Genomic DNA, 141,114 nt, shown 5'->3' with positions numbered 1-141,114 from the left:
CCAAAGGACTCACCAAGGCAGCTCCCCCGTAGCAGAGACACCGCCACCATCACCGGGAGCCAGAGGGGCGCAGGGCGCAGAGCCATCCTGGCCGCCACCCTCAAGCGCCGCTCCGCTCTCTTGAAGTCGCAGGTGGAGGAAGAGGCGCCCCGCTTGATCAACGGCACAACAATACAGGAAAAGAGGAGGGGAGGGGAAGGAAGAAGTGGAGAGGAGAACTAGGGAGGAGGAGGGGGAGAGGAAGAGTGGAGACAAAAGGAGAAGAGAGGAGAAGTGGAGAGGAGGAGGGGATGAAGGGGAGATTATTTACAGGACCATCTTCGGCCTCACACGTCCCAGCGACTGATTAGATCGCACAAAGTCCGCCTTCTCCAGGTCCCGCCAGCCGAGCAATGTCCAAGGATCGCAGGGAAGGGCCTTCTCGGTGGCCGCCCTGGTCCTCTGGAATCAACTCTCCCCAGAGATTTGCACTGCCCCCATCCTCCTGGCCTTTCAAAAGGCTTTAAAAACTTGGCTTTTAAACTGTGCTCCGGCCAGTAGTATGAATGATAAATGGATGAATGCTTTTCTTTAATATTGAGGTTTTAAACTTTGTACTTGATTTTATTGTTGCACTCTGCCTTGAGGCCATAAGAAGAAGGTGGCTTATAAATCGAAATAAACAAATAAATGGAGGAGGGGATAGGGAGAGGAGCAGAGAAGGGGAGGAGGGGAGAGAAGAGGAGAAGGAAAGGAGGGGGGAGGGGAGGAGGAGTGAAGGGAGGGGAGGGGAGGAAAGAAAACGAGGAGGGGAGGAGTAAGAGGGGAGAAGGAAAATGGATGGAGAAGAGGAGAGATGCAGGGAGGGGAGAGGAGGAGGACTAGAGAGGAAGACAGGGGGAGGAGTGGAGTGAAGAGGAAATGAGGGGGAGGAAGAGGAGGAGTGGAGAGTGGAGGAGCAGAGGGAAGAGGAGGAAGGAAGAGAAGGAAGAAGGGAAGTGGAGAGGAGGAGGGAAAAAGAAGAGGGGAGAGGAGGACCTGGAGGAGGGGAGAGCATAGCTATTGTAACAGAAAATAAAAAATTGCAATGGGTTTTTAGGTCTCAATTTGGAAAAGGGAGTTCATCTAGAAGGGCTGAGTGACCAAAGGTGTGGCCCCCACACAGCCCATGGACTCATCCCTTATGGGTTCTAGAGAGACGGGGTGAGTTTTAGGAGGGGGGAGGGGTTACAGGCCTTTGTAGAAGGAGAAGAGGGCTTGTCCAACTGCTTCCTGTTTTGGGAAGTTGGAAATAACAAAGGATTTTACCCTCCTTGTTGCTCAGAGACTCCAATTTCTCTGAGAATCTCCAGGGACATTGAAGAGATGTGGACGTCAGCGCCCAGAATTCCCAACTAACCATCGAGTCACTAGCAACTCAAACTCTCCATTAAATGGAGGGAGCGGAGGTAATATTGATTGCTGCAGACAGGGCCGCCATCAGGAATTTTGGGGCCCCATACAGCCTAAGTGTCTGGGGCCCCCCTCCCTTCTTCCTTCCTTCCTTCCTTCCTTCCTTCCTTCCCTTTTTCTTTCTTTTTTCTCTTTTGGTTTTTTTCCCCTTCCTTCCTTCCTTCCTTCCTCTTTCTTTCTTTCTTCTTTTTCTTTCTTTCCTTTTTTCTCTTCTTTTTCTTTTCCCTCCCTCCTTGCCTCCTTCCTTCCTTCCCTTTTAAATTTTCAAACTGTCTTCTTCATATTCCTGGCTGAGGAATTCTGAAAGCTGCAGTGAACTGTCTTCGGCCATTGTCCAGCCCTGTGCTACGGACCCCTCCCTCCACCCCCTGAAGAGGCCGGGGGCTTCTTTCCAAAGCCAGTGGCAGTGATGCCAGAACCCCCTTCCCTGGGGATGGGAGCGGGGGGGGGGGGCTCCACTGGTCTCCCTCGACAAGACCTTCCGCAACACATCAGCCCTGCTGGGCAGGCCTCTTAGCCCCACCAAAGAAATGGGGGTTAAGGAAGACCCCACCCCCCACCTTGCCCCAAACACTGGCACTCTGCATAACCCATGCGGGGGCTTTGGCTTCCCCTCTGCAGAACAGAAGCTGGGAACCTCTCCCTCCACATACACCGGATCCCTATGGCCCATCCGAGGGCTGGCAAAATAGGTGTGCCCCCCCCCACCTGCTTTTCTATATATCTCTCTCTCTCTCTCTTTCTCTCCCTCTCTTTTTGTCTCTCTTTCTCTCTCTACTTTTCTTTCTTTTTCTCTTTTTCTCTCCCTTTCTCTCTCTTTCTCTTTATATCTTTCTCTCTTTTTTCTCTCTCCCAACCTCTCTCTTTCTCTTTCTATCTCTTTCTCTCCCTCCCTCTCTCTTTCACTTTCTCTACCTCTTTCTCTCCCTCTCTCTCCTTCTCTCTTTCTTTCTCTTTCTCTTTCTCTCCCTCCCCCTCTCTCTTTCTCTTCCTCTTTTTATCTCTCTTTCTCTCTTTTTTCTCTTTTATCTCCCTTTCTCTCTTTCTCTCTCTCTTTCTCTCCCCCTCTCTTTGTCTCTTTCTATCTCTTTCTCTCCCTCCCTCTATCTTTCTCTTTTTATCTCTCTATTTCTGTTTCTCTCTCTCTCTTTCTCCCCCTTCTCTCTGAAGTGGGGAGGGCCGGGTTGGCACCAAGGGAGCTCGAGACGGGGTGCAAAAGCAAACTACTGTACTCTGCTGGCCCAGGCCCACATCGGAAGGAAGGAAGGAATGGTAAAAGGGGCGATCAAGAGAGGAATGGGTGAATGAATGGACGGAGGTTGGGAAGGAAGGAAGGAAAGAGGGAAGGGACAGGAACAGAGGAAGGGTGCAAAGAAAGCAAGGAAAGGTGTGAAAGGGGAGAGTAAGAGAAGAAGGAGTGAAAGAAGGGAATGAGGGAGGAAACAAGGGAGGAAGGAGAAGGAAAGCAAGAAATGGAGGGAGGGAAGGAAGGAAGGAAAGAAAGAAAGAAAGAAAGAAAGAAAGAAAGAAAGAAAGGGGGAAGGGACAGGAACAGAGGAAGGAAGCAAGGAAACTTATGAAAGGGGAGAGTAAGAGAGGAAGGACTGAAGGAAGGGAGGGAGGGAAGAAGGTAGGAAGGAGAAAGAAAAGAAGAAATAGAGGAAGGGAAGGTAAAAGAGAGAAAGAAAAAGAGCAAGAAAGAAAGCAAGAAAGAGAGAAAGAAAGAATGAAAGAGAAATAAAAATAGAGAGGGGGAATGAAAGAAATGGAAGGAGGGAAGGAAGGAGAGAAAGCAAGAGAAAGAAAGAAAGCAAGAGAAAGAAAAAAGAATGAAAGAGCAAGAGAGAAAGAGAGAAAGAAAGAAAGAAAGGCAACTTCAAAGAAAGGCTCACTGAGCATCTCTCACTCTCTCTCTCTTTCTATCCCTCTTTCTTTCTCTCTCTTCCTTTCTATCTCTCCTCTTCCTTTCTCTCTCCTCTCTCTCTCCTTCTCTTTCTACCCTCCTTTCTCTTCCTTCCTTCTCTCCCTCCCTCCCCTCCCTCCCTCCTTCCTTCCTCTCCATTTCTCTTTCCCTCCCTCTCTTTCCCTTTTCTTTCTTTTGGTCCACTTCTCTCTCTCTCCGCTTCTCCACTTGCCTCCCCCTCGCGCCTCGCCCTTCCCACCCGGCCACCCGCGCGCGCTTACCAGCAGCAGGAATTCAAGTAAGCCCAAAAGAAGCCATTGGCTCCGGGCGGCGTTCATGGCCCCCCCGAACCCCCAGCCCAGCTGGAGCTCCCTCTCGCCGCCGCCATCTCCCTGCGACTGCCTGCGGCCGCTGCAGCCCCCCCCCCTCCCACCGGGCCACAAAGGACATTTGCCGCCGACGCCAGTGAAGCTTCAGCTGGGCGGGGCGCTGCCGGTACTTCCCTCCTGGGGCTCCCGCTCGCAGCTGTCCCCCGGCTTCTGCTCGATGCCGCGGTTTTCGGCGCTGTCCTGCTGTGCCCCAAAGACGGAAGGCGGGAAAAAGGCGAGAAGAATGGAGCTCTCCTTCTTCCTGCCTTCCGTCTTTGGGGCCCAGCAGGACAGCGCCGAAAACCGTGGCATCGAGCAGGAGCCAGGGGACAGCTGCGAGCGGGAGCTCAGTGCAAGGTAGCGCGCTCCCTGTAGTACCCGTCTATCGGCGGCCCTGGCTGCAGAGGAAGAGAAGTTCTTTCTCTCTCTCTCTCTTCTGCATTACTTTTATCTATAGATGCTGGGGATGCCACAACGGTCGTAGTGGGGAAAAATGGTCACAGGCTACTTCAACTAACTGATTCTGCTAACTGCTAGCTGTAGTTCAGCGGTTCAGATCTCACCACCGGCTCAAGGTTGACTCAGCCTTCCATCCTTTTCAGGTGGGTAAAATGAGGACCCAGATTGTTGGGGGCAAGAGGCTGATTCTGTAAACCGCTTAGAGTGGGCTGTAAAAGCACTGTGAAGCCTGTATATAAGTCTAAATGCTATTGCTATTCGCCTTACAACTGGGTTACTATCTTAACAACTGCAATGATTCATTTAACAACTCTGACAAAAAAAGTTGTAACCTCATTTAACAACTATCAACAACATCAATATTAGGCTCAATTATGTTCATAATTCGAGGACTACCTGGTAATGAACCGTCTGCAGGAAAGCCACCAGGCTCAGAGAGCAACCAAGGACCCCACAGCTGTGACCCTGCTTAGCATCCAGAGGGCCCCAATAAAGGAGAATACGGGTCGTCCTGGAGAGTGGATGTTTTTCAGAATTCATATTCCTCACTCTCACGTCCATTACACCCACACCTGGGTCCTATCTCCACATATGTGCCTTCCTCTGACACACACACACACACACCAGCCTCATCCGTACACACGGTCCATCCATCAACAAATGCACGGAGATCCTTGTGAGGAAATCAAATTCGTCATTCAAACAGGACTTTTAATTCTTGCCCTAGAGCTTGGTGGTCAAAACCGAGTAGCCAGCTGTATTCCTCCCTTTGCAGATGCTCTCGTGTCTTAAAGTTGCTGCTCCTTCCTTTTCCTCCCACAGGAGGGGATGAGGCAGGACTTGAACTCACTCCTGGTTTCTAGCCTGGTAGAGATATTAAGCTAAGTTAAAGTACACTTTTATTGTTTTATATTATTTATTATAAGATTAAAAGTTTTGTGGGACTGCATTATTAGCTGGCCAAAGCTGAATGTGGCTCTCGTGTTGCAGGTTGGAGGCGTCTGCTTTAAATTTTCCACTTTTTATGCTGTGAAGCCCAAAAGGAATTGGGGTAAAAGACCCTCCCACCCCCTTTTCACCCCTTCTTGAACAAAAAGCAGTCACTTTTCAGGTAGTCCTCGATTTACAACAGTTCATTTAGTGACCATGAAAAGCTACAACAGCACTGGAAAAAAAGACACATGACAATTTTTCACAATTATGACCCTTTCAGCTTCCTCATGCTCAGGTGATTTACATTTGGGTGCTTGGCAACTGACTCATATTTATGACCTTTGCAGAGTCTAGCGGTCCAGGGGCCTCTTTTGCAACCTTCTGACCAGAAAAGTCAAGGTTATTGGGGAAGCAGCCAGGCCCAACTCTGGATCTCCTGATCCATTTTTCTTAGAATTAACCTTTTTACTTTATTTCAAAGATTAAAATCCCAAATAAAAAATAAAAAGATTAAACAGAGACAGAACAAAACTAAACAAAAACATTGAAAAAACAATTTTAGAGAGAGAAAATGACATATTATGCCTCCCAGTTGAACCCTGAGTAATCTGTTGCAACAATAATAGCTTCCTCCTTTGCAAAAGAGGCCCAGAATTTATAATCTTGTACATCTATTTGCAACCTGACCTGGCATAGATTACATATGTGAAAGAAAAAATAGTTAATAATAGGTTGAAAAACATCAAAGTTAAAATTTAAAGCACTCTGCTAATAGTCTATTATTATAATTTATTCATAGAAAGTCTACACAATTTCTTATTGGCCACAAATCACTTTGATCATTATATCTGAATCCAGGTCAAATAATCTGTGTCTAATTTTAAATAGTAAAAACTTCCTTAAGGTTTTCAATTAAGAACTTTATCAACAATTATATCTCATTTCCAAAGTTCAGAAGTTTCTGTTCTAAATATCTCATTCATGTTGAATAATCTCAGAGTTCTTGTCAATTTTTTCTGAAAAACCAAATACTTGTTCACATCTGAGAGTGACAAATGGAATTCCAATTCCTCACACTGGAAATCAGGTACAACTTCTTTCCTGCTTTTGGATACCACATTGATTTTCCAAACCCTTTCTTCACCTATCAATTTTTTTCTTTATATTGTCACATAAAACTGTAAATTGGAGAGCATTCTTCTTTCTTTTTTTTAAAAAACCTAATTTTTATTAGATTTTTAAAAACCATACAAACACATAAAAGACATTAACAAATCATTCAAATAACTTCATTTACATTTAACATCAGCGTATCAATTTCACTACATTATTATCCAACTATCTTATCAATAATCTTTTCCCTTTAATATTTACCTTTTATATTAGTTATTTATTTTGTATTAGTATTTACAAGCACTGATTATTAATTACTGGTTATTTATATATATACATATATATTATTATTCTTTTCAAGCCATATATACAATTTTTCCCACACGGTATAGAATTCTTTCCTTTGATCATTCTACAATTCTATAGTAAGCCTGCTCATTTCTGCACAGTCAAACATTGTCTTTATTACTATTATCTCTGTAAGGGGGGGAGGGGGGCGTTTCATACTTCCATGTTTGTGCAAGTGCTAATCTGGCAGCCATTAATATATATATTATAAAATAATAATTCATTTTTGTATTTTGCCCTCTCATGATCCCTAGAAGATAGGTTTCTGGCTTTAATTCTAATTCATATTTTGTCGTTTCCTTTATCCCATTACTGATCATATTCCAAAATTTCCTAATTACTGGACACGTACACCATAAATGGCAAGATGTTCCATGATCAGTTTTACACTTCCAGCATTTTGGATTTACATTCGGATAGATTTTGGTTAATCTTGCCGGGGCCTAATGCCACCGGTAGAACATTTTACATAAATTTTCTTTATACAGTGAACCCTCGATCATCGCGAGGGTTCCGTTCCAGGACCCCAAGCGATGATCGATTTTTCGCGAAGTAGCGGTGCGGAAGTAAAAACACCATCTGCGCATGTGCAGATGGTGTTTTTACTTCCACCGCCGCCGCGCGTTGCTGGGGAGCGCGCGCGCGTTGCTGGGGCCGCTCCCCAGCTGGGGAGCGGATCTGGGGTTTCCCCAAGCGCGCGCGCGTTGCCGGCTCCGCTTCCCAGCTGGGAAGCAAAGCTAGGCTGCCCCAAGCTCGCGCGCGTTGCTGGGGCTGCTCCCCAGCTGGGAAGCAAAGCCAGGCTGCCCCAAGCTCGCGCGCGCCGCCCGCCCGCCCACGCTGTTGCCGGCTCCGCTTCCCAGCTGGGAAGCAAAGCTAGGCTGCCCCAAGCTCGCGCGCATTGCTGGGGCTGCTCCCCAGCTGGGAAGCGAAGCCAGGCTGCCCCAAGCTCTCGCGCGCGCCGCCCGCCCGCCCACGCTGTTGCCGGCTCCGCTTCCCAGCTGGGAAGCAAAGCTAGGCTGCCCCAAGCTTGCGCGCGTTGCTGGGGCTGCTCCCCAGCTGGGAAGCAAAGCCAGGCTGCCCCAAGCTCGCGCGCGCCGCCCGCCCGCCCACGCTGTTGCCGGCTCCGCTTCCCAGCTGGGAAGCAAAGCTAGGCTGCCCCAAGCTCGCGCGCATTGCTGGGGCTGCTCCCCAGCTGGGAAGCGAAGCCAGGCTGCCCCAAGCTCTCGCGCGCGCCGCCCGCCCGCCCACGCTGTTGCCGGCTCCGCTTCCCAGCTGGGAAGCGAAGCCAGGCTGCCCCAAGCTCGCGCGCGCCGCCCGCCCGCCCACGCTGTTGCCGGCTCCGCTTCCCAGCTGGGAAGCGAAGCCAGGCTGCCCCAAGCTCGCGCGCGCCGCCCGCCCGCCCACGCTGTTGCCGGCTCCGCTTCCCAGCTGGGAAGCGAAGCCAGGCTGCCCCAAGCTCGCGCGCGCCGCCCGCCCACGCTGTTGCCGGCTCCGCTTCCCAGCTGGGAAGTGGAGCTAGGCTGCCCCAAGCTCGCGCTCCAGCCCACCGCCGCTGGGGTCTTACCGGGGCAAGAGGGGGAAGACCCAGGGAAGCCTCTGCCCGGCGGGGAAACTCCACCATCTACGCATGCGTGGAAGGGCACGCATGCGCAGATGGTGGAGTTTACTTCCGGGTTGAAAACTAGCGAAATAGCCCTTTCGCGATCCTTGAGGACGCGAAACTCGAGGGTTCACTGTACGCCACTAATAAAGTCAATTTATAATGTTCCTTTCATATTTTTTCCCAATCCTCTAATTGGATCGTGCAGCCAAAATTTTTGATCCAGGCTAACATATTCTCTTTCGCTGTTTCCCGAATGTTATCATAATATAAAAGATAATTATACATTTTTGTTATAAATTTAATATCTGGTTCAATCAATATTTTATCTATTAAATTATATTTCTTAACTATAACAAATTTTACCAGGTCTGATTTATATCTATTTTGTTTGTTAGTCAATCCATACTTTTCCCTTCCTCTTCTACTTTTTGTCTGATCTTCAAGGGTCCTTCTGAGTCTAATAAATCATCTTAACTTATCTTTTTTGTTATATCTACTGTGTTGGGATGTCTCAATGCCTCAATTGTTGAAAGCCACCCGGGTATTTCTACATAATGGTTACTCCTTATTTTTCTCCATATGTATAATATTGTTGCTCTTATAGCATGTGATTAAAATTGTATTTTGTATCCTTTCTTCTCGTAAGTGGGCATTCTTCTTTCAATTATCTCCCTAAATAATTTATCTTCTTTCAAAGACACGAAGAACACTTTTAGTTTTCTCTTCACAGGCAAGAGAAGCAGATAAGCAACATCTTCCACAGGGAAATTATCTTTTTACTCCTGGGTAGAAAAAAATAAGAGCAGGATTTTCCCATTAAAAAAATAAGGGAGAAATATTGACAGTCTTTTTTTAAAAAATTAGAAAGGGCCAGATTTACTGTATAGAATAATATTGTATAAATATAAATGTAACATCCACCACAAATTCCTTAGGGTTAAAAAGAATAATTTTGAATGTAATGGTAAACAACAGCAGAGCAGAAAAAATGTTATAAAAGTCAAATTAGGCATTATAAAATAGTTCAAAAGACAACTAGTCATGAATCAGGTGATTTAAAAGGTTCAAGAAGTGCATTTAAAACCCAGATGTGCTTAAGAAAACTGAGCAGCTGAAGCGAAAGGATGGTGAGAGATTAGACCTTCTGATCACTCCTTAATAAAAATTGCAGGCATCCAGCCCCCTCTCTTCTCTGTCTGTGCATGATTGTCCGAAGATCATCTTGGGTCATTTCTAGTCTCCCCTTTAAAAAACAAGGAGCAAAGCCACCAAATAACCAGCTTTGGTGGCAAAATCAGCTGTTTGTTGGCAGCAGAAAAAACCATCTCTGTTCAGCACTTGATGATGGAGGAAGGTTCCTGTTCCATTTTATAAACTCTGAAAAACATAAATGGCACTTATACAAAGAAAAATAAGGGATAGAAAAAACCCTCCCATTTCAATCCAAGCAACTCTGATGAAGATTTACAGTTTATCATTCTCTCTTACAGTAAAACCAGCTACTCTTCCTCCTGTTCCTCACTCCAATTCACTATGAACTCTTCTCTAAAACCTGTCAATCAGCAAAAGCCCATTAATGATCACAAATAACAACACAAGTTTAGAAGCTGTATTACAAAGCTATTACAAGCCATACAAAGCAGTTTGTGCCACTCTAGGAGGTCCGGCCAAAACACAGGACCTTCTGTGGGTGTGGCTTGGTGGGCATGACAGAGGAAGGATACTGCAAAATCTCCATTCCCACCTGACTCTGAGACCAGCCAGGGGTGGTATTTGCCAGTTCTCTTAACTCCTCAAAATTTCTGCTACCGGTTCTCCAGAACCCGTCAGAACCTGCTGAATTTCATCCCTGGCCCATAACTCTGGAAGCAAGCAGAAGTCCTCCCAGAATCTGAAAACTGCCATATGGGAGTTAAGCCAGTGGAAGGAAGTGACCTTACTCACTACAGGGAGCAATGGATTCCTCCCAAATCCTTTCTGGTCCAAAAACAGCCAAGTGGGGCGGGAGTCTTGATAGGCGACTCATTTTATGCCAGGACCCAGCAGAACTGAATTAAATTCTACACTGGAAATAGGGAAACATGGGATGTGGAGAGGGGCGGCATACAAATCTAAATAATAAATAAAATAAATAAATAAATGCTATAGCTCGAGGGTCAGGATAGGTTGCCCTGTGGAACACTTGCTTGATGCAGGGGACGAAAGAAGATTTCCTGTCCAGGTGGGCATGAAGATGGTATGAAGAGTGGACTGTAGTCAGGAACGAAGGAAACCAATTAGGCCAAGTGGTACCTCTACTTACGAATGTCTTTACTGACGAACATTTTGAGATGCGAACTCAGTGTTTCAGATTTCTTTGCCTCTACTTCTGAACCATTTTCTACTTACGAACCCGAGCCCAGGTGTGTGCGCTCTCTTACTCCGCATGCACTCTCTTACTGCCACAGGGATTTCCCTGACTTGGGACTGCCGCTTCCGGGATTTCCCTTTTGCTTGCTGCCCCGAGCAAAAGGGATTCCCTGCCTCTTTCTGCTTGCACCGACAGTCCGGAGGTGGGGAATCCCGGCCGTGGCAAGGACTGGTGCTTCAGCCTCAGACAAGGCTCCCTGGCACCCGCTTCCTCTGGGGGAGTCCCTTCAAGGCCCCCAAAGGAGCTGGCTTTAATTCCTCCCACCTTCCATCTCCGCAGAGCCTTCCCGACGCCTCCCTGCCAACCGCTTAGGAAGAAGAAGAGAGCAGAAAATTTGTGAGGGACGGCAGAAGGGCCCGCGTGAGAATTCCACACCGTGAAGGGAGGAATCCAGAGCACTCTCCAGTGTGGCTGGTTCTTTTTTGGGTGATGGGGGTGGTGGTCCCTGAATGCCAGTAGGGAACCGGGGGAGGCTCCTTTCCTTCCCCTTCACTCATGGGGATTGAGCCACCGAACTCCGGTCCTCAGCAAAGCGCAGGCGATGAAGGCACGGTTTAGAAGGAGGTCAGTCTATCAACTAAAGAGGAGCAAAACGAGTGCTGCAGGCTCTGAGGATGGCAGGGAGGCAAGTTTCTTCCATCTGGTTTGGGGCCGCGCAATTTAGTTTTCGCAGCGCTGAAAACTTCGCGAGGAAGTTTAGTTACCAGCTCTCTTAGCCTCATTTTCTCCCCCCCATTTCTTTACAGCTCCCTCTCTCGCAAGGAATGGCCGGCTCTCCTACCCTCCTCTCGGTTCTACTCTACATTTCCCCTGCAGTTGATCCAAGCGCTGGCTGGGAAGAAACAACGACCCTCACCTTCTTCAGAATTGACTGAATGAGGGAAAAGTGGGAGGGGGAAGGGACAACTCCATACTGCCCGCATTGGGGTCACTCACCTGCGAGGGGGCTGCTAAATGGCCTGGTTCCTCCCTGCATTGGAGAGAGAGACACAGAGTGAGAGGATAGAAAGGGAATGGACACAGGAACAGGAATGCTTTGTCCTGATCCTCTTCTCTCTCCTCACCATTAAACCTCTGCAGCCTCATGAATCTCTCAGAGGAGACCAGGCTGTTCATTTATTTCATGATTTAACTTCTATGACATCCATCTCTCCAAGGTGACTCCAGGAAGGTTGCAATAAAATTCAACAAATGCCATATAAAATATTTTAAACATTTCATTACGACCTAGATTCCCCCACCAGATCACATTGCCATTGCTCCGACAACAAGATCATATCTGCTGTGTGACCACTGTCCCGAATTGGGTCCAAGATGATCTGGAAAAGGCCCATGTCCACCATGGTGAACATGAATTTCTGGGCCACTTCCGAGACCAAACCCAGGGAAGGCAGACTGAAGACTACCAGGACCAGAATCCTGGGCAACTCCATGCCAACCCTGAGATGGTCACCAGCACTCAGGCAAGGAGGTGGCCATGGATCAAGGAGGCTGGTACTGTATTAACAAGCCCAACTGATCTCTTGAGCTTAGATTCAGAAACAGGGAATCACAACCAGAAACCTGGGGATCAAGGCCCTTAAAGGCCAAAAGAGACTCTCAGAGGACCACTGCCATCCCACCTGCCCTGGACCCTGGAGACTGGCTGGTGCCAAACCCTCAACCCAGCTGGACGCATCTCTGAGAGGAGAATCTCCCCACTTCCAGAATCAGCCAGGTCTCAGCTATGCCACCTGAAGAGTCTCTAACCATTGGGGATCACGGCATTGCCGGTGGTTTTCCTATTTCCCACCAAGGAATGAAGGGCTCTTTCCCTCCAAGGGGCCCAGGCTCCACCATGCAGACTGTGGGCTGCCTTCCCTGCCTGGATGAAAGTGCCTGGAAATCCAACAGGGAGAGTTCCCCTTCTCCTCCGCAGGAACAAACCAGTGCAAGGAAAGTGGATTCTGCAAGTTCCTCCTACTTGGAAACCAGAGCAGCTTCTCCCTCAGAGCAAACTTTTCACACAGGTGGATCTTAGTTTAGTTTAGTTTAGTTTATTTAGATTTGTATGCCGCCCCTCTCCGCAGACTCGGGGCGTTTCTTGTCCTGGATCTTCACTCCCAATATCAGCCTGGCTCTTATGGAAAGGGGGCCTCCTTCCCCAGCTTAGTTCGTAGGAGGAAATAGCACAACTATGCAGCTTCATGGGTTGCTTTTGTGCTTAAACACACACACACAATCCTCAAGTAATGGGGCCTCTGAAGTTGGAGATTACATGGAAGGAGGAATATTTACTCACTTGGGACTGCATTGTAGTCTTCTTGACGTCTGTCTGCAAGGAGAAAAATCAATTAAAGCTAAAAAAAAATCCACCAGAGATCGTTCAATCTCTCCCTCAGTAAGAGGAAGAACTCCAGGAGATATTTCACAGTCGCTTTGTCCCATCAATAAAGACAGAAAGATCTTCAAAATACAAATGTGTCTCCTGATTTGCCCCAAGAGAGACCTGCTGCCTCTGAGATGGGTGGAGGGGAATTGGGGGAAGCAGCTGGGAGGGGAGGGAGGTTCCCATGGAAATCCTTCTCTGCTGCCCTTTGATCAAAGCCTTTGAGGGGGACAGAGGAACTGGGAGGCCTCTTCCCAACTCAGAAGAACCTCAGACTGCCTGAATCTCAGACTCAGCTGAACCGAGACTGGAGTCCCAGCAAGAGGCTGAGATCTCAGATGCTCCCCAAGAGGGCTGGGACTCATGCGGCAGAAGGCGGTCCCGGATGTATTCTAGTCCGATGCCATGAAGGGCTTTATAGGTCATAACCAACACTTTGAATTGTGACCGGAAACTGATCGGCAACCAATGCAGACTGCGGAGTGTTGGTGTAACATGGGCATACCTGGGGAAGCCCATGATTGCTCTCGCAGCTGCATTCTGCACGATCTGCAGTTTCCGAACACTTTTCAAAGGTAGCCCCATGTAGAGAGCGTTACAGTAGTCGAGCCTCAAGGTGATGAGGGCAGGTGAGGCAATTGTAAACAAAAGCAAATCTATTACTGATTCTCAGTGTAACTGCTGCTTTTCTGCTGGAGGCAAGAACCAGGGGAGGCCTAAGAGAGGATCTAAGGGCATTTTATCAGGATCAGCCAAGTATTGTGATGGGATTCTGTAGTTTCCCTTTTATCACCTGAAGTCAGTTCTAGGGTCTGATCCCTGCAACTTCACCAAACCTCAAACAATGGAAAAACCAATGATTAAAGCTCAGGTATGTTCACATCTGGACACATCTGGGGCCCGATTTCTCTCCCGCCCCCCTCCAGGCTGCCCAAGAGCCCGGCCTTTCCCTCCCTGCAGCCTCTCACCCTTCAGCTCCAAGTCCAGAGGATCCTGCAGGCTGTCATGCTCCACGTGGCACCGATAGCAGCCCCTCTCTTTGGGGTCGACCCGGATGCTTATCCAGCAGTGGTAGGTCCCATCCGCATTGGGGGTCAGAAACCCATGGAAGGTGTCCTGCAGCCAGACCGCCCTGTCCCTCGTCCAGGAGGCATCGATCTCCCTGGGGTAGAAGCCGTGGACCCGGCAGACGTGCGTCTCCATCCCATCCTCCACCTCCGTCCTGCTGCTCATCGTCACCACTGGAGGCTCTGCGGAAACACCGGAATTGACTCTGAGCCCCTCCAGAGACTGAAAGGTGGGTGAGAAAATCAGGGGCAGGAAACTCTCCCCCTATTTCCCCCTTCACACCTGAAGCATCTCAAGGGGTTTTGGGAAATGCTCCGAATCTGGAAAACGCTCGACCACAAGAACTCCTGATTTTGAGTCCTTCCCAGGGACTCAGCCTGAAAAACCTCCAGCAGCAAATTGAGGGTCCAAGGAAATTCCTCTCTGTCTGCTTTGAACTCTGGCTGATCTTGGGCTGCTCCCTTCAGGGGAGGGAGAGTGGAGATGGTCTCTTAGGTTCCCTCTCAAAACAACCACAACACAGAAGATTCTCTCTACTTTCTGCATCCTCTTCTACTCCCCTGAATCTGAGGCTGCTCCAGGCCTCTTTCCAAGGGACACAACCACTGCCTTGTGTAAGTTTATTTATTTATTTATTTTTATTTGGATTTGTATGCCGCCCCTCTCCGAAGACTCGCGCCCGCACTAGCGCACACCCCAAAATACCCCCCAAACCACCTTTTCCAAGGGTGCGCAAGGAACCGGGTCTTGTAGTTGGGGGGGGAGAGATAAAAGTGCGGAGGCACCGTGCGCGCTCCCCATCCCCCTGCCAGCCCGCAGTAGACATGGGTGGAAGGAAAGGGAGCCGCGGCCGCCCCGCCCCCCATGGTGCCTCTGGCCCCCTTGCGCCCCTGGCCTCTCGCTGCTGCCCCCTGCCCGCCCGATCCACCCCCCCTCTCCGGCTTTCTCCACCTCCCGCCTTGGGGCGCGACTCCTCCCGCGGCGGCTGTGACTTCTCCTCCTCATCCGCGCTCCCAGGCAGGGAGCTGCAAAAGGGTTTTCTCCGCGGGCTTCGGGAATGCCCGCCCTGCTCCTCTTGCAGCCCCTTCACTGGGAGCGCTTTCGTCCCAAGCTTTCAGCAAGGGGGCTGCAGTAGAGGCAGGGCAGGCATTCCCGAAGCGCTCGGAGAAAGCACTCTCGCTGCCCCCTCACTGACAGAGAGAGAGAAAGCAACAGACAGAGCAAGATGGAAAGAGAGAGGAAGAGAGAAAGTAAGTGAAAGAGAGAGAGAGCAAAAGAGAGGGGGAGAGAGAGAGATAGCAAGAGAAAGAACAAGAGAGAGAGAGAAAGAAAGAAAGAGTGAGAGAAAGAAAACAAGAGAGAGAGAGAAAGAAAACAAGAGAGTGAGAGAGAGAGAGAGCAACAGACAGAGCGACATAGAAAGAGGGAGAGAGAAAGTGAGAAAAAGAGACAGAGAGCAAGAGGGAGAGAGAGAAATGACTCTTGATTTAAAGCATATGGTAAAAAGCACCCAAATAATAACAGAGAAAAAACAGCCTGGTGTGTGAACCATTTCCAATAGCCTTCACCTGTTATTAGAAATGGTCCAAGAGTTCACATGCACACACACCAGGGGGGAGGAGACAGGGATGGAAAAAGAGGAGAAGATAGTAATAATAGTAATAGATTTTGCTTTTGTTTTATTATTAATTTATTTTAATAAAAAAGAAGGGATTTTTTTCTTGTTTGTTTGTTTGTTTGTTTGTTTATACATACATACATACATACATACATACATACATACATACATACATACTTCTATGCCGCCCAGTCCCAAAGGGACAGCCACTCAGACACTGTTCTTTTCCACCCACACCGAAAAAAAATTAGAGGGAACATTGGACACAACCCCAACTTTAAGGGGAAGAGAGATCAAATGGAATCTCACACTGATCAATTTGGAAAAGAGATTTTGTCTCTGAAAAGGGGGACGACAGAGAGATTGAGGCCAATGGAAGAGAGAGAGGGTCCTCTTCCCCAGGCAGGGAGGGGCTGTTGGTGATGATAAGTGGGGGGGGGGGATTCCCCTATTGATCCTAATCCCATGCAGCTGATCCTGGAGGGATCAAGGGCCCCAGGGGGGAAGGGAGTGACCGAGGGGGAAGGGATGTTCTAGATGGAAAATTAATAAAAAATCCTAGGGAAAGATTATAATGTGAGTCCCTTATGGGGGGAGGGGGTGTTCCTGAAGGGGGTTAAGAGGAAAGGCTGACTGACAGCCACTGTTTGAGGCTGCGTTTCCTGGTGCACTGAATGGCTGCCTGGTAGTGAGAACCAATCAGGGCTTCCCGTGTCCTGGAGAGAGGCTGGAAGGGGGGGGGGGAGGATTCCCACCATGGAGAAAACAGGCTGCAGACCAGGGACTCAAAGGGGCTGAATGTGTCCAAGAGATCCGGCCATAAAGGAGGAAAGTCCAGTCTGCATTCAGATGCTCACCTGTCCTCAGCAGCGTCTCATTCCCATAGGACAGGTACTTCTCCAGCCACTCAATGCAGATTTCCTCCAGGTAGGCCTTATATCTCTGATTCATTGCTAGAATAGTGTCCCATTTCCTCTGGGTGATCTGGGCCAGGGGGTCGGGAGCCACCCAAGTTAGGGTCTCCTTGGCGAAGGTGATGTAGGTCCTCCCTTCGTAGCCATACTGCATAAACCCTCCTTTGCTCCCGTCTCTCCGGAGCTCATAGCCATACATCACCTGCCATGTGTGAAGGCCTAAAAGAGAGACAGGAGGATGGTTTCCGGAATCCTGAAGATAGACAGAGCTGCCCCCCTTCCTGCAGGGACTTTGACAGAGGCACTGACACCCCCATTTCCTCTCTAGAGTCCAAGGGAAAGGAAGCCCCCATCACTAACCTCCCTTCCCCCCTCCCCCTCCCTCCCTGCATTCCCCTCCCCCCAGGACGGAGTCCCTGAACCTTCCCAGGAAAAGGGAATCTGGAAAAGGCAGCAGAGGATCCCAAGGGAGACGGAGAGAAGGAGGAGTGGAAAAAGAAACAGAGGGACGGAGATCCTTCCATCTTTCTTTCTGCTGTTCCTCTGGGGGGAAAGGAAGGGATCCCAGAGAGGGAACAGGAGCCTGGATCTACGGCTGCAAAGAGGGACTGAGAATCTGGTGGTCTCAAAGAGGATCTGATTAAACAAGTTTTCATTAACTGCAATTGGCAGAAAATGTCAGCTATGGAGGCAAGGACAATCTTATATGAATTTTAAAAAGAATAAACATATTTTAAAAATACTTTTTAAGAGGTGTAGAAGAAGCCTTTCCCTTTGATGGGACCCCCCCCCCCCTTTCTCCCCCCTCTGGTCCCTGGAAAGGGGAATATGGGGCCGGAGGAGCCACCCGACCCATCGCTCACCTTCGCTCTGATTGTAACGATTACTCAGAATCTCCAGGTTTCTTCTGAATGCCTCCTCAGTGCCACGTGCTCTCTGGGTCTCTCTGTCCCAGTATTGGGGATCCTCCTTCCCCACCTTCTTCATCCAGGAGACTCGAGGCTGCCTCTTCCGGCTGTTGCTGTCGTAGTGAACAAAGACCTGACCATCCACAAACCCCAGAGAGACAAAGTGGGGCTGCCCCTGACTGGGCTCCGAGATGGTGGTGTAGAAATACTTCATGGAGTGGGAGGAGGCGCCTGGAAGGGACCCAGAGGGGCAGAGTTAGGGGGCTTCAGTCAAGGACCCTGATGCTCTATGGGGAAAAAGGAAAGGAAAGCAGAGAGAAAGAGACAGCAGAACCCTCAAACCTTTTGTGCTCCCCTCCAATTCCCCCCCTTCCAGCAAGGCCTCCCTCCACCCCCTCCCCCTTCTGCATTGCTCAGTCTCTGCCCCAAGGAGGCTGCAGGGGCCCCACAGGAAGAAGGGGGCTCCATCCCCATCTGGTCCCCCCAAGAGAAAGAAAAAAACATTCTGACTTCACTGAGGCCCAACATGGAATGTTAGTAGGTGCAGATTTGAGGGGTGGTGGTGTTATAAAATAGGGAAGGGGAGGGGGGAATTTGGGTGAGACCAGAGGCCGTAGGATCCTACAGGAAACCCAAACTGCTTCCCTGGGAGTTATGGGGAGGCGAAGGGGGAAGCGAAGGGAGGCAGCAATGACGCCACGTAACCCCCAGGATCTTCCTCCTCCTCCCCCCACTGACTGGGAAATTCCCCCTCCCGCCCCAGAGTTCAGGCATCCAAACAGAAAGTGGCTTTGAGCCCAGGACTCAGTGGGGCTCAACCCCACACCTTGAGCCATGGAGGCCCCATGGTTAGAATGCAGCATTGCAGGCTAATTCTGCCCACAGCCAGGAGTTCAATCCTGACCTGCTCAAGGTCGATTGTTAGGCTGACATATTCAACTGCTTTGAGTGAGATTGAAAGCTCTGTGAAGTGGAATACAGGTAGTCCTCCACTTCCAATGGTTCATTTAGTGACTGTTTACATCATCACTGAAAAAAGTAACTGATGGTCATTTTTCGCACTTAGGACCATTGTAGCATCCCCATGTTCTCCACAGGATCAAAATTCAGATTCTTGACAACTGGTTCATATTTATCATGGTCACAGAGTCCCAGGGATCATGTGATCTCTTTTTGCAACTTCTGACAAGCAAACTCAATGGGGAAGCAGATTCACTTAAAAACCAAATTACTAGTTTAACAGCTACAAAGATTCCCTTAACAAATGTGGCAAAGAAAGTCATAAATTGAGGCAAAACGCACAAATTTCTCACTTAGCAACATAAATTCTGGGCTCAATTGTGGTCGCAAATCCAGGACTAGATATATAAATGTAAGAACTGGTGCTATTGCTATGCCACAGAAAATCTGTGATTATCCCAAGAGAGAATAAATAAAGAATTCCAGCCACCCAATTAGGGTCTGAAGCCATAATTCCCAGGTGCTAGAAAGGCACCAGATTTATTCTGAATCTCACTTTCTCTGACACTTTTCCTCTTTTCAAGCTGATCCTGAACTTTGTGAGCACAAAGAAAGGCAGAAATGCCCCTCAGCCAACTTGGGAGGATGGTGGGAATAGGAATAAGAATAAATTAGAATATAGAATGGAATAGAATATAATTCTTTATTGGCCAAGTGTGATTGGACACACAAGAAATTTGTCTCCAATGCAGAAGTTCTCTGTTATCTATCCACTATCCACCAGCGACTCTCAAGGCTTAGCAAAAGTTTCTCTAACTCAGCCACTTGGACTTCAGTGTGGACTACAACTCCCAGAATTCCCCTCACCCCAGAAACGCCTGGGAAATCTCCAAGGCCCCTTTGTTGGTGTCTCTTCTGAAAGCTCTACAGAGAAAAAATTCTTCCAGAGCATGAAATATTTTAAAGATCACTTTCAGGATCATTCACGGGACTTATTTGGGCAGAACCTGCATCCAGGGCCGCTGATAGGGCAGTATTACCGGGACTGGCATCAGGGCCCTGAGCAAATTGAAAAATGAGGGGGCCCCGGAGATTGAAGAGGACTGGTAACTTCTGCGATGTGTTGGTGACTTGGAGTGCTAAGGAAGCTAATTGGATTCACTTACAAAATTGTTACAATCGAGACCAGGCAAAGAGAACAGATCAGCAAAAATGCCTAATTTTTCGCTATTCTGCCTGAAGAGCTTCATAGCTGCTAAACATGAAGTTTGGATCAGAGCTAATTTGGTATACATTTTGATTATGGTGTTAGATTTTTTTCGAAATTGTTCCCTTCTAAGTGTGAGGAAAAGATGTGTGGCTTTGGAGTTGACATGTTTTTTGGAGCCGTCTTGCCATTTTAGATTCGAGAAGCAAACACCATCCTGGATTCAAGAAGCAAGCATTGTGGGAAGTGGGAAGATTTGAATATGCAAAGGAGAAGCTGGGTACAGCTACTATGGTCTTTTCAAAAAACAAACAACTACATTATACTGTATTTCAAGACTTGTGCAGAGAAGATCTGAAGCAGGAGTTAGTTATTTTTACATTTTACATTCTAAATTATGTTAAATGCATGCACAGTAATAACTCACGGTATGTTTAATAGATATGATAACATCCTAGGAAAAGAAGAAAGAGGAAAAGAGGGAAAAAAAGTTGTTGCTCTTAGAGTCACGGGCATGCTATTTGTTAAGAGACATTATACACTACACATTTAAAAGCTTAAATATATTGAGTTATGGAACTTAATAGCAGGTACAAGTATGAGAAAAAATCTTGGATTTTTTGCACATTTTCTTCACAATATGGATTTGATGATACATGAGGGTATGTTCTTTTTTATAAAACAATTTTAAAATTTTGCAAGCTTTGGAAAATGCTATAAGGAGATAGGTGGAGAGGTTAATGAGAAGAGAGGGTTTTTTGCTCTTCCCTCCTCTTTCTCTTCTTTTTTCTTGCACTGTGCTTTTTCTTGTTTTTTCTTTTCATACTGTCGTGTCTTTATATTCATAGTTACCTTATCTACTTAGTGTAATTTTCTATTTTCTGTTTATATCTCTTTGTGTTCTTATTTTTTTATAGATTTAGTTCTATTTTTTTAACTCTCTTATTGTTAATTTTTTATATAAAGGAATTAGTAATTAGGTTTGTAATTGGATTAATTGGGCAATATTTGGTGATCCTATTTGTTTTGTTTTTCCCCCCCTTTGATTATGCTACTGCAAAACGTTTTCAATTTGTTTAGGGGTATTTTTAATAGGCGCTAATTATCTGTAAAGGGTTGACTTTTTTTTATACCTATAGTGGAGTTTACATATAGTTTTAAACATTATTGCGTATAATTTATCTTCTGGTTACCTGTTATTTCTTGGTATTATTGTAAAACCAATATTTTTCTAGTGTGATGCAGGAGTATTTTGTCTTTATCCTTTGTGCCATCTTATTGCTGCTTTTAATATTGTTGATGCCAAAATTAATAATATTTTGTTAATTTGGTGTATTTACACTGTTCTGGTTATTTATTTATATGTATGTAATATGTTGATGTCACTTGAATATATTTTCTGCATTATTAACATATTATTAATCTGGCAAACAAGTGTACCTTGTTGTAGTGGCAGGGTTTAATTTTTTTTTGTGAAAGGTAAATTTAATACATAATTGGTATGTCGCAAAATAAAGTAGTTTTAAAATGGCGGGGGGTCCCCCAGACACTTAGGCTGTATGGGGCCCCAAAATTCCTGATGGCGGCCCTGCCTGCATCTACACAGGAAAAGGAAAGACTTCCGTAGTCCAGAGAAATAAACAGTCCCTCTGCCCATTCCCTCCAGTATAGTCACCCAGTCCTTCCCAGTTCAAGGCAAAGGCCTGGGCCTCCTTCTTCCTGCTCCTCCCCACAATCCCAGGGGCGGCTCAGAGCTTTTGGGGAACCCCAGATCCACTTCCTGCTCTGGGCACATTTCAGAATCCAAATGGATCAGATTGGACCCTCCGTGATCCAGAACCCGCTTCTTTCCCTTGTGGGGCTGAGCAATAAGCAAGGCTGAAGTCTGCTTGAGAGGAGAAACGTGTGAATGTAGCTCAGGTTGGGCATCCTCAAAATCCTGAATCCTCTTCAAGTCAGAAATGACAGGTGTGACTGTAACACAGGTTTGCATAGGTTTGGCATCCTCACAATCGTGAATGTGCCTCCAATCAGGAACGGCTGGTGAATTTGGGCCTGTCTGTGTCCAAGCAAGGGGCTCATTTCATGGTCACCACCCAGAGGTGCTTCTCTCCTTTTACCCCCAAGCAGCTTATTTCATCCTTAAATTTCTGTCAACCTTTTTAAATGTCTTTTGAAAAGTTATTGTATTGACAACTTCTCAGAGCAAACAGCCAGGAACACCCCACGTTCCCCATTGCCAAAGAATAAATAATACATTGTAAACATTTTTTGATTTTGCAAACTGTCCCATGTTGGGAGCTTCTGCAATGGGAGAAGGAAACTCTTGGGGGGCAAATCTCTGCCTGCCCCATCCCCCCAAAAAGCTCTGGGGATATTGGGGTTCATTTTAGGACAAGTGATGGTGGGGATCAGGAGAAAGAAACAATCAGGAAGGAGGATGATTATTAAGAAGAGCTTCTCTCCAGACTCTTATGCTGCTGTATTCACAGGACCACTTTAACCCGGATCGATCCACTACACCAGCATCTGCCAAGACACGGATCCCATTAGAGAAACCATCCGGGTTCTTCCAGCACCAGAAGCCCCAAAGCCCCTCCCAAGGCAGGAAAGGGGACCCAGGCGCAGGGCTTGGGCGAAGGCAGTCAGGAAGTTCTTCATCTGCCTGATCACCTGCAAACGCCGCTTTCCGACAACCTCCACTTTGGGGGAGGGAAAGAACTGCGCTTGGGGCGCCCAGATAGACTTGACTGACACCCGGGAGGTTGACCCTCGTCCTGTCCCCAGAGGGGCTCTCCTGGGGGAGGGGCAGCGCAGAGCCCCATCAAGGCTTTGGGTCCAATCAGTGGCCAGAGGGGGAGGGGGAGCGGACTCGAAAGAGGACCGAATCAGGATTCTACTTCTGGGATTAAACTTTCTGGGGACGAGCGAGAGAGGAAGATTCCCTGGAAGGAAAAGGGACCGGAGCCCCCAAAGGACTCACCAAGGCAGCTCCCCCGTAGCAGAGACACCGCCACCATCACCGGGAGCCAGAGGGGCGCAGGGCGCAGAGCCATCCTGGCCGCCACCCTAAAGCGCCGCGCCGCTCTCCTGAACTCGCAGGCGGAGGAAGAGGCGCCCCGCGTGATCAACGGCGCAACAATACAGGAAAAGACAAGCTCACCCAGTAGGAGAAAAGTATCCCCGTGACGTCACTGTTGCTAGGCAGACGTGGAGGCGCAACCGGCCAGAGTGGAGGGAAAAGGGAAGCGAAAGTTTTATTTATTTATTTATTATTTGGATTTGTATGCCGCCCCTCTCCGAAGACTCGGGGCGGCTCACAGCAAGTTCTGTCAGGAAATCCCCCTCCGGGCCTCCCGCCTCTTGGGGGGAGGGGCGGAGCTGCGAGGCTGGAAAAGGCGGGAGTGGGATCCCTCTGGGCCTGGGGGGAGGGGAGACCCCGCACAGCCCCTCCCAAGTGGCCATCAGGTGGAGCTGCCAAAAACGTCAACGCAGTCTTGGCCTCCATCAACCGAGGGGAAAAATCAAGAGAAACCGGAAGTGATCATCCTGGTTTATCCTGCACTAGTGAGGCCCCCCACTTTGGATGCTGGTCTAATTGTGGTCTCCACGATTCAAAAAAGACGCTGAGACCCTGGAAAGACTGCAGAGAGTATCCACAAGGATGATGAAGGAAGGTTGAAAGGGATGGAGAACCATTGAGAGAACTAGGGAGGCCCAGCCTGTCCAACAGAAAAAAATGGGGTGGTGGGTGTATGTGTCATAATAACTGTCTCCCAGCACTCGAGGGGCTTCCCCAGAGAAGAAAGGATCGACCTCTTCTCCAAAGCACAAGGCAGCAGGACAGGAAGCAATGGGTGGAACTATCCAACAGAAGAATTTGGGGAATAACCTAGAAACATAGAAGATTGATAGCAGAAAAAGACCTCATGGTCCATCTAGTCTGCCCTTATACTATTTCCTGTATTTTATCTTAGGATGGATATATGTTTATCCCAGGCATGTTTAAATTCAGTTACTGTGGATTTAATGAACAAGTCTGCTGGAAGTTGGTTCCAAGGATCTACTACTCTTTCGGTAAAATAGTATTGTCTCCTGTTGCTTTTGATCTTTCCTCCAACTAACCTCAGATTGTGTCCCCTTGTTCTTGTGTTCACTTTCCTATTAAAAACACTTCCCTCCTGAACCTTATTTAACCCTTTAACATATTTAAATGTTTCGATCATGTCCCCCCTTTCCCTTCTGTCCTCCAGACTATACAGATTGAGTTCATTAAGTCTTTCCTGATACGTTCTATGCTTAAGACCTTCCACCTGTCTTCTAGCACTTGAGGGGCTTCCCCAGAGAAGAAAGGATGGACCTCTTCTCCAAAGCACAAGGCAGCAGGACATGAAGCAACAGGTGAAAGCTTGTAAAAGAAAAATCCAACCTAGAAGGAAGGAGAAATTTTCTAACAGTGAGAACCATTAATCAGTGAAATAACTGACATCCAGGAATTGTGAGGGCTCCATCAAAAACAGGCTGGAGAACTGTTAGACTGGGATGGTATTAGGTCTCCTGCCTGGATCTGAGGGTTGGACTAGCTGACCTCATTCTAAGTGATGCTTAATATCTAGTATAATATTTATGCTTCCATCTAAAAAGAGAAAGCCATCAGAATTGTTCAGGCTGTAATTAACTTATTTACAATTGTAATTAATTTGCAATTAATTGATTTAATTAATTTGCGATTAATCGATTTAATCAATTTGCGATTAATTAATTCAATTAATTTGCAATTATTAATCCCACTGATTTGGCAGCAAACTCCACTGAACTACGGAAGGCTTAGTCGGAAGGAGGCGTGCACAGGTATTGCCTTGCAAAGGACAATTAGAAAAAAAAGCAACAGCGGTTGGAAGGGGAAAAGCCGCAGGAAACACCCAGAGCGGATTCAAGACTCTTGGTCTCGAGCGCGGGGACTCGGCAACTCCTCCCACAGAGAGCACGTGATGCCATGATGGGAACCAATGGGATCCGCCGACCGACAGCTGCCTTTTCTGAAAAATCAAGTGGTAAAAAAGAAGCGCCGTTCTCGCAGTGGCCACGGGAGGCGCTGCCGCACTAGTAAAGCTTCCCACAGACAGGGCGGGGGTGGAGGGAAGGTTGAGTGACGGTTTGAGGTAGATTTCTTTCCCTTGTTTAGAGGCCAACTGTTAAGTGTCGGAATTCCTCAGCCGGGAGCTGTGCTGGCAGGTTGGGCTGAGAGAGAGAGGAACGGGATCAAAGTCGCCCTTCCGATATTTTCCATGCCTAAAGGAGCCCGCTGAAGGCCCGGGGACAAATGGCGGCCTCTCTCTCCCTTTAACGCCGCCCACCTTCCTCCCTTCCCAGGCACTCGGCGCTTCCTTCGGAACAAGGGAGGAAGCGACGTCTTGGCGGCCTTCACGTCTTCGCTCTCGGGTGGGACCAGACAGGAGTAACGGCTGACAGGACGCGAGGGGGGGGGGGGAGAACAGATGGGCCGGAGAACCGGCAGGGGAGGGGGAGGGAGAGGGCGGAGGGGAGGGGAAGGAAGAAGAACTAGGGAGGAGAAGGAGTGGAGGGCAAAGGAGGAGAGGGGAGGAGGAGGGAATTGGGGAGGGGGAGGAAGAAGTGGAGAGGAGAACTAGGGAGGGGGAGAGGAAGAGTGGAGACAAGAGGAGGAGGGGATGGAGGGGAGATTATTTAAGGGACCATCTTCTGCCTCACACAGATTAGACTGATTAGAGTCGGCCTTCTCCAGGTCCTGCCAGCTGAGCAATGTCCATTGGCGGGACTGCAGGGAAGGGCCTTCTCAGTGGCTGCTCTGGTCCTCTGGAATCAACTCCCCCCCAGAGATTTGCATTGCCCCCAACCTCCTGGCCTTTCAAAAGGCTTTAAAACCTTGGCTTTGCCCCTTGATCAGCAACACTGTGCTCCGGCCAGTAGTATGAATGATAAATGGATGAATGGTTTTTTTAATATTGAGGTTTCAAACTTTATACTTGTATACTGTACTGCCTTGAGTCCCTCAGAAGAAGGTGGCTTATAAATCTAAATAAACAAACAAATAAATGGAGGAGAAGATAGGGAGAGGAGAAGTGGAGAGAAGGAAGACTAGAGTGTGGGAGGAGAGGAGCAGAGAAGGGGAGGAAGGGAGAGAAGAGGGGGAGGGAAGGAGGAGGGAAGAAATCAGGGGAGGAGGGGAGAGGAGAAGGAAAATGGATGGAGAGGAGGAGAGATGCAGGGAGGGGAGAGGAGAAGAGGAGGGGTTGAAGGGAGAGGGGAGAAGAGGGGGAAGGAGACAGGAGGAGGGAGGGGAGCAGAGAGAAGAGGAGGAGGGAAGAGAAGGAAGAAGGGAAGTGGAGAGGAGGAAGGAAAGAGAAGAGGGGAGAGGAGGACCTGGAGGAGGGGAGAGCATAGCTTTTGCAGCAGAAAATAAAAAATTACAATGGGTTTTTAGGTCTCAATTTGGAAAAGGGAGCTAATCTGGTAGAGCAGAGTGACCAAAGGTGTGGCCCCCACACAGCCCACGGACTCATCCCTTATGGGTTCTAGAGAGACGGGGAGGGGAGTTTTAGGAGGAGGGAGGGTTACAGGCCATTTTAGAAGGAGAAGAGGGCTTGTCCAACTGCTTCCTGTTTTGGGTGATTGGAAATAACAAATGATTTTACCCTCCTTGTTGCTCAGAGACTCCAATTTCTCTGAGAATCTCCATGGACATTTAGGAGGTGTGGACTTCAGCTCCCAGAATTCCCCACTTACCATCCAGTCACCAGCAACTCAAACTCTGTTAAATGGAGGGAGCGGAGGTAATATTGATTGCTGCGGAGGAAGAGAAGTTCTTTCTCTCTCTCTCTCTTTTGCATTACTTTTATCTATAGATGCTGGGGATGCCACAATGGTCGTAGTGTGAAAAAATGGTCACTAAGCCATTTTTTCAGTGCGGTTGTAATATTAGTCACTAAAAAACATTTGCAAAATAAAGAACTACCAGTAAATGTCACCTTTGCTTCAAGCACAGGCACTCCTCTACTTACAACAGTTCACTTAATGACCATTCAAAGTTACAATGGCCCTGAAAAAAATGACATGACCATTTTTCACCATTATGACTGTTGCTTTAATGACCATTGTTGCCGCATCCCCATGATCACAGTATCAAAATTCATAGGACTCGTATTTATGATGACTGCAGTGTCCTGGGATCATGTGATCTGCTCTTGTGACCACCTGACAAGCAAAGTCCAGGGGAGCCGGGGTGGCGCAGTGGTTAGAGTGCCGCACTACAGGCTACTTCAACTAACTGATTCTGCTAACTGCTAGCTGTAGTTCAGCGGTTCAAATCTCACCACCGGCTCAAGGTTGACTCAGCCTTCCATCCTTTTCAGGTGGGTAAAATGACCCAGATTGTTGGGGGCAAGAGGCTGATTTTGGAAACCACTTAGAGTGGGCTGTAAAAGCACCGTGAAGCCGGTATATAAGTCTAAATGCTATTGCTATTCGCCTTACAACTGGGTTACTGACTTAACAACTGAAAAGATTCATTTAACAACTCTGACAAAAAAAGTAAAATGGCAGAACCTCATTTAATTAAAAGTATCAACAACATCAATATTGGGCTCAATTATGTTCATAATTCGAGGACTACCTGGTAATGAACCGTCTGCAGGAAAGCCACCAGGCTCAGAGAGCGACCAAGGACCCCACAGCTGTGACCCTGCTTAGCATCCAGAGGGCCCCAATAAAGGAGAATACGGGTCGTCCTGGAGAGTGGATGTTTTTCAGAATTCATATTCCTCACTCTCACGTCCATTACACCCACACCCGGGTCCTATCTCCACATATGTGCCTTCCTCTGACACACACACACACACACACCAGCCTCATCCGTACACACGGTCCATCCATCAACAAATGCACGGAGATCCTTGTGAGGAAATTAAATTTGTCATTCAAACAGGACTTTTAAGTCTTGCCCCAGAACTTGGTGGTCAAAACCGAGTAGCCAGCTGTATTCCTCCCTTTGCAGATGCTCTCATGTCTTAAAGTTGCTGCTCCTTCCTTTTCCTCCCACAGGAGGGGATGAGGCGGGACTTGAACTCACTCCTGGTTTCTAGCCTGGTAGAGATATTAAGCTAAGTTAAAGTACACTTTTATTGTTTTATATTATTTATTATAAGATTAAAACTTTTGTGGGACTGCATTATTAGCTGGCCAAAGCTGAATGTGGCTCTCGTGTTGCAGGTTGGAGGCGTCCGCTTTAATTTTTCCACTTTTTATGCTGTGAAGCCCAAAAGGAATTGGGGTAAAAGACCCTCCCACCCCCTTTTCACCCCTCCTTGAACAGAAAGCAGTCACTTTTCAGGTAGTCCTCGATTTGCAACAGTTCATTTAGTGACCATGAAAAGCTACAACAGCACTGAAAAAAAAGACACATGACAATTTTTCACAATTATGACCCTTTCAGCTTCCTCATGCTCAGGTGATTTACATTTGGGTGCTTGGCAACTGACTCATATTTCTGACCTTTGCAGAGTCTAGTGGTCAAGGGGTCTCTTTTTGCAACCTTCTGACCAGAAAAGTCAAGGGGAAAACCAGATTCACTTAACAACCGTGTTACTGATTTAACAACTGCATTGAACCACTTAACAGCTGTGGCATGAATGCTCGTAAAATGGGGCAAAACTCACTTAACACATTTTTCATTTAGCAACCTAAAATTGTGGTCGTAAGTTGAGGACTATCTGTAATATGGGGGACATCTTTCCCATCAATCAGGGGTCTCCCCACTCTTGGGCCACTGCATCAGATGGGGCAGCTGAGGAGCCCAGAGAGGATCTCTCAGAAGCAGGAGAAGCTGCCCTTCTGCAAGGGGACCAGGACGGCTCTGGCCGGGCCTTGAACTCCTGCCTCCCGAAGGGCCCCTGGATGAGGCTCAGAGACCAGGAGGATTTGAGGGAAAAGCAGCCTGTGTTTCTGCCATCAATAAGCCAAGACCAAAAGCAGCCATTTTACAGATGATCAGCTGGTGGTGCTGGAGAAACAGACACAGAAACAAAATGGCCGCCTACTCCCCAAAGGAGCAGATAGGAGTTCCCCTCCCCCACCCAGTTTTTGCCTTGGTTCCAACCCTTCTCCCCCCTCAGAGTGAAATCAAAGTCTGAGCAACAGAGGGGAAAATCCTTGTTATTCCCAACTTCCAATAAGACTCAGCAGCTCAGGTGAGTAGAAGCAGCAACTCAGGTGAGTAGAAATGGACAAAAAACCCCATTTATTTTCAGCAAACAATTTTGGTCTTCTTACAGTGTGTGAAATGGTTATTGGGGAAGCAGCCAGGCCCAACTGTGGATCTCCTGATCCATTTTGTCTTAGAATTAACCTTTTTACTTTATTTCAAACATTAAAATCCCAAATAAAAAATAAAAAGATTAAACAGAGACAGAACAAAACTAAACAAAAACATTGAAAAAACAATTTTAGAGAGAGAAAATGACATATTATGCCTCCCAGTTGAACCCTGAGTAATCTGTTGCAACAATAATAGCTTCCTCCTTTGCAAAAGAGGCCCAGAATTTATAATCTTCTACATCTATTTGCAACCTGACCTAGCATTGATTACATATGTGAAAGAAAAAATAGTTAATAGATTGAAAAAGAGCAAAGTTAAAATTTAAAGCACTCTGCTAATAGTCTGTTATTATAATTTATTCATAGAAAGTCTACACAATTTCTTATTGGCCACAAATCACTTTCATCATTATATCTGAATGCAGGTCAAATAATCGGTGTCTAATTTTAAATAGTAAAACCTTCCCTTAGGTTTTCAATTAAGAACTTTATCAACAATTGTATCTCATTTCCAAAGTTCAGAAGTCTCTGTTCTAAATATCTTATTCATGTTGAATAATCTCAGAGTTCTTGTCAATCTTTTCTGAAAAACCAAATACTTGTTCACATCTGAGAGTGACAGATGGAATCCCAATTCCTCACACTGGAAATCAGGTACAACTTATTTCCTGCTTTTGGATACCACATTGATTTTGCAAACCCTTTCTTCACCTATCAATGTTTTTCTTTATATTGTCGCATAAAACCGTAAATTGGAGAGCATTCTTCTTTCTTTTTTTAAAAAAAACTAATTTTTATTAGATTTTTAAAAACTATACAAACACATAAAAGGCATTAACAAATCATTCAAATAACTTCATTTAGATTTCTGTAGCATCAGCATATCAATTTCAATACATTATTATCCAACTATCTTATCAATAATCGTTTCCCCTTAATATTTACCTTTTATATTAGTTATTTATTTTGTATTAGTATTTACAAGCACTGATTATTAATTACTGGTTATTTACACATATATATATATATACATATTATATTATTATTATTATTACATTTTCTTTATTACTATTATCTCTGTAAGGGCGGGGGGGCGCTTTCATCCTTCCATGTTTGTGCAAGTGCTAATCTGGCAGCCATTAATATATGTATTATAAAATAATAATTTATTTTTGTATGTTGCCCTCTCATGATCCCAAGAAGGTAGGTTTCTGGCTTTAATTCTCATTCATATTTTGTCATTTCCTTTATCATATTCCAAAATTTCCTAATTACTGGACACGTCCACCATAAGTAGTAAAATGTTCCATGATCAGTTTTACACTTCCAGCATTTTGGATTTACATTCAGATAGATTTTGGCTAATTTGCCGGGGTATAATGCCACTGGTAGAACATTTTACATAAATTTTCTTTATACTAATAAAGTCAATTTATAATGTTCCTTTCATATTTTTTCCCAATCTTCTAACTGGATCGTTCAACCAAAATTTTTCATCCAGGCTAACATATTCTCTTTCACTGTTTCCTCAATGCTATCATAATATAAAAGATAATTATACATTTTTGTTACAAATTTAATATCTGGTTCAATCAATATTTTATCTATTAAATTATATTTCTTAGCTATACCAAATTTTACCAGGCCTGATATATATCTACTTTGTATTTGATAATATGTTATCCAATTCATACTTTTCCTTTCATCTTCAATTTTTGACTGATCTTTAAGCGTCCAGTTGAGTCTAATAAATCATCATAAGTTATCTTTTTTGTTATATGCACTGTGTTGGGATGTCAGCATCTCAATTGTTGAAAGCCACCTGGGTATCTTTACATAATGTTTACTCCTTATTTTTCTTCATTTGTATAATATTGTTGCTCTTTAGCATGTGATTGAAATTGTGTGTGTCTTCTATCCTTTTCCCCCCCACCATAAGTGGGCATTCTTCTTTCAATGATCTCCCAAAATAATTTATGTTCTTTCAAAGATATGAAAAACATTCTTAGTTTTCTCTTCAAAGGTAAGAGAAGCAGATAAGCAACAGCTTCCACAGAGAAATTTTCTTTTTACTCCTGGGAAAGAAAAAAATAAGGGGGGCGGGATTTTCCCATTAAAAAGTTAAGGGAGAAATATTGAGGGTCTTAAAAAAAACAGTTAGAAAGAGCTAGATTACAATATAATACCGTGTAAAGGTAAATGTAACATCCACCACAAATTCTTTACAGTTAAAAAGAATAATTTTGAATTTAAGGAGCAAAACAAATGTTCTAAAAGTCAAATACAGTAGAGGCATTGTAAAATAGGTCAAAAGTCAAATAATTATGAATCGGGTGATTGTAAAAGTTCAAGTGCAGTTAAAACCCAGATGTACTTATGAAAGCTGAGCAGCTGAATGCAAAGGATGGCGAGAGATTAGACCTTCTGACCACTCCTTAATAAACATTGCAGGCATCTAGCCCCCTCTCTTCTCTGTCTGTGCATAATTGTCCGAAGATCATCTTGGGTCGTTCCTAGTCTCCCCTTTAAAAAAACAGGGAGCAAAACCACCAAATAACCAGCTTTGGTGGCAAAATCAGCTGTTTGTTGGCAGCAGGAAAAAACGATCTCTGTTCAGCACTTGATGATGGAGGAAGGTTCCTGTTCCATTTTCTAAACTCTGAAAAACATAAATGGCACTTACACACAAAAAAATAAGGGACAGAAAAAACCCTCCCCTTTCAATCCAAGCAACTCTGATGAGGATTTACAGTTTATCATTCTCTCTTACAGTAAAACCAGCTACTCTTCCTCCTGTTCCTCACTCCAATTCACTATGAACTCTTCTCTAAAACCTGTCAATCAGCAAAGGCTGATCACAAATAACAACACAAGTTTAGAAGCTATATTACAAAGCTATTACAAGCCATACAAAGCAGTTTGGGCCACTCTAGGAGGTCAGGCCAAAGCACAGGACCTTCTGTGGGTCTGGCTTGGTGGGCCTGACAGAGGAAGGATACTGCAAAATCTCCATTCCCACCTGACTCTGAGGCCAGCCAGGGGTGGTATTTGCCAGTTCTCTTAACTCCTCAAAATTTCTGCTGCCGGTTCTCCAGAACCTGTCAGAACCTGCTGAATTTCATCCCTGGCCCAGAACCTGTCAGAACCTGCTGAATTTCATCCCTGGCCCATAACTCTGGAAGCAACTAGAGGTCCTCCCAGAATCTGAAAACTGCCATATGGGAGTTAAGCCAGTGGAAGGAGGTGCCCTTACTCACTACGGGGAGCAATGGATTCCTCCCAAATCCTTTCTGGTCCAAAAACAGCCAAGTGGGGCGGGAGGCTTGATAGGCGACTCATTTCACGCCAGGACCCAGCAGAACTGAATTGAATTCTACACTGGAAATAGGGAAACATGGGATGCTATAGCTCGAGGGTCAGGATAGGTTTCCCTGTGGAACACTTGCTTGATGCCTGGGACGATAGAAGATTTCCTGTCCAGATGGGCATGAAGATTGCATGAAGAGTGGACTGTAGTCAGGAACGAAGCTGGAAAACCAATTAGGCCAAGTGGTACCTCTACTTACGAACGTCTTTACTGACAAACATTTTGAGATGCGAACTCAGCGTTTCAGATTTCTTTGCCTCTACTTCTGAACCATTTTCTACTTACGAACCCAAGCCCAGGTGTATGCGCTCTCTTACTCCGCATACACTCTCTTACTGCTGCAGGGATTTCCCTGACTTGTGACTGCCGCTTCCGGGATTTCCCTTTCGCTTGCTGCTGCCGCCAGGATCCCCTGCCTCTTTTTGCTTGCACCGACAGTCCGGAGGTGGGGAATCCCGGCCGTGGCAAGGACTGGCGCTTCAGCCTCAGACAAGGCTCCCTGGCACCCGCTTCCTCTTAGGGAGTCCCTTCAAGGTCCCCAAAGGAGCTGGCTTTAATTCCTCCCACCTTCCATCTCCGCAGAGCCTTCCTGATGCCTCCCTGCCAACCGCTTAGGAAGAAGAAGAGAGCGGAAAATTTGTGAGGGATGGCAGAAGAGCCCGCGTGAGAATTCCACACCGTGAAGGGAGGAACCCAGAGTGCTCTCCAGTGTGGCTGGCTCTTTTTTGGGTGATGTGTGGGGTGGGAGTGTCCCTGAATGCCAGTAGGGAACCGGGGGAGATTCCTTTCCTTTCCCTTCACTCACGGGGATGGAGTCGCCTTGGTCCAGTCCTCAGCGAAGCGCAGGCGATGGAGACGCGGTTTAAAGGGAGGTCAATCTAAAGACGAGCAAAACGAGTGCTGCAGGCTCTGAGGATGGCAGGGAGGCACGTTTCTTCCATCTGGTTTGGGGCTGCGCGGTTTAGTTTTCGCAGCACTGAAAACTTCATGAGGAAGTTTAGTTACCGGGTCTCTTAGCCTCCTCATTTTCTCTCCCCCTCCCATTTCTTTACAGCTCCCTCTCTCGCGAGGAATGGCCAGCTCTCCTACCGTCCTCTCTGTTCTACTCTACATTTCCCCCGCAGTTGATCCAAGCGCTGGCTGGGAAGAAACAGTGACTCTCGCCTTCTTCACAATTGACTGAATGAGGGAAAAGTGGGAGGGGGAAGGGACAACTCCATACAGCCCCCATTGGGGTCACTCACCTGTGAGGGGGCTGCTAAATGGCCTGGTTCCTCCCTGCATTGGAGAGAGAGACACAGAGTGAGAGGACAGAAAGGGAATGGACACAGGAACAGGAATGCTTTGTCCTGATCCTCTTCTCTCTCTTCACCATTAAACCTCTGCAGCCTCATGAATCTCTCAGAGGAGACCAGGCTGTTCATTTATTTCATGATTTAACTTTTATGACATCCATCACTCCAAGATGACTCCAGGAAGCTTGCAATAAAATTTAACAAATGCCATATAAAATATTTTAAACATTTCCCCACCAGATCACATTGCCATTGCTCTGACAACAATATCATATCTGGTGTGTGACCACTGTCCCGAGTTGGGCCCAACATTATCTGGAAAAGGCCCATGTCCACCATGGTGAACATGAACTTCTGGGCCGCTTCCGAGACCAAAGCCAGAGATGGCAGACTGAAGACTCCTAGGACCAGAATCCTGGGGCAACTCCATGCCAACCCTGAGATGGTCTTCAGCACTCAGGCAGGTAGGTAGCCATGCATCAAGGAGGCTGGTACAGTGGCAACAAGCCCAATTAATCTCTTGAGCCCAGATTCAGAAACAGGGAATCACAACCAGAAACCTGGGGATCAAGGCCCTTAAAGGCCAAAAGAGACTCTCAGAGGACCACTGCCATCCCACCTGCCCTGGACCCTGGAGACCGGCTGGTGCCAAACCCTCAACCCAGCTGGACGCATCTCTGAGAGGAGAATCTCCCCACTTCCAGAATCAGCCAGGTCTCAGCTATGCCACCTGAAGAGTCTCTAACCATTGGGGATCACGGCATTGCCAGTGGTTTTCCTATTTCCCACCAAGGAATGAAGGGCTCTTTCCCTCAAAGGGGCCGAGGCTCCACCATGCAGACTGTGGGCTGCCTTCCCTGCCTGGATGAAAGTGCCTGGAAATCCAACAGGGAGAGTTCCCCTTCTCCTCCGCAGGAAGAAACCAGTGCAAGGAAAGTGGATTCTGCAAGTTCCTCCTACTTGGAGACCAGAGCAGCTTCTCACTCAGAGCAAACTTTTCACCCAGGTGGATCTTCTCATCCTCTGGGGGGTTTCTTGTCCTGGATCTTCACTCCCAATATCAGTCTGGCTCTTATGGAAAGGGGGCCTCCTTCCCCAGCTTAGTTCTTAGGAGGAAATAGCACAACTATGCAGCTTCATGAGTTGCTTTTGTGCTTAAAAACACACACACACACACAATCCTCAAGTGATGGTGCCTATGAGGCCTGTTCTAAGTTAGAGATTACATGGAAGGAGGACAAATCACTCACTTGGGACTGCATTGTAGTCTTCCTGACGTCTGTCTGCAAGGAGAAAAATCAATTAAAGCTAAAAAAAAATCCACCAGAGATCGTTCAATCTCTCCCTCAGTAAGAGGAAGAACCCCAGGAAATATTTCACAGTCACTTTGTCCCATCAACAAAGACAGAAAGATCTTCAAAATACAAAATACAAATGTATCTCCTGATTTGCCCCAAGAGAGACCTGCTGCCTCCGAGATGGATGGAGGGGAATTGGGGGAAGCAGCTGGGAGGGGAGGGAGGTTCCCATGGAAATCCTTCTCTGTTGCTCTTTGATCAAAGCCTTTGAGGGGGACAGAGGAACTGGGAGGCCTCTTCCCAACTCAGAAGAACCTCAGACTGCCTGAATCTCAGACTCAGCTGAACCGAGACTGGAGTCCCAGCAAGAGGCTGAGATCTCAGATGCTCCCCAAGAGGGCTGGGACAACAGGGCAGAAGGAGGCCCAGAAGGAGCTCCCCAAAGGGAAAGACTTGGGGGGAATCTCCCCATCTTCCTTCCATCATCCCCCCCCCAAAAAAGATACTTACTGAAAAACACCACAATCCCAGCAATCCCACCCACAACGACCAGAGCAGCCACAACGCAGCCAATAATGATGAGCCAAAGGTTGGATTTTGAATCGGTGGGTTCTGAATTGGGAGAAAGAGCAATTAAATTTGATCATTTCCTGTATCATGGTGACAATCATCAATAAAAAATGGATTTCAATTTGAGTTTTGGAACTTTGGGAATCCAATGTACGATAGGGAAACTTCTGAGCATATGCAGAGTTCTTTGAGAGGGGGATTTTTTCCTTGGGTTTTATGCTGAGCCTCAGGAATTCATGTATCATAAAATAATGTGCAAGTTCTTTCTTAGAGCAGCAACACAGAGTGACCTTTTGATCTTTATAGCAGGAAACCCTGTCAGTCTCTGATGGGAAAAAGCTCAGACTTGGGAGCCTCTTTTCTGACTCCTGATGTCCATCAGTCCAGCCAAAATTTGCCTTCAGAAAAGGGGCTACCAGACTCCTCCTGATTCTTCTACTTTAGGAATTGTAAACAAAAGCAAATCTATTTCTGGTGCTCAACGTAACTGCTGCTTTTCTGCTGGGAGGAAGAACCAGGGGAGGCCTAAGAGAGGATCTAAGGGCATTTCATCAGGATCAGCCAAGTATTGTGATGGGATTCTGTAGTTTCCTTTATATCCCCTGAAGTCAGTTCTAGGGTCTGGTCCCTGCAGCTTCACCAACCTCAAACACTAGAAAAACCAATGGCTTAAAGCTCAGGTACGTTCACTTCTGGACACATCTGGGGTCAGATTTCTCTCCCAACCCCCTCCAGGCTGCCCAAGAGCCCAGCCTTTCCCTCCCTGCAGCCTCTCACCCTTCAGCTCCAAGTCCAGAGGATCCTGCAGGCCATCGTGCTCCACGTGGCACCGATAGCGGCCCCTCTCTTTGGGGTCGATCTGGATGCTGATCCAGTAGTGGTAGGTCCCATCCGTGTTGGGGGTCAGGAACCCATGGAAGGTGTCCTGCAGCCAGACCTCCCCGTCCCTCGTCCAGGAGGCATCGATCTCCCTGGGGTAGAAGCCGTGGACCCGGCAGACGTGCGTCTCCATCCCATCCTCCACCTCCGTCCTGCTGCTCATCGTCACCACTGGAGGCTCTGCAGAAACACCGGAATTGACTCTGAGCCCCTCCAGAGACTGAAAGGTGGGTGAGAAAATCAGGGGCAGGAACCTCTCCCCCTATTTCCCCCTCCACACCTGAAGCATCTCAAGGGGTTTTGGGAAATGCTCCGAATCTGGAAAACGCTCAACCACAAGAACTCCTGGTTTTGAGTCCTTCCCAGGGACTCAGCCTGAAAAACCTCCGGCAGCAAATTGAGGGTCCAAGGAAATTCCTCTCTGTCTGCTTTGACCTCTGGCTGATCTTGGGCTGCTCCCTTCAGGGGAGGGAGAGTGGAGATGGTCTCTTAGGTTCCCTCTCAAAACAGCCACAACACAGAAGATTCTCTCTACTTTCTGCATCCTCTTCTGCTCCCCTGAATCTGAGGCTGCTCCAGGCCTCTTTCCAAGGGACACAACCCCAATTTTAAGGGGAAGAGAGATCAAAGGGAATCTCACACTGATCAATTTGGAAAAGAGATTTTGCCTTTGAAAAGGGGGGGGGGCAGAGAGAGATTGGTGCCAATGGAAGAGGGAGAAGGTTCTCTTCCCCCAGTAGGGAGGGGTTGTTGGAAATCAGCAGTGGATCCCCCATTGATCTTTTTTTTTTTTTTTTTGAAAATATACTTTATTTATTTACAAATATAATTAAAAACAAGGAAGGGGATTGGGGAAAGGGGGGACAGAACGAAAGGTTGGGGGTGGGAAGGGGAGGGAGAATTCAGAAAAAACAAAACATTTATGATAGGATTATAATACATGTGAGTTGTAATACACAAGTGTCTTAGAGGGAAAGTAATAACTCTTACTTCCTTAATCTTAATATTCATATATGGAAATAACTCAAATGTCGTATTTCTTAGTATATATAAGCATTAAAGTTCTAGTTATGAAGAGGAGAAAGAAAGAAAAGAAGAAGAAAAGAGAAAGAAAAAAAAAAGGGAAAGGGAGAGAGTGAAGAATCTGCATTTAATGCAGACGTTTTTATGGACGACTTTTGTTTAGTTGTAGAGTGGGGAGTATATAGGTGATATAGTGGGTGTGTATAAAGATTGGTTATTCTAAAAGTGGTTAGTACGTTTATAATGTGTGTTGAGTTAGTTAGAAAACAGATAAAAAGAGATTTAATATATTTTCTTGTTGCAAATTTGATTAGTTTTTGGTGCTTCTTTTCTGATTTATTTTAATATTAATTTAAGTGTTGAAGGTACTTTTGGGTGTGATAAAGTATGAATTTTACGATAAAAGTTTTTTGTATTTTTTCTGAGAAACCCATTTATGCCAATTTTCCCATGCTTCGTAGTATTCTGAGTCTTTTTTGTTTTGTGCTTCCATTGCTATTTTAGACATTTCAGCACATTCATTAATTTTCGTAATTATTGTAAAGAAAGAGGGTACTTGATCAGATTTCCAAAGAGAGGCATATGATATTCTGGCTGCAGTTATAATTTGTAGTATAAGGTATTTTTGTGTCTTGGTAAGGTTTTGTCTGAATATCCCTAAAAGATAAAGTTCGGGTTTGAGTGGTAATTTGATTGACATGACTTGGTCGATTAGGGATTGAATTGTTGTCCAGTATTTTTGTGCAATTGGGCATGTCCACCATGTGTGGTAGTAAGTTCCAGATTTGATCTTGCACTTCCAGCAGGTCGGTGAGAAGTTGGGAAACATTTTGGATATTCTTGCTGGGGGCAAATGCCAACGATAAAACATTTTAATTTGGTTCTCCTTGTAAGACATTGCCGTTGTCATTTTATAATTTGATGTCCATGTTTTCTCCCACTCAATTAGGTTAATCGTATATCCAAAATTCTGAGCCCAAGCTATCATACAACATTTCACTTGCTCTTCGGGATTTTCTTGGATTAGTAAGTAGTTGTACAATTTTGAGATCATTTTTGTAGAAGGACCGAAAAGAATCGTGTCTATTACATTATTATTTTGAAATCCAAATTGCTTTTTGTGTTGTTCGTACTTTAATTTAATTTGTAAATATGTTAACCAGTCTATATTAATTCCTTGATTGTTCAGTTGTTGTTTAGAAATAAGAGCATCTGATTCGTCGAGTAGTTGTTGGTATCTCAGAATTTTAGAGTACGAGAAAAGATTAGGAAAAGTTAGTATTTCATTGGGGGATATCCATTTTGGTATTGAAGTGTAATAATTTTTTTTTTATAGTGAACCAAATTGTTATTAGTGTTTTGCGTAAGTAATGATTTTTGAAGTATTTGGGTATTTTATGGTAGTCTGCTGTCAAGAAAGTGTGCCACCCAGCAAGAAGATCGAATCCTTCCAGAGTTAAGAGTCTTGTGTTTTGGAGCGTAATCCAATTTTTAATCATGGTTAAAATGGTAGCTTGATAATACATATAAAAATCTGGAAGTCCAAGTCCACCCCTGGATCTAAGGTCTTGAAGGTTTTTCAGTTTTATTCTGGCCTTCTTCTTGGTCCAAATAAACTTCTTTACTTGTTTGTGAAGAGTATTGAAAAAAGTTTTATTCAAATTTATTGGAGCAACTTGAAATAGGTAAAGAAACCTTGGAAGAATGTTTGATTTTATGGCAGCTATTTTCCCCATAATAGATAGAAACATAGAAACATAGAAGACTGACGGCAGAAAAAGACCTCTTGGTCCATCTAGTCTGCCCTTTTACTATTTCCTGTATTTTATCTTAGGATGGATATATGTTTATCCCAGGCATGTTTAAATTCAGTTACTGTGGATTTCCCAACCACGTCTGCTGGAAGTTTGTTCCAAGGATCTACTACTCTTTCAGTAAAATAATATTTTCTCATGTTGCCTTTGATCTTTCCCCCAACTAACTTCAGATTGTGTCCCCTTGTTCTTGTGTTCACTTTCCTGTTAAAAACACTTCCCTCCTGAACCCTATTTAACCCTTTAACATATTTAAATGTTTCGATCATGTCCCCCCCTTTTCCTTCTGTCTTCCAGACTATACAGATTGAGTTCATTCAGTCTTTCCTGATACGTTTTATACTTAAGACCTTCCACCATTCTTGTAGCCCGTCTTTGGACCCGTTCAATTTTGTCAATATCTTTTTGTAGGTGAGGTCTCCAGAACTGAACACAGTACTCCAAATGTGGTCTCACCAGCGCTCTATATAAGGGGATCACAATCTCCCTCTTCCTGCTTGTTATACCCCTAGCTATGCAGCCAAGCATCCTACTTGCCTTTCCTACCGCCCGACCACACTGTTCACCCATTTTGAGACTGTCAGAAATCACTACCCCTAAATCCTTCTCTTCTGAAGTTTTTGCTAACACAGAACTGCCAATGAAATACTCAGATTTAGGATTCCTTTTCCCCAAGTGCATTATTTTACATTTGGAAACATTAAACTGCAGTTTCCATTGCTTTGACCATTTATCTAGTAACGCTAAATCATTTACCATATTACAGACCCCTCCAGGAATATCAACCCTATTGCACACTTTAGAGTCATCGGCAAATAGGCAAACCTTTCCTACCAAACCTTCCCCTATGTCACTCACAAACATATTAAAAAGAATAGGACCCAGAACAGACCCTTGTGGCACACCGCTTGTAACCTGACTCTGCTCAGAATACTCGCCATTAACAATAACTCTCTGATGTCTATGCTTCAGCCAGCTTGAAATCCACTGAACTATCCAGGGATTAAGTCCAATCTTCACTAATTTATCTATCAACTCTTTATGTGGAACCGTATCAAAGGCTTTGCTGAAGTCCAGATAGGCAATATCCACGGCACCACCTTGATCCAACACCTTTGTGACATAGTCAAAGAACTCAATGAGATTAGTCTGACACGATTTGCCTTCAGTAAAGCCATGCTGATTTGGGTCCAATAAGTTATTGTTTTTTAGATGCTGATTTATCCTCTTTTTGAGTAGAGTCTCCATCATTTTAACTACAACTGATGTCAAGCTAACTGGCCTGTAGTTACCAGCTTCATCTCTACTGCCCTTCTTGTGGATAGGCACAACACTGGCCATTCTCCAATCCTCAGGAACATCTCCTGTTAACAGGGATTTGTTAAACAAATCAGTCAGGGGGGTAGCAATGACAGATCTGAGTTCTTTAAGAACTCTGGGGTGGATGCCATCTGGACCCATTGCCTTATTTATCTTTAATCTTTCAAGTTCTTCTAAGACATCGGCTTCTAAGATCACTGGAGCTGAATCCGTACAGCTGGAAGCAATGCTATATCCCTCTATAGTATTATTATTATTTTGTAAGGTGTCTTTTGAGAAAACTGAACAGAAGTAGCTATTGAAATGGTCAGCGATCTCCTTATTCCCATCAATGTATGTATTATTCCCGGTACTAAGCTTTGTGATGCTGCAGTTTTTCTTCTTCCTATCACTAATATATCTGAAGAAGGTTTTATCCCCCTTCTTTACAGATTTTGCTATTTCTTCCTCTTTTGAGGCTTTAGCAGCATATATTATCTGTTTCGCCTCCTTCTGTCTCATTTTATACACCTCTCTATCAGCTATACTTCCAGACTCTTTATACCTCCTATAGGCAGCCTTTTTTTCATTGACTATAGCCCTTACATCATTGCTAAACCATAGCGGTTTCTTCTTCCTTTTACCTTTAGTTACTTGCTTTACATAAAGTCTTGTGGCTTTTAAGATGGCCTTTTTTAATACAGTCCACTGGGTGCTTGCTCCTGCCATTTTATCCCTCCCCTTTAATTCATTATTTAAATATTCCCCCATTGCATTAAAATTTGTTTTTCTGAAATCCAATACTTTGGTTGCAGTATAGGATTGCTCACCATCAGTTTTTACATCAAACCACAAACATAGATGGTCACTGCAACCTAAATTTTCTCCCACCTTGACCTCTGAAACCCGATTCCCATTGGTAAAAACTAAATCTAGAATATTCTCCCCTCTAGTTGGTGTCTTAACTAGCTGTGCCATAGCTGCTCCTGTAAAGGCCTCTACTATATTCTTACTTTTGCATGTAAGGGCACTGGGGATATTCCAGTCAACATCAGGCATGTTGAAATCACCCATAACCACAATATCTCCCTTTACTGCCATTAGGGTAATCTCATCCACCATCTTGTTGTCATGTTCCTCAGATTGCCCTGGAGGCCTATAGATCACCCAAATTCTAATGACAGAACCATCTTTATTTTGCATGCAAATCCAGAGGGTCTCCAGATCTTTACATGTATTTTGAATTAGTATTGTTTTTAGACTTTCTTTAACATAAATGGCTACTCCACCTCCCCTTCTCTCTATTCTATCCTTCCTATACAGTGTATATCCTGGTATGGATATTTCCCATTCATTAGAATCCCTAAACCATGTCTCAGTTATGGCAACCAGATCCAAATTATCTCTAGATATTATGGCCATTAACTCACAGAGCTTGTTGCTCAAGCTTCGAGCATTTGTGTACATTACCCGAAGGACATTATTTTCATTATTAGTTTGCCCCTTATCATCAGCAACTACATCTATTTTATTTACAGCTCCCTTTTCATAAGCTTCCAGAAACTGATTTATCCTCATTGGTCGGGGACAGAAATCCTCCACATCTGGTACATCTCTGTCCCCTTTACCTAGTTTAAATGCCTGTCCAAAAAAGTTCTGAATTCCTCACCGAGCACCTGGGCACCTCTGTATGATGGATGCAAACCATCCCTCTTAAACAACTCCCTATTAGACCACCTACTGACATCATGACTTACATAACCAAAACCTTCAGCTTTACACCACTGCCTTAACCACACATTAAACTCTCTGATACAACTTGTTTTACCCTCCTGGCCACAAACCGGTAACACCTCTGAGAATGTCACTGAATCAGTTATTTTACCCAGCTCCACACTTAGACATTGAAAATCTCTTTTTACTACATTAACATTTCTCTGGGACAAATCGTTTGTGCCAAGATGCACCACCACATCAACGTTATTATCTTTACTCACAGCCTTGATAATGTTTGTAATCTGCCTCCTATCCCTGTGGGCAGTGGCTCCTGGAAGACACCTCATCACCTTCACTACATCCTTCCTCTGTCCCAAATCAACACCTCTGACAATCGAGTCACCCACAAGAACATGTGTCCTCTCTTTATTTCTACTAACTGGACTTGGTATGGTGAAAAGTGGAGGGAATGATGTTACGAGTACGGCACTTGGAGTTACCTTTATAATCCTTGTTTACATCAACTATTGCGTTAAAGTCTCCAATTATCACAAAATTGTTTAGATCTAATTCTAATATTTTTTTGTGTAAATTTTTAAAATAGGGAGATTGTCTAACAGATGGTGCATATATTGATATTATATTTATTGTTCTTTTATTTTGTAAAGTTATTTGCACAATTAGTAATTGACCATTTTCATCGGTATATATTAATGTTGGAGAATAAATTTTTTTAACATATAGAACTATGCCTCTCTTTTTTTCGGAGGCGGAAGCACAAAAGAATTCGAACTCGGATTTAATTTTGGGGTTGGGAATAGCTAAAAGAGTAGTATCTTCATTTTTAATGTGGGTTTCTTGTAGTGAAATTACATCATAGTTATTTTCAAATAGTTTATGGAATATTTTTTGTCTCTTTTTATATGAGTTCAGACCATTTATGTTTGTTGAGAATAGTGTGATTTGGGGTTGTTTATTGTTGTGGTGTTGGTTCCTTAATTTTCTCCTTTCTTGCCTCAGCTCTTGCCCGGGTAACTGGTCCATGTTTGTTTGACTCGTCATTCTGAATTTGTAATTCTTGATCATTGTTTATCTGATTGTCATCGAAGGTAGCTTCTTCATTTCGGGGAGTGTCTCTAGTGTCGAATTCTTTAAGGGCAGACTGATCCATCTTCAAGATGTGGGCGTAGAAGTCTCTTGCATCTTCAGGAGTGGAAATTTTATATTTTTTATCCAGAAGTGTAATCGTCATTCCCTCTGGTATCATCCACCTGAACTGTATAGATTCTTTATTTAATTTGGTGGCTAGCGTTTGATAGGGTTTGCGTTTCTCCCTTACTCGCTTTGGGATTTGGCGTAGGATTACTATATCTCGACCTTGGTGAGTAGCTGGATTATCCTTAGAGGCATTATAAATTTCGTCTCTAAATTTCCTTTTGAGAAAACGTACATGGACCTCTCGTGGGAGTCTGTTTCGTCTAGCGTATGAAGTTGTAAGCTGGTATACCTCGTCCATTTGTGCTAAAATTTCGTCCATTGGTTTATCGATGATTTTAGCTATTATTGTCGCCACCGTGTAAGGAAGGTCTTGTTGATCGGTTTCTATGATATTTTGGAAACGCAAAAAAAAGGCTGATTTCTCGAGCTCCAGGTTCATAAGGGACTCTTCCAGGGATTTGTTGGTATATTCTGCCTTCTCTTCTGAAAAGTGAAATTTGGTATCCATCCTGTTGGTTAATTCTTCAATATTATTTATTTTTTCTGTATTCTTGGTAATTGTTTCACAAACGACTTCCATTTGGTCTTCCAATTTAGTCGTTCGCTCCTCAAGATGACCCGCATGTTCTTGAATTTTCTTGATGTCGTGCTTCATTTCTCCCATCGTTCCCTTTATGGATTCAAAATTAATATCTAATGTGTCTTGCATTTTGTTCATCTTCTCCAATAAGGCATTTAGTGATATATTGGGAATTTCCTGTGTTTGTTGTTGGAGAGATGTTTTGTCTGACAAGTCAGCTGAGCGTTGCTGGGTTGAATTTGGTGTTGCGGGCTGATTGGGGTTTTTCTTCCAAGATTTCATAAGGGTTGGTTGATTTGAGGCAGACATTTTTGTGTTAAGGAGAGGTCGTTAGAACAGTATATAAATGGTGTGTATGTTGTAGTAAAAGGATGTATGTGGTGTAGAGAAGTGTATGTAATGTTGTCGGAAGTAATAAGGTTAGAGTGATTAAGGTGGTATAGAAAATTGCAGTATATGTAGTAAGGGTTTTTTGTTTTTTAAAGATACAATTAGTAGAGAGTTGTTAAAAGAATATCAGAATTTGTTACCCTTAAGAAGTAGCAAGAGAAAGACAGTTTATATTTAGGGTTCAAATTATCAATAAAATAGCATTTAAATCAATATGACTCCAGTAATAATATCTCAATGTATGGAGAAGAAGAGGAAGGGAAGAAAAAAATGGGAGAGAATAATAATTCAGTAGTACAATTATTCGATATTCAGTATAAGGAGAAAGACAGTCAATCAATCGGGGGGTTACTCTATTAAGGGTTTAAATCAGTTGAATCAGTTAAGTTGATTAAATCAGATAAATCTTAAAACATTAAATTACTTTTTGATAGAATCAAAAAGAAGTCCAGTTACTATTTGCTATTTAAAATTAATTAAGGATAAAGTCTAAAGTTTAATGTTAATATAAAGTAAAGCTATCAACTCAAAGTAATCTATCAGTATCAATCTATCAGTATATTCTACCTAAATATAGTACAATCTATCTTAATATAATATAATATAATATAATATAATCTATATAAATAGTTCAGTAGCTAGAATAAATATTGCAATATTTTATGTATTACACAATTGGATAAGGAGGTTTTGTGAGTATATATAGTCCAAAGATATCAAAATAAGATTTAAGTAAATTAAAAGAAATTCAATCCAAATCAAATGGTTCGTGGTTCAACAATGTGGTGCTATTGAATTGGTCAAGTTCGGTGCAGTTCGGTTCAGTTATATTGAGAGTTTGATAGAAGGATATTGATGGGGTATAAATTCAAAGAGTAAGGTTTTGTTAAGATTTTTGTTTGTAGTTGATGGAATAAGTTTTAATGACGAAGTTCCAGGGAGGATGAGAAAAAAAGGAGACAGTCGAGGATTAGCAAGTTGTCCAAAGTTCCGGATTTATGAACGTCCAGTATTCAAGTGTCCTAATATCAAAATGTCCAAGATGTTCAATTTCAATTTCCAAATATCCAAAGGTAATCCAATATATGCAAAGATGTCCAAAAAGAAAAGGGGTAATAGTAGTGAAAATTAAAAAAAAAAAGCAAAAATATCTATGTATGAGACTCAAAAGTAAGCAAACTTTATTTATTTAATATTAAAGGAGGGAGGTGAAAAGTAATGAAAATTAAGGCAAAAAAGGGTATGGAAAGGAAGGGTAAATGGTAGGTAGAAAAATAGGGTCGGGGTTTTCCAGTTGCTGTTTTAACTCTTATCTGCTTTACTTTTTTTTTTTCCCCAACTAATCAGGGTGTTATTTCAAAGACAAATAGCAGTGGATCCCCCATTGATCTTAATCTCATGCAGTTGATCCTGGAGGGATCAAGGACCCCAGCAGGGAAGGGGTAGACCGAGGGGGGAGGGGTGTTCTAGATAGTAAATTAATTTAAAAATTGCAGGGAAAAAATATAATGTGAGGGGTACTTCCAAGAGGGGCGGCATACAAATCTAATAAATTATTATTATTAGTAGTAGTAGTAGTAGTAGTATTAGTATTATTAGTATTATTATTATTCCTAAAGTGGGGAGAGGGTTGTTTTGAGAAAGGCTGACTGAGAATTGTGGGAATCTGTTTGAGGCTTAAAAGAAAAACAGAAACTTTGTTCCCCACTGAACCCCCTGGAAACAAAAGAACCCCCCATCCCTGGCCCTTTTACCCCAGTTGGGACACGGATAATGCCTTCTTAATGGTAGAAGTGCAAGGCAGGGAGGGAGCCCCCTATGGGATGTGGGCAGAAGCAGAGTTAATTGGGGGAAATTAGGGGTGCCCACCACTGCAGTTTGGCTAATGGGGGTTTCACTGAATGGGCCCAAATGGTTCCTTCGTTGTGGACAGTGAACTGGACACCCTCAAGGGCTTTTCCTGCATGACCCACCCAGACACCTGCCAGGCAGAGGCTGCATTTCCTGGTCCACTGAATGGCTGCCTGGTAGTGAGAACCAATCAGGGCTTCCCGTGTCCTTGAGAGAGGCTGGAAGGGGGGGGATTCCCACCAGGGAGAAAACAGGATGCAGACCAGGGACTCAAAGGGGCTGAATGTGTCCAAGAGATCCGGCCATAAAGGAGGAAAGTCCAGTCTCCATTCAGATGCTCACCTGTCCTCAGCAGCGTCTCATTCCCATAGGACAGGAGCTTCTCCAGCCACTCAATGCATTCCTTCTCCAGGTAGCCCTTCAAATACTGATTCCTTCCTGGTAAACCATCCCATTTCCTCTGGGTCATCTGGGCCTGGAGGTCAGGAGCCACCCAAGTGAGGGTCTCCTTGTCGAAGGTGAGGAAGGTCCTCCCTTCGTAGCCATACTGATGAAACCCTCCTCTGCTCCCGTCTCTCCGGAGCTCACAGCCATACATTACCTGCCATGTGTGAAGGCCTAAAAGACAAGAGAGGAGGATGGTTTCTGGAGTCCTGAAGATACACAGAGCTGCCCGCCTTCCTGCAGGGACTTTGACAGAGGCACTGACACCCCCATTTCCTCCCCAGAGTCCAAGGGAAATAAAGCCCCCACCACTAACCTCCCTCCTCCCCTCCCTCCCCCTCCCTCCCTGCATTCCCCTCCCCCCAGGACGGAATCCCTGAACCTTCCCAGGAAAAGGGAATCTGGAAAAGGCAGCAGAGGATCCCAAGGGAGACGGAGAGAAGGAGGAGTGGAAAAAGAAACAGAGGGACGGAGATCTTTCCATCTTTCTTCCTGCTGTTCCTCTGGGGGGAAAGGAAGGGATCCCAGAGAGGGAACAGGAGCCTGGATCTGCGGCTGCAAAGAGGGACTGAGAATCTGGTGGTCTCAAAGAGGATCTGTCTGATCTACATAAAAGCTTTCAGGGGTCCCTGTGACCATAAATCTTGGTCCATGTTCACAAATAGTCACTAAGTACTGAACTAAGTAGAAACAAACCATGGTTTAGTGCAATGTGGGAATGAAGCATTGTATTGAAAACACAAGAGAGGCTGATGTCCCAAAGCCTTTACATGAATCAAGGCAGAGCAACCACATCTGGAATACTGGGAGCAGTTGTGGCCCAAAGACCCCCAAAAGGAGAGGAGGGAGCTGGAGAAGGTCCAGAGGAGGCAACACAGGCGAGGGGAGGGGGGAAGCAGCCTCCCTTTGAGGAAAGGTTGGGACATTTGGGGCTCTTTAGCCTGGAAAGGAGGCTCCCACTAGACCCACAGGTGCTTTCAGCCCCTGCCCCCAAACAAGGTTCCTTGAAGACGAAACGTGAGACTCTGGAAGGGCCCCAAGTGGAGGATCCTTTCTTTTCTGTCTTTCCCTCAAGATTGGGAGGATCCTGGCCCTGTGACACCCCCCCCCCACAAGAGCCCCCACCCCATTTGGGTATTCCTGCCCCCTCCTTCCAACTGGAGGATGAACAGAAGCTCCTGGCATTTGGGGATCATCCCAGGTGGATCTGCACTTGATCCCTTATTTCCCTGACTAGAAACACAGAGAAGGACAAGGAGCTGCTCCCCCCAAGATCTAATTAGGATCCACTGCTGGTTTTGTGGAGGGAGACCTGTGGTTTCCTTCTTCCCCCACAGCAATAGATCCATCATGGTCTGACCCTCCAACTTTCATGGGTGGGGGAGATTTCGGTCTCTTTTTACCTCAGTTTATATCAATATCAACATTCAGAAAGACAAATGGATACATTTAAACAAGTTTTCATTAACTGCAATTGGCAGAAAATGTCAGCTATGGAGGCAAGGACAATCTTATATGGAGATTTAGAAAAGAATAAATATATTAAAAAAGACTGTTTAAAAGGTGTGGAAGCAGCCTTTCCCTTTGAAGGGACCCCCCCTTTCTCCCCCCCCCTCTGGTCCCTGGGGAGGGGAATATGGGGCCGTAGGAGCCACCCGACCCATCACTCACCTTCGCTCTGATTGTAGCGACTCCTCAGAATCTCCAGATTTCCTCTGAACATTTCCTCATTGCCACGAGCCATCTGGGTGTTTCTGTCCCAGTACTGGGGATCCTCCTTCCCCATTTTCTCCATCCAGGAGACTCGAGGCTTCATCCTCTGGCTGTTGCTGTCGTAGTAACTGAAGACCTGATCGTCCACATAACCCACAATAACAAAGTGGGGCAGCTCCTGACTGGGCTCCAAGATGCTGGTGAAGAAATACTTCAGGGAGTGGGAGGAGGCGCCTGGAAGGGACCCAGAGGGGCAGAGTTAGGGGGCTTCAGTCAAGGACCCTGATGCTCTATGGGGCACAGAAGGCTCATTCCCAGGTCTGGAAAGAAGGAGGAAGAAGAAGAAGAGAAGAAAATGAAGGGGGAGATAATGGAAGAGAGAAATAAAACAGAGGGTGGAAAGAGGGAGTGACCGAGAGGCAAAGGAGAATCTTCTGGAAGGTTGTGGGAGTGAGAGGCGAAAGGAAAGCAGAGCCAAAGAGAGAGCAGGACCCCCAAATATTATGTGCTTCCCTCCAATTGTTCCCCACTTCCATCAAGGCCTCCCTCCACCCCCTCCCCCTTCTGCATTGCTCAGTCTCTGCCCCAAGGATGCTGCAGGGGCCCCACAGGAAGAAGGGGGACTCCATCCCCATCTGGTCCCCCCCAAGAGGAAAAAAAAACATTCCGACTTCACTGAGGCCCAACATGGATTGTTCTTTTCCCCCCCCAAGGATTTTTTATATTTTCTCTCCATTCACAGTACAATAAAAAAAAATACCAATAACATCAAGTAACTTTACAATCGGTCAATTGTACAACTTATAGTATGCCGAAAACCAATGCTACCTCCTTAACTTTTAACATCTGCATAAAAAATAGCTGCTCAGTTCTTTACATATTACAATAATGCTAGTAGCTAAAACCTCCTTTAGGCTGTTCTGCATTTTTAATATCTTAAGATGATTAGGCTATAAAGTTTTAACTTTCTTCATATATCTTCTGTGTAAATTTTCATGTATACTTAAAAAATCTTTTTAGATAGTAATCGCCCATTAATAAGAAACCATTCAAATAAACATCAGGAAGCTTCCAGTAACCGACTCAAGGGGGAAGAACCAATAAACAAACAAGTAGCAACTCATAATAACGCCCAATTAGCCAAATTAGAAAATTACCGAACCTAAATAACAATTCCTTCTTAAAGGAATTATAAACTAATAAAAATCTATGTACATAGGGGAATGTAAATGTTTAATGTTGGTTGTATGTTGGTTTGTCAAATAAACTTTTTTAAAAAATCTAATTAAAAAAAAGCTATGTTTAAAAATAAAAGAATAAAATAATAAGAATAAGAAATTTATTAAAAAAAATGTTAATACAAAATGGGGAAGAAAGAAAAGGGAAATAAAGAAAAAGAAAAGGAAGGGTAGAAGCCACAAAAGAAAAGAGAAAAAGAAAAAGAGGAAGAAATGAACAATTGACTCCCTCTTCTTTTAACACCCCACCTCCTATCTTCATATAAGGCCAATGAATTTTATGGAACCTCAACATTCAACCCTAAGCCCTTATTTATCTCCAAGCCTCTTTAAATCATATATCAATAGGTAGTATAAAAATAAATGTGAAAGAATGTAAGGTGAAAAAACTAACCATGAAAAGAAAATTCCACTATTAACCCACTAAGATCAACTAAAAAATAAAATGCTGTGAATCCAGCTTAATCTTCATGCCCTAGTCTAAATTTTATCGCTGCATACCCAGCGGAATCATCGTGCCCTAACCTAAATTTGTTGATCCCAATAGCCAAAAGGAAGAAATTATCTTTCTTTGATCCTAATTTAACCACTAACCTTCCAACCCTTTATACATTAAAAAAGAAAAATTAATCTAGTCAACCATTAAAAATTCTTTCTAAAGCAGAAGAGTAAATATTAGGCACTTCTCAAGCAGCCGCTGTGACCCATTTCCGGCTTTTCCGATTCCGATCACAACAAATTTTCCAACATACTTTTAAAGTTGTATTAGCACTCCTGACTCACCAGCACACCACTTAAAATTCTTCAAGATAGTTAATGCTTTATGTTCCATCTCGTCCCAGATGTTCTTGGTCTTCTTCAATCTCCTGCAAAGCATTGACCTCTGTGGCTATTTTCAACACAGGCACTTGCTGCCTGGCTGACTTTCACACCACTGCCGGCGCAAAACTAAGCTGGTTCGCTCGGGTGGGGGGTTGCCGACCCCCAACCAGGGCCCCAGCAGCGGTCCCCCACATCACCTCCCCTTCAGGCAGGATCGAACCGAGACCCCCGAATGATGGGGATTTGGGACTACCCTCTTGGAAGCGAGGGAGTCCCGTGGTGCCATGGCCATTGTCCCCGCCCATCCCCCCACATAGATTGTTTATAGGTGCAGATTTGGGTTTTTAAAAATAAAATTAGGAAGGGGAGGAGGGATTTCAGGTGAGACGAGAGGCCGTGAGATCCTTACAGGAAACCCAAACTGCTTGCCTGGGAGATATGGGGAAGCAAAGTCATCAATAATGGTGCCATGTAGCCCTCCTAGATCTTCGTCTTCACCCACCCACACCGAGTGGGAAATTCCCCCTCCCGTTCCAGGGTTCAGGCATCCGAACAGGAATTGTCTTTGAACCCAGGACTCAGTGGGGATCAACCCCATACTTTCGGAACCGTCTTCTGCCGCACGAATCTCAGCGGCTGATAAGGTCCCACAGAGTTGGCCTTCTCTGGGTCCCGTCAACTAAACAATGTCATCTGGTGGGCCCCAGGGGAAGAGCCTTCTCTGTGGCGATCCCCCCAGAGATCAGATCTGCCCCCACCCTCCTTGTCTTTCGCAAATTACTTAAGACCCAACTGTATCGCCAGGCATGGGGGAATTGAGACATTTCCCCCAGGCTTTTATAGTTTTATGTACGGTATGCGTGTGTTGAATGGTTTTTAAATGATGGGTCTTTTAGATGCTTTTTAATATTAGATTTGTTTACATTGTCACACTGTTGTTGTTGTTATTGTTGTTGTGAATCGCCCCGAGGCTTCGGAGAGGGGTGGCATACAAATCTAATTAATAATAATAATAAAAATAATAATAATAATAATTATTATTATTATTATTACCTTGAGCTATGGAGGCCCAGTGGTTAGAATGCTAATTCTGCCCACAGCCAGGAGTTCAATCCTGATCTGCTCAAGGTCGATTCCTTCCGAGGTCGATAAAATGAGGACCCAGATTGTTAGGCTGAGATTTTCAACTGCTCGAGTGGGCTTGAAAACACTGTGAAATTGTATACAGGTAGTCCCCACTTGCAACAATTCATTTAGTGACTGTTTGAAGTTACATCATCACTTACAAGCATTGTAGCATCCCCATGTTCTTCACATGATCAAAATTCAAACACTTACGACGACTGCAGTTTCCCAGGGTCATTTGATCTCGGTTTGCAACCTTCTGACAAGCAAACTCAATGGGGAAGCAGATTCACTTAAAAACCATGTCACTAGTTAACAAGTGCAAGTGATTTGCTTAACAAATGGGGCAAGGAAATTGGCAAATTGAGGCAAAACTCACACATTTCTCACCCATAAATTCTGAGCTCAATTGTGTTCGCAAGTCAAGGACTAGCAATATAAGTCTAAGCGCTGGTGCTATTGCTATGCGGCAGAAAATCTGTGACTATCCATCCCAAGAGAGAATAAAGGAATAATTTCAGCCACCCAATTAGGGTCTGAAAACATAATTCCCAGGTGCTGCCCATTCCCTCCAGTATCCTCTCCCACTCTGAAGTCTGCCTGAGAGGAGAAATGTGTGAATATAACTCAGGTTGGGCGTCCTCACAATCCTGAATCCTCCTCAAGTCAGAAATGACACATGTGACTGTAACACAGGTTTGGCATCCTGACAATTGTGAATGTGCCTCCAGTCAGGAAGGGCTGGTGAGTTTGGGCCTGTCTGTGGCCAAGGAAGCGGCTCATTTCATGGTCCCCACCCAGAGGTCTTCTCTCCTTTTACCTCCAAGCAGCTTATTTCATCCTTAAATTCCTGCCAACCTTTTTAAATGTCTTTTGAGAAGTTGCTGTATTGATAACTTCTCAGAGCAAACAGCCAGGAACACCCAGAGTTCCCCATTACTAAAGAATAAATAATACATTGTAAACATTTTTTGATTTTGCAAACTGTCCCATGTTGGGAGCTTCTGAAATGGGAGAAGGAAACTCTTGGGGGGCAAATCTCTGCCTGCCCCATCCCCCCAAAAAGCTCTGGGGATATTGGGGTTAATTTTAGGACCAAGTGATGGGGGGGATCAGGAGAAAGAGACAATCAGGAAGGAGGAAGATTATTAAGAAGAGCTTCCCTCCAGACTCTTATCCCGCTGTATTCACAGGAAGACTTTAACCCGGATCGATCCACTACACCAGCATCTGCCAAGACACGGATCCCATTAGAGAAACCATCCGGGTTCTTCCAGCACCAGAAGCCCCAAAGCCCCTCCCAAGGCAGGAAAGGGGATCCAGGCGCAGGGCTTGGGCGAAGGCAGCCAGGAAGTTCTTCATCTGACCTGATTGCAAACGCCGCTTTCCGACAACCTCCACTTTGGGGGAGGGAAAGAACTGCGCTTCGGGCGTCCAGATAGACTTGACTGACACCCGGGGGGTTGACCCTCGTTCTGTCCCCAGAGGGGCTCTCCTGGGGGAGGGGCAGCAGAGTCCCATCAACGCTTTGGGATCTAATCAAACGGTGGACAGAGAGGGAGGGGGAGCGGACTGGAAAGAGGACCGAATCGGGTTTCTATTTCCGGGATTAAACTTTTTGGGGACGAGAGAGAGAGGAAGATTCCCTGGAAGGAAAAGGGACCGGAGCCCCCAAAGGGACTCACCAAGGCAGCTCCCCCGTAGCAGAGACACCGCCACCATCACCGGGAGCCAGAAGGGCGCAGGGCGCAGAGCCATCCGGGCCGCCACCCTCAAGCGCCGCTCCGCTCTCCTGAAGTAGCAGGCGGAGGAAGAGGCGCCCGCGTGATCAACGGCGCAACAATACAGGAAAAGCCGGCGATTGGGCAAGCTCAGCCAGTAGAAGAAATGTATCCCCGTGACGTCATTGTTGCTAGGCAGACGTGGAGGCGCAACCGGCCAGAGGGAAGGGGAAAAGAAAGCGAAAGTTCTGTCAGGAAATCCACTTCCAGGTCTTCCGCATCTTGGGGGGAGGGGCGGAACTGCGAGGCTGGAAAAGGCGGGAGGGGGATCCCTCTGGGCCTAGGGGGAGGGGAGACCCCGCACAGCCCCTCCCAAGCGGCCATCAGGTGGAGCTGCCAAAAACGTCAACACAGTCTTGGCCTCCATCAACCCAGGGAGAAAATCAAGAGAACCCGATTCAAAAAAGATGCTGAGATCCTGGAAAGAGTGCAGAGAGGAGCAACACAGATGGTGAAGGAAAGTTGAAAGGGATGGAAAACCATTGAGACATCTAGGTAGGCCCAGCCTATCCAACAGAAGAATTTGCGGTGTATGTATGTGTCATAATAATATAGAAACATAGAAGATTGATGGCAGAAAAAGACCTCATGGTCCATCTAGTCTGCCCTTATGCTATTTCCTGTATTTTCTCTCAGGATGGCTAGATGTTTTTCCCAGGCATGTTTAAATTCAGTTACTGTGGATTTACCAAACAGGTCTGCTGGAAGTTTGTTCCAAGGATCTACTACTCTTTCGGTAAAATAGTATTGTCTCCTGTTGCTTTTGATCTTTCCTCCAACTAACCTCAGATTGTGCCCCCTTGTTCTTGTGTTCACTTTCCTATTAAAAACACTTCCCTCCTGAACCTTATTGAACCCTTTAACATATTTAAATGTTTCAATCATGTCCCCCCCCCCTTTCCCTTCTGTCCTCCAGACTATACAGATTGAGTTCATTAAGTCTTTCCTGATACGTTTTATGCTTAAGACCTTCCACCTGTCTTCTAGCACTTGAGGGGCTTCCCCAGAGAAGAAAGGATGGACCTCTTCTCCAAAGCACAAGACAGCAGGACATGAAGCAACAGGTGGAAGCTTGTAAAAGAGAGATCCAACCTAGAAGGAAGGAGAAATTTTTTTAACAGTGAGAACCATTAATCAGTGGAATTACTGACATCCAGGAATTGTGAGAGCTCCATGAAAAACAGGCTGGAGATCTGTTAGATTGTTATGATATTAGGTCTCCTGCCTGGGTCTGAGGGTTCGACTAGCTGACCTCTGAGGTCCTTTCCAGCCCTTGTGTCTGTGTTTTACCTCAAACAGCCCCACAGTCACATGATCAAAATGTAGAAATATCTTGTGTTTATGACAATTGTGGTGTCCTGGGGTGACATGGATCAGCTTTTGTGACCTCCTGACCAGCAAAGTCAAGGGAGAAGCTAGAAGATCACTTAACAACTGGGTTGCAAACTTAATAAATGCAACAATTCACTTAACCACTCAGACAAAAAAAAATGTCATAAGACCTTGAACAAATGCAGAGGGAGCCTTGGGGGGGAGGGGCAGGGTCCCTCATGTCGACTCTGAGCTACAATATGAAATGAATATAAACAGAGACCAAGCCCCACTTCTTACTAGCACTGGTGATGTTGCCTAGTTGGGTAATGAAACGTCTGTGTGAAAAGAAAGCAATGAGGAGCCTTCCCAGAGGGGTTCCCAGAGGGCTGGTGGGGCAGGACAAGGCCCCCCCTGAATGGAAGGTGCAGAGGGGTGGGGGGGCAGAGACTGAGTTTGGGGAAGCAATACAGGAACGAGCAGGTGGGTGAAATCTCCAGATGCCCCGACAAGCTCTAGGAAGCTCCTGTGCAGAGACAGGATCCCAAGGAGGCATTGTGTGTTGCCTGGCAGCTGTGTCCTGTCTGGTGGCACCGGGGTGGGACAGTCCGAGATATCGCCCTGGTGTGGTTCTGCCGGAGTTTATCTGTCATTCTCTGCAGGGCCCGTTTGCCCTCCTCCTGTTGGATCCTCCTTTCAGCTTCCGGCCACTGGACTGGCTGCTCTCACCACAGATCAAAGTCCCATGCAGCCCATCTGCCCCCCACCCCAGCTCCCAAGGGGAAGAGCATCCGACACTTGGGACCCTCCAGGGCAGCATCCTGAGAGGCCCAAAGGTCTTTCCCATCCCATGTGCACTAATCCTCCGATTTCTGGCGTCTTTCCATTTGTTTCCTGATGACTCAAACTAATGGAATGAAGGGAAGGGACCTTAGAGGTCTTCTAGTCCAATCCTGTGGCTGGAGGAGAAAACCCTTTCAGACAAACGGCTCGAATTACTCGAAAGTAATGACTGGAAGTAAGAGTCCGCTTTGGACGACACTCATGAAACTGAGGAGCACATGAGGATTATTACAACGTTTGTTGGCTCTTCTGGATTAATAAAAATAAACTGAATTGGTGGAGGATGGATTTTTAATCGAGCTTTAAGATGTTTGAGAAACTGTCACCTAGGAGTAAGGAGGAAAGTGTAGAGAAAGGATGAGGTTAGGTGCTCTGGCTTCCCCCATCTGTAAAATGGGTATAATCATCACTCTTAAGTTATACTTAATAGTGACATGAGAAGTCTGAGAACATAGTGTCCTTCTAAGTGAGGCTTAGCAGTGCTGATTATGCCCATTTTACAGGTGATACGTCAGAGAACATGACCTCATTCTAAATGATGCTTAATATCTAGTATATTTATTCTTCCATCTAAAAAGAGAAATCAATCAGAATTGTTCAGGCTGTAATTAACTAATTTACAATTGTAATTAATCTGCAATTAATTGATTTAATTAATTTGCGATTAATTAATTTACTCAATTTGCAATTAATTAATTTAATTAATTTGTAATTATTAAATCCACTGATTTGGCAGTAAACTCCACTGAACTTCGGAAGGCTTAGTCGGAAGGAGGCGTGCACAGGTATTGCATTGCAAAGGACAATTAGAAAAAAAAGCAGCAGCGGTTGGAAGGGAAAAAGCTGCAGGAAACACCCAGAGCGGATGCAAGACTCTTGGTCTCGAGCGCGGGGACTCGGCAACTCCTCCCACAGAGAGCACGTGATGCCCTGATGGGAGCCAATGGGATCCGCCGACCGACAGTTGCCTTCTCTGAGAAATCAAGTGGTAATAAAGAAGCGCCGTTCTCGCAGTGGCCACGGGAGGCGCTGCCACACTAGTACAGTACGTACTGTAAAGCTTCCCACAGACAGGGCGGGGGTGGAGCGAAGGTTGAGTGACGGTTTGGCTGCTGAAAGGGTCGTTTGAGGTAGATTTCTTTCCCTTGTTTAGAGGCCAACGGTTAAGTGTCGGAATTCCTCAGCCGGGAGCTGTGCTGGCAGGTGGGGCTGAGAGGGAGACGAACGGGATCAAAGTCTCCCGATATTTCCCATGCCTAAAGGAGCCCGCTGAAGGCCCAGGGACAAATGGCGGCCTCTCTCTCCCTCTGACGCCGCCCGCCTTCCTCCCTTCCCAGGCACTCGGCGCTTCCTTCGCAACAAGGGAGGAAGCGACGTCTTGGCGGCCTTCACGTCTTTGCTCTCGGTTGGGACCAGACAGGAGTAACGGCTGACAGGAGGCAAGGGGGGGCAGCAACACTGTGCTACGGCAAGTAGTATGAATGATAAATGGATGAATGCTTTTTTTTAATATTGAGGTTTTAAACTTTGTATGTACTTTGTTTTATTGTTGAGAGGGCAGCTTATAAATCTAAATAAACAAATAAATGGAGGAGGAAATAGGTGGAGGAGATGGGAAGCGGAGAGCAGGAGGAAGAGTAGAGAGGAGGAGGAGGGGACCAGAGAATGGGAAGAGGGGGAGGAAAGGAGGGGGAGGGGAGGAGTAAGAGGGGAGAAGGAAAATGGATGGAGAAGAGGAGAGATGCATGGAGAGTTGGAGGAGGGGAGAGGAAATGGAGGACTAGAGAGGAAGAAAGGGGGGGGAGGAGGGGAGAGCAAAGGAGTTGGAGAAGAGGGGGACTTCCTGGGGAAGTCAAGGACTTCCTGTACAAGAAGAAACCGCTTCAAAACAAGAGTGTGTGGCTGCCTTTGACACTTGTGCCTGCCAGTGCCTTCCTCTTGAATACAGGCAGTCCTCGACTTACGGCCACCATTGAGCCCAAAATTTCCACTGCTAAGCGAGACATTTGTTAAGAGAATTTTGCCCCATTTTATGACCTTTCTGGGCACCGCAGTTAAGTGAATCACTCCAACCATTAAATTAGTAGCATGGTCGTTAAGCAAATTTGGCTTCCCAATTGACTGCGTGTCAGAAGGTCGCAAGAGGTGACCACGTGATCCCAGGATTCGGCAACCGTCATAAATATGAACCAGTTGCCAAGCAAGTCTGAATTTTGCTTCTGCATCCATGCGGATCATGCAACAGTCACAAGTGTGAAAAATTGTCATAAGCCATTTTTTCAGTGCGGTTGTAATATTAGCCAATAGAAAACGTTTGCAAATCAAGGACTACCTGGAAATATCACCTTTGCTTCAAGTACAGGCACTCCTCTACTTACAACAGTTCACTTAATGACCATTCAAAGTTACAACGGCCCTGAAAAAAATGACATGAGCATTTTTCACCATTATGACTGTTGCTTTAATGACCATTGTTGCCGCATCCCCATGATCACAGTATCAAAATTCATAAGACTCGTATTTATGATGACTGAAGTGTCCTGGGATCATGTGATCTGCTCTTGTGACCACCTGACAAGCAAAGTCCAGGGGAGCCGGGTTGGCGCAGTGGTTAGAGTGCCGCACTACAGGCTACTTCAACTAACTGATTCTGCTAACTGCTAGCTGTAGTTCAGCGGTTCAAATCTCACCACCGGCTCAAGGTTGACTCAGCCTTCCATCCTTTTCAGGTGGGTAAAATGAGGACCCAGATTGTTGGGGACAAGAGGCTGATTCTGGAAACCGCTTAGAGTGGGCTGTAAAAGCACTGTGAAGCCGGTATATAAGTCTAAATGCTATTGCTATTTGCCTTACAACTGGGTTACTGACTTAACAACTGCAATGATTCATTTAACAACTCTGACAAAAAAAGTTGTAAAATGGCACAACCTCATTTAACAGTATCAACAACATCAATATTGGGCTCAATTATGTTCATAATTCGAAGACTACCTGGTAATGAACCGTCTGCATGAAAGCCACCAGGCTAAGAGAGTGACCAAGGACCCCACAGCTGTGACCCTGCTTAGCATCCAGAGGGCCCCAATAAAGGAGAATACAGGTCGTCCTGGAGAGTGGATGTTTTTCAGAATTCATATTCCTCAGTCTCACGTCCATTACACCCACACCTGGGTCCTATCTCCACATATGTGCCTTCCTCTGACACACACACACACACACACCAGCCTCATCCATACACACGGTCCATCCATCAACAAATGCACGGAGAGCCTTGTGAGGAAATTAAATTGGTCATTCAAACAGGACTTTTAAGTCTTGCCCTAGAGCTTGGTGGTCAAAACCGAGTAGCCAGCTGTATTCCTCCCTTTGCAGATGCTCTCGTGTCTTAAAGTTGCTGCTCCTTCCTTTTCCTCCCACAGGAGGGGATGACCATGAAAAGCTACAACAGCACTGAAAAAGAAGACACATGACAATTTTTCACAATTATGACCCTTTCAGCTTCCTCATGCTCAGGTGATTTATACTTGGGTGCTTGGCAACTGACTCATATTTCTGACCTTTGCAGAGTCTAGCGGTCAAGGGGCCTCTTTTGCAACCTTCTGACCAGAAAAGTCAAGGGGATAACCAGATTCACTTAACAACCGTGTTACTGATTTAACAACTGCATTGAACCACTTAACAGCTGTGGCATGAATGCTCGTAAAATGGGGCAAAACTCACTTAACACATTTTTCATTTAGCAACCTAAAATTGTGGTCGTAAGTTGAGGACTATCTGTAATATGGGGGACATCTTTCCCATCAATCGGGGGTCTCCCCACTCTTGGGCCACTGCATCAGATGGGGCAGCTGAGGAGCCCAGAGAGGATCTCTCAGAAGCAGGAGAAGCTGCCCTTCTGCAAGGGGACCAGGACGGCTCTGGCCGGGCCTTGAAATCCTGTCTCCCGAAGGGCCCCTGGATGAGGCTCAGAGACCAGGAGGATTGGAGGGAAAAGCAGCCTCTGTTCCTGCCATCAATAAGCCAAGACCAAAAGCAGCCATTTTACAGAAGATCAGCTGGTGATGCTGGAGAAACAGACACAGAAACAAAATGGCCGCCTCCTCCCCAAAGGAGCAGAGAGGAGTTCCCCTCCCCCACCCAGTTTTTGCCTTGGTTCCAACTCTTCTCCCCCCTCAGAGTGAAATGGAGTCTCTGAGCAACAGAGGGGAAAATCCTTGTTATTCCCAACTTCCAATAAGACTCAGCAGCTCAGGTGAGTAGAAATGGGAAAAAAAAACCATTTATATTCAGCAAACAATTTTGGTCTTCTTACAGTGTGTGTGAAATGGTTATTGGGGAAGCAGCCAGGCCCAACTCTGGATCTCCTGGTCCATTTTTTCTTAGAATTAACCTTTTTACTTTATTTCAAAGATTAAAATCCCAAATAGAAAATAAAAAGATTAAACAGAGACAGAACAAAACTAAACTGAAACATTGAAAAAACTATTTTAAAAAGAGAAAATGACATATTATGCCTCCCAGTTGAACCCTGAGTAATCTGTTGCAACAATAATAGCTTCCTCCTTTGCAAAAGAGGCCCAGAATTTATAATCTTCTACATCAATTTGCAACCTGACCTGGCATAGATTACATATGTGAAAGAAAAAAATAGTTAATAGATTGAAAAACATCAAAGTTAAAATTTAAAGCACTCTGCTAATAGTCTGTTATTATAATTTATTCATAGAAAGTCTACACAATTTCTTATTGGCCACAAATCACTTTGATCATTATATCTGAATGCAGGTCAAATAATCTGTGTCTAATTTTAAATAGTAAAACTTTCCCTTAAGTTTTCAATTAAGAACTTTGTCAACAATTATATCTCATTTCCAAAGTTCAGAAGTCTCTGTTCTAAATATCTTATTCATGTTGAATAATCTCAGAGTTTTTGTCAATTTTTTCTGAAAAACCAAATACTTGTTCACATCTGAGAGTGACAAATGGAATTCCAATTCCTCACACTGGAAATCAGGTACAACTTATTTCCTGCTTTTGGATACCACATTGATTTTGCAAACCCTTTCTTGACCTATCTTTTTTTCCCCTTTATATTGTCACATAAAACTGTAAATTGGAGAGCATTCTTCTTTCTTTTTTTTTAAAAACCTAATTTTTATTAGATTTTTAAAAACCATACAAACACATAAAAGACATTAACAAATCATTCAAATAACTTCATTTACATTTAACATCAGCGTATCAATTTCACTACATTATTATCCAACTATCTTATCAATAATCTTTTCCCTTTAATATTTACCTTTTATATTAGTTATTTATTTTGTATTAGTATTTACAAGTACTAATTATTAATTACTGGTTATATATATACATATATATTATTATTCTTTTCAAGCCATATATACAATTTTTCCCACACGGTATAGAATTCTTTCCTTTATCATTCTACAATTCTATAGTAAGCCTGCTCATTTCTGCACAGTCCAACATTTTCGTTATTAGTATTATCTCTGCTAAGTGGGGGAGGGGTTCATCCTTCCATGTTTGTGCAAGTGCTAATCTGGCAGCCGTTAATATATGTATTATAAAATAATAATTCATTTTTGTACATTGCCCTCTCATGATCCCCAGAAGATAGGTTTCTGGCTTTAATTCTAATTCATATTTTGTCATTTCCTTTATCCAATTACTGATCATATTCCAAAATTTCCTAATGACTGGACACGTCCACCATAAGTGGCAAGATGTTCCATGATCAGTTTTACACTTCCAGCATTTTGGATTTACATTCGGATAGATTTTGGCTAATCTTGCCGGGGCCTAATGCCACTGGTAGAACATTTTACATAAATTTTCTTTATACGCCACTAATAAAGTCAATTTATAATGTTCTTTCCATATTTTTTCCCAATCTAATTGGATCGTGTAGTCAAAATTTTTCATCCAGGCTAACATATTCTCTTTTACTGTTTCCTGAATGTTATCATAATATTAAAGATAATTATATATTTTTCTTATGAATTTAATATCTGGTGCAATCATTAGATTATCTATTAAATTATATTTCTTAGTTATACCAAATTTTACTAGGTCTGATTTATATGTATTTTGTATTTGATAATATGTAAGCCAATCCATACTTTTCCCTTCCTCTTCTAATTTTTGACTGACCTTCAAGTGCCCATTTGAGTCTAATAAATCATCATAACTTATCTTTTTTGTCGTATCTACTGTGTTGGGATGTCTCAATGCCTCAATTGTTGAAAGCCACTTGGGTATCTCCACATAATGGTTACTCACTATTTTTTTCCATATGTATAATATTGTTGCTTTTATAGCATGTGATTGAAATTGTGTGTACTGTATTTGGATCCTTTTTTCCTCATAAGTGGGCATTCTTCTTTCAATTATCTCCCAAAATAATCTATCTTCTTTCAAAGACTTCCATAACACTTTTAATTTTCTCTTCAATGGTAAGAGAAGCAGATAAGCAACAGCTTCAACAGAGAAATTTTCTTTTTACTCCTGTGGTGGAATCAAATAAGGGGGGGGGATTTTCCCATAAAAAAATTAAGGGAGAAATATTGAGGGTCTTTTAAAAAAACAATTAGAAAGAGCCAGATTATAATATAACACCGTGTAAATGTAACATCCGCCACAAATTCCTTACAGTTAAAAAGAATAATTTTGAATTTAATGAGCAAAAAAAATGTTCTAAAAGTCAAATAGAGGCATTATAAAATAGGTCAAAAGTCAAATAATTATGAATCCGGTGATTGTAAAAGTTCAAGAAGTGCAGTTAAAACCCAGATGTGCTTAAGAAAACTGAGCAGCTGAAGGCAAAGGATGGCAAGAGATTAGACCTTCTGATCACTCCTTAATAAAAATTGCAGGCATCCAGCCCCCTCTCTTCTCTGTCTGTGCTTGATTGTCTGAAGATTATCTTGGGTCATTTCTAGTCTCCCCTTTAAAAAACAAGGAGCAAAGCCACCAAATAACCAGCTTTGGTGGCAAAATCAGCAGTTCGTGGGCAGCAGGAAAAAATGATCTCTGTTCAGCACTTGATGATGAGGGAAGGTTCCTGTTCCATTTTTCTAAACTCTGAAAATACATAAATGGCACTTACACACAAAAAAATAAGGGACAGAAAAAAAACCCCTCCCCTTTCAATCCAAGCAACTCTGATGAAGATTAACATCTTATCACTCTCCCTTAAAGTAAAACCAGCTACTCTTCATCCTGTTCCTCACCCCAATTCACTATGAACTCTTCTCTAAAACCTGTCAATCAGCAGAAGCCCATTACTGATCAGAAATAACAACACAAGTCTAGAAGCTATATTAAAAATGCTACTACGATCCATACAAAGCAGTTTGGGCCACTCTACGAGATCAGGCCAGAACTCAGGACCTTCTGTGGCCGTGGCTTGGTGGGCGTCGAAAGGGAAGGATACTGCAAAATCTCCATTCTCACCTGACTCTGAGACCAGCCAGGGATGGTATTTGCCGGTTCTCTATACCAGGGGTCCCCAACCACCGGGCCGCGGACCAGTACCGGGCCGCGGGGCATGTTGCACCGGTCCATGGAGTCAGCAGCTACCGGCCCTCATCCCGCCACCCCCTCTCTCCAGCGCTTCGCCTCCCGCCGGGCAAGAGGCCTCGGGAGGCAGGATCTGCCGGCCACAGGATGATGGGCGGGACAGAGGGCCGGGAAGGACCGAGAGGCTCAAGCCTCTTTTGGCTTCTGCGGCGGGGCGCTTTTGCATTTTTGGCTGGGGGGAGGCAGGAGGGCCAGCCTGACCCCCTCTCTCCAGTGCTTAGCTCCCGCTGGGCAAGAGGGCTTGGGAGGCAGGTTCTGCCGGCAACAGGGCGATGGTGGGAAAGAGGGGCAGGGAGGACCAGCACCCCCATGCTTAATCCCGCCCCCAACCACACCCCTTTCCGCCCCCACCGGGCCATAGAAAAATTGTCTTGCTGAAACTGGTCCCTGGTGGAAAAAACGTTGGGGACCACTGCTCTATACTACTCAAAATTTCTGCTACCGGTTCTCCAGAACCTGTCAGAAGTTGCTGAATTTCACCCCTGGCCCATAACTCTGGAAGCAAGCAGAGGTCCTCCCAGAGTCTGAAAACTGCCAGGTGGGAATAAAGCCAGTGGAAGGAAGTGATCTTGCTCACTGAGGGGAGCAGTGGAGTCCCCCAAACCCTTTCTGGTCCGAAAACAGCCAGGTGGGCCGGGAGTCTTGCTAGGAGGCTCGTTTTATGCCAGGACCCAGCAGAGCCGGATTGAATGTCTGCATGGGAAATGGGGAAACCTGGGATGCTGTAGCTGGAGGGTCAGGATGGGCTGCTCTGTGGAAGACTTGCTGGATGCCTGGGACGGAAGGAGACTGCCTGTCCAGGTGGGCATGAAGATTGCATGAAGAGTGGACTGTGCCGAAGAACGAAGCTGGAAAACCAACTAGGCTAAATAAAGGTACAGTGGTACCTTGGTTCTCGAACGCTTTGGTTCTCGTACATTTCGGATACCGAACAAAATTTTCGGCAAAAATTTACTTCGGTATCTGAACAAAAATTTGGATACCGAACAGCCACAGAAAATTTTATTTATTATCTGAAATGCTACAAGATCTGAGGGGACGGGGTGAGAAACAGCCTCCCAGTCTCTAGTCTAAGCGCTCCAAGCTGTAGGAAGGGTGGGGACGGGTGCAATACCAGCAGCTTCAGGGGGGGCCTCCTTTCCTCAGTGGTTCATCTTGTTCCCTTTAAGCAGTTACACCAACTTTTTCCTTCCTTTGAGCAGCAGCAGCGCCGGGAACGTCAGCGGCTTCCCTTTCTCATGTGACATTCCTGGCGCTGCTGCTGCTTGAAGGAAAGCCGCCGCTTCCGTCGCCACCGCCGGGAAGGAGAAAGTTGGTGTAGCTGAATACAGCTACAAGACGAACCACTGAGGAAAGGAGCCCCCCCCCCGAAACTGCCGGTATTGCAGCTGCCCCCACCATTCCTACAGCTTGGAGGGCTTAGACTATAGAGCTCTTTATCCCATAGGAAATAAAGGGCTGGGAACCAATTAAACCCATTTCCATTATTTCCTATGGGATAAATTAATTTGGTACTCGACCATATCGGTTGTCGACCACACTTCTGGAACGAATTGTGGTCGAGAACCGAGGTACCACTGTATTTAAACGAAAAGGGACATATATATATAAATAGGAACGGTAGGGGTTTTGTTTGTTTGTTTGTCTCTCTTCCTCTCTGTCACTTGTGAACCAAACCAGATGGATATTTCTCCCAACACCCTGAGGACACTCAAATCTCCTCTTTGCAGGTCTCTGAGACTCCTGATCCCAGACAGTCTGAGCCTGAGAGGGGCCCCAGTCTGGCCTTGCAGAATAAGAATTTGGGGGCTGGGAGGCCTCTCCCCAGAGCCCATCTGACTCTCCCTCAAATTCCTCACTTTGTAACGTCAGAGTAGATTTCCCAAAGTGTCTTCACCATTAGTTGTTCCTTGGACCTCAAAGCCCTCAATCTCCATTCCTTCCCCAACTCCATACAGCCCCCATTGGGGTCACTCACCTGCGAGGGGGCTGCTAAATGGCCTGGTTCCTCCCTGCATTGGAGAGAGAGACACAGAGTGAGAGGACAGAAAGGGAATGGACACAGGAACAGGAATGCTTTGCCCTGATCCTCTTCTCTCTCTTCACCATTAAACCTCTGCAGCCTCATGAATCTCTCAGAGGAGACCAGGCTGTTCATTTATTTCATGATTTCACTTCTATGACATCCATCTCTCCAAGGTGACTCCAGGAAGCTTGCAATGAAATTCAACAAATTCCATATAAAATATTTTAAACATTACATTACAACCTAGATTCCCCGATCAGGTCACATTGCCATTGCTCCGACAACAAGATCATATCTGGTGGGTGACCACTGTCCCGAGTTGGGCCCAAGATGATCTGGAAAAGGCCCATGTCCACCATGGTGAACATGAACTTCTGGGCCGCTTCCGAGACCAAACCCAGGGAAGACAGATTGAAGAATCCCAGGACCAGAATCCTGGGGCAATTCCAGGCCAACCCTGAGATGGTCTCCAGCACTCAGGCAGGGAAGTGGCCATGCATCAAGGAGGCTGGTATAGTATTAACAAGCCCAACTGATCTCTTGAGCTCCGATTCAGAAACAGGGAATCACAACCAGAAACCTGGGGATCAAGGCCTTAAAGGCCAAAAGAGACTCTCAGAGGACCACTGCCATCCCACCTGCCCTTGGCCCTTGAGACCGGCTGGTGCCAAACCCTCAACCAAGCTGAACGCATCTCTGAGAGGAAAATCTCCCCACTTCCAGAATCAGCCAGGTCTCAGCTATGCCACCTGAAGAGTCTCTAACCATTGGGGATCATGGCATTGCCGGTGGTTTTCCTATTTCCCACCAAGGAATGAAGGGCTCTTTCCCTTAAAGGGGCCGAGGCTCCACCATGCAGACTGTGGGCTGCCTTCCCTGCCTGGATGAAAGTGCCTGGAAATCCAACAGGGAGAGTTCCCCTTCTCCTCCGCAGGAAGAAACCAGTGCAAGGAAAGTGGATTCTGCAAGTTCCTCCTACTTGGAAACCAGAGCAGCTTCTCACTCAGAGCAAACTTTTCACCCAGGTGGATCTTCTCATCCTCTGGGGGGTTTCTTGTCCTGGATCTTCACTCCCAGTATCAGCCTGGCCCTCATGGAAAGGGGGCCTCCTGCCCCAGCTTAGTTCTTAGGAGGAAATAGCACAACTATGCAGCTTCATGAGTTGCTTTTGTGCTTAAACACACACACACACACAAACAAACAAACACACAATCCTCAAGTGATGGTGCCTGTGAGGCCTGTTCTAAGTTGGAGATGACATGGAAGAAGGACAAGTCACTCACTTGGGACTGCATTATAGTCTTCTTGACGTCTGTCTGCAAGGAGAAAAATCAATTAAAGGTCAAAAAAATCCACCAGAGATCGTTCAATATCTCCCTCAGTAAGAGGAGGAACCCCAGGAGATATTTCACAGTGGCTTTGTCCCATCAATAAAGACAGAAAGATCTTCAAAATACAGATGTATCTCCTGATTTGCCCCAAGAGAGACCTGCTGCCTCCGAGATGGATGGAGGGGAATTGGGGGAAGCAGCTGGGAGGGGAGGGAGGTTCCCATGGAAATCCTTCTCTACTGCTCTTTGATCAAAGCCTTTGAGAGGGACAGAGGAACTGGGAGGCCTCTTCCCAACTCAGAAGAACCTCAGACTGCCTGAATCTCAGACTCAGCTGAACCGAGACTGGAGTCCCAGCAAGAGGCTGAGATCTCAGATGCTCCCCAAGAGGGCTGGGACAACAGGACAGAAGGAAGCCTTGAAGGAGCTCCCCAAAGGGAAAGACGGGGAATCTCCCCATATTCCTTCCATCACCCCACCACCACCAAAAAATACTTACTGATGAATACCACAATCCCAGCAATCACACCCACCACAACCAGAGCAGCCACAACAAAGCCGATGATGAGCCCAAGGTTGGATTTTGAATCGGTGGGTTCTGAATTGGGAGAAAGAGCAATGAAATTTGATTATTTCCTATATGATGGTGACAATCATCAATTTAAAAATTGGATTTCAATTTGAGTTTTGGAAATTTGGGAATCCAATGTACGATAGGGAAACTTCTGAGCATATGCAGAGTTCTTTGAGGGGGCTTTTTTAGTTGGGTTTTATGCTGAGCCTCAGGAATTCACATATCGTATTATAAAATAATGTGCAGCTTCTTTCTTAGAGCAGCAACAGAGAGTGACATTTTGACCTTTATAGCAGGAAACCCTGTCAGTCTCTGATGGGAAAAAGCTCAGACTTTGGAGCCTCTTTTCTGACTCCTGATGCATCAGTCCAGCCAACATTTGCCTTCAGAAAAGGGGCTACCAGACTCCTCCTGATTCTTCTACTTTAGGAATTGTAAACAAAAGCAAATCTATTTCTGATTCTCAGTGTAACTGCTGCTTTTCTGCTGGGAGGAAGAACCAGGGGAGGCCTAAGAGAGGATCTAAGGGCATTTCATCAGGATCAGCCAAGCATTGTGATGGGATTCTGTAGTTTCCTTTCTATCCCCTGAAGTCACTTCTAGGGTCTGGTCCCTGCAGCTTCACCAACCTCAAACAATGGAAAAACCAATGATTAAAGCTCAGGTATGTTCACATCTGGACACATCTGGGGCCCGATTTCTCTCCCACCCCCCTCCAGGCTGCCAAAGAGCCCAGCCTTTCCCTCCCTGCAGCCTCTCACCCTTCAGCTCCAAGTCCAGAGGATCCTGCAGGCTGTCATGCTCCACACGGCACCGATAGCGGCCCCTCTCTTTGGGGTCGACCCAGATGCTGATCCAGTAGTGGTAGGTCCCATCCGCATTGGGGGCCACAGACGCATAGAGAGTGTCCTGCAGCCAGACCTCCCCGTCCCTTGTCCAGGAGGCATCGATCTCCCTGGGGTAGAAGCCATGGACCCGGCAGACGTGCGTCTCCATCCCATCCTCCACCTCCGTCCTGCTGCTCATCGTCACCACTGGAGGCTCTGCGGAAACACCGGAATTGACTCTGAGCCCCTCCAGAGACTGAAAGGTGGGTGAGAAAATCAGGGGCAGGAAACTCTCCCCTTGTTTCCCCCTCCACACCTGAAGCATCTCAAGGGGTTTTGGGAAATGCTCCGAATCTGGAAAACGCTCAACCACAAGAACTCCTGATTTTGAGTCCTTCCCAGGGACTCAGCCTGAAAAACATCCAGCAGAAAATTGAGGGTCCAAGGAAATTCCTCTCTGTCTGCTTTGACCTCTGGCTGATCTTGGGCTGCTCCCTTCAGGGGAGGGAGAGTGGAGATGGTCTCTTAGGTTCCCTCTCAAAACAGCCACAACACAGAAGATTCTCTCTACTTTCTGCATCCTCTTTTGCTCCCCTGAATCTGAGGCTGCTCCAGGCCTCTTTCCAAGGGACAAAACCACTGCCTTGTGTAAGTTGCGCGTGTGCTAGTGCGCACTCCAAAATACACCCCCCCGCACACCCTTTTCCATGGGCGTGCAAAGAGCTGGGCATTGGAGTTGGGGGCGGGGAGCAACAAAAGTGCGGAGGCGCCGTGCGTGCTCCCCATCCCCCTGCCAGCCCGCAGTAGACATGGGTGGAAGGAAAGGAAGCCGCGGCCGCCCCTGCCTCCCCATGATGCCCCTGGCCCCCTCGCGCCCCTGGCCTCTCGCCGCTGACCCCCGCCCGCCCGATTCGCCCCCTCTCCGGCTTTCTCCGCCTCCCGCCTTGGGGCGCGACTTCTCCCGCGGCGGTGGCGGCTGCGACTTCTCCTCCTCCTAATCCACGCTCCTAGCCAGGGGGCTGCAAGAGGGTTTTCTCCGCGTGCCTGCCCCCCCCTCTCGCAGCCCCTTCACTGGGAGTGCTTTCGTCCCGAGCTTTCAGCAAGGGGGCTGCAGTAGAGGCAGGCAGGCAGGCGTTCCCGAAGCGCTCGGAGAAAGCGCTCTCGCAGCCCCCTCGCTGACAGAGAGAGAGAGAGAGAGAGCAATAGACAGAGCAGGATGGAAAGAGAGAGGGAGAGAGAAAGTAAGTGAGAAAGAGAGAGAGAGAGAGAGGGGGGGAGAGAGATAGCAAGAGAGAGAACAAGAGAGAGAAAGAAAGCAAGAGAGAGAGAGAAAGCAATAGATAGAGAAAGAAAACAAGAGAGAAAGAGTGAGGGAGAGAGAGACAGCAACAGACAGAGCAAGGTAGAAAGAGAGAGAGAGAGAAACGGAGAGAAAGAGAGAGAAATGACTCTTGATTTAAAGAATATGGTAAAAAGCACCCAAATAAAAACAGAGGGAAAAAACAGCCTCGTGTGTGTGTGTGTGTGTGTGTGTGTGAGAGAGAGAGAGAGAGAGAGAACTCTTGAACCATTTCCAATAGCCTTCACCTGTTATTGGGAATGGTTCAAGAGTTCACACGCACACACACACACACCAGGGGGGAGGAGACAGGGATGGAAAAAGAGGAGAAGATAGTAATAATAGTAATAGATTTTGCTTTTGTTTTATTATTAATTTCTTTTAATAAAAAAGAAGGGATTTTTTTCTTGTTTCTTTTTTTTAAAAATCTCTTTATTAATTTTTCTTATATTATTCCCATCACACATTATTTTGAATTACAGATTATACATGTTCTCTGTTAACATTCTGACAATAAATTTTGACCAGTTTCATTTCATTATATACATTGTATTTCATATTTTTAAATTCTAAAATCTATTACGTTCATTAATTTTACATGGTAACTGTAGGTCGATTCAACTGTACTGTTGTTTCATATTGTGTTGCTTTTATATTCTCTTTTGAACCCATTCGTGCCATTTTTTTCTTGTTTGTTTCTTTATTTCTTTGTTTATTGTTTATTTGTTTATTTATTTATTTATACATACATACATACATACATACATACATACATACATACATACATACATACATACTTCTATGCCGCCCAGTCCCAAAGGGACTGCGGCTCAGAAATTGGACACAACCCCAATTTTAAGAGGAAGGGAGAATCACACTGATCAATTTTGAAAAGAGATTTTGTCTCTGAAAAGGGTGGGGGGGGGAACGACAGAGAGAGATTGAGGCCAATGGAAGAGAGAGGGGGTCCTCTTCCCCAGGCAGGGAGGGGCTGTTGGTGATGATAAGTGGGGGGGATTCCCCTGTTGATCCTAATCTCATGAAACTAATCCTGGAGGGATCAAGGACCCCAGGGGGGAAGGGAGAGACCGAGGGGGGAGGGGTGTTCTAGATGGTAAATTAATAAAAAATCCTAGGGAAAGATTATAACGTGAGTCCTCCTGTGAGGGGAGGGGGTGTTTCTGAAGGTGGGGAGGGGGTTAAGAGGAAAGGCTGAGTGACAGCCACTGTTTGAGGCTGCATTTCCTGGTTCACTGAATGGCTGCCTGGTAGTGAGAACCAATCAGGGCTTCCCGTGTCCTGGAGAGAGGCTGGTAGGGGGGGCAGGGGTGGGATTCCCACCAGGGCAAACAGGCTGAAGACCAGGGACTCAAAGGGGCTGAATGGGTCCAAGAGATCCGGCCATAAAGGAGGAAAGTCCAGTCTCCATTCAGATGCTCACCTGTCCTCAGCAGCGTCTCATTCCCATAGGACAGGTGCTTCTCCAGCCACTCAATGCAGATTTCCTCCAGGTAGATCTTCTTTCTCTGACTCCATCCTGGATCAGCGTCCCATTTCCTCTGGGTGATCTGGGCCTGGGGGTCGGGAGCCACCCAAGTGAGGGTCTCCTTGTCGAAGGTGATGTAGGTCCTCCCGTCATAGCCATACTGATAAAACCCTCCTTTTTTTCCATCACTCCGGAGCTCACAGCCATACATCCTCTGCAATGTGTGAAAGCCTAAAAGACAAGAAAGGAGGATGGTTTCCGTAGTCCTGAAGATAGACAGAGCTGCCCCCCTTCCTGCAGGGACTTTGACAGAGGCACTGACACCCCCATTTCCTCCCCAAAGGTCAAGGGAAATGAAGCCCCCATCACTAACCTCCCTTCCCCCCTCCCTCCCTGCATTCCCCTCCCCCCAGGACGGAGTCCCTGAACCTTCCCAGGAAAAGGGGATCTGGAAAAGGCAGCAGAGGATCCCAAGGGAGACGGAGAGAAGGAGGGGGGGGGAAAGAAACAGAGGGACGGAGATCCTTCCATCTTTCTCTCTGCTGTTCCTCTGGGGGGAAAGGAAGGGATCCCAGAGAGGGAACAGGAGCCTGGATCTGCGGCTGCAAAGAGGGACTGAGAATCTGGTGGTCTCAAAGAGGATCTGATTAAACAAGTTTTCATTAACTGCAATTGGCAGAAAATGTCAGCTATGGAGGCAAGGACAATCTTATATGGACTTTTAAAAAAGAATAAACATATTAAAAACACTGTTTAAAAGGTGTGGAAGCAGCCTTTCCCTTTGAAGGGACCCCCCCTTTCTCCCACCTCTGGTTCCTGGGGAGGGGAATATGGGGCCGGAGGAGCCACCCGACCCATCACTCACCTTCACTCTGATTGTAGCGATTCCTCAGAATCTCCAGGTGATGTCTGAAATCCTCCTCATCGCCATGTGATGTCTGGGTGTTTCTGTCCCAGTATTGGGGATCTTCCTTCCCCACCTTCTCCATCCAGGAGACTCGAGGCTGCTCCCTACGGATGTTGCTGTCGTAGTAGCTGAAGAGTTGATCATCCACATAACCCACAGTGACAAAGTGGGGCAGCCCCTGACTGGGCTCCAAGATGGAGGTGAAGAAATACTTCAGGGAGTGGGAGGAGGCGCCTGGAAGGGACCAGAGGGGCAGAGTTAGGGGGCTTCAGTCAAGGACCCTGATGCTCTATGGGGCACAGAAGGCCCCATTCCCAGGTCTGGAAAGAAGGAAGAAGAAGAGAAAATGAAGGGGGAGATGATGGGAGAGAAAGAAAAGTGGTGGAAAGAGGGAGCAACTGAGAGGCAAAGGAGAATCTTCTGGAGGGTCTGAAGGGTTGGGGGAGGCAGAGAAGTTTGAGGGGCAGAGAAGTTGGGGGGCAGAGAGGTTGGGGGCAGAGACGTTGGGGCAGAGACGTTGGGGGGGCAGGGAGGTTGGGGGGCAGGGAGGTTGGGGGGGCAGAGAGGTTGGGGGGCAGAGATGTTGGGGGGCAGAGAGGTTGAGGGGGTAGAGAGGTTGGGGGGCAGAGAGGTTGAGGGGCAGAGGTTGAGGGCCCCAAAGAGCCACACAAAACCCCTCTCAAGGCAGGAAAGAGGATCCAGGCGGAGGGGTCGGGCAAAGACAGACAGGAAGTTCATGAACTGATCTGATCACCCGCAAACGCCGCTTTCCGACAACCTCCACTTTGGGGGAGGGAAAGAACTGCTCTTGGGGCGCCTAGAGGGACTTGACTGACCTCTGGAGGGGCCACCTTGTCCTGTTCCCAGAGGGCTCTCCTGCGGGTGAGTGGGGGCAGAGGCAACGGAATCCCCTCGAGGTCTCAATTCTTTGGGACCGAATCTCAAAGTGGCCAGGGGGGGGGAGGGGGAGCGGACCAGAAAGAGGACCGAATCAGGATTTTATTTCTGGGAATCATCTTTTTTAAGGGTGGAAGAAAAAGGGGCCGGAACTCCCGAAGGCCCCAGAGGGACTCACCATCGCAGCTGTCCCGGAGGGCGACCGCCAGCAGCACCAGAAGCCAGAAAGGCGCATTACGCAAAGCCATCCTGCTCCGATCCTCAACCCCACTCCGCTCTCCGGAAAAGTCGCAGGCAAACAAACACTCGCCCCGTGTGACCAGCAACGCCACAATCCAGGAAAAGGCGGCGATTGGGCAAGCTCAGCCAGTAGAAAAAATGTATCCCCTTCTCGTCATTGTTGCTAGGCAGATGTCCAGGCGCTACCGGCCAGAGATGAAAGCGAAAGTTCTACCAGGAAATCCCCTTCCAGGAGTTCCGCCTCTTGGGGGGAGGGGCTGGGAAAAGCGAGCGGATTCTCTGGATCTGGGGGGGGGGAGCGAGGGGGAGGAGAGACCCTCGCAGTGGGGGATCAGGTGGAGCTGCCAAAAAGCAACGCAGTCTTGGTGTCAACAGAGCAGCAACAACATCCTGCACTAGTGAGGCTCCTCTTTGCCTGCTGGTCCAGTTCTGGTCTCCACGATGGCTGCTCTCTCCTTTGCCGGTTCTTCTGGAGACTCCTTGGACCTCTTCTGATTGCAGTTATTGTGATTACCAAATTCAGTTGATTTTACTGTACATTTCCTATGCAGTCACCTTTCCACAGAGCATGTACAGAGTGGAAATTAGGCCCTGTCTGTGGAGAAGAGGGGGGGATAGCTTAATAGCTCGAGAATGTAACATATAAAACATAAAAGGATATAAATGGAGAGTCTCAGTAAAGCTCTAAGAATTTCCGGAAATACGGATGAGCTGGAGAATGGCGCCCCCTGCTGGTTTGCAGCTTTGCAGTTTCTCCCCTCACTTAGAACGAGTGGGAGGAAAAACCATCCCATCAGTCTCAAATACTGTTGATGCACTGAGCCAGTGGTGGCTAATCTTTTTTTTTCTTGGATGCCGAAAGATCATGCGTGTGTGCTATCTCGCATGCGTGAGTGCCCACACCCATAATTCAATGCCTGGGGAGGGCAAAAACAGCTTCCCCCGCCCCCTGTTGCTGATGCTGTTTTGGCCTTTAAAGCTTTCGGTGGAATGAGATCTCCTCTTCCGGATTACATCCATCTCCCCATCAGTTCTAGCAGAAGAGGTATGGTGTGGCTACGTTAAGGACTCCCATGTAGTGAGATCCAGGAGATGGCCCTTTTCTAGCCACCTTTGATGTCCTCCCAGAAGTCCTTTAAAATATGGCTGAGTGGATCAGCTTGAGGAGTTCAAGGAACTGGTGAACTTGCAATTGGACAACATTACAGTGTCAAATGGTTCCTTCTAGTTGATTAGTAATAAAATGCTTTGTTCACAATTGCACATTTAAAAAATATTAAAATAAGGTTTATATTTTAATATAGAAGATTCTCAAAATAAATATAAAAAGTAAACCAGAGTATTTTCTTTTAGGAGTCCTGGAGAAAGAACTTGAAAAGACCAATATAACTTCATTGTTATTATTGACAGTAGTGAGAGTAGCCAGATTAAGTGCTTTAATCAAAGAAAATGATACATCCAATTTTGTTTCTGCTTGGAAACCACTTCCGGATTTTGTGCTGAAGCTAGAAAAATATGATACATTGACTTGAATTTTGTTGATTAAAAAATATTTCTTGTTATTGAAATGGCTAATGCATATTAAGTTTCCAAAAGTAAAAGACTGAGGCTGTAAGGTTATTATTTGTATTCCATATTGTTGAAAAGAACACACAATATTATTCCTTGGGAGGTGATGGACAAGTGGCATTTGCTTTTGTAGCCAATAAGGGATATTATCTCCCAACCCACATTTATTTTTTTCAGCCAAGGAGGCACCAAGTGCTGCCATCTTCCTTCCACCTTCCAAAGACCCCCACTGATGAAGAAGGGATGTAGTTGATTTTAATACTACATTTTTCCTTTTGCTGAGTTTTCACTTTGGAGGCAACGTAACTAGAGAACAAGGGGAACACGACAGGACTCAACATGCTGGATGGTTTTTCTCCTTCCTTGAGCAGAGGAGCTGCTGAAGCTGCACAATGTTTTCACAAATTGCTGAACACAGGCTGCAAATGCATGCATGACTTTGTGACACTCCTGGAGGCATTGAGGGACTGACATTTTGCCAGCTTCAGATGGGGGGAGAGAACCATGGGCCACGTTGCCTTGGATCCCATTGGCAGTCAGCCATTTTAAGTTGACTGTAGGGAGCCTTCCGCCATTTTAGGGACTGCAGGCAGCATTTGTAACTCTGCACAGTCTGTCAACGAGAGATTCTTTAGACAGGCCCTGCGGTTGCCTCCAAACTCAGGCACCCGGACTTTGGCCTGGAACGGATAAGAAATTGGGCCCTGAATTTGAGAGAGATGCTTTTCCCTTCACAAAGGGGCTTCTTTGCCCACCTGAAAATTGGAGGCTACAAGAAATTCATAGAAATCCAATCAATCAATTAATCAATCAATTCAGGCAAAGCAAAGAGGGCTGAGAGAGAGAGAGCAGTCTGCCCAGAAAGTTGCTACCAGCTGTATTGTTTTTGTCCTGTCTGTTCAAGGCCTCTCCTCGGGCACATCACAACAACATTGCCTGTTAGACTGACAATGGGATGTAAGGCAACATGGCACATGGTTCTCTCCCCCCCCATCTGAAGTTGTGCTGTGAAACAACTGAGGGTGTGTATTTTTGCGTGAAAGTAATGCAGTTAGAAGGGGATTTTTTATCTAACATTATTTACAAGGAGTATTATAGGTAGGAGTAGCTGTGGAAAAGCATGAGTAGTAACAGTATTGGGTGGGTGTGGGTGTATCTGTGTGTTGTGTAGGCAGGGAACTGTGCTGTTAGCTTTTACAGAATAACAGCATTGGAAGAGAACGTGGAGGTCTTCTAGTCCAACCATTTGCTCAGGCAGGAAACTTATACCATTTCTTATGCGTCTCCAGTCCACCAAACTGAGTAAATGGTTAAAAGAACCTGCAACAGGAGGCCAAATTTTTTAAAAACAATATTCAAACAACAATAAAATCTAAGTATTGCCCTCAAGATCGTATGCTGCAATGTCCTGCCTGTCAAAGACTACTTCAGCTTCAACCACAACAACACAAGAGCCCACAACAGATTCAAGCTTCATATTAACCGCTCCAAACTTGACAGTAAAAAATATGACTTTAGTAATCGGGTTGTCGAAGCGTGGAACTCATTACCGGACTCTGTAGTACCATCCCTTAACCCCCAACATTTTACCCTTAGACTGTCCACGGTTGACCTCTCCAGATTCCTAAGAGGTCAGTAAGAGGTCATAAGTGCACTAGAGTGCCTTCCGTCCCCTGTCCTATAGTCTCTCTTATATCTCGTATTTCTTCTCTACTATATCCTCTATAACCTTCATTGTGTATTATTGTGTATTGGACAAAATAAATAAATAAAATAAAAATAAAATGGATTAAATGCGAAGCTTGAACAATACAGAACAACGATTCTAGATGGCATTTCACAACTGCCAAACCATATGGTCTACGTATTCCCTTTTCCAGATAAATGTGTATCTTGCTTAATGCTTGCAAATGTATCCCAGGTCTTCCAGAAGACACTTTCTGTTGTGTAGCTGCTGAGAAAGAAAGTTCTCCCATAAAAAAAAAACAGCCTTGACTAAGGAGAGAAAAACACACTTCCTTAATTTTTTCTTTAAAGGCGATCCAGCCTCTCTTCTTAAAAACTCAAAATCCCCCTTTAAAATGCTACTCATGAAGCCCAGAATCCCAGGCAGCCCCCACTGCACTTAAATTGAAGTCCTATAATATCAGATTTATTTTCTGGTCACAGAGTCAGCAATGTCCCCAAGAACATCAACCAAAATAAGACCTTGCCTTCAAAGTGTGTGCGCGTGTGTTTTTTAAAGAAGAGCACACAAAAGAGTTGTTTATTTGTCCTAAAGCAGTCATGGGTTTCACTTTACCATTGGTTCGGAGGAGAGTCTCCTGCCACTGCCGGTTCACTCGGACCGAGGGGAACCGGTACCAACCCACCACTGGTCCAAGGTCGAAGAGCCCGTTCAAGGTCTTCAGCAGGTCCAAGAGTGAAACTCAGACACTCGTGAGGTAAACTCTGTTTCCAGCAAAGAGAAGGAAGCCAGGCCAATCTCTTACACAGGCTGCAGCCAACTGTCAAGTCACCAGAATGGTTACTCTGTTGCTAGGCAACGACCAATAGGACCTCTGTTCCGCACTCCTTTTGAAAGGACTTTATAGTTTCATTTGAGGCCAGGCTGTTTGGGGTCTCCTCTCTCCCTGGGGGGGGGGTATCTGCCATTAGACTGGATAGGGGGACCCCCTCCCCTCCTTGAAATAAGGCCATCTTCTCCGGCCTTGGAAGTGTCCCTCCAGCAGTTCCCCCTCCTCTCAGCCTTCCGGAAGGCCCTCAAAATATGGCTCTGTGCCCAGGCATTGAGTTCCATGTCACATGAATTTCTGGCTGAGAGATTTTTCCTTGGTGCTCATTCGTCTTTTGTGTATTGAATTTATGGTCTCCTGTTCTTCTTTTTTTTATTTTTAATATTTTTTATTAAGTTGCAAAGACAGACAAAACATACATTACATGTAACATTTAGTGGAGCAACAATCACTCCTCTCAAAGTAGAAGTCATCTTTATATTTATAATAAGTAAAATAATAATAATAGTAATAAAGTAACTTTATCATTACTTATAAAGTACTTGGTTATATAAATTGTAAGATAATAAGTAAAAAACACATCTAAAACATTTAAAAATATATAGAAATTTTAAAATTATGACTTGAAATGAACTATGAAGAAAAAAAAGAGAAATGGTAGAAGAGGAAAGAAGGAGTTTATCTTTATATTGTTAATAATCACTGTCTAATACAATATAACTACTCGGTACAAATGTATTTAATGTAGTGTAAAAATAAGGTTATCTCTATTTCTTTGTATCCCACCAGATCTATACCTTTTCCCAAACCTCATAAAATTCTGATTCTTCTTGATTTTTTATGGTCTCCTGTTCTTCTACTGCTATTGTTATGGTGTGGGCCCAGAGCGCTTGTGTGAGCTGGCCAGTCAGAGGTGTCTAATCATTAAAACACATGTCAAAATCTTGCCAATCAATAGAAGACCCTCATTCTGAATTCTCACAAGATGCTTTAAAGCAGCCCTGTCCTATCTTTTGGCTTGCCTGGGAAGCATTGAATGGAAAGGAATAGTCTTGGATCCTGGACAGATTATATAACATAGTTAACTCATCTGAATAACACACTTGCTCATTATATATTTTTTATTATGTCAAAGGTTTTGTGGGGCTCCATTAAAAGATGTCCAGGGCTGAATGTGGCCTATGAGGTGCAGGATGGACACACCTGAAGTCCATTTTTTACACTCTCAAACTTGGCCACCTCTTGAAGGCATCTGGGAAGCCCAAAAGGAATTGGGGTGAAAGTCCCAATGCTTTTCACTTGCACAGAAAGAACCTCTATAATATGGGGAGAGCTTTCCCATCAATCTAGGGTCTCCTCACTCTTGGGCCATGTTGGGTACCGGAAGACACAGGAACAAAATGGCTGCCTCCTTCCCAAAGGAGCACACAGGAACAAAATGGCTGCCTCCTTCCCAAAGGAGCACACAGGAACAAAATGGCTGCCTCCTTCCCAAAGGAGCACACAGGAACAAAATGGCTGCCTCCTTCCCAAAGGAGCACACAGGAACAAAATGGCTGCCTCCTTCCCAAAGGAGCACACAGGAGCCCTCCCCAGCTCTTGCTCCTTCCAGGTTTTGCCTTGGTTGCTCCTCTTCTTACCACTCAAAGGGAAATTGGGGTCTATGATCAACAAGGGGGGGTAAAATCCCTCCTATCTTCAAAACAGGCAGCAACTCAAGCAGGAGGCAAACAAAAATATTTATTTTCAGCAAACAATTTTGGCAAACTACAATATATGTACAATAGTTAAGGAGGTAGCAGCTTGGTTGTGCAATCCATCTCATGTTCCATTTCTCTATAGCATGAAAATCCATAAGTGATTTTCCAGAAAATTTTAGTGTTTGAAAGTTATGGTACAGTATATTGATTATTTATCAAACTTTGGAGGATCAAATATATGGTCAAGTTTAATACATTAAGTACTTTAATGGCATAAGTCTCAAAAACACACCCTTCTTTTTAAAAAGAAACAATTTTTTTGAAGATTCTATTGCACATTATATAAGGGGTTTCAAACTCAATTGTGTCACAGGCCAGATCATGATCTATTGTGACATTTTTTGCATTTGCGGAGTTAGGGTGGGCGTGGCCTGCATGTTACGTATTGGGCCAGTTTGATATGCCTGCTTTATACATGCCACCTATTATACAACTATATAGTTATATTTATTTATTTATTTTATTTATTTATTAAATTTGTATGCCGCCCCTCTCCGTAGACTCGGGGTGGCTCACAACAGTAATAGAAAAAACAATCTAATACTGTAATTAAAACTAAAACCCCATAATTTAAAAAACATGCACACAACATACCATACATAAACAATATAGGCCTGGGGAAGTTATCTCAGTTCCCCCATGCCTGACAACAGAGGTGGGTTTTAAGGAGTTTACGAAAGGCAAGGAGGGTGGGGGCAGTTCTAATCTCAGGGGGGAGCTGGTTCCAGTGAGTTGGGGCCGCCACAGAGAAGGCTCTTCTATATAATATATTGGGAGATGGGGAAATTCTCCTTTCAATCTGAGCAAATATAATGAAGATTAATAACTTCTCGATCTCTCTTAAAGTAAAAGCAGCAACTCTTCATCCTATTCCTCGTCTCATTTAGCTACAAACATTTCTCTAAAATCTGTTAATCAGCAGGAGCTTATTAAACTTCACAAGAAATAACAACATAGTTGCTACAAACTACCATATTTTGGTGTATAAGACGCACCGATGTATAAGACGCACCTATAGTTTAGAGGAGGAAAACAAGGGAAAAAGTATTGTGAACCAAATGGTGTAGTATTATATTGTTTAATAAAATACCAGTGTAGCAGAATACTTTTTACAAGTTTGTGGACTTCAACTCCCAGAATTCCTCCACCAGTCATGCTACTTTAGGAATGGGAGTTGAAGTCCACAAGCCTTAATCTTGCCAGGTTTGAAGACCCTTGCACTTCTAACCCCTAACTCGGGGATCTTCAAACTTGACAGTTTTAAGACCACTGGACTTCAACTCCCAGAATTCCTCCACTGGGGAAGCGGCTGTGGCAGGGGCTGGGACTGGCTAACTCTGGCGGCCCGCCCGCCTTGTCCCTGCCTGCTGGAGGCCCAGGCAGCCGCCTGGAAAAAGAGGTTTTGCTGCTGGTGCTACACTGTGAGTTCAAGTCCTGCGTCAGCCATTAAACCCAGCTGGGTGGCCTTGGGCCAGTCACTCCCTCTCAGCCGAGCTCACCTCACAGGGTTGTTGTTGTGGGGAAAATAAGAGGAGGAAGATGTGTTGGACATGTTCAATACATTCAGGAGGATGCAAATAAATAAGAAATATCTACTACATCCATGTTTGAATCCTTTCGACCCCACGATTATAAACACATAAGATTTTCTTTCCTCCTCCGTTCCTAACTTAAAATAAAAACGGTTACTGATTCAATGATAAAAGCAATGAAGAAAGACTCAGAATCCACCCTGGTTCCTGCACGCTGGAAGGCCCTGAAAAGGTCCTCCTGAGAGTCCGGCCTAACTCAGAAGAAGGTCGATCCCCTCTCCTCTCCTCTCTCCTCATGCTGGGACTCTCCACTCGGGCTGCCAAGAGAAGGTAAAAGGGTCAGTCTGAGAGGGATCCAAGAGGAAGGATCACAAGGGATCCACAAAGATCAGCCCTGTGAAGGAGCAGAGGGAGCAGTCTCAAGAGAGGGATCAGCCGGGTGGGATCTCCAGAGTGACAAGAGGGGGGAGGGGCTGGGACTGGCTCCTGGGGTGGGTGAGGGATTCCCAGATGGGATCAAGGAGGGGAGAGAAGCCCCCTCTCCACCCATGACTGCAGGGCCCTCAGGAAGACCCTCCCCTTGCAGTGGGGACCCTTCGATCTCCTCTTTGCAGGTCTCTGAGCCTCCTGACCCGAGAAAAGTCGGATCCTGAGAAGAGCCTGGCCCCAGTCTGGCCATGCAGGAGAAGAGTTTGGGGGCAGACACACCCTCTCCCCCTCCAGAGCCCCACTGCCTCTCCCCCAAATCCCTTCCCTTGCAGAGTTTGAGATGGACAGGAGAGAGGAGGGGGATTTCCCAAACTATGTCTCCCATCCACTGGTCATGTGACCTCCAAAGCCCTCCCCTCCCTCCCTCTCCCCCCATGCAGCCCCCACAGGGGGAAACTCACCTGGGAGGGGGCTGCTCAATGGCCTGGTTGCTTCCTGCATTGGAGAGAAAGACACAGAGTGAGTCTCTGCCTTGTCTGGATCCTCCGAGGAGAAGAAATCTCCCCCTTCGCCTTTCGACCTCTGCAGCTTCACAAACTTCTCACAGACTTTTTATTCATTCATTATTCAACTCCTGTGCCATCCATCTCCCCCAGGGGACTCTCTAGGCAGCTCACAGTGAGATCAAATAAAATGCCATGTAGAACATATAAACCAATAAATAAAAACCAGATTCCCGCATCAGATCAGGTTGACTTTGGTCTGACAAGAAGATCACATCCAGTGTTCACTGACCACAAGATGGTCTGGGAGAGGCTGATGTCCACCATGGAGGCCATGAACTCCTGGGCTGCTTCCAAGGCCAAACCCAGGGATGGCAGGTTGAAGTCTTCCAGGACCATAATCCTGGGCAACTCTATGCCAACCCTGAGATGGCCCCCAGCAGCTGAGGCAAAGAAATGACCATTCAGCAGGGAGGCTGATACAGTAGCAACAATCCCAACTGATCCTCTGATTCTCCTCAAAGAAATGGGGGTCTTTCATCCAAAGAGAGTCCAGTTCATAGAGAGCTTTTGTGATGGGAGACCAAGAGGAGATCCAGCTGGCATCTCCCAAAGCTCCTTTTCCCTCAAAATGCCCCCCTTGGACCCCTAGGTTTAAGGAGCTTCAGACTCTCTTTTGGCCAAGCCTTTCCCTTCTGCCTACTTGTGAAACAGAGCATGTTCTCAGTCAGAGGGACCTTCCACCAGCTGGATATTCTCACATTCTGGAACGTTCCTCCTCCCAGATGTTTCTCTTTGAGGACTCCTTGAGAGTCCTGGCTATAATGAAAAGGAGGCCCATCTTCCCCAGCCTAGTTGTTAGGAGGAAGAGGAAGATAGCAGGCACACACACACATACATCTCACAAGTGAAGGAGCCTTTGGCCACTGCTCTAAATTGGAGACTACATGGAAAGAGGACAAATCACTCACTTGATGCTGCTCTGTAGCCATTCTGACGTCTCTCTGCAACAACAAAAATCAGTGAAAGCTCAAAAGAATCCACCAGAGATCATCCAAACTCTCCCTCCATAGGAGATATTTCACAGTTGCTTTGTTCCATCTATAAAGACAGAAAGATCTTCAAAATACAGATGTATCTCCTGATTTGCCCCAAGAGAGACCTGCTGCCTCCGAGATGGGTGGAGGGGAATTGGGGGAAGCAGCCGGAGCAGCTGGGAGGGGAGAGAGGTTCCCATGGAAATCCTTCTCTGCTGCTCTTTGATCAAAGCCTTTGAGAGGGACAGAGGAACTGGGAGGCCTCTTCCCAACTCAGAAGAACCTCAGACTGCCTGAATCTCAGACTCAGCTGAACCGAGACTGGAGTCCCAGCAAGAGGCTGAGATCTCAGATGCTCCCCAAGAGGGCTGGGACAACGGGACAGAAGGGAGCCCAGAAGGAGCTCCCCAAAGACTTGGGGGGAATCTCCCCATCTTCCTTCCATCACACACACCCCTCACTACACACACACCACAAAAATACTCACTGAAGAGCACTGCAATCCCAGCAATCACACACACCAGGACCAGAACAGCAATGCAGCCAATGATGAGCCCAAGATTGGATTTTGAATCGGTGGGTTCTGAATTGAGAGAAAGAGCAATAAAATTTGATTATTTCCTGTATCATGGTGACAATCATCAATAAAAACTGAATTTTGATTTGAATTTTGAAACTTTGGAAATCCAGTGTATGATAGGGAAACCTCTGAACATATGCAGAGTTCTTTGAGAGAGCACATTTTTCCTTGGGTTTTATGCTGAGCCTCAGAAATTCACATATCATAAAATAATGTGCAAGTTCTTTCTTAGAGAAGCAACACAGGGTTTTATTATTATTATTATTGTTGTTGTTGTTGTTGTTGTTGATATTATTGTTGTTGTTGTTGTTATTAATTAGATTTGTATGCTGCCCCTCTCTGTAAACTCAGGGCAGCTCACAACAATAATAAAAACAGTGTACAATAACAAATCTAATATTTAAAAATATCTAAAAACCCATTATTTAAAAAACGTACACACAAGCATACCATACATAAAACTATATAGGCCTGGGGAGATGTTTTATGTTGAGCCTGAGGAATTCACATATCGTATTATAAAATAATGTGCAACCTCTTTGTAAGAGAAGCAAAACAACCTTTAAAGCAGGAAACCCTGTCAGTCTCTAATGGGAAAAAGCTCAGACTTGGGAGCCTCTTTTCTGACTCCTGATGTCCATCAGTCCAGCCAAAATCTGCCTTCAGAAAAGGGGCTACCAGACTCCTCCTGATTCTTCCACTTTAGGAATTGTAAACAAAAGCAAATCTATTTCTGGTGCTCAACGTCACTGCTGCTTTTCTGCTGGGAGGAAGAACCAGGGGAGGCCTAAGAGAGGATCTAAGGACATTTCATCAGGATCGGCCAAATATTGTGATGGGATTCTGTAGTTTCCTTTCTATCCCCTGAAGTCAGTTCTAGGGTCTGGTCCCTGCAGCTTCACCAACCTCAAACAACGGAAAAACCAATGGATAAAAGCTCAGGTATGTTCACATCTGGACACATCTGGGGTCAGATTTCTCCCCCCCCCCTCCAGGCTGCCAAAGAGCCCAGCCTTTCCCTCCCTGCAGCCTCTCACCCTTCAGCTCCAAGTCCAGAGGATCCTGCAGGCCGTCGTGCTCCACGTGGCACCGATAGCGGCCCCTCTCTTTGCGGTCAATCTGGAGGCTGATCCAGTAGTGGAAGGTCCTATCTGCATTGGGGGTCAGAAACCCATGGAAAGTGTCCTGCAGCCAGATCTCCCCGTCCCTCGTCCAGGAGGCATCGATCTCCCTGGGGTAGAAGCCGTGGACCCGGCAGACGTGCGTCTCCATCCCATCCTCCACCTCCGTCCTGCTGCTCATCGTCACCACTGGAGGCTCTGCGGAAACACCGGAATTGACTCTCAGCCCCTCCAGAGACTGAAAGGTGGGTGAGAAAATCAGGGGCAGGAAACTCTCCCCCTATTTCCCCCTCCACACCTGAAACATCTCAAGGGGTTTTGGGAAATGCTCTGAATCTGGAAAACGCTCAACCACAAGAACTCCTGATTTTGAGTCCTTCCCAGGGACTCAGCCTGAAAAACCTCCGGCACCAAATTGAGGGTCCAAGGAAATTCCTCTCTGTCTGCTTTGAACTCTGGCTGATCTTGGGCTGCTCCCTTCAGGGGAGGGAGAATGGAGATGGTCTCTTAGGTTCCCTCTCAAAACAACCACAACACAGAAGATTCTCTCTACTGCATCCGCGGAAGTTCGGCTTTAGCGTTCGGCTTCGGGAGACAGCTGCGAAGCGGCGCGGGTGTTTTAAAAGGTCGCAGCCGGCCTGGGGGGCTTCCCAGCAACCTCCCGAACCGAACGCGGGGTTCAGCAAAATTTTGCCTCTTCTTACGAACTTTGTTTGAGTTACGAACCGGCGTTCGGGAGGCTTCTGGGAAGCCCCGCCGCCTGGCTGTTACCTTTTAAAACCGCCGCGCGGCTTCCCAGCAGTCTCCGAACGCCGGTTCGTAACTCGAAAAAAGTTCGTAAGAAGAGGCAAAATTTTGCTGAACCCCGGGTTCGTATCACGAGTTGTTCGTAAGATGAGGGGTTCGTATCTTGAGGTACCACTGTATTTTACTCATATTTTTTGTTATAAATTGTGTTTCACTTTTATTTATTTTTAAACCTGCTACCTTTCCAAATTGTTCTATTGTCTGAATTAATATTGGGACTGTCGTTATCGGATCTTCAATTATGAAAGTCAGATCGTCTGCAAAGGCTTGGACTTTGTATGTCTCTTTTCCAACGGTCAAGCCTTTTATATTTGGATCTGCTCTTATTTTGATTAATAGGGTTTCTAGAGACATAATAAATAATAAAGGTGATATTGGACATCCTTGGCGAACTCCTTTGTTTATTTCAAATGTGTCCAATTGTTCGTTATTTAATAGAATTTTTGTAGTTTGTTTTGAATAAATGGCATCTATTAAATTTGAAAATTTAGGACCAAATCTCATTTTATTCAATTGCATTTTTATAAATAGCCAATTGACGTTATCAAAGGCTTTTTGAGCATCTAGAAACATTAATGATAATGTTTTCCCAGGATGTTGCTCATAATATTCTAATGTATTGATAATCATTCTAAGATTATTTTTAATTTGTCTACCTGGTAAAAAACCATTCTGGTCTTGATGGATTATGCCATTTATAACCCTTTTTAGTCTGTTTGCATATATTGCTGTAAATATCTTATAATCTACATTTAGTAATGATATGGCTCTATAATTTTTAATTTTTTCAATTGCTGTACCCGGTTTATGAATTAAGGTTATTAAAGATTCAGACCAAGATTTAGGGATTTTACCATCAAGTCTACATTCATTAAAAATTTCTAACATATTATTTCTTATTATCTCATTTTCTATTTTATACCATTCTGCTGGTACGGCATCTGGTCCAGTGGCTTTGTTATTTTTCTGTTTGTTAATTATTGTGAGGAGTTGTTCCATTGTTATTGGTTCTTCCATGTTTGCCTGTTGCTCTTCTGTTAATTGTGGTAACGCAGCATGTTCTAAATATTTAAAAACATCATCTTCACTAATATTTTCTTTTTTATATAATTCTTTCTTTGAAAATTTTTTGTACAATATCTGCTTTCCCTTCTGTGTCGTATCTTATTTTTCCACCTTTATCTTCTAGTTTTTTAATTATTTTTGACTGCCTCTGTTTCCTAAGTTTATATGCGAGCCATCTACCTGGTTTATTAGCATGTTCAAAATAATATTGTTTAGATTTTTATTTTTCCCGCTGTTTGATTCTGTTCTATCAATCTAATTTTATGTTTAGCTACCTCTATTTTTCCTTTTAATTCTTTGTTTTTTACATTTTGTTGTGATAAAGATTCTAATTGTTTTAATTCATTTATTAGTTGTTCGTATTTTATTCTATTTTCCTTATTATGTTTTGCTGTATAAGATATCGTTAGTCCTCTTATGTATGCTTTAGTTGTATCCCATAAATTTTGTGGAGTAGTGCTTGAATTTTTATTAATTTCAAAAAATATTTTTAGTTCTTTCTCGATCCAACACTTATATTTTTTTTCTTTCAATATATTCCTATTCATCTGCCAGTTGAAATGTTTTTTATTAACTCTCATATAAACTACTACAGGATTGTGATCCGCCCATGTATTTACATCTATTTCTACCTCTTTTATTTGTTCTGCAGTTGTTTTTGGGGCCCATACCATGTCTATTCTTGTCCAAATTTTGTGGGGGTTAGAATAGAAAGTGTATTGTCTTTTTTGAGGGTGTCTTTCCCTCCAAATATCATTTAATAATAATTCTGCTTTCATTTTTTGAAAGGTGGTAGGCAGTAAATTCTTTTTTTCCTTTTTACTATTTCCCCCCCCCCCCCCGAGTGATCTAGCTGTCTATTTGTAATAGCATTAAAATCTCCAATTATTAGCATATTTTCAATATTTAACTCTGTTATTTTTTGATGTAATTTTTTGTAAAAAGTCATCTGATCTACATTTGGAGCATATATAGACACAATAGCAAGGGGTCTAGATTCAATATCAACTTGAACAATCAAAATTCTACCTTCATCGTCTATAAATAATTGTTTGGAATTTATAGAATTCTCAACATACATCACTACTCCTCTTTTTTTTTAATCTGCTAATGCAGCATACATATTTCCAATTTTAGGATTTGATAATAATTTCCGATTACTTTTTTTTATGTGTACTTCTTGTAATATTACAATTTGAGCTTTTTGATTTTTAATTTTGGAGAACATTTTTTTCTTTTCTTTGGTTCATCCAGTCCATTTACATTTACTGAGAAAATTTTTAAGTCTTTCAATGTTGTCATATGTTTTGCTTTTTGGTTTCGTGCTGTGGCTGTTTTCTTCTAGCTCCTTGGTCCTGCTCTTCTTCTTGGGTGGCTGCCCCCATGACTTCCTCCTGTTGTACTGTCAGTTCCTTTACTGGTTGCTGTTGTACTGTCTGTTCCTTTACTGGTTGGTCCAGTTGGGCTATTCCACTATTTTCAAAAAAAATCTTTTGCATGATCCCAATTTTCCAATTTGTATCTTTTGGAATGCCAAGTGAATGATAGTCCTTGTGGAATAAGCCAACGAAAAGTTATGTTTTCTTTTATCAAAATTCTGGTTAGGAAATGGTAGTCTCTTCTGCTTTCTCTGACACTTCTTGGGACTTGTTTTAATATTTTTATTTCTGTTCCTCTGTGTTGCAGTTTTCCAGTTCTTGCTCAGTGAAGTACAGTGGTACCTCAAGATACGAACCCCTCGTCTTACGAACAACTCGTGATACGAACCCGGGGTTCAGAAAAATTTTGCCTCTTCTTACGAACTTTTTTCGAGTTATGAACCGGCGTTCGGAGACTGCTGGGAAGACGCGCGGCTGTTTTAAAAGGTAACAGCCGGGCAGCGGGGCTTCCCAGAAGCCTCCCGAACGCCGGTTTGTAACTCGAACAAAGTTCGTAAGAAGAGGCAAAATTTTGCTGAACCCCGCGTTCGGTTCGGGAGGTTGCTGGGAAGCCCCCCAGGCCGGCTGCGACCTTTTAAAACAGCCATGCCGCTTCGCAGCTGTCTCATGAAGCCGAACGCTAAAGCCGAACTTCCGCGTTCGGCTTCGGGAGACAGCTGCGAAGCGGCGCGGATGTTTTAAAAGGTCGCAGCTGGCCTGGGGGGCTTGCCAGCACCCCCAAACCCGGGTTCGGGGTTCGGGGGGTGCTGGAAAGCCCCCCAGGCCGGCTGCGACCTTTTAAAACACCCGCGCCGCTTCGCAGCTGTTTCCTGAAGCCGAACGCTAAAGCCAAACTTCCGCGTTCGGCTTCGGGAGACAGCTGCGAAGCGGCGCGGGTGTTTTAAAAGGTCGCAGCTGGCCTGGGGGGCTTGCCAGCACCCCCCCGAACCCGGGTTGGGTTCGGGGGGTGCTGGGAAGCCCCCCAGGCCGGCTGTCACCTTTTAAAACAGCCGCGCGGCTTGCTGAAAGCCGTTTTTTTTGCGGGGTTTTTTTTGGTTGCACGGATTAATTGACTTTACATTGTTTCCTATGGGAAACAATGTTTCGTCTTACGAACCTTTCGTCTTACGAACCTCCTCCTTGCACCAATTAAGTTCGTATCATGAGGTATTACTGTAAATCATCTCTTAAAGTTCTTCTTGTAAACTTGATGTGAATCTCTCTCGGAAGATTGTGACGACGTATGTAGCTATTTGAAATTCTGAAAATTTCATCGATTTCTTTTATTATTTCCATGGGGTCTGCCTGGAGGATTCCTCCAATGGTTTCAGCCATAGTCATCTTTAAATCTTCATCTTTTTCTTCTATTATATTTTGAAATCGTAGCCCATACGAAGCACGTTGCATTTCCAGCTGAGTGATTGATTCATCATGTCTTCTATATCTCGAGTCAGCTCTGTCCTCAAGATAGTCCATTCTTTTTTCCATTTTGTCAGTCTTGTCTTCAACTGTTTTAACTCGATCTTCGCTCTCTTTCATAGTTTGTTGGATCTCCTTAATCTGTGCCTTCATTTCTCCCGTGTCTGCTTTGAGTTCAGCCATCTCTGTTTTAAATTTGGCCATCTCTGTTTTTATGGCTTCTTTTTGCTGAGTTGCATCCTCTTTGATGGCTTCTCTTTGTTGTGTTGCATCGTCTTGTGATTTAAGCATAAAGTCTTTCATTGCATTCAAAGTCTCTTGTATTGTTGTTAGTGTAGGCTGCTGTGGTTTCTCTTTCTCCTTCTCTTTAGTAAGCATGGTTACAGATACAGTCTGGTGTGCCGGAGAAGGATTGGGTGAGCTTTGAGGTGATGAAGCTGCAGCTGCTGTTTGCTTTTTAACTGTTTTAGTATAGGTTGAAGTACTCAACATTTTCCAATTTACTATTCTTATTATTTTATATTTAGTGAATAGAAAAGAATCACTATAAATTCCAAACCTGTTCAATTGATTTTTCAACAAATTTTCTTTAAAATATCACAATAAAATATTAAACTAATAATGTAGCAAAGATATCAATAAAATTGTTAGCAAATTTCACAATAGGTTATCTTGTTTTCTTAATTTAACTAAACCAAAGAAAGAGCAAACAAATAAAGCAATTTAAAAACAATTTAACAAAAGAAAAAGAAGCTGAGATTCAATACAGAGAGGAAAGATAGTAATAATAAAAAAAGAGGAGAAGTGGAAAATTAATTGTATAACTAAAAAGAAGGAAAGAAGAAAGAAAAAGGAAAGCAGAGAAGAAGCAGCCTTTGTGAAAAGGAGGTTTTAATTTCAGTAAAGTAGAGCAGGAAACCAAGGATAGTTAGCAATGCATATACTCTAAGTTAATTTTATTTTAAAAGAACAAAGGGAAAAAGGAAAAGAAAGGTTAGAAATTAACGCTGTAAAATTTAAAGAGCAAAATGTCAGTGTTATATACCAATATTATATACTTATATTCTTCTTATATAACCAGTAATCCTTGTAGATGGAAAGTCACGTTAGTCCAACAATGTCGAGAAGAAAAATGAGATTTCGATGTTATTATATTTTATACAGTCACGGTTTTCCAATTAGAGTCAGATCAAATTTGAAATTATTAAAATGGAGTCAGTTTTTATTTCGCAGTCCAAGACAAAGCAGGCAGTCTCTCTGCGACAAATCCAAAAGTACAGCAAGTGATCCAAAGGAAGTAATCCAAAGAGAGTAATCCAAGAACAAACAGTCCAAGAAATAAGTCTTCTTAGCTTTAATATATCAGTTCATTTTCCTTTTCATTTATGTTCAAATGGTTAATTTATTTCATTTTGTCATTTGAAAAAAGAAGAAAGTAAAGCAAAGACGTTCTTAATCCCTCCGCTGTCAAAAATTAGAACCCGGAATGCAGTTTCAGAAAAGATTTGAAGATTCCAAATTTTATTCAATTTTATTCAACTTTGCAGATTAAGCCTTTCATAGTATCATATCAAATTTACATTATATGGTTAATTTTCCAGAATTTTTAGATGTTCGAAAGTTCAAGTTCAAGGCAAGAAAAACGAAAGTGAAGAAAACTAGATCCGGCTGTTATTTTGCGGTTGGATATGAGTATTCTAATAACTTTCCCCTTCGCCTTGTTAAGAAACTTTCACTTGTAACTTTCTCTGTATTCCAATCTTCTGTTTGAAAACATGAAACAATAAAATTTTACCTTGAATTTTTCTTGTCTTTTGTATTCTTTTTCGGTCTGAGAGGCTGCAGAAATCCTTACTTTCTTTTAACTTTTTCCTTGCTTCCCGCTGGGTTTGGAGAGATCGCACTGGCCGTATCCTCTTATGGAAGAGGATCGGTTCTCCCTTCTCCGAAGCTGCAGGGCAGACCGCTGTCTCTGGAGCTTTGGCGGCGGCTCCTCGGACAGAGGGGAGCCCCCTGTTCTAGGATCGGGCCATCCGGACCCGATCCGATCGCAATTTGCGACCTTCGGAGGGGTGAAAGGAGTCTCGGGGCAGAGCCCTGCCCAGGAGACTCCGCTGCGGTCTCAAGCCAGACCGGAAGCCCCCCGGCACAGGACTTTCCTGCCGCTCCTGCTCCCCCCCCCCCCCGAAAACACAACGGAGGTCCAGGATGACAGGCGAAGCGGGGTGGAGCAACGGGTGGCTCAAGCTGGTGGCAGCAGACCTCTGTTGTGCTTTTGGCTGGGGGGGGGCAGGAGGACCTTCCTGGCTTTCCCGGGCAGCTGGCTTGAGCCTTGTGCCGGTCAACAAAGCCAGCTGCCCGCCGGAGACATGGAGAGAAAGAAGGGAAAGAGAGGGAGGGAAAGCGGAAAGAAGAAGGGAGGGAAGGGAGGGAAAAGTGAACGAGAGGGAGAGAGAAAGGGACGAAGAGAGGAAGGAAGGTAGAGATAAATAAAGGGAGAGAGGGAGAAAGAGAGGGAGAGGGAGGGGAAGAGGGGGAAGGAAGGAAAAGAGAGAGACAAAGAGAAAAAAGTGGAAGGAAAAGAGAAGGAAAGAAAGGGAGAGAGAGAGAGAAAGAGAGAGAGAGAGAAGATAGGAAGGGGGAAAGAGGGAGAAAGGCAGGGAGAAACGCAGCGTGTGTGGGGTGTGTGCGCGTGTGTGTGTGCTGCCGATGGTCCAGGAGCTGCAGCGTGTGCGTGGAGAGATGAAGGGAAAGAGGGAGAAAGGCAGGGAGAAACGCAGCATGTGTGGGGTGTGTGTGTGCCGCCGATGGTCCGGGAGCTGCAGCGTGTGTGGGGGGGGGGCGCTGATGCTAAGGCAGTCCGTCCGTGGTGGGGATGCAGGGCAGGCACAGCAGCCCATGGAGAAAGAGGGAATTGAGATAAAGAGAGAGGGAGAGATGAAGGGAAAGAGGGAGAAAGGCAGGGACAGAAAGATAGAAAGGAAAGAAGAAGAGAAAGATAGAAAGGAAAGAGGGAGAAAGGAAAGAGGAAGAGAAAGATAGAAAAGAAAGAGGGAGAGAAAGGGAGAAAGGAAAGAGGGAGGATGAGTAGGATAGAGAGAGGGAAAAGGAAGGGAGAGAAGGAGGGAGAAAGGCAGGGATAGAAAGATAGAAAGGGAAAAGGGAGGGAGAGATAGAAAGGAAAGGGGGAGAAAGGAAAGAGGGAGGATGAGATAGAAACGAGAGAGAGGGGGAAGTAGGACAGAGAGAGGGAAAAAGAAGGGAGAGAAAGGGAGAAAGGCAGGGATAGAAAGATAGAAATGAAAGAGGGAGAAAGGAAAGAGGGAGGATGAGATAGAAAGGAGAGAGAGGGGGGAGTAGGATAGAGAGAGGGAAAAGGGAGAGAAAGAGGGAGAAAGGCAGGGAGAGAAAGATAGAAAGGAAAGAGGGAGAAAGGAAAGAGGGAGAGAAAGATAGGAAGGGAAGAGGGAGGGAGAGATAGAAAGGAGGGAGAGGGGGAAAATAGGATAGAGAGAGGGAAAAGGAAGGGAGAGAAAGAGGGAGAAAGGCAGGGAGAGAAAGATAGAAAGTCTGGATGTACCAATAGGTATGGTTAATTTATTATATTTGATTTGTTCTAGCACCCACTTAAGCACTGCAAACTACCTAAGATTAGCCTCTTACAACAGCTATTGCAAATTATAAATCTTTCCCTCTAGAAATACAAGATGTATTTGAGAATGGACAAAGACAAAGATGGAATGGTCATCATCAATGTGAGAGACAGATGTGAGAAACTGTAAGGCGAGCCAGACTTTTTTGACTTATTAAATACATTTATGAATATATTGGATATTGATAATGTTTTTAATCTGAGACTGACAGACTAAACCTAAAGTTCTCAAATACATCTTGGTATTTCTAGAAGGAAAGATTTATAATTTGCAATGGCTGTTGTGAGAGGCTAATCTTAGTTAGTTTGGAGTGTTGAATGATTACTGTGTATTTGAAAATAAACTATTGAAAATATAGAATTATGGTGGCAAGAACTTGCTCATGTGTGATAGCGCACGCCCACACTTACTTACTTACTTACTTACTTACTTACTTACTTATTTTTAATTAATTAATTTATTTATTTATTTATTTATTTATTTATTTATTTATTTATTTATTTATTTATTTATTTATTTATTTATTTATTTATTTATTTATTTATTTATTTATTTATTTATTTATTTATTTATTTATTTATTTATTTATTTATTTATGCTTTTATGCCGCCCAGTCCCAAAGGGACTGCCGCTCAGACACTATACTTTTCCACCCACACCGAAAAAAAATTAGAGGGAACACTGGACACAACCCCAATTTTAAGGGGGAGAGAGATCAATGGGAATCTCACACTGATCAATTTGGAAAAGAGATTTTATCTCTGAAAAGGGGGGGGGCAGAGAGGGAATGATGTCAATGGGGAGAGATAATGTTGGCGATAATCAGAGGGGATTCCCCCATTGATCCTAATCTCATGCAGCTGATCCTGAAGGGATCAAGGACCCCAGCAGGGAAGGGAGAGACCGAGGGGGGAGGGGTGTTCTAGATATTAAATTAATTTTAAAATTTTAAGAAGAAAATGTAATGTGACCTCCCCTGTGGGGGGAGGGGTGCTTCCTAAAGTGGGGAGAGGGTTGTTTTGAGAAAGGCTGACTGAGAATTGTGGGAACCTGTTTGAGGCTTAAAAGAAAAACAGAAACTTTCTTCCCCACTGAACCCTCTGGAAACAAAAGAACCCCCCCATCCCTGGCCCGTTTACCCCAGTTGGGACACGGATAATGCCTTCTTAATGGTAGAAGTGGAGCCCCCTAGTGGTGGCGATGGGAGGTGGACCATCAGGTGGAAGGCAGGAAGGGAGCCCCCTATGGGAGATGGGGAGAAGCAGAGTTAATGGGGGGAAATGAAGGCTGCCCACCACTCTCCACTACAGTTTGGCTAATGGGGGTTTCGCTGAATGGCCCCAAATGGTTCCCTCCTTGTGGGCAGTGAAGAGGACACCCTCAACGGCTTTTCCTGCCTGACCCACCCAGACACCTGCCAGGCAGAGGCTGCATTTCCTGGTCCACTGAATGGCAGCCTGGTAGTGAGAACCAATCAGAGCTTCCCATGTCCTGGAGAGAGGCTGGAAGGTGGGGAGGGGGATTCCCACCAGGGAGAAAACAGGCTGCAGACCAGGGACTCAAAGGGGCTGAATGTGTCCAAGAGATCCGGCCATAAAGGAGGAAAGTCCAGTCTCCATTCAGATGCTCACCTGTCCTCAGCAGCGTCTCATTCCCATAGGACAGGAACATCTCCAGCCACACAATGCATTCCTCCTCCAGGTAGGCCTTCCTTCTGTGATTCCATCCTGGATCAGCGTCCCATTTCCTCTGGGTGATCTGGGCCTGGGGGTCGGGAGCCACCCAAGTGAGGGTCTCCGTGTCAAAGGTGATGAAGGTCCTCCCATCATAGCCATACTGGGTAAACCCCCCTTTGCTCCCGTCCCTCTGGAGCTCACAGCCATACATCCACTGCAATGTGTGCAGGCCTAAAAGACAGACAGGAGGATGGTTTCCGGAGTCCTGAAGATAGACAGAGCTGCCCCTCTTCCTGCAGGGACTTTGACAGAGGCACTGACACCCCCATTTCCTCCCCAGAGTTCAAGGGAAAGGAAGCCCCCATCACTAACCTCCCTTCCCCCCTCCCCCCCCCCTCCCTCCCTGCATTCCCCTCCCCCCAGGACGGAGTCCCTGAACCTTCCCAGGAAAAGGGAATCTGGAAAAGGCAGCAGAGGATCCCAAGGGAGACGGAGAGAAGGAGGAGGGGGAAAAGAAACAGAGGGACGGAGATCCTTCCATCTTTCTTTCTGCTGTTCCTCTGGGGGGAAAGGAAGGGATCCCAGAGAGGGAACAGGAGCCTGGATCTGCGGATGCAAAGGGGGACTGAGAATCTGGTGGTCTCAAAGAGGATCTGGTTGATCTACATAAAATCTTCCAGGGATCCCTGTGACAATAAATTTTGGTCTATGTTAACAAATAGCAGCAAATCACAAGGGCAGGTTCCCACTTTGGGCTAAGCAGAAACAAACCATGGTTTAGTGCAATGTGGGAATGAAGCCTTGAATGGCCAGAAAGGAATATTTTCCCCAGCAACAGCAGCAAGTGGCCCAGTCTGATCGGGACACCTGAAGGGCTATTTGCCTTTGAAATGAGCTTTAAGTCCACAGTCTTTGCAAGGCCCTGGAGAAGATACTTCGACTTCAAGTGATGATTAAATCTAAGAGAAAACCATCTGGGGGTAAAGTTGAACTAAACTGACCAGTGTTTTCCCTCCCTTTCCCCACCCAGGAATGTCGGGTGAGGGGATCCTTTCTCTGCATCTTCTGCTCAGCCAGAGATCTTCCCTTTGGAGGAAGAGGAAGATCCTCGTGAGCTCCAGCCTGATCCTTCCCTCGAGAGGAGATTCCCTGATCTCCCCATGGGGAAAATTGACTTTTATTTATTTTTCTTTGATTAGTTTCCTTTTGCTCCTTTAGTCCTTTACTATGTTACCTTCTTGTAGTTTTTATCTTTTGTTCAAAAGGTTTAATGCAAATTATCTTAAAAGGTTTAAGAGGCAAACAAGGTATCATTAAAATTGCACTGAGAACCCAAGAGAGGCTGATGTCCCAAAGCCTTTACATGAATCAAGGCAGAGCAACCACATCTGGAATACTGGGAGCAGTTGTGGCCCAAAGACCCCCAAAAGGAGAGGAGGGAGCTGGAGAAGGTCCAGAGGAGGCGACTCAGGCGAGGGGAGGGGGGAAGCAGCCTCCCTTTGAGGAAAGGTTGGGACATTTGGGGCTCTTTAGCCTGGAAAGGAGGCTCCCACTAGACCCACAGGAGCTTTCAGCCCCTGCCCCCAAACAAGGTTCCTTGAAGGTGAATCTTGTCCCCCAAAGGTGGCAGAAGGGGGGGGCTGCTGAAGAAGGCCTCCCCCCCTCCAGGGCAGCCCCACCAAGAGGGCAGGGCAGGAGTTCAGCCTGAGGGACCAAGGATGGGAAGCCACGAAGGCTCTGAGAGACTCTGGAAGGGCCCCAAATGGAGGATCCTTTCTTCTCTGTCTTTCCCTCTCAAAATTGGGAGGATCCTGGCCCTGTGCCCCCCCCCCCCCAAGAGCCCCCCCCCCCATTTGGGTCTTCCTGGCCCCTGCTTCCAACTGGAGGGTGAGCAGAAGCTTCTGGCATTTGGGGGGCCCTCATCCCTCCAAAAAGGGGGTGAAGGGAAGAGGGATCTGGTCATCCCAGGTGGATCTGCACTTGATCCCGTATTTCTCTGGGGTGGAAACAGAGAGGAGGATGAGGACCTCCAACTTTCATGGGGGGGAGGGGAGATTTTGGTCTCTTTTTACCTCAGTTTGTATCAATATCATGTTTTTATTAACTGCAATTGGCTGAAAATGTCAGCTATGGAGGCAAGGACAATCTTATATTGATTTTTTTTAAAGAATAAACATATTAAAATAAAGAGTTTTTGAAAGGTGTGGAAGCAGCCTTTCCCTTTGAAGGGACCCCCCCTTTCTCCCCCCATCTGGTCCCTGGGGAGGGGAATATGGGGTCGGAGGAGCCACCTGACCCATCACTCACCTTCGCTCTGATTGTAGCGACTCCTCAGAGTCTCCAGGTTTCTTCTGAATGTCTCCTGGATGCTACGTGCTCTCTGGGTGTTTCTGTCCCAGTATTGGGGATCCTCCTTCTCCACCTTCTCCACCCAGGAGACTCGAGGCTGCAGCTTCCGGCTGTTGCTGTCATAGTAGCTGAAGAGTTGATCATCCACATAACCCACAGAGACAAAGTGGAGCAGCCCCTGACTGGGCTCCGAGATGGAGGTGAAGAAATACTTCAGGGAGTGGGAGGAGGCGCCTGGAAGGGACCCAGAGGGGCAGAGTTAGGGGGCTTCAGTCAAGGACCCTGATGCTCTATGGGGCACAGAAGGCCCCATTCCCAGGTCTGGAAAGAAGGAAGAAGAAGAAGGAAGAAGAAGAAGAAGAAGAAGAAGAAGAAGAAGAAGAAGAAGAAGAAGAAGAAGAAGAAGAAGAAGAGAAAATGAAGGGGGAGATGATGGGAGAGAGAAATAAAACAGGGTGGAAAGAGGGAGCGACCGAGAGGCAAAGGAGCATCTTCTGGAGGGTTGGGGGAGAGAGGAAAGGAAAGGAGAGACAAAGAGAGAGTAGGATCCCCACACTTTTTGTGCTCCCCACCAATTTCCCCCCCTTCCAGCAATGCCTCCCTCCACCCCCTCCCCCTTCTGCGTTGCTCAGTTTCTGCCCCAAGGAGGCTGCAGGAGCCCCACAGGAAGAAGGGGGCTCCCTCCTCAGAAGCTCAAAACACAACAAGAAACTCCATCTGGTCCCCCCAAGAGAGAGAAAAAAACATTCTGACTTCACTGAGGCACAACATCATCATCATCATCATCATCATTTATTAGATTTGTATGCCGCCCCTCTCCGAAGACTCTGGGCAACTCACAACAATAATAAAACAATATTACAATGAAACAAATCTAATATTAAAAACCCCATCATTTAAAACCATGCAGCACCCGCATACCAAACATAAAATATAAAAAGCCTGGGGGAGGTGTCTCAGTTCCCCATGCCTGGCGATACAGGTGGGTCTTAAGTAATTTGCGAAAGACAAGGAGGATTGTGAATAGGTGCAGATTTGAGGGGGAGACTTTATAAAATGGGGAGGGGGAGGGGGGAATTCAGGTGAGACCAAAGGCCGTGGGATCCTTACAGGAAACACAAACTGATTTCCTGGGCATTACGGGGAGGCAAAGGGGGGAGTGAAGGGAGCAGCAATGATGCCATGTAGCCCCCCTGTATCTTCCCTCTTGCCCCCTCCGACTAGGAAATTCCCCCTTCCGTCCCAGAGTTCAGGCATCCGAACAGGAATTGGCTCTGAACCCAGGACTCAGTGGGACTCAACCCCATATCTTGGGCCATGGAGTCCCCGTGTTTAGAATGCTGCATTGCAGGCTAATTCTGCCCACAGCCAGGAGTTCAATCCTGACCTGCTCAAGGTCAATTCCTTCTGAGGTCGGTTAAATGAGGACTCAGATTGTTAGGCTGACATTTCCAACTGCTTCGGGTGGGCTTGAAAGCATTGTGAAGTGGTATACAGGTAGTCCTCTACTTCCAACACTTTATTTAATGACTATTTGAAGTTACATCATCACTTATGACCACTGTCGCATCCCCATGTTCTTCACATGATCCAAATTCAAACCCTTGCGTTGACTGTAGTGTCCTGGGTCATGTGATCCCCTGTTGCAACCTTCTGACAAGCAAACAATGGGGATGCAGATTCACTTAAAAACCATGTTACTAGTTTAACAATTGCAAGTGATTTGCTTAACAAATGTGGCATGGAAAGTCATAAACTGAGGCAAAACTCACGCATTTCTCACCCATAAATTCTGCGCTCAATTGTGGTCACAAGTTGAGGACTAGCAACTTATATAGCTAAGCATTGATGCTATTGCTATGCCACAGAATGTCTGTAATTATCCATCCCGAGAGAGAATAAATAAATAATTTCAGCCACCCAATTAGGGTCTGAAGCCATAATTCTCAGGTGCTGTCCATTCCCTCCAGTATGGTCTCCCAGTCCTTCCCAGTTCAAGGCAAAGGCCTGGGCCTCCTCCTTCCATCTCCTCCCCACAATCCCAGGGGCTGCTCAGAGCTTTTGGGGATCCCCAGATCCACTTCCTGCTCTGGGGAGATTTCAGAATCCAAATGGATCAGATTGGACTCTCCAGGATCCAGAACTTGTTTCTTTCCCTTGTGGGGCTGAGCAATGAGCAAGTCTGAAGTCTGCCTGTGAGGAGAAGCATGTGGATGTAATGCAGGTCAGGCATCCCATTCGTAAACCCTCCTCAAGTCAGGAAGGGCTGGTGAGTTTGGGCCTGTCTGTGTCCAAGCAAGCCCTTCATTTCATGCTCAGCATCCAGTGTTTCTTCTCTTCTTCTGCCTCTTTAATCCTTAAGATTCTCAAAGCTTTTATTTCTGTCTTTTGAAAAGATTCTGCACTGATAATTTCTCTGAGCAATCAACTAGGAACACCCCGAGCCCTCTTCCTAAGGAATGATAACATACAGGGTGCGTTCCAAAAGTAATTATTTTTTAAAAGTAATTTATTGAACAGATTTGCACAAACACTTAAAATTCTTCAAAGTACTGTCCTAGGGCCTCTACACATTTTTTCCAGTGGCTCTGCGCCAAGACCGGTGCGCGCCCTGGAAGGTGGCTTCGGGGACCTCTCGGAAGGTCTTCCTCACGGCTGATTGGATCTCTTCTATGGACGAAAAACCGGTTCCTTTCAGGGCTGGGAACAAAAAGAAGTCTGATGGGGTGACATCAGGACTATGGGGGGGGGGGGGCAGCATTGGAACCTGGCCAGGAACATAGCGCGTTGTGGCCAGGTGCGTTTTTTGTTCATAGAAGAGATCCAATCAGCCGTGAGGAAGACCTTCTGAGAGGTCCCCAAAGACACCTTCCAGGGCACATACCAGTTATGGCAGAGTCGCTGGAAAAAATGTGTAGAGGCCCAAGGACAATACTTTGAAGAATTTTAAGTGTTTGTGCAAATCTGTTCAATAAATTACTTTTTAAAAAATAATTGCATTACTTTTGGAATGCACCCTGTAATAATATTAAATTTTAAATATTTTTAAGCATTGGGGGCTTCTGGAATGGAGGAAGGAATACCTGAGGAGGCAAATCCCTGCCTGTCCCAGAAAAAAAGGGGGGGGACTTTGGGGTTTAGGATGTGGTGGGAGGGTGAGGATGCAGGAGAAAGAGAAAAGGAAGAGAGGCTCTTATCCTCCTGCATTCACACAGCAGCTTTATCGCGACCGCTCCTTTCCACCAGCCCCCGCCTCTGCCAATGCAGGGAACCGAGAAACAAGCCGGGTCCACCCAGCACCACGGAAGCCAGATCCAGGCGGAGGGGTCGGGCAAAGGCAGCCGGGAAGTTTGTGAACTGATCTGATCGCCTGCAAACGCCGCTTTCCAACAATCTCCACTTTGGGGGAGGGAAAGAACTGCGCTTGGTGACGCCCAGGTAGACTTGACTGACATCTGGAGGGTCCACCCACGTCGTATTTTCAAAGGGGCTCTCCTGGAGGGAGGGAACTTTGGGGCCTAATTCTAGAGTGGCCAGAGAGGGGGCGGACTAGAAAGAGGACCGAATCAGGATTCTCCTTTTGGGAAGATACTTTTTTGGGGGAGTAGAGAGAGATTCCCTGGCAGATAAAAAGGGCGACCCCCTCCCAAGAGGACTCACCGAAGCAGCTCTCTCGGAGGGCAACCGCTACCAACACCAGGAGCAACAAGGGCGCAGAGCGCAGAGCCATCCTGGCCTCGATCCTCAATCTGCGCCCCGCTCTCTCAAGTCTCCAAGAACCCAAGAGGGGCTGGGGCCGGGGGCGTGTCAACAGCGCAACAATCCGGAGCCCGCTGGCGATTGGGCGACCTCAACCAGTAGAAAAAAAGGCACCCCACTTTCGTCATTGTTGCTAGGCAGACCTGCAGGCTCAACCGCCGAGAGAGGCACGGAAACGGAAATTCCATCAGGAAATCCCCTTCCAGGGACACCGCCTCTTGGGGAGGGGCGGAACTTCGGGCCGGGGAAAACCGGAAGGAGGATCTGAACCTTGAGGGGAGGGAAGACCCCGCACAGGGGGACCTGCCCCCCCCCCCAAAAAGCCCAGGCAGTCTTGGACTGCATCAACCGAGGGAGAACATCCGGGTCGCGAGAGAAGTCACAAATGTCGGTTTCCGTTGCATTTAGTGAAGCCGCAGTTGGAATGATGGGCGCAACTGATGACCACGATACGAAAAACCCTAGAAAGTCTGCAGAGAAGAGCAAGAAAGACGGGAAAAGATATGTATGGTGAAAAGACTGAGGGAGGGGGTATTTCCAGCCTCTGGCATAGAAGGATTGGGGGGGGGGGGAGAATGTGAGAAGTGTTTTCCAGTACTTGAGGGGCTTTTGTGGGGGAGGGGTTGACTACTTTTCCAAAGCCTCCGAGGACAGGAGAGGAAGCTTCGTAAAGAAAGACCGGAGCTAGAAGTAAGGAGGCCAATTAAGCAATCGTGCTATGGTCACTCTTAGAAAAGGGTTCTTTATTTGTAGCCCGTAAATTGAGTGTAAACTGTTGTGTCTACTTATATTGTGTACAGTTGACCTCTCCCCTTTTCTAAAAGTTCTGTAAGGGACCTACATAAGCACACCATTGTGCCTACTGTCTTCTTTTATTATTACTTTCTATGTTATGTTTATATAAACTATCCTATACTTGATTGACAAATAAATGAAATAAAATAAAGCAATGGAACAATTGTCCTCATGGAGTTGTGGCTGCTCCATCACTGGAGGGTTTCAAAAACAGACTAGACAACCTTTTGACCAGGATGATGTACAGTATAAGCTCTCGTGACTTAAATTGGAGGTTGGACTAGAAGGCCTCCGAGGTCCCTCCCAGCCCTATGATCCTATGTTGCAGGTCCAGGTGATCTTCGCTCTAAATGAAAAGGCTCAAAGGCTCTTGTGGCCTGTCAGAGAGGGGTGTCTAATCAATAGAACATTTCTAATTTTTTTATTCAGAAGAAGGAACTCAAATACAGATTTGACCAAATGCTTTAAAGCGTCTCCAACCTTTTTTTTTTTTAAATTTTTTAAATTATTTTATTATTAAAATGAAAACATTTACATCATATACAACATATGGTACACTTCGAAACATAAGAACAAACAATACAGAAAAGGGAAAAAAGAAAAAACAAAAACAAAAGAAAAACATATAGACAAATACGGGTAAAAGTGTCGGCGAGTAAACAGGGGAGTTGTATTGAGAACGAAAATTGGGTCCAATTGTATGTGCTCATTACCATGTTTCGAGGATTGTATCAGAAAGGTTCAATGCCAGCGTTGAAATAAACACATTGCGGAGAAGTTAACAGATATTAATAAATCTTCATATCTAAATATATATAACGTCTCGTGTTATTTTATGAGATAATAAGATAGTTTATACCAGATTTGTAACAGTTCGAGGTAGTGTCAAAAATCACAATCTTATAGCCTATTGTTCTCGCTTTTGCTTCCTAGCCAGTTATAAAAAGGGTCCCAACACTCGTTAAACGTAGCGGAGGATTCATTTCTAACTTGTGACGTCAATTTTGACATTTCTGCACAGTATAATATTTTTTTAATTATTACTTCATTTGGGGGTACTTCTTCGTTCTTCCACCACTGCGCATATGTGAGTCTAGCTGCGGTCGTTAAATGAATGATTAGGTGTACTTGGGATTTCGATAGATTTTGTCTGATTATGCCCAATAGAAAGCATTCAGGAGTTTTGTCAAGTGATAAATTTAACATTTCATCGATCCAAATTCCGATCTTATTCCAAAATAGATTAGCTTTGGTACATTGCCACCATAAGTGGAAGTAAGTGCCCAATTCTCGTTGGCATTTCCAACAATTTGGAGAGAGTTTGTTATTTGATTTAGTTAATTTGATTGGGGTAATATGCCATCGGTAATACATTTTGATCAGATTTTCTTTATAGGAAGTGGCGATAGTCAATTTATAATTCCTAGTCCAGAGTGTTTGCCACTCCTCCTCTTTAATCTCGTTTTTGAGGTCCAGGTTCCATTTCTTAACGTTAATTTTAGTATTAAAGTGGTCCAATTCATTGTAAGTTAAGTAACAATAGAAATTTTTAATTAGCTTTTCTTGAGGGCCTATACATAGCTTGTCTAGAAGGGCATTTTTCCTTATCCCAGATATTTTTTTGTCTTTGTTGTATTTAGATTGGATCTGGAGGTATTCCCACCATTCCACTTTTTGACCCAAATTTTCTAGTTCTAGCCTTGTTTTAATTGTCCCATTTGAGTTTAGAATGTCATTACTGTATATCTTATTATGTTGTTTCTTTTGTATAAATTTGGATGTACGTAGGCTTCTAACGGGGCGTACCACATGGGGGTTCCTTTATATAATTTAATTTTGATTTTTTTCCAAGTGTTGATTAGTGATTTCCTTATCAAATGGTTAGAGAAATATTTGTGGGTTGTCGGTTTTTCGTCCCAGAGATAATAGTGCCACCCTAAATGGAGGTCGTGGCCTTCTAAGCTAAGAAGTCTGGTATTAGTTAGACTCATCCACTCTCTTGTCCATGCCAGGGAAGCGGCAATATAGTAATCCTTCCAGATTGGAAGACCCAGTCCTCCCTCTTCTTTCTTACCTTGTAAATATTTCAGTCGAATTCGGGGGCGTTTGTTTTGCCAAATGAAATTGTTAGTTAATTTAGTCAGATTATTAAAAAAAAACCTGTTTTAATTGTATGGGGATTGTTTGAAATAAAAACAGAATTTTGGGTAATGTATTCAGTTTAATGGCTGCAATCCTCCCAAGTAGGGAAAGTTGTAAGTTCCTCCATTTTGACAAGTCTGCTTGTATTTGGTCTATTAGAGTATCATAGTTGTTTGATTTTAAGCTAGACACTCTGTTTGTCAAATTGATGCCGAGGTATTTAATTTTTGTAGCTATTTGAATGTCCAATTTAGCTGATAATATATCTTTCTGTGATTGTCGCATATTTTTGGTTAGAATTTGGGTTTTAGTTTTATTTATTTTGAGGCCTGCCACTGTACCATAATCTTCCAGGACTTCTAATAATTTGGGACCTGAGTCTAAAGGATCTTCTAAAATAAATACCAGGTCGTCTGCGAAAGCTTGGAGTTTATAGGTTTCTTTCTTACAATTTAATCCCCTTATATCTTCCTTGTCTCTAATAATTCTCGTTAGTACTTCAAGGGTTAAGATAAATAATAAAGGGGACAGTGGACATCCTTGTCTTGTACCCTTGTAAAGAGAGATTTTTGTCGATGTGTCCCCATTGAGAATAATATAGGCTGATTGGACAGAGTAGATGGCTTTTATTGCATTTATAAATTTGGGACCAAATTCCATATATTCTAGTTGTTTAATCATGAATTTCCAGGACACATTGTCGAAAGCCTTCTGGGCGTCAAGAAATATTAGCGCCACTTGTTTTTCGTTATGAGCTTCATAATACTCCAGTGTGTCTAACACAATTCTGATATTATTTTTAAGCTGTCTCCCGGGAAGAAAACCATTTTGGTCCGAATGTATAAAATAGTTTAGAAATCCTTTGATTCTATTCGCTAGGATAGAGGTGAAGATTTTATAATCGGCGTTTAAAAGAGAGATCGGGCGGTAATTAGATATATCTGTATGGTCTGTATCTTTTTTTGGAATTAACGCTAGGTTTGCTTCTGTCCATGAAGTTGGGATTTTACCTCTGTCTAAGGCCTCATTCAGTGTTTCTAACAGGGCCTTTTCCATTTCTATAGGCAGATCTTTATATAGTTCTATGGGAAGCCCATCCGGCCCTGGTGCTTTATTGTTTTTTTGATTTTTAATTGCTTCCTTTAATTCCGTGTCGGTGATCGGTTTATTTATTATGTTGACCATTTCTTGTGGAACTTTAGGTAGTTTGGCCTGTTCTAGAATTTCTTGCATTTTTAGCTCTTGAGTGTTATTTTGTGTAATATCAGTATACTCGTAAAGTTTACTGTAGAAATCGCCAGCAATCTTTTTCTTCCTTTCCAGGTCGTGACATAGTTCCCCATTTTTGTTTTTAAGACAATTTATAAGTTTCTTTTCTTTTTGCTTTCTGAGTTTATTGGCTAACCATTTGCTAGGTTTATTGGCATTTTCAAAATTATATTGGTTAGTTCTTTTAATTTGTTGTGCCAAATTTTGTTGATCTATTAGATTTAGTTGATGTTTGATTTGTAGCATGTTTTGTTTAATTTCTTTTTTGGGGGGAAATTTCTGGAGTTCTTCTTCTAAGGCCCTATAATCTTCCTCTAATTTAGCCGATTTCTGTTTTTTTAGCTTAAATTCTTTGGCCATATATGAAATCGCTATCCCTCTGATAACAGCTTTGGCTGTGTCCCAAACATTTTGAAGATTTGTATGGTCTTTGGGGTTTTCTTGAAAGAAATAGTTCATTTCAGTTTGGAATTTTACCTTAAACTCTTCCTGAGTTAATATGGATTTTTGAAGAGACCATCTGCAGCACTGTTTAGATCCTTTCCAAGTTACTTTGAGTGCATTATGGTCTGAGATGTAACTAGAATCGATCTCTGTCGAATAAATTTTGGTATTAATTTCTGTTGTTACCCAAACCATATCTAATCTTGACCAAGATTGGTGCCTATCGGAATAGAAGGTATATTTTTTAAGATTGGGGTTTCTATCTCTCCAACTGTCTTTCAATTTTAGTTCTTTAATTAATTCAAAGAAAGCTTTCGGTAATGTTCTTTTCTTTTGTTTGGTCATCTTGTCATTTTTATAATCCAGTTCGGGATTAATTATACCGTTAAAGTCTCCTACTAGACAGATATTGTCTGTGGAGTGCTCTTTAATAATATTTAACAATCTTTTATAAAATCTTTCTTGGCCTTCATTCGGAGCGTAGATATTAATTAGTGTTATTGTATCTCGTTCTATATTTAATTCTAAGATTAAAATTCTGCCCTCCCTATCTTTGTATTTCAATTTAGCTTGGATGTTCGAATTGATGTAGCATATTACACCCCTTTTTTTCTCTGCGGCCAAAGATGTAAACAACTTCCCAAGTTTATTTCTTTGGAGTAGATGTTCAAATTTATGTTTAATATGGACTTCTTGCATTGCAATGATGTCGAAATTTAATTTAGCAATTTTATTTAAAATTTGATTTCTTTTTTGGGGGGCATTCAGTCCATTTATATTAATTGTATATAACTCGATTCCCTTGTTTGGTTTTTCCTGAGCCAGGTTTAGGTTATCTATATTTAGGTCTTGTTGCCCTAGTACTTCTTGTTTCTTTTAGATATCCTGTATAGCCATTATTACCTGAGGTTAAACTATCAGTGGCCTGACTTCCCTCCAAACTGAGTAGGGTCTGCTCTGTGGATGGTGGACTGGTTGGTTGGGGGTTCCTTGTTTCTTTCCTCTCTTGTATATCGGAAGACCGTTCAGTGGGGAAGTTTTTATCGTAAAATTCTTCTGCCTTTTCGACCGAATCGATTTTTAGCTTTCTGTCTTGCCAGGTCACTAGCATGCCCTCGGGGACCAGCCATCTAAAGTTTACATTGTGCCTGGTCAGTTTGGCTGACAAAAAGGTGTAGGGTCTACGTAGATCTCTGACGTGTTTTGGAACTTGTTTAAGGATTACCAATTGTCTCCCCTTGAATTCTATGGGGTCATCCCTAGCTCTGTGCAATATTTCGTCCCTAACCGATTTTTTAACAAATTTGATGTGTACTTCTTTAGGGAGGTTATGGCGTCTAGCGTAGTTGGTATTTATCCGGTAAACTTCATCTATTTCGTTGAGCATTGTATCCTTTTCAATGCCCAGAGCCTTTGAAAGAATATCGGCCATAGTGTCTGGTAGGTCTTCACTTTTCTCCTCCCTAAGATTTTGGAATCTAAGATATTGATTCGCTTTCTCGCTCTCTAATTGTATCACTGTATTTTCAAGTTCTCTGTTGGCAAGGACTAGTTTATCTGTCAGGTCTTCCAATTGTTTATGGTCCTGGTCAATTTTGTCTTCTAGATCTTGAATCCTTTTATCTTGTTTAATCATTTGCTGTTCGAAAGCCTCATGCCTTTTGTCCATATTTTGCATCCTCTCTTTTAGCTCTGCTGTGTCATTTCTAACCTCACCAAGTTCTTTTTTGATATCTTGGTGGTTCTTAAGCATTAGCTCCTGCATTTGAAGAAGAGTGGCTTGAAGGTCTTTATATGAGCTAGATCTTTCTCTGGGTAACATATCTTCCAGAGATCTCTGAGTAGAGGGACTCGGTATGGCTGAAGTAGATTGATTGGTTGGTTTCCTCCCAGAACCCACTCTGGACAAATTTGAAAGGCTTGTCATTTTTCCGATGGACCACCAACTAGCCCACTTGTACAATTGTCTTATGGTCCGATCCAGAGTTTAGTTTAAATAGTATATACTGCTGGACTTTTAGTTGTTATAGAAGCGAGAGGGCAGTTCCAGATAAATCTATCGAAGGGCCTTAGTACAAATAGCAATGGAAAACTATAACCAGTTAAAGGAGGTAGAAGAAGAGATAGTGAATAAGAAAGTAATAAGATAGGTTAATTTCAGTTGTTTTATATGAATATAGATTATAAGAGTGGTTCTTCTTTCTAGTGAAAGAGAAAAAGGAAGGGAAGAAGAGGCGAAGGGACAGGATCAAGCCGGTTTTATATTAATTACTTATATATATTGTATAGTTTAAGTATATAGATTATTAAGAGGATAAGGCCTAAACTTGATTGAAGTTAGTTTCTGAGAAAAATTATCTCTTACTAAATACCAAAAGAAAATCACTAGATAGAATAATACATATAAACTTAATCAGAATAATACAATGCGTAAATCTTATCTAATATTCCTTTTGTTAAACTATAATAACTTTATACTTAATATATAATATTCAAAAGAGAGAATCACTTAAGGGGTTAGTATTATAATCAAATAGCCTATGAGGGAATCAATGAGTTAATGGACTCCTAACAGATTATTCTATACATGGGGAAATTAAGTTCAGTTAATATGTACAGTAATTAGTTAAATGGTACACTGGATAATTAGTTAGATGATTAATTCATTAAAATAAGTTCAATAAGTTCAATAAATTTTAAATATCAGTTAATATGTACAGTGATTATTTAGATGATACACTTGGGCAGCACTGAGTGAAAAGGATGGGCTGCATAAGAATTATATAATATAGTTAATATATCTTTTAATTTTTATATTATTTATTATAACATTAAACGTTTTTGGGACTGCATTATTAGCTGGCCAAAGCTAAATGTGGCTCTCATGTTGCAGCTTGAAAACGTCCACTTTTTATGCTGTGAAAGACGGGAGCTCTTGAGGGCATCTGGGAAGCCCAAAAGGAATTGGGGTAAAAGAGCCCCCACCCCCTTTTCACTAAATGAACTGTTGTAAGTCCTCAACTTACAACAGTTCATTTAGTGACCATTAAAAGGTACAACGGCCGTAAAAAAAAGACACATCACCATTTTTCACACATGACTGTTCCAGCATCCTCATGCTCAGGTGATTTCCATTTGGGTGCTTGGCAACTGACTCATATTTATGAGGTTTGCAGAATCCTGTGGTCACATGGCCTCTTTTGCAACTTTCTCAAAGTCAATGGGGAAACCAGATTCACTTAAGTGTGTTACTGATTTAACAACTGCAGTGAATCACTTAACAACAGCATGAATGCTCGTAAAATGGGGCAAAACTCACTTAACACATTTTTCACTTAGCAGCATAAAATGGTGGGTTCAATTGTGATTATAAGTTAAGGACTATCTGTAATATGGGGGACATCTTTCCCATCAATCAGGGGTCTCCCCACTCTTGGGCCACGGCATCAGATGGGGCAGCTGAGGAGCCCAGAGAGGATCTCTCAGAAGCAGGAGAAACTGCCCTTCTGCAAGGGGACCAGGACGGCTCTGGCCGGGCCTTGAACTCCTGCCTCCCGAAGGGCCCCTGGATGAGGCTCAGAGAATTGGGGACGGGGGTGTATGTGTCATAATAACTGTCTCCCAGCACTTGAGGGTCTTTGTCAGAGAAGAAGGGATCGACCTCTTCTTCAAAGCACAAGGCAGCAGGACAGGAAGCGAAAGGTGGAAGCTTGTAAAAGAGAGATCCAACCTAGAAGGAAGGACCAGGACAGCTCTGGCCAGGCATTGAACTCCTGTCTCCCGAAGGGCCCCTGGATGAGACTCAGAGAGCAGGAGGGTTGGAGGGAAAATCTGCCTTTGTTGCTGCCACCACCAAGCCAAGACTAAAAGTGGCCATTTTACAGATCAGCTATGCTAGAGAAACATCACCACACAGAAACAAAATGGCTGCCTCCTCCCCAAAGGAACACATAGGAACCCCACTCAGTTTTTGCCTTGGTTCCTCCTCTTCTTACCACTCAGAGTGAAATGGGGGTGTCTGAACAACAGAGGAGAAAATCCTTGTTATTCCCAACTTCCAATAAGAGGCAGCAACTCAGGTGAGAAGAAATGAAAAAACCCATTTATTTTCAGCAAACAATTTTGGTATTGTTACAATGTGTGTGAAATGGTTATTGGGGAAGCAGCCAGGCCCAACTCTGGATCTCCTGCTCCATTTTTCTTAGAATTAACCTTTTTACTTTACAACCTTTGGATGAGGCTCAGAGACTAGGAGGTTTTGAGGGAAAAGTAGCCTCTGTTCCTGCCATCAATAAGCCAAGATCAAAAGCAGCCATTTTACAGAAGATCAGCTGGTGATGCTGGAGAAACAGACACAGAAACAAAATGGCCGCCTCCTCCCCAAAGGAGCAGATAGGAGTTCCCCTCCCCCACCCAGTTTTTGCCTTGGTTCCAACTCTTCTCACCCCTCAGAGTGAAATCAAAGTCTCTGAGCAACAGAGGGGAATATCCTTGTTATTCCCAACTTCCAATAAAACTCAGCAGCTCAGGTGAGTAGAAGCAACAACTCAGGTGAGTAGAAATAAAAAATAACACCATTTATTTCAGCAAACAATTTTGGTCTTCTTACAGTGTGTGTGAAATGGTTATTGGGGGAAGCAGCCAGGCCCAACTCTGGCTCTCCTGGTCCATTTTTCTTAGAATTAACCTTTTTACTTTATTTCAAAAATTAAAATCCCAAATAAAAATTAAAAAAATTAAACAGAGACAGAGCAAAACTAAAAAAAAACATTGAAAAGAAATTTTAAAAAAATAGAAAATGACATATTATGCCCCCCAGTTGAACCCTGAGTAATCTATTGCAACTATAATAGCTTTCCCCTTTGCAAAACAGGCCCAGAATTTATAAACTTGTACATCTATTTACAACCTGACCTGTTATAGGTTGAAAAACAGCAAAGTTAAAATTCAAAGCACTCTGCTAATAGTCTGTTATTATAATTTATTCATTGAAAGTCTATACCATTTCTTATTGGCCACAAATCTCTTTGATCATTATACCTGAATCCATGTCATATAATCTGTGTTTAATTTTAAATAGTAAAACCTTAGGTTTTCAGTTAGGAACTTTATCCACAATTGTATGTCATTTCCAAAGTTCAGAGGTCTCTGTTCTAAATATCTTATTCGTGTTGAATAATCTCAGTTTCTTAGATTCATATTCTTTCCAATCTTTTCTGAAAAACCAAATACTAGTTCACATCTGAGTGACAAATGGAATCCCAATTCTTCACACTGGAAATCAGGTACAACTTATTTCCTGCTTTTGGATATCATATTGATTTTGCAGAACTTTTCTTGATCTATCAATTTTTTTTTTTTATTGTCACATAAAACTAAATTGGAGAGCATTCTTCTTTCTTTTTAAAAAAAATATTTATATTAGATTTTTTTTAAACAATACAAACACATAAAATGACATTAACAAATAATTCAAATACAGTAAGTATTAATTTATATTTCTGTAGCATCAGCATATAAATTTCAATACATTATCCAACTATCTTATCAATAATGTTTTCCCATTAATATTTAACTTTTATATTAGTTATTTATTTTGTATTAGTATTTACAATTACCTATTAATTACTGGTTATTTATATATTTATTACTATTATTCTTTTCAAGCCATATATACAATGTTTTCCACATGGTATAGAATTCTTTCCTTTGATAGTTCTGCAATTCTATAGCAAGCCTGCTCATTTCTGCACAGTCCAACATTTTCTTTACTACCATTATCTCTGTAAGGGGGAGGGGAGCATGTTTCATCCTTCCATGTTTGTGCAAGTGCTAATCTGGCAGCTGTTAATATATGTATTATAAAATAATAATTCATTTTTGTATTTTGCCCTCTCCTGAACCCCAGAAGGTAGGTTTCTGGCTTTAATTCTAATTCATATTCTGTCATTTCCTTTATCCAATTACTGATCATATTCCAAAATATCCTAATTGCTGGACATGTCCACCATAAATGGTAAAATGTTCCATGACTGGTTTTACACTTTTCAGCATTTTGGATCTATATTCGGACAAATTTTAGCTAATCTCACTGGGGCATAATGCCACTGATAGAACATTTACATAAATTTTCTTTATATGCCACTGATAAAGTCAATTTATAATGTTCCTTCCATATTTTTTCCCAATCTTCTAATTGGATTGTGTAGCCAAAATTTTTCATCCGGGCTAAAATATTCTTTTTTACTGTTTCCTCAATGTTATCATAATATAAAAGATTATTATATATTTTTGTTATAAATTTAATACTGTATCTGGTCCAATCAGTATTTTATCTATTAAATTATATTTCTTAGCTATACCAAATTTTACCAGGTCTGATTTATATCTATTTTGTATGTTAGCCAATCCATACTTTTCCCTTCCTCTTCTACTTTTTGTCTGATCTCCAAGAGTCCTTCTGAGTCTAATAAATCATCTTAACTTATCTTCTTTGTCATATCTACTGTGTTGGGATGTCTCAATGCCTCAATTATTGAAAGCCACCTGGGTATTTCTACATAATGGTTACTCCTTATTTTTCTCCATATGTATAATATTGTTGCTCTTATAGCATGTGATTAAAATTGTGTTTTGTATCCTTTTTATCACATAAGTGGGCATTCTTATTTCAATTATCTCCCTAAATAATTTATCTTCTTTCGAAGACATGAAGAACACTTTTAGTTTTCTCTTCACAGGCAAGAGAAGCAGATAAGCAACAGCTTCCACAGGGAAATTATCTTTTTACTCCTGGGTAGAAAAAAATAAGAGCGAGATTTTCCCATTAAAAAAATAAGGGAGAAATATTGACAGTCTTTTAAAAAAAATTAGAAAGGGCCAGATTTACTGTATAGAATAATATTGTGTAAATATACATCCACCACAAATTCCTTAGGGTTAAAAAGAATAATTTTGAATTTAATGGTAAACAACAACAGAGCAGAAAAAATGTTATAAAAGTCAAATTAGGCATTATACCCAGTTATACATCTCCACCCCATGTCGTCAACGAAGCAGTGGAAGTGATGTGCCGGTGCCTGGAGGCTGTTGGGGCCTGGATGGGTGTCAACAAACTCAAACTCAACCCAGACAAGACGGAGTGGCTGTGGGTCTTGCCTCCCAAGGGCAATTCCATCTGTCCGTCCATTACCCTGGGGGGGGGACTACTGACCCCCTCAGAGAGGGTTCGCAACTTGGGCGTCCTCCTCGATCCAAAGCTGACATTGGAACATCAACTTTCGGCTGTGGTGAGGAGGACGTTTGCCCAGGTTCGCCTGGTGCACCAGTTGCGGCCCTATTTGGACAGGGAGTCATTGCTCACAGTCACTCATGCCCTCATCACCTCGAGGTTCGATTACTGCAACGCTCCCTACATGGGGCTACCTCTGAAAAGTGTTCGGAAACTTCAGATCGTGCAGAACGCAGCCGCAAGAGCCATCATGGGGCTTCCAAGATTCGCCCACGTTTCTTCAACACTCCGTGGCTTGCATTGGTTGCCGATCAGTTTCCGGTCACAATTCAAAGTGTTGGTCATGACCTTTAAAGCCCTACATGGCAATGGACCAGATTACCTCCGGAACCGCCTGCTTCCGCACGAATCCCAGCGACTGATAAGGTCCCACAGAGTTGGCCTTCTCCAGGTCCCATCGACTAAACAATGTCATTTGGCGGGCCCCAGGGGAAGAGCCTTCTCTGTGGCGGCCCCGGCCCTCTGGAACCAACTCCCCCCGGAGATTAGAATTGCCCCCACCCTCCCTGTCTTTCGTAAACTACTCAAGACTCATTTATACCGCCAGGCATGGGGGAGTTGAGATATTCCTTCCCCCTAGGCCATTACAAGTTATGCATGGTATGTTTGTGTGTATGTTTGGTTTTATAATAGGGGGTTTTAGTTGTTTTTTATTATTGGATTGTACATGTTGTGTTTATTATTGTTGTTAGCTGCCCTGAGTGCGGAGAGGGGCGGCATACAAATCCAATAAATTATTATTGTTATTATTATAAAATAGTTCAAAAGACAACTAGTCATGAATCAGGTGATTGAAAAGGTTCAAGAAGTGCTGTTAAAACCCAGATGTGCTTAAGAAAGTTGAGCAGCTGAAGGCAAAGGATGGCGAGAGATTAGATCTTCTGATCACTCAATAATAAAAATTGCAGGCATCCAGCCCCCTCTCTTCTCTGTCTGTGCATGATTGTCCGAAGATCATCTTGGGTCATTTCTAGTTTCCCCTTTAAAAAACAAGGAGCAAAGCCACCAAATAACCAGCTTTGGTGGCAAAATCAGCTGTTTGTTGCCAGCAGAAAAAACTATCTCTGTTCAGCACTTGATGATGGAGGAAGGTTCCTGTTCCATTTTCTAAACTCTGAAAAACATAAATGGCACTTACACACAGAAAAATAAGGGACAGAAAAAACCCTCCCCTTTCAATCCAAGCAATTCTGATGAAGATTTACAGTTTATCATTCTCTCTTACAGTAAAACCAGCTACTCTTCCTCCTATTTCTCACTCCAATTCACTATGAACTCTTCTCTAAAACCTGTCAATCAGCAAAAGCCCATTAACAATCACAAATAACAACACAAATTTAGAAACTATACTGTATTACAAAGCTATGACAAGCCATACAAAGCAGTTTGGGCCACTCTAGGAGGTCAGGCCAAAGCACAGGACCTTCTGTGGGTCTGGCTTGGTGGGCAGGACAGAGGAAGGAAACTGCAAAATCTCCATTCCCACCTGACTTTGAGACCAGCCAGGGATTGTATTTGCCAGTTCTCTTAACTCCTCAAAATTTTTGCTACCGGTTCTCCAGAACCCATCAGAACCTGCTGAATTTCATCCCTGGCCCATAACTCTGGAAACAAGCAGAGGTCCTCCCAGAGTCTGAAAACTGCCGAATGGGAGTTAAGCCAGTGGAAGGAAGTGACCTTACTCACTGAGGGGAGCAATGGATTCCTCCCAAATCCTTTCTGGTCCAAAAACAGCCAAGTGGGGCAGGAGTCATTTTATGCCAGGACCCAGCAGAACTGAATTGAATTTCTACATTGGAAATAGGGAAACATGGGATGCTATAGCTGGAGGGTCAGGATAGGTTGCCCTGTGGAACACTTGCTTGATGCAGGGGACGATAGAAGATTTCCTGTCCAGGTGGGCATGAAGATTGTATGAAGAGTGGACTGTAGTCAGGAACAAAGCTGGAAAACCAATTAGGCCAAGTGGTACCTCTACTTACGAATGTCTTTACTGACGAACATTTTGAGATGCGAACTCAGTGTTTCAGATTTCTTTGCCTCTACTTCTGACCATTTTCTACTTACGAATCCGAGCCCAGGTGTGTGCGCTCTCTTACTCCCCATGCACTCTCTTACTGCCGCAAGGATTTCTCTGACTTGTGACTGCCGCTTCCGGGATTTCCCTTTTGCTTGCTGCCGCCGGCGGGATCCCCCACCTCTTTTTGCTTGCACCGACAGTCCGGAGGCGGGGGATCCCGGCCGTTGCAGGGACTGGGGCTTCAGCCTCAGACAACACTCCCTGGCACCCGCTTCCTCTGGGGGAGTCCCTTCAAGGTGCCCAAAGGAGCTGGCTTTAATTCCTCCCACCTTCAATCTCCGCAGAGCCTTCCCGACGCCTCCCTGCCAACCGCTTAGGAAGAAGAAGAGAGCGGAAAATTTGTGACGGACGGCAGAAGGGCCCGCGTGAGAATTCCACACCATGAAGGGAGGAATCCAGAGCGCTCTCCACTTGGCCAGGGTGGCTGACTCTTTTTTGGGTGGTGTGGGGGGGGTCTCTGAATGCCAGTAGGGAACCGGGGGAGATTCCTTTCCTTCCCCTTCACTCATGGGGATTGAGCCACCGAACTCCGGTCCTCAGCAAAGCGCAGGCGATGAAGGCGCGGTTTAGAAGGAGGTCAGTCTATCAACTAAAGAGGAGCAAAACGAGTGCTGCAGGCTCTGAGGATGGCGGGGAGGCAAGTTTCTTCCATCTGGTTTGGGGCCGCGCAATTTAGTTTTCGCAGCGCTGAAAACTTTGCGAGGAAGTTTAGTTACCATCTCTCTTAGCCTCCTCATTTTCTCCCCCCCATTTCTTTACAGCTCCCTCTCTCGCAAGGATTGGCCGGCTCTCCTACCTTCCTCTCTGTTCTACTCTACATTTCCCCCGCAGTTGATCCAAGCGCTGCCTGGGAAGAAACAGCGACCCTCACCTTCTTCAGAATTGACTGAATGAGGGAAAAGTGGGAGGGGGAAGGGACAACTCCATACAGCCCCCATTGGGGTCACTCACCTGCGAAGGGGCTGCTAAATGGCCTGGTTCCTCCCTGCATTGGAGAGAGAGACACAGAGTGAGAGGACAGAAAGGGAATGGACACAGGAACAGGAATGCTTTGGCCTGATCCTCTTCTCTCTCTTCACCATTAAACCTCTGCAGCCTCATGAATCTCTCAGAGGAGACCAGCCTGTTCATTTATTTCATGATTTCACTTCTATGACATCCATCTCTCCAAGGTGACTCCAGGAAGCTTGCAATAAAAATCAACAAATGCCGTATAAAATATTTAAAACATTTCATTATAACCTAGATTCCTCCACCAGATCACATTGCCATTGCTCCGACAACAAGATCATATATGGTGTGTGACCACTGTCCCAAGTTGGGCCCAAGATGATCTGGAAAAGGCCCATGTCCACCATGGTGAACATGAACTTCTGGGCCGCTTCTGAGACCACACCCAGGGATGGCAGATTGAAGACTCCTAGGACCAGAATCCTGGGGCAACTTCATGCCAACCCTGAGATGGTCTCCAGCACTCAGGCAGGGAGGTGGCCATGCATCAAGGAGGCTGGTACAGTATTAACAAGCCCAACTGATCTCTTGAGCCCAGATTCAGAAACAGGGAATCACAACCAGAAACCTGGGGATCAAAACCCTTAAAGGGCAAAAGAGACTCAGAGGACCACTGCCATCCCACCTGCCCTTGGCCCTGGAGACCGGCTGGTGCCAAACCCTCAACCCAGCTGGACGCATCTCTGAGAGGAGACTCTCCCCACTTCCAGAATCAGCCAGGTCTCAGCTATGCCACCTGAAGAGTCTCTAACCATTGGGGATCACGGCATTGCCAGTGGTTTTCCTATTTCCCACCAAGGAATGAAGGGCTTTCCCTCAAAGGGGCCCAGGCTCCTCCATGCAGACTGTGGGCTGCCTTCCCTGCCTGGATGAAAGTGCCTGGAAATCCAACAGGGAGAGTTCCCCTTCTCCTCCGCAGGAACAAACCAGTGCAAGGAAAGTGGATTCTGCAAGTTCCTCCTACTTGGAAACCAGAGCAGCTTCTCACTCAGAGCAAACTTTTCACCCAGGTGGATCGTCTCATCCTCTGGGGGGTTTCTTGTCCTGGATCTTCACTCCCAATATCAGCCTGGCTCTTATGGAAAGGGGGCCTCCTTCCCCAGCTTAGTTCTTAGGAGGAAATAGCACAACTATACAGCTTCATGATTTGCTTTTGTGCTTAAACACACACACACACACACACACAATCCTCAAGTGATGGTGCCTATGAGGCCTCTTCTAAGTTGGAGATAACATGGAAGGAGGAATATTTACGCACTTGGGACTGCATTGTAGTCTTCTTGACGTCTGTCTGCAAGGAGAAAATTTATTAAAGCTAAAAAAAAAATCCACCAGAGATCGTTCAATCTCTCCCTCAGTAAGAGGAAGAACCCCAGGAGGTATTTCACAGTCACCCTGTCCCATCAATAAAGACAGAAAGATCTTCAAAATACAGATGTATCTCCTGATTTGCCCCAAGAGAGACCTGCTGCCTCCGAGATGGATGGAGGGGAATTGGGGGAAGCAGCTGGGAGGGGAGGGAGGTTCCCATGGAAATCCTTCTCTGCTGCTCTTTGATCAAAGCCTTTGAGAGGGACAGAGGAACTGGGAGGCCTCTTCCCAACTCAGAAGAACCTCAGACTGCCTGAATCTCAGACTCAGCTGAACCAAGACTGGAGTCCCAGCAAGAGGCTGAGATCTCAGATGCTCCCCAAGAGGGCTGGGACAACAGGACAGAAAGAAGCCCAGAAGGAGCTCCCCAAAGGGAAAGACTTGGGGGGAATCTCTCCTTGTTCCTTCCATCACACCACCACCAACAAAAAATACTTACTGATGAATACCACGATCCCAGCAATCACACCCACCACAACCAGAGCAGCCACAACACAGCCAATAATGATGAGCCAAAGGTTGGATTTTGAATCGGTGGGATCTGAATTGGGAGAAAGAGCAATTAAATTTGAATATTTCCTGTATCATGGTGACAATCATCAATTAAAAAATTGGATTTCAATTTGAATTTTGGAAATTTGGGAATCCAATGTACGATAGGGAAACTTCTGAGCATATGCAGAGTTCTTTGAGAGGGGGATTTTCCCTTGGGTTTTATGCTGAGCCTCAGAAATTCACATATCATAAAATAATGTGCAAGTTCTTTCTTAGAGAAGCAACACAGAGTGACCTTTTGACCTTTAGAGCAGGAAACCCTGTCAGTCTCTGATGGGAAAAAGCTCAGACTTGGGAGCCCCTTTTCTGACTCCTGATGTCCATCAGTCCAGCCAAAATTTGCCTTCAGAAAAGGGGCTACCAGACTCCTCCTGATTCTTCCACTTTAGGAATTGTAAACAAAAGCAAATCTATTTCTGGTGCTCAGCATAACTGCTGCTTTTCTGCTGGGAGGAAGAACCAGGGGAGGCCTAAGAGAGGATCTAAGGGCATTTCATCAGGATCAGCCAAGTATTGTGATGGGATTCTGTAGTTTCCTTTATATCCCCTGAAATCAGTTCTAGGGTCTGGTCCCTGCAGCTTCACCAACCTCAAACAATGGGAAAACCAATGGATTAAAGCTCAGGTATGTTCACATCTGGACACATCTGGGGTCAGATTTCTCTCCCACCCCCCTCGAGGCTGCCCAAGAGCCCAGCCTTTCCCTCCCTGCAGCCTCTCACCCTTCAGCTCCAAGTCCAGAGGATCCTGCAGGCCATCATGCTCCACGTGGCACCGATAGTGGCTCCTCTCTTTGGGGTCGATCTGGATGCTGATCCAGTAGTGGTAGGTCCCATCCGCGTTGGGGGCCAGAAACCCATGGAAGGTGTCCTGCAGCCAGACCTCCCCGTCCCTCGTCCAGGAGGCATCGATCTCCCCGGGGTAGAAGCCATGGACCCGGCAGACGTGCGTCTCCATCCCATCCTCCACCTCTGTCCTGCTGCTCATCGTCACCACTGGAGGCTCTGCGGAAACACCGGAATTGACTCTGAGCCCCTCCAGAGACTGAAAGGTGGGTGAGAAAATCAGGGGCAGGAAACTCTCCCCCTATTTCCCCCTCCACACCTGAAGCATCTCAAGGGGTTTTGGGAAATGCTCCGAACCTGGAAAACGCTCAACCAGAAGAACTCCTGATTTTGAGTCCTTCCCAGGGACTCAGCCTGAAAAACCCCCGGCAGCAAATTGAGGGTCCAAGGAAATTCCTCTCTGTCTGCTTTGAACTCTGGCTGATCTTGGGCTGCTCCCTTCAGGGGAGGGAGAGTGGAGATGGTCTCTTAAGGTCCCTCTCAAAACAGCCACAACACAGAAGATTCTCTCTACTTTCTGCATCCTCTTCTGCTCCCCTGAATCTGAGGCTGCTCCAGGCCTCTTTCCAAGGGATTTTAAGGGGAGGAGAGATCAATTTGGAAAAGAGATTTTCCAAAAGAGTGGACCATCAGGTGCAAGGCAGGGAGGGAGCCCCCTGTGGGATGTGCGGAGAAGCAGAGTTAATGGGGGGAAATTAAGGCTGCCCAGCAGTCTCGACTACAGTTTGGCTAATGGGGGTTTCACTGAATGGCCCCAAATGATTCCCTCATTGTGGGCAGTGAACTGGACACCCTCAAGGGCTTTTCCTGCCTGACCCACCCAGACACCTGCTGGACAGAGGCTGCATTTCCTGGTCCACTGAATGGCTGCCTGGTAGTGAGAACCAATCAGGGCTTCCCGTGTCCTGGAGAGAGGCTGGAAGGTGGGGGGGATTCCCACTAGGGAGACCAGGGACTCAAAGGGGCTGAATGTGTCCAAGAGATCCGGCCATAAAGGAGGAAAGTCCAGTCTCCATTCAGATTCTCACCTGTCCTCAGCAGCGTCTCATTCCCATGCGACAGGAACTTCTTTATCCAGTCAAAACATTCCTCCTCCAGGTAGGCCTTGAAATACCGATTCCTTCCTGGTAAAGCGTCCCATTTCCTCTGGCTGATCTGGGCCTGGGGGTCGGGAGCCACCCAAGTGAGGGTCTCCTTGTCGAAGGTGAGGAAGGTCCTCCCATCATAGCCATACTGCCAATACCCCCCTTTGCTCCCATCTCTCCGGAGCTCACAGCCATACCTCATCTGCAATGTGTGAAGGCCTGAAAGAAAAGAGAGGATGGTTTCCGTAGTCCTGAAGACAGACAGAGCTGCCCCCCTTCCTGCAGGGACTTTGACAGAGGCACTGACACCCCCATTTCCTCCCTAGAGTCCAAGGGAATGAAAGCCCCCATCCCTAACATCCCTCCTCCCCTCCCTCCCTCCCCCTCCCTCCCTGCATTCCCCTCCCCCCTGGACAGAATCCCTGAACCTTCCCAGGAAAAGGGAATCTGGAAAAGGCAGCAGAGGATCCCAAGGGAGACGGAGAGAAGGAGGGGGGGGGAAAGAAACAGAGGGGCGGAGATCCTTCCATCTTTCTTTCTGCTGTTCCTCTGGGGGGAAAGGAAGGGATCCCAGAGAGGGAACAGGAGCCTGGATCTGCGGCTGCAAAGAGGGACGGAGAATCTGGTGGTCTCCAAGAGGATCTGGTTGATCTACATAAAAGCTTGCAGGGATCCCTGTGACCATAACTCTTGGGCCATATTCACAAATAGCATCAAGTCACAAGGGCTGGTTCCCACTTTGGGCTAACCAGAAACAAACCATGGTTTGGTGCAATGTGGGAATGAAGCCTTGAAGGGCCACAAAGGAATATTTTCCTTAGCAACAGCAGCAAGTGGCCCAGTCTGATCTGGACACCTGAATGGTTATTGGCCTTTGAAATGAGCTTGAAGTCCACAGTCTTTGCAAAGCCCTGGAGAAGATACTTAGACTTCAAGTGACCAGATTCTTGGATTTAAAAGAAAACTGAATGCTTGAAAAAACCAAAAGGAAATCCTGAAATGTTTCCACTCCTGTTTGGGCTTGAGAGGGAGGAAGGACGCCAGGAACTCTCAAATCTAAGGGGAAAACCACCTGGAGATACAGTTGAACTAAACTGACCAGAGGGGCCAGAGGAGCCACCCGACCCATCACTCACCTTCGCTCTGATTGTACCGATTCCTCAGAGTCTCCAGGCCTTCTCTGAATATCTCCTCAGTGCCACGTAATATCTGGGTCTCTCTGTCCCAGTATTGGGGATCATCCTCCTCCATCTTCTCCATCCAGGAGACTCGAGGCTTCATCCTCCAGCTGTTGCTGTCATAGTGATCAATGGCCTGACCGTCCACAAACCCCAGAGAGACAAAGTGGGGCAGCCCCTGACTGGGCTCCGAGGTGGAGGTGATGAAATACTTCAGGGAGTGGGAGAAGGCGCCTGGAAGGTACCCAGAGGGGCAGAGTTAGGGGGCTTCAGTCAAGGACCTTGATGCTCTATGGGGCACAGAAGGCCCCATTCCCAGGTCTGGAAAGAAGGAAGAAGAAGAAGAGAAGATGAAGGGAGAGAGAAATAAAGTAGAGGGTGGAAAGAGGGAGTGACCGAGAGGCAAAGGAGCATCTTCTCTAGAGGGTCTGAATGGTTGGGGGGGGCAGAGAGGAAAGGAAGGGAAAGCAGAGACAGAGAGAGAGCAGGATCCCCAAATATTATGTCCTTCCCTCCAACTGTATGACTGTAACTTGTTGCGTATATCCTAAGATTTTTATTAATATTGCTTCTTCATTGCTTATTTGACCCCTATGACAATCATTAAGTGTTGTATCACATGATTCTTGACAAATGTATATTTTATTTTATGTACATTGAGAGCATATGCACCAAGATAAATTCCTTGTGTGTCCAATCACACTTGGCCAATAAAAATTCTATTCTATTCTATTCTATTGTTTCCCCCCCTTCCAGCAAGGCCTCCCTCCCCCCCCTTCTGCATTGCTCAGTCTCTGCCCCAAGGAGGCTGCAGGGGCCCCACAGGAAGAAGGGGGGCTCCATCCCCATCTGGTCCCCCCAAGAGGAAAAAAATAACATTCTGACTTCAGTGAGACCCAACACGGATTGTGAATAGGTGCAGATTTGAGGGGGGGATTTTATAAAATGGGGGAAGGGAGGGGGGATTTGGTGTGAGACCAGAGGCCCTGGGATCCTTATAGGAAACCCAAACTCTTTGCCTATTTATTTATTTATTTATTTATTATTTGGATTTGTATGCCGCCCCTCTCCGAAAACTCGGGGCGGCTCACAACAAGTGAAAAGACAATCCAATACATAATCCAATTTAATTAAAATATTATAAATTTAAGAAAAACCCCTATACTAACATACACACACACAAGCATACCATATATAAATTCAACGTGCCCAGGGGAAGATGTTTAGTTTCCCCATGCCTGACGGCAAAGGTGGGTTTTCAGGAGTTTACGGAAGGCAGGAAGAGTAGGGGCAGTTCTGATCTCCGGGGGGAGTTGGTTCCAGAGAGTTGGTGCCGCCACAGAGAAGGCTCTCCCCCTGGGGCCCGCCAACCGACATTGTTTAGTTGACGGGACCCGGAGGAGGCCCACTCTGTGGGACCTAATCGGTCGCTGGGATTCGTGCGACAGAAGGCGGTCTCGGAGATATTCTGGTCCAGTGCCATGAAGGGCTTTAAAGGTCATAACCAACACTTTGAATTGTGACCGGAAACTGATCGGCAGCCAATGCAGACTGCGGAGTGATGGTGAAACATGGGCATACCTGGGTAGGCCCATGACTGCTCTCGCAGCTGCATTCTGCACGATCTGAAGTTTCCGAACACTTTTCTTTTTTCTTTTCTTTTTTTAATTTTTTTTTCCAATTTTTTTTTATTATTTTTCATAAAAACAAACAAATACATACAAACAATAAACATAAAGTGGGGGTATATTTCCCCCGCTTCTTATGAAAGTATATATTCAAATATAGAAAAAGAATACATAATTAAATATATATTAACTATTATAGTAAGAAAAGTTAATAAATTTGAGTTGAAGTTTTGCAGATCTTGATGTGAGTGTTAAGTAGGGTTAGTATAACATAATTACCAAAAAAAAACCTTTAATATAGTCCTAATTACTATAGTAAAATAGTGTCAAACCTGCAATCCAAACAATAAAACTAAATTCAACTATTGTACATCGAGGATCTTGGTATGTTACTTATACTTATACATACATACACTACTATATCATAATCGTCAAAAAGTCCTTTTAAACTAATATTAATATTATCACCTAGGTAAAAACTAATACAGAAAGAAAAACAACTAAAGATATATCTTATTTTTTCTTATCTATCCATTTATAAACATTGTTCCATGTTTCATAGAATTTAGTATCCTCTTGATCGTTTAATCTTCTTGTCATCATATCCATTTCAGCGCAGTCTAATATTTTGGCTATGACCTCTTCTTCCTTGGGGATTTCCTCCCCTTTCCAATTTTGCGCATATATTATTCTAGCCGCAGTTAATATGTGTATAATTAAATAAAAAATTTCTTTCTTATAGGTCTGATTTGTGACACCTAGTAAGTAAAATTCCGGGGTGTTGTCTATATCTTGCTTTATTATTTCTTTTAATATTTTTCCAATCATTTTCCAATATATTTTTGCTTTACCACATGTCCACCATTGATGATAATAAGTTCCTATATCCTTCTTACATTTCCAGCATATTGGAGATGTTTTGGGAAACATTTTTGCTATCCTATTTGGTGGGAGATGCCATCTATAAAACATTTTAATTTGATTTTCTTTTAAGGAAACTGATTTAGTCATTTTCCAATTGTTAATCCATACTTTCTCCCATGTGTCTATATCTATTTCCTTGCCAATATTTCTACACCATCTTATCATAGTATCTTTTAAAGTCAACTCTATATTTTTATGAGCAATAAGTAATTTATATATTTTCCCTATCATTTTTGTTGAATTAGTGGTAATTAAAATAGTTAAAGGATTCTTACTTTTATTAAAAATGTAAAGAGTTTTATCCTTCTGGTATCTAGATCGGATCTGGGCATAGTGCCACCAATCTATTATTATCCCTTCTTCTTGTAATTCAATTCTAGATTTAAGCTTCATCTGATCATTTAATAGTTCTTTATATCTATAAGTTATTTTCTTATCCTTTATAGACTTTGGATGTGTTATTGCTTCTAAAGGAGCTAGCCAGTCTGGGATGCTTAAAAAATGATTTTTCTTTATGTCTTTCCATACTTCTAGTAAGTATTTCCTTAATGTATGCCTTTTAAAATATGAATGGTTTTTGTCCTTATCATACCATAAAAATGCGTGCCATCCAAGCATTAAATCATATCCTTCTAGGTCAAGTGTTCTTTTATTATCTAAAGTTATCCAATCTCTAAGCCATGTTAATGCAGCGGCCTGATAATATAGTTTCCAATTTGGAAGGCCAAATCCTCCTCTTTCTTTAATATCTTCTAAACAGTTTATTTTTATCCTTGCTTTTTTACCTTGCCATATAAATTTTTTAACTAAGTTTGTTAAAGTTTTTAAAAAGATACCCCCTGGGTTTATTGGTATTGTCTGAAAAAGAAATAAGACCTTGGGTAAAATGTTCATCTTGATTGTTGCAATTCTTCCTAAGAAAGATATTTTCAAATTATTCCACATTGCTAAGTCTTTTTTAATTTCTGCTAGTAATTTCATATAATTATCATTTTTTAATGTTATTGTTTTCGCTGTTAAATTTATTCCTAAATATTTTACCTTTTTTACAGTCTTTATTCCAGAAATACTTTCTAATTTAGTTTCTAGTGTTTTATTCATATTTTTGGTCAAGTAATGTGTTTTACTTTTGTTTATCTTTAAACCTGCTACGTTTCCATATTGTTCAATGGTTTGTAGTAAGGTAGGAACTGTTGTAGTCGGTTCTTCAATTACAAACATTAGATCGTCTGCAAAGGCCTGGAGTTTGTAGGTTTCATCTCCTACGGTTAAACCTTTTATTTTGGGGTCCGCTCTTATTTTAATTAATAAGGTTTCAAGGGTCATAATAAATAACAATGGTGATATAGGACATCCTTGGCGAACTCCCTTGTTTATGTCAAGTGTTGGTAACTGACTGTTATTCAATATTATATTCGTTGTTTGTTTTGAATATATGGTATCTATTAGGTTAACAAATTTTGGGCCAAATCTCATTTTATTTAATTGCATTTTTATAAATATCCAATTAACGTTGTCGAAGGCTTTTTGAGCGTCCAAAAACATTAAAGATGCCGTCTTGTCTGGGTGTTGTTCATAGTACTCTAGTATATTTATTACAGTTCTAATATTATTTTTAATTTGTCTCCCTGGAAGAAACCCATTTTGGTCTTGGTGTATTATTCCATTTATAACTCTTTTGAGTCTCTCTGCATAAATGGCAATAAAGATCTTATAATCTACATTTAATAATGATATAGGCCTATAATTTTTAATTTTTTCTGGTTCTGTACCCTGTTTATGTATTAAGGTTGTCAGTGATTCTGACCAAGATTTGGGGATTTTTCCCTCAAGTCTACATAGATTAAAAATTTCTAACATATGGTTTCTTATTATTTCGTTGTCTATCTTGTACCATTCTGCAGGTATGGCATCTGGGCCTGTGGCCTTGTTACTTTTCTGTTTTTTAATTGTTGTTAAGAATTCCTCCATTGTTATTGGTCCATCCATGGTGGCCTGTTGATCTTCTGTTATTTGTGGTAAATTTGAAGCCTCTAAATAGTTAAAAACTTCATCTTCAATAACATGATCTTTGGCATATAGTTCTTTATAAAAATTATACACAATGTCTGCCTTACCTTCTGTGTCATATTTTATTTTACCATCTTTATCTTCTAATTTTTGGATTAATTTTGATTGACTCTGTTTTCTAAGTTTATACGCTAGCCATCTGCCAGGTTTATTTGCATGTTCAAAATATTGTTGCTTTGCTCTTTTGATCTTTTCGATTAGTTGGTTTTGTTCTATAACTCTAATTTTATGTTTGATTACATTTATTTCTGTCTTTAGATCTCTGTTCTTAATGTGTTGCTGCGATAAGGATTCTAATTGTTTTAGTTCATTTGTTAATTGTAAGTACTCTAATTTCTTTTCCTTATTGTGTTTTGCTGTATAGGATATTGTTAAACCTCTTATATACGCTTTAACTGTATCCCATAAGTTCTGTGGAGTAGTGTCTGATGTTTTATTAATTTCAAAAAATATTTTTAATTCCTTTTCAATCCAATCCTTATATTTCTTATCGTTTAATATATACCTATTCATCCGCCAGTTGTTCTGTTTATTATTCATCGTCATATAGACCACTATTGGGTTATGATCAGCCCATGTATTAACGTCTATCTCGACCTCTCTTATTTGTTCTGCCACCATTTTTGGTGCCCATAACATGTCAATTCTCGTCCAAATTTTGTGAGGATTGGAGTAAAAGGTAAATTGCCTTTTGTGAGGGTGTCTTTCCCTCCAAATGTCGCTTAGTAATAATTCCGCTTTCATTTTTTGAAAAGTACTAGGTAGCAAATTTCTTCTTGTTTTTTTTCCTTTTCCCCTTTTTTTATTGCCTCCCCCTCCTGAGTGGTCTAATTGTCTATTCGCGATAGCATTGAAATCACCTATTATCAATAAATTATCAATAGCTAAGTCTATTATTATTTGGTGTAAATTTTTATAAAATGTCATTTGGTCTTCATTGGGAGCATAAATAGAAACAACCACTAGAGGTCTAGGTTCAATATCTACTTGTACAATCAATATCCTACCCTCTTTATCCTTATATATTTGTTTGGAATTTATAGAGTTCTTGACATACATCACTACACCTCTTTTTTTTTGGTCTGCTAATGCAGCGTACATTTTTCCAATTTTGGGATTCAACAGTAATTTTTGGTTATCTTTTTTAATATGAACTTCTTGTAATATTGCAATCTGAACATTTTGGTTTCTAATTTTAGAAAAAATTTGCTTCCTTTTTCTTGGTTCGTTGAGTCCATTAACATTTACGGAAAAGATTTTTAAGTCTTTATTCGTTGTCATTTAATGGGTTTTTTGGTTTCTCGCTGAGGTTGAACTCTTCTAGCACCTTGGTCCTGCTCTATTACTTGGGCAGTTGCCCCCAAGTTTTCTTCTTGCTGAGTTGGTAATTTTTCCCCTGGTTGCTGTTGAACTAGTTGTAGTTGGACCACTTGTTGGTTGCTTGCGTGGTCGGAGTGGCCCAAACCGCTCTGTTCAAGAAAGTACATGGCTTGTTCTACGTTTTCCAGTTTGTACCTTGTAGAACGCCATGTCAGAGAGAGTCCTTGTGGAATAAGCCAACGGTAAGTAATGTTTTCTTTGATCAAAATTTTAGTTAGAAAGTGATAATCTCTTCTGTTTTCTCTGACACTTCTTGGAACTTGCTTTAGTATCTTTATTTCTACTCCCTGACGTTGGGGCGGGGAGTTTCTTGAATAATGAAGTATCTCATCTCGCAACGCCTTTCTTGTAAACTTAATATGTATCTCTCTTGGGAGGTTGTGCCGACGGATATAGCTATTCGAGATTCTGTAAACTTCATCGATTTCTCTCTGTAAAGCTATGGGGTCCTCTTGAAGTATACCTCCAATAATTTCCGCCATAGTCACTTTTAAATCTTCATCTTTTTCCTCTTTTATATTCTGAAATCGAAGTCCGTACGAAGCTCGTTGCATCTCCAGCTGGATAATAGATTCATCATATCTTCTGTATCTCTCATCGGCTCTCCCTTCAAGATAATCCATTCTTTTCTCATTTTTATCAGATTGTTCTTCAACTTTTTTAACTCGGTCGTCACTTTCTTGAAGTGTTTGTTGGATCTGCTTTATCTGGTCTTTCATCTCACCCATATCAGCTTTCATTTGGGCCATCTCCACTTTAAATTCTGCCAAGTCAGCTTTTATGGCTTCTCTTTGTTGTGTTGCCTCCTCCTTTATGGCTTCTCTTTGCTGTGTTGCCTCCTCCTTTATGGCCTCTCTTTGTTGGGTGGCGTCTCCTTGTGATTTGACCATGAAGTCCTTCAAAGTGTTCAAAGTCTCATGTATGGTTGCAAGATTAGACTGCATTGTTTTGTCTTTGTCTTTGTCTTTAGTAGACATGGTTAACACTTGATGCGAAGGAGAAGAATGCGGTGACACTTGTGGAGATAGGGTAGTTGGTGTAGTTTGTTTTTTTGTTGTTTTAACCAGGGTTGAGGTATGGGACATTATCAAATTGGAATCCACTATTTCAAATTTTAAGGTTAATTTCAATTTTATATGTAGTGAAAAGGAAAAAAAATTACTATAAATTCCAAATCTGTTCAATGTATTTTGTTTCCCTTATAATATGGCTATACCAATTCAATAACAATGCAATTAATAACAGAATTCAAAAAAAAAAAGGGAGAAGAAAGAAAAGGAAAAAGAGATATTATTATTTAGTGCCACAGAAAAAAAGAACAGGTATTAGCCTTTTCAAGTAAGAAGAAGACAAAAAGTAAAAGAAGAGAAAGAATATCAACTATATATAGAAAACAAAAGAAAAAAAGTTGGAGGGGGAACTTTAGGGGGAGGGAAGAAGAGAGAGAAGGGGAAAAAAATGAAGTAAAAAGAGCTGTTCAAAAAGAAAAGGAAGGGGGGTAATATTTTAATTCAACTATTTAGAATAGAGCAGGAACCCAAGGTTTATTAACAATGCATATAATTCAAACCAAAACTTCTTCAAGTAATAGAAATGTCCAAGAATAGGGAAGAAAGTCAAAGAAAAATCAGGAAAAAAAACAACAACAAATAATTATTCAAAGACACTATAACAGTATTGTATACTTAAGTTCTTCTTATAAATCCTGTAGTTTTGCTAGGAAATAGAGATGTAAATCCAAATCTCAAAGGGTAAAACAAATCCAAAGCTTGTTTGTGTTCAAAATGAAGTCAGTTTATTTTCCAAATTCAAGACAGGAACAAAGAAACAGATCCCAAGATGGAGTCAAGTTAATTTCCGTGCAGCAGGCAGATGTTAAACCAAAGAGTTCTCAGCAAATAATCCAAAAGGTGTCAGCAAATAATCCAAAAGGCTCAGCAAGTATTCCAAATAGGTTAATCCAACAATAAGTAATCCAAAAAAGAAGTGATTTCAATCTCTTCTAGATTCCATTTAGTTCATAATTATTGAGTTATTTCATATTGTAAAAAGGAGCAGCAGAAGAGAAAAAAAAAAGGCAGCAAGACTGTGTTCCTCCGCTTCAAAAATTAAGTCCAGAACATTATGATTTTAAAAATCTATCAACAACAAATTCTGATCATCAGTAGGAATTTCCTTTAGCAGTTAAAATTTTCTAAATAGTCATTGTCAAATTTAAACTATTTTGTTAAACCATAAGGTCAGAAAATTATTTTATAGATTCCAAAGTTCACGTTCAAGATGGAAAAGTAAAAGTGAAAAGGAAAAAAAAATTAGATCCGGCTGTTATTTGCGGATGAGTTTAAACAAGAAAAAACTTTCACTTTCGCCCTAGAGAAAACAAAAACTTTTACTTAGAACTTTTACGATCTTCTGGCTTTAAACACGAAACACAATGGAGATTTTTACCTTAAGTCTTTTCTCTGCTATATTCTTTTTCAATGTAGAAGTAGATATTTATACTTTCGCTTCTTTGATATTTATTCTTCCCGCTGGGTGAGGGGAGAAAGCGCTGGCCGGTCCTCTTAATGGGAGAGGAGCGGTTCTCCCGTCTCCGAAGCTGCGGGGCGAACCGCTGCCTCCGGAGTCCTGGCGATGGGTCCTCGGGCAGAGGAGAGCCCCCTGTTCATGGATCGGGCCATCCGGGCCCGATCCGATCGCAAATGCGACCTTCGGAGGGGGTAGAAAGGATTCGCCTGGCAGAGCCCTGCCAGACACGTCCTGCCGCGATCTCCACCAAACCGGAAGCCTCCCCAAACCGAACACTTTTCAAAGGTAGCCCCATGTAGAGAGCATTACAGTAGTCGAACCTCGAGGTGATGAGGGCATGAGTGACTGTGAGCAATGAGTCCCGGTCCAGATAGGGCCGCAACTGGTGCACCAGGCGGACCTGGGCAAACGCCCCCCTCGCCACAGCTGAAAGATGGTTCTCTAATGTGAGCTGTGGATCGAGGAGGACGCCCAAGTTGCGGACCCTCTCTGAGGGGGTCAGTAATTCCCCCCCCAGGGTAATGGACGGACAGATGGGATTGTCCTTGGGAGGCAAAACCCACAGCCACTCCGTCTTATCCGGGTTGAGCTGGAGTCTGTTGACACCCATCCAGGCCCCAACAGCCTCCAGGCACCGGCACATCACTTCCACCGCTTCGTTGACTGGGCATGGGGTGGAGATGTAAAGCTGGGTATCATCGGCATATTGATGATACCTCACCCCATGTCCTTGGATGATCTCACCCAGCGGTTTCATGTAGATGTTAAATAGCAAGGGGGAGAGGACCGACCCCTGAGGCACCCCACAAGGGAGAGACCTCGGAGTCGACCTCTGACCCCCCACTAACACCGACTGCGACCGGCCAGAGAGGTAGGAGGAGAACCACTGAAGCACAGTGCCTCCCACCCCCAACCCCTCCAACCGGTGCAGAAGGATACCATGGTCGATGGTATCGAAAGCCGCTGAGAGATCGAGGAGCACCAGGACAGAGGATAAACCCCTGTCCCGGGCCCGCCAGAGATCATCCATCAACGCGACCAAAGCGGTTTCCGTGCTGTAACCGGGTCTGAAGCCCGACTGCTGGGGACCTAGATAATCGGCTTCTTCCAAGGACCGCTGGAGCTGGAGTGCCACCACCTTCTCGACAACCTTCCCCATGAAGGGAAGGTTGGAGACTGGACGATAGTTGTTGAGTACGGCTGGGTCCAGGGAAGGCTTCTTGAGGAGGGGGCGCACAAGCGCTTCTTTATAGAGTGATGGAAAAACTCCCCTCCCCAAGGAAGCGTTGGTAATCTCCTGGGCCCGGCTCCGTGTCACCTCCCTGCTGGCGGAGACCAACCAGGAGGGACACGGATCCAGTAAACAGGTGGCGGAACTCACAGCTCCAATGGCCTTGTCCACTTCATCAGGTGTCACCAGATCAAACCCCTCCCAGACAGGTGGACAAGTACGTGCCCCAGTCACCTCGACTGACTCATTGTCAGTCGACTCTGTTTTACAATTGGAGTCGAGGTCGGCCCGGATCTGAGCGACTTTATCAGCGAAAAACGTGTTAAACTCCTCGGCACTACTCTGCAAGGGCTCCCCAACTCCCCCCTGGTTAAGAAGGGAGCGGGTCACCCTAAACAGAGCGGCCGGGCGGGATTCCGCTGATGCAATCAAGGCGGCATGGTACATGAGTTATGGGGAGGCAAAGGGGGGAGTGAAGGGAGCATTTTCCCCCTCACCCACCCCCACCCCCCGACTGGGAAATTCCCCCTCCCGTCCCAGAGTTCAGGCATCTGAACAGGACTTGGCTTTGAACCCGGGACTCACTGGGGCCCACACCTTGAGCCATGGAGGTCCTGTGGTTAAAATGCAGCATTGCAGGCTAATTCTGCCCATAGCCAGGAGTTCAATCCTGACCTGCTCAAGGTCGATTCCTTCCCGTAAAATGAGGACTCAGATTGTTGGGGCAAAAGGCTGAAATTTTGAAGAGCTTTGAGTGGGCTTAGAAACACCATTAAGTGGACTACAGGTCGTCCTCTACTTCCAAAAGTTCACTTAGTGACTGTTCAAAGTTACAACATCAGTGAAAAAACTAACTGATGGTGATTTTTCACACTTACGACCACTGTAGCCTCCCCATGTTTTTTACATGATCAATTATATTTATCACGGTCACAGTGTCCTGGGGATCATGTGATCTCCTTTTGCAACTTCTGACAACCACTCAATGGAGAAGAAGATTCACTTAAAAACCATGTTACCAGTCTAACAACTACAATGATTTCCTTAACAAATGTCATAAATTGAGGCAAAACGCACAAATTTCTCACTTAGCAACATAAATTCTGGGGTCAGTTATGGTTGCAAGTCGGGGACTAGATATATAAGCCTAAGTGCTGGTGCTCTTGCTGTGCCACAGAAAACCTGGGATTATCCCAAGAGAGAATAAATAGAGAATTCCAGCCACCCAATTAGTGTCAGAAGCCATAATTCCCAGGTGCTAGAAAGGCAACAGATTTATGCTGAATCTCAATTTATCTGACACTTTTCCTCTTTTCAAGCTGATCCTGAACTTTGTCAGCCAACTTGGGAGGACGGTGTGTATAGGAATAAGAATAAAATAGGATATAAAGTGGAACAGAATAGAATTCTTTATTGGACAAACAAGGAATTTGTCTCTGGTGCAGAAGCTGTCGGTGATCTCAATTATCCACCAGCGACTTTCAAGTCTTAACTGAGAGTTTCTCTAACTCAGCCACTTGGGCTTCAGTGTGGACTACAACTCCCAGAATTCCCCTCACCCCAGAAACACCTGGGAAATCTCCAAGGCCCCTTTGTTGGTGTCTATTCTGAAAGCTCTTCAGGGCAAAAGTTCTTCCAGAGCACCAAATATTTTAAAGATCACTTTCAGGATCATTCATGGGACTTATTTGGGCAGAACCTGCGTCTACACAGGAAATAAACAGTCCCTCTGCCCATTCCCTCCAGTATGGTCTCCCAGTCCTTCCCAGTTCAAGGCAAAGGCCTGGGCCTCCTTCTTCCTGCTCCTCCCCACAATCCCAGGGGCTGCTCAGAACCTTTGGGGATCCCCAGATCCACTTCCAGCTCTGGGGAGATTTCAGAATCCAAAGGGATCAGATTGGACCCTCCATGATCCAGAACCCGATTCTTCCCCTTGTGGGGCTGAGCAATGAGCAAGGCTGAAGTCTGCCTGAGAGGAGAAACGTGTGAATGTAACTCACAACCCTGAATCTTCCTCAAGTTAGAAATGACACGTAACTGTAACACAGGTTTGCATAGGTTTGGCATCCTCACAATCATGAATGTGCCTCCAGTCAGGAACGGCTGGTGAGTTTGGGCCTGTCTGTGTCCAAGCAAGCGGCTCATTTCATGGTCCCCACCCAGAGGTCTTGTCTCCTTTTACCTCCAAGCAGCTTATTTCATCCTTAAATTTCTCTCAACCTTTTAAAATGTCTTTTGAAAAGTTGCTATATTGACAATTTTTCAGAGCAAGCAGCCAGGAACACCCCACGTTCCCCGTTATTAAAGAATAAATAATACTGTCAGTGAACCAGGTAGCACCTGAAAAAATAAATTAAATTCCACTGCTGTGGAAAGTTCCATTTATTATCAGAGCCATGTCTGGATTCTGCCATGATAATATCAGCACTGAATTTCACTTCCTTGATTCATTTTTAGGTTAAAGTTCATTCTTACCCCCACAAGTGCATCACATGTACCAATCCGGCGAAGGGAATGAATGGTAGCTTCTCCTTGTACAGTCGATCTATGGCTCTGCACAAAGAATGTGCTGTAGTTCCCACCTCTCTCTCTCTCTCTCTCTCTCTCTCTCTCTCACTCCTCCCATTCCCTATCACTGTTATTCTGTCAGGAGGCCTGACAAATACATTGTAAACATTTTTTAATTTTGCGAACTGTCCCATGTTGGGAGCTTCTGAAGTGGGAGAAGGAAACTCTTGGGGGGCATATCTCTGCCTGTCCCATCACCCCCCCAAGAAAAGCTCTGGGGATATTGGGGTTCATTTTAGGACCAAGTGATGGCGGGGATCAGGAGAGACAATCAGGAAGGAGGCAATTTGAGGAAGATTATTAAGAACCGCTTCTCTCCAGACTCTTATCCTGCTGTATTCACAGGACAACATTAGCCCGATCGATCCACTACACCACCATCTGCCAAGACACGGATCCGATTAGAGAAACCAGCCGGGTCTTCCCAGCACCAGAATCCCCAAAGAGCCACAAAGCCCCTCCCAAGGCAGGACAGGGGATCCAGGCGGTGGGGTTGGACGGAGGCAGCCAGGAAGTTCTTCATCTGACCTGATCACCTGCAAATACCACTTTCCGACAACCTCCACTTTGGGGGAGGGCAAGAACTGCTCTTCGGGCGCCCAGATAGACTTGACTGACCTCTGGAGGGGCCACCTTGTCCTGTTCCCAGAGCGGGCTCTCCTGGGGGCGGTGGGGGGGCAGAGGGAACGGAATCCCCTCAACTCTTTGGCACCGAATCTCAAAGTGGCCAGAGGGGGAGCGGACTAGAAAGAGGACCGAATCAGGATTTTATTTCTGGGAATCAACTTTTTTAGGGGAGGAAGAAAAAGGGGCCGGAACCCCCGAAGGCCCCAGAGGGACTCACCATCGCAGCTGTCCTGGAGGGCGACCGCCAGCAGCACCAGAAGCCAGAAGGGCGCATTGCGCAGAGCCATCCTGCCCCGATCCTGAACCCCCGCTCCGCCCTCCAGAAAAATCGCAGGCAAACAAGGACTTGGCCCTTGTGACCAGCAATGCAACAATCCAGGAAAAGGCGGCGATTGGGCAAGCTCAGCCAATAGAAAAAAGGAGTCCCCATGTCGTCATTGTTGCTTGGCAGACGTCCAGGCGCAACGGGCCAGAGAGGAAAGCGAAAGTTCAATCAGGAAATCCCCTTCCAGGGATTCCGCCTCTTGGGGGGAGGGGCAGAACTGGTGGGAGGAACTGGGAAAAGCAAGCGGTTTCCCTGGGCCTGTGGGGGGGGGGGGGCGAGAGGGAGGGGAGACCCTCGCAGTGGGGGATCAGGTGGAGCTGCCAAAAAGCATTGCAGTCTTGGTGTCAACAGAGCAGCAACAACATCAAGAGAACCCGAGAAAGGATCATCCTGGTTTATCCTGCACTAGTGAGTCACCCCCCACCCCATGGGATGCTGGTCCAGTTCTGGTCTCCACGATCCAAAAAAGATGCTGAGGCCCTGGAAAGAGTGCAGAGAGGAGCCACAAAGACGACAAAGGAAGGTTGAATGGGATGGAGAACCATTGAGAGAACTAGGGAGGCCCAGCCTATCCAACAGAAGAATTTGGGGTGGTGGGTGTATGTGTCATAATAACGGTCTTCCATCACTTGAGGGGCTTCCCCAGAGAAGAAGGGATCGACCTCTTCTCCAAAGCACAAGGCAGCAGGACAGGGAGCAACGGGTGGAAGCTTGTGAAAGAGAGATCCAACCTAGAACGAAGGAGAAATTTCCTAACAGTGAGAACAATTACTCAGTGGAATAACTGACATCCAGGAATTGTGAGAGCTCCATCACTGGAAGTTTTCAAAAACAGACTGGAGAACTGTTACACAGGGATGGTATTAGGTCTTGTGCCTGGATTTGAGGGTTGGACTAGATGATCTCTGAGATGCTTTCCAGCCCTGTGAGTCTGTGTTTTACCTCAGACACCCCAAATGATCTTCTCTATGGATAAAAATGCTCAAAGGCTTTTTTGTGGAATCTTGAAAGAGAGTATGTCTTTCTATGTGAAATGTCAGAGGTATCAAATACAGTACAGTATATAAATTCCCTATTTCATCTAGTGTAATGAATCTTTTGGAAGCTACAAACTCCTCTCTTTTCCCGCCATAAATGAAGATGGCTGCTCTCTCCTTTGCCGGTTCTTCTGGAGACTCCTTGGACTAAAATTATTTATTTAGTTATTATTTATTTGTTTTTTTGTTTATTTTTACTTCTATGCCGCCCCTCTCTGTGGACTCCCTCTTCCGATTACACATTATTATGATTAGCAAATTCAGTTGATTTTACATTTCCTATGCAGTCACCTTTCCACAGAGCATGTACAGAGTGGAAATTAGGCCCTGTCTGTGGAGAAGAGGAGGGGATAGCTTAATAGCCCTAGAATATAAAATATAGAACATAAAAGAATATAAATCTTTGAAAATCTTTCAAAAGATTTTCAGCAAGGCCCTAAGAATTTCCGGAAACAGGAATCAGCTGGAGAATGGCGCCCCCTGCTGATTTGCAGTTTCTCCTGTCACTTAGAATGCTGGTGTGGGGTGTGGGGTGGAGAGTTAAAAAAACCATCCCATGAGTCTCAAATTCTGTTGAAGCACTGAGCCAATGAGGGCTAATCTTTTTTTTTCTTGGGTGCCGAAAGAGCTATCTCGCATGTGTGAGTGCCCACACCCATAATTCAAGGCCGAGGGCAAAACCAGCTTCCCCGCCCCCTGTTGCTGATGCTATTTTTGGCCTTTAAAGCTTTGGGTGGAATGAGATCTCTTCTTCCGGATTACATCCATCCCCCCATCCGCTCTAGCAGAAGAGGTATGGTGTGGCTACGTTAAGGACTCCCATGTAGTGAGATCCAGGAGATGGGCCTTTTCTAGCCACCTTTAATGTCCTCCCAGAAGTCCTTTAAAATCTGGTTGTGTGGATGAGCTTGAGGATTTCAAGGAACTGGTGAACTTGCAATTGGACAACATTACAGTGTCAAATGGTTCCTTCTAGTTCATTAGTAATAAAATGCTTTGTTCACAATTGCATATTTAAAAAATATTAAAATAAGGTTTATATTTTAATATAGAAGATTCTCAAAAGAAATATAAAAATTAAACCAGAGTATTTTCTTTTAAGAGTACTGGAGAAAGAACTTGAAAAGACCAATATAACTTCATTGTTATTATTGACAGTAGTGAGAGTAGCCAGATTAAGGGCTTTAATCAAAGAAAATAATACATCCAACTTTATTTCCGCTTGGAAACCACTTCCGGATTTTGTGCTGAAGCTAGAAAAATATGATACATCGACTTTGAATTTTGTTGATCAGAAATATTTCTTGTTATAGAAATGGCTAATAGATATTAAGTTTGCAAAAGTAAAAGATTGAGGCTGTAAGGTTATTATTTGTATTCCATGTTGTTGAAAAGAACACACAATATTATTCCTTGGGAGGTGATAGACAAGTGACATTTGCTTTTGTAGCCAATAAGGGATATTATCTCCCAACCCACCTTTATTTTTTTCAGCCAAGAAGGCACCAAGTGCTGCCGTCTTCCTTCCACCTTCCAAAGACCACCACTGACTAAGAAGAGATGTAGTTGATTTTAATACTACATTTTTCCTTTTGCTGAGTTTTCACTTTGGAGGCAACGTAAATAGAGAACAATGGGAACACGACAGGACTCAACATGCTGGATGGTTTTTCTCCTTCCTTGAGCAGAGGAGCTGCTGAAGCTGCACAATGTTTTCACAAATTGCTGAACACAGGCTGCAAATGCATGCATGACTTTGTGACACTCCTGGAGGCATTGAGGGACTGGCACTTTGTCAGCTTCAGATGGGGGGAGAGAACCATGGGCCACGTTGCCTTGGATCCCATTGGCAGTCAGCCATTTTAAGTCGACTGTAGGGAGCCTTCCGCCATTTTAGGGACTAAAGGCAGCATTTGTAACTCTGCACAGTCTTTCAAAGAGAGATTCTTTAGGCAGGCCCTGCGGTTGCCTCCAAACTCAGGCACCCGGACTTTGGCCTGGAGCGGATAAGAAATTGGGCCCTGAATTTGAGAGAGATGCTTTTCCCTTCACAAAGGGGCTTCTTTGCCCACCTGAAAATTGGAAGCTCCAAGAAATTCATAGAAATCCAATCAATCAATCAATCAATCAATCAATCCAGGCAAAGCAAAGAGGGCTGAGAGAGAGAGCAGTCTGCCCAGAAAGTTGCTACCAGCTGTACTGTTTTTGTCCTGTCTGTTCAAGGCCTCTCCTTGCGCACATCAGAACAACATTGCCTGTTAGACTGATAATGTGATCTAAGGCAGCATGGCACATGGTTCTCTCCCCCACATCTGAAGTTGTGGTGTGAAGCAACTGAGGGTGTGTATTTTTGTGTGAAAGTAATGCAGTTAGAAGGGGATTTTTTTCCTCTAACATTATTTACAAGGAGTATTGTAGGTAGGAGTAGCTGTGGAAAAACATGAGTAGTAACGGTATTGGGTGGGTGTGGGTGTATCTGTGTGTTGTGTAGGGAACTATGTTGTTAGCTTTTATAGAATAACAGCATTGGAAGAGAACGTAGAGGTCTTCTAGTCCAACCCTTTGCTCAGGCAGGAAACCTTATGCCATTTCTTATGCGTCTCCAGTCCACCAAACTGAGTAAAAGGTTAAAAGAACCTGCAACAGGAGCCCAAATTTTTAAAAAACAATATTCAAACAACAATAAAATCTAAGTATTGCCCACAAGATCGTATACTGCAATGTCCTGCCTGTCAAAGACTACTTCAGCTTCAACCACAACAACACAAGAGCCCACAACAGGTTCAAGCTTCATATTAACCGCTCCAAACTTGACTGTAAAAAATATGACTTTAGTAATCGGGTTGTCGAAGCATGGAACTCATTACCGAACTCTGTAGTACCATCCCCTAACCCCAACATTTTACCCTTAGACTGTCCACGGTTGATCTCTCCAGATTCCTAAGAGGTCAGTAAGGGGCGTCCATAAGCGCACTAGAGTGCCTTCCGTCCCCTGTCCTATAGTCTCTCTTATATCTCGTATTTCTTCTCTACTATATCCTATGTAACCTTCATTGTGTATTATTGTGTATTGGACAAAATAAATAAATAAAATAAAAATAAAATGGATTAAATGCGAAGCTTGAACAATACAGAACAACGATTCTCGATGGCATTTCACAACTGCCAAACCATATGGTCTACGTAATCCCTTTTCCAGATAAATGTGTATTTGCTTAATGCTTGCAAATGTATCCCAGGTCTTCCAGAAGACACTTTCTGTTGTGTAGCTGCTAAGAAAGAAAGTTCTCCCATAAAAAAAACCAGCCTTGACTAAGGAGAGAAAAACACACTTCCTTAATTTTTGTTTTAAAGGAGATCCAGCCTCTCTTCTTAAAAGTGCAAAATCCCCCTTTAAAATGTTACTCATGAAGCCCAGAATCCCAGGCAGCCCCGACTGCACTTAAATTGAAGTCCTATAATATGAGATTTATTTTCTGGTCACAGAGTCAGCAATGTCCCCAAGAACATCAACCAAAATAAAACCTTGCCTTCAAAGTGTGTGTGTGTGTGTGTTTTTTTTTTTTACAGAAGAGCACACAAGAGTTGTTTATTTGCTCTAAAGCAGTCATGGGTTTCACTTTACCATTGGTTCGGAGGAGAGTCTCGTGCCACTGCCCGTTCACTCGGTCGAAGAGCCAGTTCCAGGTCTTCAGCAGGTCCAAGAGTGAAACTCAGACACTACTGAGGTAAAATCTGTTTCCAGCAAAGAGAAGGAAGCCAGGCCAATCTCTTACACAGGCTGCAGCCAACTGTCAAGTCACCAGAATGTTTGCTCTGTTGCTAGGCAACGACCAATAGGACCTCTCTTCTGCCCTCCTTTTGAAAGGACTTTATAGTTTCATTTGAGGCCAGGCTGTTTTGGGGTCTCCTCTCTCCCTGGGGGGGGGGTATCTGCCACTAGACTGGATAGGGGGACCCCCTCCCCTCCTTGAAATAAGGCCATCTTCTCCGGCCTTGGAAGTGTCCCTCCAGCAGTTCCCCCTCCTCTCAGCCTTCCGGAAGGCCCTCAAAATATGGCTCTGTGCCCAGGCATTGAGTTCATGTCACATGAATTTCTGGCTGAGAGATTTTTCCTTGGTGCTCATTCATCTTTTGTGTATTGAATTTATGGTCTCCTGTTCTTCTTCTCTTTTTTAAAAAAATATTTTTTATTAAGTTGCAAAGACAGACAAAACATACATTACATGTAACATTTAGTGGAGCAACAATCGCTCCTCTCAAAGTAGAAGTCATCTTTATATTTATAATAAGTAAAAAAGAAAAAAATTAATAAACTAACGTTATCATTTATTATAAAATACTTGGATATATCAATTATAAGATAAGTTAAAAAAAACACATCTAAAACATTTAAAAATATATAGAAAATTTAAAATTATGACTTGAAATGAACTATGAAGAAAGAAAAAAAGAGAAATTGTAGAAGAGGAAAGAAGGAGTTTATCTTTATATTGTTAATAATCACTGTCTAATACAATATAACTACTAGGTACAAATATATTTAATATAGTGTAAAAATAAGGTTATCCCTATTTCTTTGTATCCCACCAGATCTATACCTTTTGCCAAACCTCATAAAATTCTGATTCTTCTTGATTTTTTATGGTCTCCTGTTCTTCTACTGCTATTTTTATGGTGTGGGCCCAGAGCGCTTGTGTGAGCTGGCCAGTCAGAGGTGTCTAATCATTAAAACACATGTCAAAATCTGGCCAATCAGTAGAAGACCCTCATTCTGAATTCTCACAAGATGCTTTAAAGCAGCCCTGTCCTATCTTTTGGCTTGCCTGGGAAGCACTGAATGGAAAGGAATAGTCTTGGATCCTGGACAGATTATATAACATAGTTAACTCATCTAAATAACACACTTGCTCATTATATATTTTTCATTATGTCAAAAGTTTTGTGGGGCTACATTAAAAGCTGTCCAGGGCTGAATGTGGTCTATGAGGTGCAGGATGGGCACATCTGAAGTCCATTTTTTACGCTCTCAAACGTGGCCACCTCTTAAAGGCATCTGGGAAGCCCAAAAGGAATTGAGTTGAAAGTCCCAATGCTTTTCACTTGCACAAAAAGAACCTCTATAATATGGGGAGAGCTTCCCCATCAATCTAGGGTCTCCTCACTCTTGGGCCATGTTGGGTACCGGAAGACACAGGAACAAAATGGCTGCCTCCTTCCAAAAGGAGCACACAGGAACAAAATGGCTGCCTCCTTCCCAAAGGAGCACACAGGAACAAAATGGCTGCCTCCTTCCCAAAGGAGCACACAGGAACAAAATGGCTGCCTCCTTCCCAAAGGAGCACACAGGAACAAAATGGCTGCCTCCTTCCCAAAGGAGCTCACAGGAACCCTCCCCAGTTCTTGCTCCTTCCAGGTTTTGCCTTGGTTGCTCCTCTTCTTACCACTCAAAGGGAAATTGGCGTCTCCGATCAACAAGGGGGGTAAAATCCCTCCTATCTTCAAAACAGGCAGCAACTCAAGCAGGAGGTAAACAAAAATATTTATTTTCAACAAACAATATTGGCAAACTTTACAATATATGTTCAATAGTTAAGGAGGTAGCAGCTTGGTTGTGCAATCCATCTCATGTTCCATTTCTCTATAGCATGAAAATCCATAAGTGATTTTCCAGAAAATTTTAGTTTTTGAAAGTTATACTTGGTACAGTATATTGATTATTTATCCAACTTTGGAGGATCAAATATATGGTCAAGTTTAATACATTAAGTACTTTAATGGCATAAGTCTCAAAAACACACCCTTCTTTTAAAAAAGAAACAATTTTTTTGAAGATTCTATTGCACATTATATAAGGGGTTTCAAACTCAATTGTGTCACAGGCCAGATCATGATCTATTGTGACATTTTTTGCATTTGCGGAGTTAGGGTGGGCGTGGCCTGCATGTTACGTATTGGGCCAGTTTGATATGCCTTCTTTATACATGCCACCTATTATACAACTATATAGTTATATAATATAGAGGGAAAGAGATGGGGAAAATCTCTTTTCAATCTGAGCAAATATAATGACGATTAATAATTTCTCGATCTCTCTTAAAGTAAAAGCAGCAACTCTTCATCCTATTCCTCATCTCATTTAGCTACAAACATTTCTCTAAAATCTGTTAATCAGCAGGAGCTTATTAAACTTCACAAGAAATAACAACATAGTTGCTACAAACTACTGTATTTTTGGTGCATAAGACGCACTGATGTATAAGATGCACCTATATTTTAGAGGAGGAAAACAAGGAAAAAAGTATTGTGAACCAAATGGTGTAGTATTATATTGTTTAATAAAATACCAGTGTAGCAGAATACTTTTTACACGTTTGTGGACTTCAACTTCCAGAATTCCTCCACCAGTCATGCTACTTTAGGAATGGGAGTTGAAGTCCACAAGCCTTAATCTTGCCAGGATTGAAGACCCTTGCTCTTCTAACCCCTAACTCGGGGATCTTCAAACTTGACAGTTTTAAGACCAGTGGACTTCAACTCCCAGAATTCCTCCACCAGTCATGGGAGAAGGGTCTTGGCTGGAGGATAACACGCCACACACACACACACACACTCCACACAAACACACACACACAACAGGCCCGTTGGTCTCCCTTGCCCAGTTTAACTGCTGCAATCCTGATCCGGTTGAGGAAAAAGTGAAAATTGCTTTCTACCACCCCCCCCCCTCTCCCCTCCCTTCTCCTTCCCTCCGGCTTCCTCCAAAGC

At 44.4% G+C, this 141,114-nt stretch overlaps 6 protein-coding genes across 12 annotated transcripts in view; all 6 read right to left on the bottom strand.

Annotated features, from left to right (window-relative positions):
• LOC139163196 (major histocompatibility complex class I-related gene protein-like) overlaps positions 1-150 on the bottom strand; it is a 25,516-nt gene extending 25,366 nt beyond the window's left edge. The window contains exon 1 of the mRNA XM_070744156.1: positions 14-150. Coding sequence (XP_070600257.1) covers positions 14-86 — 73 coding nt within the window. The 5' untranslated portion in view covers positions 87-150. The remainder of the gene's footprint in view (positions 1-13) is intronic.
• The window catches only part of LOC139159747 (major histocompatibility complex class I-related gene protein-like), an 82,360-nt gene extending 28,964 nt beyond the window's left edge, over positions 1-53,396 (bottom strand). The window contains exons 1-8 of one of the 3 annotated variants that reach the window (XR_011557841.1): positions 48,378-48,575; positions 46,605-46,880; positions 36,270-36,551; positions 35,433-35,534; positions 34,875-34,907; positions 33,574-33,607; positions 33,135-33,207; positions 29,801-31,621 (exon numbers count right to left, since the gene is read on the bottom strand). Coding sequence is in view for 2 of the 3 variants with exons in the window: in XM_070737121.1 (XP_070593222.1) it covers positions 33,588-33,607; positions 34,875-34,907; positions 35,433-35,534; positions 36,270-36,551; positions 46,605-46,880; positions 48,378-48,653; positions 53,290-53,362 (1,062 nt within the window). In the remaining variant the exon portion in view is untranslated. Of the gene's footprint in view, positions 1-29,800; positions 31,622-33,134; positions 33,208-33,573; positions 33,608-34,874; positions 34,908-35,432; positions 35,535-36,269; positions 36,552-46,604; positions 46,881-48,377; positions 48,654-53,289 lie in introns of those variants that run through there. The other 2 variants (XM_070737121.1, XM_070737120.1) reach the window with 2 other exon arrangements.
• LOC139159746 (class I histocompatibility antigen, F10 alpha chain-like) lies at positions 9,028-22,695 on the bottom strand. The gene is made up of 6 exons (XM_070737119.1): positions 22,595-22,695; positions 17,400-17,675; positions 16,480-16,755; positions 13,905-14,186; positions 12,850-12,882; positions 9,028-9,535 (listed from the first exon to the last, which is right to left on the bottom strand). The coding sequence occupies exons 1-6, from the start codon at positions 22,665-22,667 to the stop codon at positions 9,453-9,455; spliced, it is 1,023 nt and encodes a 340-aa protein (XP_070593220.1). The 5' UTR covers positions 22,668-22,695; the 3' UTR covers positions 9,028-9,452.
• A 6,844-nt stretch (positions 53,397-60,240) lies between the features above and the next one.
• On the bottom strand, positions 60,241-72,839 carry LOC139159737 (class I histocompatibility antigen, F10 alpha chain-like). Of its 2 annotated transcripts, XM_070737098.1 has the most exons (8): positions 72,707-72,839; positions 71,590-71,865; positions 70,680-70,955; positions 67,834-68,115; positions 66,998-67,096; positions 66,451-66,483; positions 65,120-65,153; positions 60,241-62,643 (listed from the first exon to the last, which is right to left on the bottom strand). In XM_070737098.1, the coding sequence occupies exons 1-7, from the start codon at positions 72,774-72,776 to the stop codon at positions 65,134-65,136; spliced, it is 1,056 nt and encodes a 351-aa protein (XP_070593199.1). In that variant the 5' UTR covers positions 72,777-72,839; the 3' UTR covers positions 60,241-62,643; positions 65,120-65,133. The 2 variants fall into 2 exon arrangements, with proteins under 2 accessions (XP_070593199.1, XP_070593198.1); XM_070737097.1 differs by lacking the exons at positions 60,241-62,643; positions 65,120-65,153 and adding an exon at positions 65,162-65,354 and having other exon boundaries at positions 72,707-72,810.
• A 5,911-nt stretch (positions 72,840-78,750) lies between these two features.
• Positions 78,751-99,970, bottom strand: LOC139159723 (major histocompatibility complex class I-related gene protein-like). 2 transcript variants are annotated; one of them, XM_070737076.1, is made up of 8 exons: positions 99,863-99,970; positions 96,161-96,436; positions 93,809-94,084; positions 83,732-84,013; positions 82,602-82,697; positions 82,049-82,081; positions 81,036-81,069; positions 78,751-80,462 (listed from the first exon to the last, which is right to left on the bottom strand). In XM_070737076.1, exons 1-8 carry the CDS (start codon positions 99,930-99,932, stop codon positions 80,402-80,404), a joined length of 1,128 nt encoding a protein of 375 aa, XP_070593177.1. In that variant the 5' UTR covers positions 99,933-99,970; the 3' UTR covers positions 78,751-80,401. The 2 variants fall into 2 exon arrangements, with proteins under 2 accessions (XP_070593177.1, XP_070593178.1); XM_070737077.1 differs by lacking the exon at positions 93,809-94,084.
• An 11,574-nt stretch (positions 99,971-111,544) lies between these two features.
• On the bottom strand, positions 111,545-133,307 carry LOC139159735 (major histocompatibility complex class I-related gene protein-like). Of its 3 annotated transcripts, none has more exons than XR_011557828.1 (8): positions 133,202-133,307; positions 119,986-120,261; positions 118,793-119,068; positions 117,642-117,923; positions 116,804-116,905; positions 116,252-116,284; positions 114,934-115,168; positions 111,545-113,016 (listed from the first exon to the last, which is right to left on the bottom strand). XR_011557828.1 is itself a non-coding variant. In XM_070737094.1 (8 exons), the coding sequence occupies exons 1-7, from the start codon at positions 133,269-133,271 to the stop codon at positions 114,948-114,950; spliced, it is 1,059 nt and encodes a 352-aa protein (XP_070593195.1). In that variant the 5' UTR covers positions 133,272-133,307; the 3' UTR covers positions 111,545-113,016; positions 114,934-114,947. The 3 variants fall into 3 exon arrangements, 1 of the variants encoding a protein (XP_070593195.1); XR_011557829.1 differs by having other exon boundaries at positions 119,986-120,348; positions 133,202-133,302; XM_070737094.1 differs by having other exon boundaries at positions 114,934-114,967.
• Positions 133,308-141,114: the final 7,807 nt, after the last annotated feature.

Source organism: Erythrolamprus reginae, chromosome 2 (genome assembly GCF_031021105.1).
Source record: "Erythrolamprus reginae isolate rEryReg1 chromosome 2, rEryReg1.hap1, whole genome shotgun sequence".
NCBI lineage: Eukaryota > Metazoa > Chordata > Lepidosauria > Squamata > Dipsadidae > Erythrolamprus > Erythrolamprus reginae.
The sequence above is the reverse complement of the archived record's forward strand: the minus strand, read 5'-3'. Positions and strand labels throughout refer to the sequence as shown.

Excerpts from the sequence above, each read along its gene's own strand:
- LOC139159746 (XM_070737119.1), bottom strand. The coding sequence starts at position 22,667 with ATGGCTCTGCGCCCTGCGCCCCTCTGGCTCCCGGTGATGGTGGCGGTG. Across the intron at positions 16,756-17,399 it reads TCGTTACAATCAGAGCGAAG|GCCTTCACACATGGCAGGTG; the intron begins GTGAGCGATGGG and ends TCTCTCTTTTAG. Across the intron at positions 9,536-12,849 it reads AGACTACAATGCAGTCCCAA|AGTTTATAAAATGGAACAGG; the intron begins GTGAGTAAATAT and ends TATGTTTTTCAG.
- LOC139159737 (XM_070737097.1), bottom strand. The coding sequence starts at position 72,776 with ATGGCTTTGCGTAATGCGCCTTTCTGGCTTCTGGTGCTGCTGGCGGTC. Across the intron at positions 70,956-71,589 it reads TCGCTACAATCAGAGTGAAG|GCTTTCACACATTGCAGAGG; the intron begins GTGAGTGATGGG and ends CTTGTCTTTTAG. Across the intron at positions 67,097-67,833 it reads TCTGGACTTGGAGCTGAAGG|AACCCACCGATTCAAAATCC; the intron begins GTGAGAGGCTGC and ends CTCCCAATTCAG.
- LOC139159723 (XM_070737076.1), bottom strand. The coding sequence starts at position 99,932 with ATGGCTCTGCGCTCTGCGCCCTTGTTGCTCCTGGTGTTGGTAGCGGTT. Across the intron at positions 94,085-96,160 it reads TCGCTACAATCAGAGCGAAG|GCCTGCACACATTGCAGTGG; the intron begins GTGAGTGATGGG and ends TCTGTCTTTTAG. Across the intron at positions 82,698-83,731 it reads TCTGGACTTGGAGCTGAAGG|AACCCACCGATTCAAAATCC; the intron begins GTGAGAGGCTGC and ends CTCTCAATTCAG.
- LOC139159735 (XM_070737094.1), bottom strand. The coding sequence starts at position 133,271 with ATGGCTCTGCGCAATGCGCCCTTCTGGCTTCTGGTGCTGCTGGCGGTC. Across the intron at positions 117,924-118,792 it reads TGAGACGCTGCTGAGGACAG|AGCCTCCAGTGGTGACGATG; the intron begins GTGAGAATCTGA and ends GTGTTTCCGCAG. Across the intron at positions 116,906-117,641 it reads TCTGGACTTGGAGCTGAAGG|ATCCCACCGATTCAAAATCC; the intron begins GTGAGAGGCTGC and ends CTCCCAATTCAG.